The sequence below is a fragment of the Cryptomeria japonica genome, chromosome 6, assembly GCF_030272615.1.
Source record: "Cryptomeria japonica chromosome 6, Sugi_1.0, whole genome shotgun sequence".
Lineage (NCBI taxonomy): Eukaryota > Viridiplantae > Streptophyta > Pinopsida > Cupressales > Cupressaceae > Cryptomeria > Cryptomeria japonica.
In genome coordinates, this window is record NC_081410.1 from 533654727 (window position 1) to 533798905 (window position 144179).

At 37.1% G+C, this 144179-nt stretch overlaps 1 protein-coding gene across 4 annotated transcripts; it reads left to right on the top strand.

Moving 5' to 3' along the window:
- The first annotated feature begins 26815 nt into the window (after positions 1-26815).
- On the top strand, positions 26816-87622 carry LOC131067996 (uncharacterized). Of its 4 annotated transcripts, none has more exons than XM_058003180.2 (11): positions 26817-27057; positions 48053-48156; positions 48429-48539; positions 48714-48824; positions 52833-52940; positions 53121-53309; positions 53430-53582; positions 84758-84855; positions 85095-85305; positions 87108-87307; positions 87400-87622. In XM_058003180.2, the coding sequence occupies exons 2-10, from the start codon at positions 48072-48074 to the stop codon at positions 87191-87193; spliced, it is 1152 nt and encodes a 383-aa protein (XP_057859163.1). In that variant the 5' UTR covers positions 26817-27057; positions 48053-48071; the 3' UTR covers positions 87194-87307; positions 87400-87622. The 4 variants fall into 4 exon arrangements, with proteins under 4 accessions (XP_057859165.1, XP_057859163.1, XP_057859162.1 ...); XM_058003179.2 differs by having other exon boundaries at positions 87108-87297; XM_058003181.2 differs by having other exon boundaries at positions 26818-27057; positions 53121-53231; positions 87108-87297.
- Positions 87623-144179: the final 56557 nt, after the last annotated feature.

Consider the following 144179-nt stretch of genomic DNA (forward strand, 5'->3'; position numbering starts at 1 on the left):
GACTCGATCTCATAGGCAAGATTCACCCTCCTTCTTCCAATGGTCATAAATTCATTATCACTGCCATAGAGTATTTTACAAAATGGATTGAAGTCGTGCCTCTCACACAAGTTACTGGAAAACGGATTGCTACATTCATCCTTAACTATATCATTTGCTGATACGGTATTCTTGTTTCCATTATCACTGATAACGGGCGTCCCTTCAAAAATTAGGATGTTCGTGAACTCTATGACCGCTTCCATATTTCCCATCATTTCTCCACACCATATTACCCCCAAGGTAATGGCCAAGCTGAGGCGTCTAACAAAACAATTCTTAAAATCTTAAAGAAGACAGTCGACGATGCTGGTCGTAATTGGCATATCCAACTCAATCCTGCACTTTGGGCCTACCACACAAGTGTCCGCACACCTACAAGAGCTACACCCTATTCACTTGTCTATGGCACTGAAGCTATCTTGCCTATTGAGGTCGAGCTACCCTCTTTACGGGTTTCTCTGCAAAACATCATTAGTGATGAAGACTATAGGGTCTCTCGCTTGCAAGAACTGGAACTACTGGATGAACGAAGACAAACGGCTTTTAATCATCTCAAGGCTTACCAACAACGAATGAGTCGTAGCTACAATCACAAGGTTAAGCCTCGCACATTTGAGGTAGGTGACTTGGTTCTCAGAGAAAATCCTAAAAATCAACAAGACAGAGAGAAGAAGGGCAAGTTCGAACCAAACTGGCTTGGTCCTTACATTATTACAGCAGCATATGGATCTGGTGCATATCAGCTCTCAACTACAGAAGGTGAACCTTTGGAGGATCCTATCAACAGCATGCACCTTCGCAGGTTCTACACATAGCTCTTCAGAGTATTCTAATTCAAAAAATACAAAAAAAATCAAAAATTTCAAAAATACAAAAAAAATTATAAAACAAAAAAAAAATCGTTACTTGGTGAAAACCTGGCAAACAGGCACCTTGTGACACAAAAAACATTGAAAAATCGAAAAAAGTAAAGAGAAATAATTTCGTCCAATGGTGAAAACCACTTCGGTGGCGCCCTGGGCAAGTACCATGGTAAAAACTGGGTCACCAGCGCCATGCGTAGAGACATTGCTCCTTCCTCCTTCAGGATTCACTTTCATCCTTTCACTTTGCACACACTCACGACCAATTCGTTCATAATAAACTTACCCATTCCCATCATGGCTTGTTATTGATCTCCCTAAGATTGGTTAACCATTCATAATAAACCTCCCTTTTCATCCATTTCCATCCTATCTGTGGCTAAGGCAAAATCCTACGTCTAGTGATGGGTGTGGAACTAAGAACATCACATGTTTCGAGGAGTACAGTTTCTTCCAGCTTCCTTTAGTCTATCTGTGCACAATTCGCAATAAAGCGGCATTTGCATCACAGATCCACAATAAAGTTCTGTCTTCTTCGCAATAAGATATCAATTTCATGGATTCAGTCAGTTTCAGATGGGACACAGCAGCAACAATGGGCTTCAACAAATCAAATCTTTCAACAGACTCAGACAACATTATGGTTCAGTGCTATCTATCCTTTCTGTGAAAGTAAACATTGTGACCACAATCAAATAAGACTTATACAAGTGACAAGAGACACTAAAATTGAGGACTACAATGGATGTTGGTGTCGAGTCTTGGTTTTCTTTTGATTTTATCTTTTGGTGACATGTCTTTTAGCTTTTTCAGGATGTCTCTAGCTAGAGATTCTCTCTCCAGGATGTCTTTGACTAGAAAGGTGAGGATGGGGTATCATCACCTATTTTCTTTTGCTGTATGTGGATTGTCTCTTAGTAATGCTATGACTTGTCCAAGGATATGAGGACACTGTGAGTCTAGTATGAACTGGGGCATTCCTTGTTTGTGACTGTCTTATCTCCATGCAAACAGGTACAATAACTTTCTGGGTCGAACATATGCCTCGATTGTCATAACCTACTTGCCATAATAAAGCTCAATGATGATAACGCACAAGAAGCTCTTTCACTTTCATATCTTCTATCTTCTATCCCCCTTTCTTGATTGACTTACATTCTCCTTCTTGAATCTGTGTAGCCTGCTATCACATGATTGAGTATAATGACACACCAAAAACATTTGCATTTCATGTAGTTGCACCTGCATTACCACATATAAGCATTTCATACATACATATAGATATCACAATTGCATCACATCCTGCACACAACACCTGTTAGCACAATTTACATTTGCATTGTCATATTCATCCACATTTCATACATTCACATTTGCATCATGCATACACATATAAAACATAAAAGAACAAAAAAATATATATTGCATTGCATCATATACATATTTGCATCCATATCATAAGCATCACATAGGAACATCTCATCACATAGATACGGATGCATATAGCTGCTGCAAAGATGAATCATCTCATATATATATATATAAAGTGTCATGATACAATGATGTCAAAATCATATGGCTACAATCACTTGTAGGTATCTACATCATCATGCAAAAGTGGTACAATACTGATACATAGGGAGCCCTCTACGACTATGATGAACTCCCTCCCTCAGAGCCAGCTGGCCTCGACGGAGATTGAGCCCTAGAAGGACCCGCCCCAAGATCATCTCTCCTATCCCCTCTGTCTCCTGAGCCTAGTTGTCTCATCCTCCTCCTCCCCAATCCTGCAGCCAACCCTCGTGTCGCTCTATTCGGACAGAGGAACCCACTGATAACTCTTGCCAACACTGTTGGTAGTGCTAATCCTGTCCATGTCATGGTATCCCATGCCACATGTCCCAACCTAATCTCCAATGTCGGATCCTAGAACACTCGTCTAAGGGCATCCCTGTCTTCGTCTCGATCGTACGGAATCAGCTCCCCATCGATCGGTACCCGCAGAATCCTGTAGACATCCTCCAAGGTGACTGTCATCTCACCCATCGGCAAATGAAACGTGCACGTCTCAGAGTGCCATCTCTCAGCTGGCGCAGTCAGCAAACCCATGTTTGCCCAAAACTCAGGCACATACAGTACATGTCTCAATCCCATCTCCTCGATGGCAGCTCTGTCCTCGAACGACAACTCAGGTCGCAACCTCTGCGTCAACGGGAATCTCTCTCGTGACTCCAGCATAGGCAAATACTCCTGCAGTCAAGCAGATCAATCACGTCAGTCATAGTGGCATTCCCTGTTCATCACAAAATGCTACTTTTTTATCTAAATGCATATGGCTATTTACCCTAGTGACACTCACTGTTCATCACAAAGTGTTGTTATTTATCCTAGTGGTACTCCCTGTTCATCACAAAGTACTACGTGTGTGACACTCACTGTTCATCACAAAGTGTTGCTCACATTGGCACTCCCTGTTCATCACAAAGTGCTACTCATATTTTAGTACTCCCTGTTCATCACAAAGTACTCTGTCTTGGTACTCACTGTTCATCACAAAGTGCCTTGATCTATCCTAGTCTTCCTAGAGGACCTGCTTGAGTGTATCCTCTCAGCAGCTTATCCAATCGACAGCGTATGTTCATCACAGAACTGCCAATTTGACCTAGAAGATGCAAATTCATACTTTTCAAACGCAAACACGCTTACATGACATAAACGCTCTTTTAGACTGCATAAACGTGCCTGGCACCAACGTAGACGCGCCTACACGTTTTTGACATTTTTTGGACCCTATTCTAAGCGCATTTATTAAATTACCTAGCATGCATTAATGACAACAATAAATGCGTCAAAGTACGAGGAGGTTTGGTGGTACTTATCGACTCTCCTGCCTCTGCTGGCCTCTGGAATCGGCAAATGCGGTCGAATCTATGAGTGAAAGCCATCGCTACTGACTGCTCTGCTCTATTCTCGCTCTGCAATATGCTCTTGTGGATGTGTAGATGACAATGAGGATGTATTTTCCCCCGTGGTCTATCTTATAGCCTACCCTACCCTCGCCTTCGTTTCCCGAGTCAGTCTTCTTTATCCTGTGACTCTGTCACTTTATCCGGTCAGTCCATTCTATCCCATCTTTCTTATCGAGAGATTGTTTGTGATCTTTTCAGACATTTTTTTATCTAATCTCTCGAGGGGGCATATCATTCCCATCCTGGGGCAACTCTATATCAGTTCATCTTATCTTCTTTGAAACAACGCGACAAGCTGCATTGTCTCAAAGAGGGGCAAAATGTAGACACCTAAAATTGTCATGTCTAATTAAATAAATATTTTATTTATTTAATTATCTAAGCCTAATTCTTCTATTAATTAAATAAATATTTATTTATTTAATTAATTCATTTATCCTCTTCTAGCCTTATTTCTCATTTAAATAAATACATTTATTTATTTAAATTATCCTTTTCCTAAATTAAATAAATATTCTTATTTATTTAATTATCCCACTTCTTCTATTAATTAAATAAATCTTTATTTATTTAATTAATTCATTAGCCTTTTCTACCCATGACACGTCATTCAACTCTTAATTCCTACACTACCTACCCCTTTCATTATTTTATTATTTCTTTTACCTACCCTCTAATCATAGCCGACCTCCTTTTACACCTCTCAATCTTATCCCTCCATTTCATATAGTGTCTTCTATATAAGGAGATGCTTCCTTCATTATCAAACCCTAATCACTCAAGCTAATCATTCACTGGACTACACTAGGATCCTACTTGCAACCACATTTCGTTCTTTGTTGAGCTCTTGTGCATATAAAATCTGAGAGCAAATATATCAAGCAAGATCAATGGAGATAGGAAGAATGGAAATTCAAACCCTATTGGACATGTGATGGTATAATCTTTGTGATTTCATTTGATTTGCATTGTCTTAGGTAATCTTCATATGTTATGGTAGATCTTTGTTGTTGTTAGGCTAGGGTTTTGTGGTTGAATTCATTTAGCCTTTCAATATTGTTATTATTGTTATCCATTTTCACCATACACAATTAGTAATGTGGGTGTGTAGGTTGTTTTCTCAAGTGATGGATGCAAGATGACAAGAGGTTATATGCTGCTTGCCAAGGGATTTCAAATTGGCACCTTGTATAAGCTATATGCATGCACGGTTCAATGCAATAGTACTTTTGTGAAGTCTAAATAAAAGGGCTTTGCATATTTCATCTCACCATTAGATCGAGAAAAGAAGAAGATTGCAGTTTCTACATTTGATGGTCATGCTTTTTGGGTACCCAAGGGTTCCAATGTTTTGCAAATTAAACTATTTGTAATGTCATGGCACCAATGACTTGGTCATATTGGTGAAAAGGGTCTTAAAGCCCTAAAAAATAAGATCCTTGTTGAAGGCCTCGATGATTGGAATCTCGAGTTTAATTTTTGAACATTATATATTTGTAAAAAACACCATGTTTCTTTTTACTGTAGTTCTCATAAGTCTTCTAGGGTTGTGAACTATATTAATTTGGATGTGTTTGGTCATGTTAATGTTCCTTCATTATCTAGATATGTGTACTTTGTTTCATTCATAGATGACTACAATGGATGGACATTTGTATATTTTATCAGATGTAAATCTATTTTTTTTAGTTGGTTTAAATAATTCAAATCCTTGGTTGAAAACTAGATTGGTAGAAAAATTAAGTGTTCGAGGACAAATAATGGTGGAGATTTTTCTTTGACAAATTTTGATAGGTTTCATGAGGACCATGGGATTGAGAGAAACAAGACAACTCCATACACCCCACAACAAAATTGAGTTGCAGAGAGGATTAAAAAAATGTTGACACAAAAGGCTAGGAGTATGATGAGTGGTACTAGCCTTGAACAAAATTTTTGGGCTGAAGCTTTAGCCACTACATATTATCTACTTAATAAATCTCCTACTCAGGTGCTTGTTAAAAAGGAACCTATGGAAGCATGGTTTACTAATAATCCCTTGTCAAAATATCTCAAAGTCTTTGGTTGCAAGGCATATGCTCGTGTGTCAGGTTAGAAAATATCAAATTGGAAAATGAGGTAGTTAAGTGTATCTTCATCAACTACGGTGTTGGTGTGGAGGGTTACAAAATTTGGGATCCAGATGTAGAGAAGGTGCTCTATAGGTTAAACCTTCCATTATTGATTTGTAGCTAGAGAAGAAGAAAAATAGGAGATAGTTTAGGTCACACTCACTCTAAAGAGAGATGAACTATGTACTCCTATTGGACCTAATGATGAGGAGAGATCTAGTAGCTTTGAATGTTTTGAAGAACAAATCCTCAACTTTAGCCTTTAAGGAGCTGCACGTGTATTAGGTGGCAACTGGAAAGTTTGGTCATTCCTTGTTGGATTCCAGTTGCATATTTGCTTTGATTGCTAACACTGATGAGCCTAGGATTGCTAGAGAGGCTATGGGTATGCATGATGTAGATTCGTGGATGGAAGCCATCAATGAAGATATGACTGCATTCAAGAAGAATGCTATATGGGATTTGGTACCTTTGCATGAAGAATTAAATCTTGTTGGTTATAAATGGGTGTTCAAGAAGAAACTGGATCCAGATGGTAGTGTTGATAAGCATAAGGCACAATTGGTTGTGAAGGGGTATTTCCAGGTGGAGGGGATTGATTATAGGGAGATATTATCTCATGTAGCTAAGATGATATCCATTTGATTCCTATTATCGATTACAATATCTTGTGACTTGGAAGTTGAGCAAATGGATGTGAAGAAAAAATTCCTTTATGGTGATTTGGAGGAGGAAATCTATATGTCATAGCTAGAGAATTTTGTTGAAAAAGGTAAAGAAAATATGGTATGCAAGTTGAAAAAATATTTTTATGGTTTAAAATAATCTCTTAGAATGTGGTACCAAAATTTCAACATGTGTTGTCTTTGGGATTTGTGAGATCCAAATTTTACCATCATGACTATTATAATTTAGATAATGGTCACATTCTCATTAATTATCCTATGTGTGGATGATATGTTATTTTTGGGGAATGGCAAGAGTATGATTTTAGATTTGAAGTCTTAGTTGTCAATGTAGTTTGAGATGAATGATCTAGGTGCGATGAGGTATATTCAAGGGATGGAGATCCAAGGAGATAGAGCTGGTAGAAAGCTTTGGATCAATGAAACAAAGTATGTGAAGCTTGTGTTAGAGAGATTAAACATGACAACTTGTAGATAAATGGTTATTCTAGTGGACACATGGGATGGAAATTCTTGTGGAGGATTGTCCAAAATCTCCTACCTAGATCAAGGACACGACCAATGTTCCCTTATGAGAGTGTTGTATGTAGCTTGATGTATGCTATGGTCTATATGAGGCCAAACATTGTCCAAGTAGTGGGAATCCTTTGTCAATTTATGGCTAATCCTAGATGAATGCATTGGGATGCAATGAAGAGAGAATTCAAGTACAAAAGGGATACTTCTAGGTATTCCCTATATTTTTATGGTTATCATACTAGACCTCAACATTATGTGAGTATCCATGGATATGTGGATTTATATTGGACAAGTGACATTGGCAGTTGAAGATCCATCAATGGATATGTGTTCATGATGTTTGGTGGTGCTATTATTTGGACAAGCAAGTAGAAAATTGTGGTGACTTTGTCCACTGTAGAAGAAGAGTACATGGTGATGAGCTGAAATAATGGCTCTATTTTGATAGATTTTTTTCATAGAATTCTTGCTTACGTCTTGTGTCTGGGTATATTTGGGTCAGAAGACTTTCCTGGTTGATGTCTTTTTAAGTATTTTTGGAACTGGTTTATCATATACCTAAGGATGTTATCTAGTGATTTTTAAATGGTCCATCTATGCAAATTATCCAAATCAATCTTAAAATGTGCTTTAATTTATGTTATATTAACATAAATAGATACACATGTTTTTGTGCACATGAACATCATGATGCAGGGTTAGCCAAGATGAAAGAAAGACTAAGCTGGCAGATAGGAGGAACATAAGCGTGTCGCTAGGATGTAGATCCAGTCAAGATGAAGCAGCATTAAAAGAAGATTATAACCATTTGATTGCTTCTCCAGCAGAGCGGTTTGTGGAACATTCATAATTGATCCGACTGGAGCTTAAATCCAGGAAGGAGGTTGCGCTATATTTTCTCAACTGTAGGACAGTTGTTGTTGTTATGTTTTCCTGCGCTAACTTCTTTAATGTAATAAACCCTGTTTGCCTATTCCTTTGGGACGTGGGTTGATTAGTTAGGAATCTGTTATAAAGTTTCCTTATAAATAAAATGTCTCTATCTCCTCTCAAGGGGGTGGAACGATCATATAATTTGTAGTATCCAACTTTCAGACTTATGTATTTTGCAGTCAATTTGAAATAAAAAAAGACAATGCTATTTTGAGCTTATCAGTCATTATCTAGAGTTCTGGATATACTCACTCAAGGAGGGCCACTTGGTGAGTAGTCCCTTTGTGTTTTTCAATTAATTTCCATCTTGTTATAGTTGTTGTTTTGGTGTTCGACTATTCCTGTAGCCACTGGAAATAGTTCCTATGTCTATTCCTATAGCCATTGCGATCAAAGTAGCTCCTATCCACTGGCCAGAACATTGTCATTCAGTAGTAGTTGCTTAAGTTACCTTCATTTATGAGTTTTGATAAAGTATTAGTTCATCATGTTTTCGCACATTTATTTCAAAGAATTTCCTTTTTTAGCAGCAGGATAGAATGGATGCAATTTGAACTTAGCGCACATACAGTGTTGACCCGTTTCAAGTTTACGTCCTTGGTCGATAAAACAAATGAGCCTTTTCTACAGGAGAGTTAGCTATTCAGTAAGGATATCCAATCTTTGAACTAAGTTTTTATAACCTAGTTGTTATTCCAGTTGTGAGGGCCAACATTTTTGGCGCCCTTGTTGGGGATGGTGCCAAACTAAGAACCTGTTGTAACCATTAGTTTTAAGTTTTTAGTTTGCTTTAAGAATTAGCTCTTAGAATTCCTTCAAAAAAATCTGCATGCATAGAAGAAGAAGAGATTTTTTCCCTCGCATTCCACTCGTGAAATAAGAGCAGATCAAGCCCCAAAAATAAATCCTTTTGCTGAGACTTTTGTGCAAGCTAGAAACCAAGGCGTATTTGATTTATTGGAGGGACACCTCGACTTCTTCAACAAACCCCCTGAGAAAAATATTTTACCTTTAGTTCTTTATCAAGGACCAATGGCAGTAAATCCTCCACCTCCGCCTGTGAACCCAACATTTGAGTTTCCTATTCCTGACTAGCATGATAATGCAAACTTGAAGAATATACCAACCTCCACTCTTCCAAAGTTTTATGGATTTGTTACAGAAGATCCAGATACCTTTCTGTTTGAATTTGAAATCCTTTGTTGAAGTTATAACTATACCACTCATGCCCATAAACTCAAGTTATTTCCTGCTACTCTGAAATAAGCTACTCCTAGGTGGTTCATGAGTTGGGGTAGAGATCTAATCACTACTTGGGATGAAATGAAGGAAAACTTCTTGGAGAAGTATAAAGATTATTGCAGAGGAATGAATAGACATGGTGATGATATCTTCCGGATGACACAAAAAGAAGATGAGAGTTTGGAATATTATATTGAGAGGTTTTTGTTCAGCATTAAGAAATCCAAGCATAACACCTTCACTGAAGAATCTATTGACTCATTGGACCTCATGGGAGGAGGAGACATTACTCAAGTTCAATGGGATGACATCAGGAAGTCAACCATGCAACACACATAAACAATTCAGAATCAACACATTGAAATGGCATGATAGATATATAAAAGACAAAGAATTCAAGCTAGACGATTGGTACCTTCTTTATGATTCCAAGTATAAGGACAATTTGGTAACCGCAGATGCATTGGTTAGGGCCTTATGAGTTGATTGAAACATTTTCCAATGGTGTGGTACACTTGTCCACAATTGATCCTGTAAAATTCAAATTGTTTGTGAATGGTCATTGCCTGTGCCTTTGTCATAAGCCTCTTTCAAAAGAAAAATTCCTAAAACATTTTACTACTCTAGTAAATATTGAGATTCCTACACCAACAAGCTGCGGGCTTTTCGTCTCGCCTTCTTCCTAAATCTTTGTTGCATGCTCATAATAAATACTTCCATATCCCATGAAAGTACTTTTTTTGCAATAAATATTACATTCCCTTCCACTCCCATCACTCGTTTCTCCACCTCACTTGCCGTGCATTATAGATCAGCTTCACACATAATGAATTTCTCCAACTGCACTCATTATGGCATGATATTAGGTACGCTCATGTGTATCTATTTTTGTAACATACATGTAATTAAACCATATTTCATATCATAATGATATTTGCATAGTGCCCTTTTCAGTCATCCTTCGTATGTGTGGACACCTGTTAAACCTTAGGTTGGGGGGGAGTACGATGTGAATTATTCTCACAGATAATTCTTATGTCATCTCAAATTGAGTTTTAATTTTTAAATTATTTTGGTTTGATGTGATATTATGTACTCTGTTCCTTTTGTCTGCCTTGAGTTATTTTGGAATTGTATATGGGTTCTTGGCAAATAGAGCATATTTCTTTTTAAAGTTTGCAGAGTTGGGCATATTTCTGCCATTGGTGAATTGAGAGTTTCAGTGTTATGATGGGTGGTCCACCAGTTCGTCACAAACCTACAGTCCATGATATCCTTCTACAAGACCAGGATTGTGAACCAAAATTCCGCAATAGTGGGTGGTTAGATTATTTTTTGAAGCTGACTGAGTTCAATGAGGAGCTTGCAAGAGAATTCACCCGTACATTTTCTGATGGATAAGCTCAGGTGAAAGGATTGAGAGTTGTAGCGATAGAAGAATAGATTATGGAAGTAACCGGGTTTCCACTAGACAGGGAAAAATACCCCGAATCAAAGGTGAGAGCAGAATTCACACGACAGGAAGACCCACCTTTGGTAATAGATAAGCAAGGGGCCAGATGAGAATCCATTCCACCTGAATGGAGAGTAATAGCATAATATGTCATGAAATATTTAACTTGTCAAGGGAGATTCTCATGTCTACATTCCCATCATTTCAAGCTTCTGAGTCATCTGCGTCATGGGAGAAGAATGAATGTTCAAAATAATTGTATAATCTTATTTCCATTAGTGCAACGCAAACACAAAAAGGTAGGCCTCATTTTGTTACTCACCATTGTTTGATTAAGTTGTTGATTGAAAGGTCTTTAAGAGATGTTTCAAAGATGTCCTGGGATGAATTTGTAAAATTTAGAAGATTTACGGTAGATAATGTGTGTCCAGCAAAACCGACCCCATCTCAAGAGTGGGAAAATTTAGAAACACCTGGTCCTATGATTGAATCCTCATCCCCCGGGATATCACCAGTTCAAAATGTTCCTACAGCAGAGGAACCCTCGCAAGGAGAAGCCCTGTCAGAAGCAACAAAAGCCTCGACAGGGGATCCTTCGCAAATCCTAAATTTGAGAACTAGGGTTGCTTCACAAAGGGAGAAAGGAAAAGAGAAACAATTTGACATGAAAAGGAAAAAAAGAAAAAAGTAAAAAAGTGGGGATTTAGCCTCTCTTGTTGCAAAGAAAAGAAAAGTTGCAAAAGATGTTTCTCCTGCAACCATTGTAGAAGCTGAGGAAGCAACTAAGGAATTACGTACAAAAAGTCATCCTATAGCCGCCAAAGAAATGTCTTGAAGAAGAAGTGACGAACTTCGAAAAAAAGCCTAAAGATCAAAAGTTATCAGAGAAGCCAAATGTCAGCATTCTGGTTGATTCGCCAAAGCACGAACCACACAGTCCTTACCAGGATGATATTCCTCCATCCTCGCCTAAGGAGCTTAGTAAGGAAGAAGATAAGGATGAGGAAGAAGAGCTACAGAACCCTCATAAGCAGCTACAGGAAGGTGTAGGCTTTGATGGGCTTAATAGTTTGGCATCTACCGCATAGAAGATTGTTGAAATAGGAAGCGAGGCTGGAAAGTCAAAGCCTAAAGCACCTATTCATAGACCACCATCTTGTCTTACTAGTCATGTTGTTGCACTTACCTTTTACCGAGAGTGGGAATTAGAAAAAAGCAGAAATGCAGAGGCTCATTGATCAACAAAAGAAGGTTATTAAACCAAAAGATGAGGAGATTGCTCAGCTTAAAATTAAGGTGGAAACGGTATCCACCATGGTACCACAGCTAATGCAATGTAAAGCGCCACCTCGGGTTTATTCCTTGTATTTGAAGGAACAACATATTTGTTTTCAAATTATGAGAAATGTTAGGGATATAAGCCCCTCTTTAAAGACACATGAGGATTTCTATCATGTCTACCAAACATCTCCTACAACCATAAAAAAATTGCTCTGTGAATTCTATTTACATAATTACATTATTCCTGATGACACTGATTGGAATCCTCTGCTTTACATTGGAGATATCCAACTGAGGGATCTCATGTCATGGGTTCAAAATGAAATTATGAGGGGAGAAAAAGTTAAGATACAAAGGAAGGAAGAACTTGATCTCTCCCTTCCATTGAGAGCTGAGTCAAGAAATCCAAGAAGGCTTTATTATGATTGGAAAAAAATTGTGTATCAACCAGATTTTGGGAAAGACATTCTACCCCTTAGAGAAGAGATATACAAAGAGTATGAGCAAATGGCTACAAGAGAGGGACATGTAGCAATTGGACATTTAGTCTGGTGCTAGAATAGTCTATCGAATGAGTTGAAACACTCTGAGCCACACTCCTTATCAAATTACTATGCAGCACTAAGGTGGGCACCCAAATATATACAGTTGGGTAGAACAAAAGGAAGACATTGGTTGCCCCTTAGCTTCCAGCCACCAATTCTCCTATGGCCACTAATGGGATGCATGAATAATGACCTACCCTATGATGAAGCAACATAATGCTCTAGGTGGACATGGTTGGAAAATGTGAAAGGGTTCTATTGGAGTTTGTCTACATGAGGTTTTGGGCAGGTTACCCCCGATAATTTCAGAATCAATGCTAGAATTAGAAACTTTCCTGTTGCTAGAGGATCAACAAGAAGCTAGGTTGGGGAGAAATGATGAGCCAAAGTAATGGCTCTCTTTTGATATATTTTTGTCATAGAATTCTTGCTTAGGTCTTGTGTCTAGGTATATTTGGGTCTGAAGACTTTCCTGATTGATGTCTTATTTATGGAACTAGTTTATCACATACCCAAGGATGTTATCTAATGATTTTTAAATGGTCCACCTATGCAAATTATCTAAATCAATCTTAGAATGTGGTTTAATTTATGTTATATTAACATCAATAGATACACATGCTTTTATGCACATTAACGTCATGATGCAAGGTTAGCCAAGATGAAAGAAGGACTAAGCTAGAGGATAGGAGGAACAACAATGTGTCGCTAGGATGTAGACCTAGTCAAGATGAAGCATAATTAAAAGAAGATTATAACCACTTGATCACTTCTCCAGTATAGTGGTTTGTGGAACATTCATAATTGATCCGAGTGGAGCTTACATCCAAGAAGGAGGTTGCACTATATTTTCTCAACTGCAGGATAATTGTTGTTGTTTTGTTTTCCAGCGCTGATTTCTTCTTTAATGTAATAAACCCTGTTCGCCTATTCCTTTGGGACATGGGTTGATTAGTTAGGAATCTGTTATAAAGTTTCCTTATAAATAAAAGGTCTCTATGTGCTCTCAAGGGGATGGAACGATCATAGAATTTCTAGTATCCAGCTTTCAGACTTGTGTATTTTGCAGTTAATTTGAAATAAAGAAGACAATGTTATTTTGAGCCTATCAGTCATTGTCTAGAGTTCCGGATATACTCATTCAAGCGGCCCTAGTTGGTGAGTAGTCCCTTTGTGTTTTTCAATTAATTTTCATCTTGTTATAATTGTTGTTTTTGTGTTCGACTGTTCCTGTAGCCACTGGAAACAGTTCCTGCAGCCACTGCGGGCAGAGTAGCTCCTATGCGCTAGCCAGAAAATTGTCATTCTAGTGTAGTTGCTTAAGTTACTTTCAGTTGTGAGTTCTGATAAAGTATTAGTTCATCATGTTTTCGCACATTTATTTCAAAGAATTTCCTTTTTCAGTAGTAGGATAGAATGGTTGCAATTTGAACTTAGTGCACATATAGTATTGACCCGTTTCAAGTTTACGTCCTTGGTCGATAAAATAAATGAGCCTTTTCTATAGGAGAGTTAGTTGTTCAGTAAGGATGTCCAATCTCTGAACTTAGTTTTTATAACCTAGTTGCTATTCCAGTTGTGGGGACCAACATTTTTGGTGCCATTGCCGGAGATGGTGCCAAACTAAGACCCTGTTGTAACCATTAGTTTTTAGTTTTTAGTTTGCTTTAAGAATTAGCTCTTAGAATTCCTTCAAAAAAATCTTCATGCATAGAAGAAGAAGAGATTTATTCCCTCGCATTCCACTCGTGAAATAAGAGTAGATCAAGCCCCATAAATAAATCCTTTTGCTGAGACATTTGTGCAAGCTAGAAACCAAGGTGTTTTTGATTTATTGGAGGGAGACCTTGACTTCTTAAACAAACTCCCTGAGAAAAATATTTTACCTTTAGTTCTTTATCAAGGACCAATGGCAGCAAATCCTCCACCTCCGCCTGTGAACCCAACATTTGAGTTTCCTATTCCTGACCAACATGATAATGCAAACTTGAAGAATATGTTGGCATTTTGATGATGTTTTGATTGTCATTGATGGACACACACTTTCTTGATGTATGAGTTATGCTCAACCAGTAATTGTTCCAACTAGTATTGTGTATTATTGAATGTATAGTCTTTACACTATCGGTATTTTGCAGAAGATGGTTTACTGGTCATAGATTGACTGAATATCCCAAGCGGTATGAAGACCCCAAGTGATTCGAGGATCTCAAGCGGTACGAAGGACCCAAGCGATAGTTAACTTTTGATTAGAACACTATGATCTTCTAGTCTTCATTTTTTACAACCGGTAATCGGTATATTGTATTAACCGGTATAAATATGTGATGAGTTACAACTGGTATTACTATAATGTGTGATGAGTTATCATCCACCGACACTTTGGCGGTGTGTTTGTGCCATGTTACCAAATGTGTCTAGATGCATTGTACCTAGGAACTTGTAGTCCAACTCTATTGGACTGACATGAAATTAGATTCCTTTATAAGGACATCATGTCTAGGGTTTGCATGTGTGAGATATATAATAGAAAAGGTTAGGTGCGATCATTGAAGAGAAGATTAGGTTTGTATGAAGAGATAGACTGTGGAGCTAATGAAGACTAAAGTAATGCTGAAATCCATTAACAAGGAGTTGTAAAGGATCTAATTAAGCATAATGTGCTATTATGTAGATCATTCACTTGTTGATTACTAATATCTTCGACAAGTCTGAAACCCTTAACCGGGTAGGCCCAGCAAAGCCTTTGTAAATCCTCTAACAAGGTGGTTCACAACTGTGGATCTGAAATCCTTTAACAAGGTAGTCTTTAACAAGACTTATCTCCTAACATAGATCTAGATTCCTAACAGGATCTGTTCTGGTGAAAAACATTGTATGACCTTAATCGGTCTGGTTACTATTCTGCAGATAGTTACTTGCGAGTTTCTACTCACCATGGTTTTTCCCATTTGGGTTTCCATGTCAAATATCTTGTGTTATGGTGATTGTTCTTTTATGGGTGAATGCTTTATTTGCTATTTGGTTTGCATTTATCCTAACTGGTTTATTAGTGAATCTGCTGCACTGGTTATCTGCTAAACTGTTTAAAAGATTGATCACAGTATGTTTTGGTATACTAATTCAACCCCCCATCTTAGTATTCATCATAATATACCACCCTTCACTCTTCAAAAGTTTTATGGCTTGGTTGCAGAAGATCTAGATACCTTTTTGTTCGAATTTGACATCCTCTATCGAAGTTATGAGTATACCACTCATGCCCATAAACTCAAGTTATTTCCTACTACTCTGAAAGAAGCTGCTCTTAGGTGGTTTATGAGTTTTTGGTCGAGATGTAATCACCACCTGGGATGAAATGAAGGAAAACTTCTTGGAGAAGTATAAATATTATTACAGAGGAATGGATCGACATGGTGATGATATCTTCCAGATGACACAAAAAGACGATGAGAGTCTGGAAGATTATATTGAGAGGTTTTTGTTCAGTGTCAATAAATCCAAGCATAACACCTTGATTGAAGAATCTTTGAAATTGATTTTTCTAAGGGGAATTAATGAGGATTGTACTGACTCATTGGATCTCATGGGAGGAGGAGACATTACTCAAGTGCAATGGGATGACATTAGGAAGTCAGCCCTGCAATACACAAAAATAATTCAGAACCAACCCATGAAATGACATGATAGATATATAAAAGACAAAGCATTCAAGAGAGGCGATTGGGCCCTTCTTTATGATTCCACGTATAAGGACAATTTGGAAAAATTGCAAACGCGCTGGTTAGGGCTTTATGAGGTGATTGAAATGTTTTCCAATGGTGTAGTATGCTTGTCCATAATTGATCTTGTAAAATTCAAGTTGTTGGTGAATGGTCATCACCTGTGCCTCTATCATAAGCCTCTTTCAAAAGAAAAATTGCTACAACAGTTCACTACTCTAGTAAATATCGAGATTCCTCCAGCAATAGGCAATGAGCTTGTTGTCTTGCCTTCTTTCTAAATCTTTGTTGCATGCTCATTATAAATACTTCCATATCCCATGGAAGTAATTTTATTTGCAATAAATATTCCATTTTCGTCTTCACCCATTCCCTTCCACTCCCATCACTCATTTCTCCACCTCTTGTCATGCATTATAGATCAACTTTATTCATAATGAATTTCTCCAATCGCAATCATTATGGCATGATATCAGGTATGCTCATGTGTATTTATTTTTGTTACATACATGTAACTAAAGCATATTTCATATCATAATGATATTTGCATAATGTCCTTTTCAGTCATCCTCTGCATGTGTGGACACCTGTAAAACCTTAGGTTGGGGGGGAGTACGATTTGAATTATTCTCACAGATAATTCTTATGTCATCTCAAACTGAGCTTAAATTTTTAAATTATTTTGGTTTGATGTGATATTATGCAATATGTTCCTTTTGTCTGCCTTGAGTTATTTTGGAATTATATCTGGGTTTGTGGCAAATAGAGCATATTTCTTTTGAAAGTTTGCAGAGTTGGGCATATTTCTGCCATTGGTGAGTTGAGAGTTTCAGTGTTACGATGGGTGGTCCACCAGTTCGTCATGAACCTACAGTCCATGATATCCTTCTACAAGACCAGGATTGTGAACCGAAATTCCGCTATAGTGGGTGGTTAGATTATTTTATGAAGCTAACTGATTTCAATGAGGAGGTTGCAAGAGAATTCACCTGTACATTTTTTGATGGAGGAGATCAAGTGAAAGGATTGAGAGGTGTAGCGACAGAAGAACAAATTGTGGAAGTAATTAGTTTATCAACAAACGGGGAAAAATACCCTGAATTAAAGAATGCACGAAGTGTGAGAGCAAAATTCACACGATAGGAAGACCCACCTTTGGTAATAGATAAGTAGGGGGCCATATGAGAATCCCTTCCGCTTGAATGGAGAGCAGTAGTGTTATATGTCATGAAATATTTAACTTGTTAAGGGAGATTCTCATGTCTACATTCCCATCATTTCAAGCTTCTGAGTCATCTGCGCCATGGGAGATGAATGAATGTTCCGAATATATTGTATAAACTTCTTTCCATTAGCGCAACAGAAACACAAAAAGGTAGGCCTCATTCTATTACTCACAATTGTTTCATTAATTTGTTGATTGAAAGGTCTTTAAGAGATGTTTTCCAGATGTCCTGGGATGAATTTGTAAAATTTAGAAGATTTAGGGTAGATAATGTGGGTCCTACAGAACCAACTCCATCTCAAGAGTGGGAAAATTTAGAAAGACTTGGTCCTATCATTGAACCCTCATCCTCTGAGATATCACCAGTTCAAAATGTTCCTGCAGCAGAGGAACCCTTGCAAGGAGAAGCCCTGTTAGAAGCAGAAGAAGCCTCGACAAGGGATCCTTCACAAATCCTAATGATAACTAGGGCCGCTGTACAGAGGGAAAAAGGAAAAAAGAAACAAATTGACATGAAAAAGAAGAAAGAGAAAGGAAAAAGTGAGGATTTAGCTTCTCCTATTGCAAAGAAAATTTTTTTTGCAAAAGATGTTTCTCCTACAACCACTATAGAAGCCGAGGAAACAACTGAGGAATTAGGTATAGAAAGCCGTCCTGCATCTGCCAATGAAATGTCTCGAAGAAGAAGCGATAGGCTTCGGAAAAAGCCTAAAGATCAAAAGCAATCAGAGAAGCCAAATGTCAACATTCTGGTTGATTCCCCAGAGCACGAACAACACAGTCCTTACCATGATATTCCTCCATCCTCGCCTAAGGAGTTTAGTAAGGAAGAAGATAAGGATGAGGAAGAAGAACTGCAAAACCCTCACGAGAAGCTACAGGAAAGTGTAGGCTTTGATGGGATTAACAGTTGGCATCCAACGCAGAGCAGATTGTTGAAACAGGAAGCAGGGCTGGAAAGTCGAAGCCTAAAGCACCTATTCATAGACCACCATCTTCTCTTACAAGTCATGTTGTTGCACTTACCTTTTAACAAGAGTGAGAATTAGAAAAAAACAGAAATGCAAAGTCGCATTGATCAACAAAAGAAGGTTATTGAACAAAAAGATGAGGAGATTGCTTAGCTTAAAATTAAGGTGGAAACGATAGCCACCATGGTACCACAACTAATGCAATGCAGAGCACCGCCTCGAGTTTACTCCTTGTATTTGAAGGAACAACATATTTGTTTTCAAATGGTGAGAATTGTTAGGGATATAAGCCCCTCTTTAAAGACAGCTGAGGAGTTCTATCATGTCTACCAAACATCTCCTACAACCATAAAAAAATTTCGCTGTGAATTCTATTTACATAATTACACTGTTCCTGATGACGCTGATTGGAATCCTCTGCTTTACATTGGAGATATCTAGCCAAGGACTCTCATGTCATGGGTTCAAAATGAAATTACTAGGGGAGAACAATTTAAGATACAAAGGAAGGAAGAACTTGATCTCTCCCTTCCATTGAGAGCTGAGTCAAGAAATCCAAGATGGCTTTATTATGACTGACATAAAATTGTGTATTAGCCAGATTTTGGGAAAGACATTCTACCCCTGAGAGAAGATATATACAGAGAGTATGAGCAAATGGCTACAAGATAGGGATAGGTAGTAATTGGACATTTAGTCTAGCACTGGAATAGTCTATTGGATGAGTTGAAATAGTCTGAGCCACACTCCTTATCGAATTACCATGCAACACTAAGGCGGGCACCTAAATATATACAGTTGGGTAGAACAAAAGGAAGACATTGGTTGCCCTTTAGCTTCTAGCCACCAATTCTCCTATGGCCACTAATGGGATGTAGGAATAATGACACACCATATGATGAAACAACATAACGCTCCTGGTGGACACGATTGGAAAAGATGAAAGGGTTCTATTGGAGTTTGTCTATAGGAGGTTCTGGGTAGGTTACCCCCGACAATTTCAGAATCATTGCTAGAATTATAAACTTTCATGTTGCTGGAGGATCAACAAGAAGCTAGGTTGGGGGGAAATGATGAGCCAAAATAATGGCTTTGTTTTGATAGATTTTTGTCATATAATTCTTGCTTAGGTCTTGTGTCTAGGTATATTTGGGTCTGAAGACTTTCCTGGTTGATGTCTTTTTAAGTATTTCTGGAACTGGTTTATCATATACCTAAGGATGTTATCTAATGATTTTTAAATGGTCCATCTATGCGAATTATCAAAATCAATCTTAGAATGTGGTTTAATTTATTTTATGTTAACATCAAAAGATACACATGCTTTTGTGCACATTAGCGTCATGATGCAGGGTTAGCCAAGATGAAAGAAAGACTAAGCTGGCAGATAGGAGGAACATCAATGTGTCGCTAGGATGTAGAACCAGTCAAGATGAAGCAACATTAAAAGAAGATTATAACCACTTGATCGCTTCTCCAGTAGGGCGGTTTGTGGAACATTCATAATTGATCTGAGTGGAGCTTAAATCCAGGAAGGAGGTTGTGTTATATTTTCTCAACTATAGGATAATTGTTGTTGTTCTGTTTTCCTGCATTGAGTTCTTCTTTAATGTAATAAACCATGTTCACCTATTGCTTTGGGACATGGGTTGATCAGTTAGGAATCTATTATAAAGTTTCCTTGTAATTAAAAGGTCTCTATCTCCTCTCAAGGGCATGGGACGATCATAGAATTTGTAGTATCCAACTTTTAGAATTATGTATTTTGCAGTGAATTTGAAATAAAGAAGACAATGTTATTTTGAGCTTATCAGTCGTTATCTAGAGTTTTGGAAATACCCACTCAAGGGGGCCCACTTGGTGAGTAGTCCCTTTGTGTTTTTTAGTTAATTTCCATCTTGTTATAGTTGTTGTTTTGGTGTTCGACTGTTTCTGCAGCCACTGGAAACAGTTCCTGTGTCTATTCCTGAAACCACTGCGGGCAGAGTAGCTCCTATCCGCTGGCCAGAACATTATCATTCAATAGTAGTTGCTTAATTTACCTTCAGTTGTGAGTTCTAATAAAGTATTAGTTCAGCATGTTTTCACACATTTATTTCAGAGAATTTCCGTTTTGAGCAGTAGGATAGAATGATTGCAATTTAAACTTAGCGCACATACAGTGTTGGCCCATTTCAGGTTTACATTCTTGATCGATAAAATAAATGAGCCTTTTCTATAGGAGAGTTAGTTGTTCAATAAGGATGTCCAATCTCTGAATCGAGTTTTTATAACCTAGTTGCTATTCCATTTGTGAGGACCAACATATGGCATCTACTCATGCTTGAAAATAAGCCGTTTGGATTAAGAGGTTGTGTTCTGATATTGGTTTTGATGTTGGATATATTACTATATGTTGTGACTACTAGAGTGCTATTTTTTTTTAGCAAAGAATCCTCTTGTCTGTGCCAAAACAAAGCACATTGATGTGTAGTTTCACTTTGTTCATGATATGGTGGAAGATGAAAAGGTGAAGTTGGAAATGGTTGAAACTTTGGTGAATGTTGCAGATGCAATGATGAAACTAGTGAGTATAGATAAGTTCAAATGGTTTGTTGGTTCTATGGGCCTTGGGGCATGACCAGTGATAGTTACTCCTGTAAGGCCTTCAAAAAGTTGGAGAATGTTGGGATTAAGGTGTCTCAACCTTAGAGAGTCCTAATATTATTTAATTAATTTATTAGTCATGTTGTTGCATGCTTTAATAAATTAAATCCCAAGTGATATGTTTCTAATTTTCTACAACACTTTATGGAACCCGATTGCAAGCTAGCTTCCTACATGCGAGGTGAAGAGAATGATAACAAGCCACTTGTCACTGGGGCACTAATTTGGATAGTTGAGTTTGTGAAAACCTTTTAGAGGTGTGTTGTAGTGACATGTGGCATTGCTTTTGGAGTTATCACTTCATGACATTTGGGAATGTTGCTAAATTAGGATTATGACAACCACTCAGAGTGACCAGGAGTCCAAGAAAGTTCAAAATTGGCAATTTGCATTATTTTCTTTAGTGGGATGCCATGCATGCAAAGGTAGCTAATTATTTGCATAAAATACGAAGTTGGACACCTTGAATTTGGTTGCATGACTATTAGGTTGCTTTACGGATTACTTTGGACTCATGCATGTTGTCAGTTTCAGTTTGCATGGATGTAGAGATTGTGAAGATGACACATGACAATCTTGGGTGCCTATCTTAGAGGTTTATAAATACATGATATTGTAGAATTTTTTGTACGAGACTTTTAAAGATGCTGCTATGCTACCAAAATTTCTCCAAAAGTATATTGCACTGTGAAGAGTTTTTGGGTGTGTGTTTTTTTTTTCTTTTCTGAAAGAGTTTTCCCATATAAATCTGTGTTGTGGAGTTCCTTGTTTTATTTGTTTTAAATGATTGTGAATCTAGATTGTAATAGTTTAAGGATTTTTAAGAAATTTTTGCAACCCTCTCCTAATAAGATTACCTAGCTTGCTTACAACTAGTACATCTAAATTGACTATCTCAAATAAACATGGTCCTATTAAGACATTTTGAGTCTCTCTCTCTCTCTCTCTCTCTCTCTCTCTCTCTCTCTCTCTCTCTCTCTCTCTCTCTCTCTCTCTCTCTCTCTCTCTCTCTCTCTCTCTCTCTCTCTCTCTCTCTCTCTCTCTGTGTGTGTGTGTGTGTGTGTGTGTGTATATATATATATATATATATATATATATATTAAAGATAAAATCATTCATCCAATAGGGAAAACCATTTTCATAGCACCTTGGATAAGTATCATGATGAAAATGTAGCAAATAGGTGTCATGCATAAATTGATTGTCCACATACTTTCACTTTGGGGAAAGATGTCTCATCTATCCCATGTTATATTTCTTTTCATCCTCGTCCATCATCTCTATATCTCTTTATTATCATCCCCCATCACCGACCATGTTTAATATTGATCTTAATAAGGATCTGGGTATGGTTTTTCTATATGATTTAATATTGCTTGGCATAGCATACCTTCCACAACAAACCCCCTACCCACATTTTTATCACTTATGTTGTACCTTGTTTCCCTTTAGTCCAAAATCATGGCCAATATTTGCAAAGTAGGGGCATATTTTCCTTTGTGACATAGTCCTTGGAGAACACATCGTTATTTTTCATCCACCATCAACAATACTTTAATCCATCCATCAAATTCATTAAACCACCAATCCTAAATCAACCTATCTCACATCTTTGTTTCTAGATTTGGTGCTCCCTTGTCATTAATTATAATATGGAGAGATTCATCCTATCCAAAAGCAATCCAATCTGACAATATCGTAGAAATCCAATATAATCATCCCAATAAATCCAATGTAATCCTAAAGCAATTAATCCACCATGATAAATCCTTATCGATACATCTTGCCAATAAATATGGGAAATCATCCTAAAAGCATCCAATAGTTTTGTTCCTATCCTTGCCGCAAAATCTTAATCAACCTAATCCAATCAATCATCATCATTAAGACATATCGTTTATAATTCTCGTGTTGTTCTCAAGATATATCATTCCCACATCAACAACGCCATCCTTGCATCATCCTTGGCATATATTGTTTGTAAATGAACAATGCTATCATCACCATCCTTAATCCATCATTGTTTTGTAACTTGACTAGGAAAAACATCATGTTTGTCTTTGTATCTTTTTATGCATGCTTGCTTGGTTTGCTTTGAATTTGCATTGGTCCTTGCAAGTTACCTACCACAACAACATTATGGTATTTCATATCATTGTGTCATCAAATATGCTTGCTTGTGACCATCAGTCCTTTTTGCATTTGACACACCGTCACCTTGGTGTTTGTACCTCAGTGCATAACATCATTTGATATACCAAACATTGGTTACTCATACTATTTTGCATAACAATTTCCATTTCCCTTGTCTTTTTGATAGCCTACTCAGGTCCCTAAGTTAGATCTCATATAGTCTCTCGAGGGGGCATCATCCTATCCTTATTTTCATAAGCCCCATCCTTTTACCATCCATCCCATCCCCACATCTATGCATTCATTCTTCTTTGAAATGACATTGCTTCTTCTAGTCACAAAATCACCTCAAACATGGTAAGGTATAGACACTAAGGCGATTAATTACCATTTCCCCCTAGATTAAACCCCTTACACATATTTTAATTAATTAAATCTTCATCATTAACCACCCAACCCTCTCCCAAAAAATAATTCTTTAAATTAATAAATTTCATTTTTTCCCACTCTCCATTTCCCAACCACCCAACCAATTTGATCTAAGCCATCCATCTACCTTTTGGTCTCCACTGTTAATCTCCATTTTCGTAAACCTTTAAATATTTCAACCCTCGAGCCATTTTCATCATCTAATCTTGAAATCATGTTGTGACACTGTCAGTGCAAATAACCACATTCCAAATTTAATAAACAAATCCACCTTTTTGGTGCATCAGAAACTAAACTTGGTAAAGATGTTTCAATTTTTTTTTTTGTTTGTTTGTTTTTGTTTTTAGTTTATTATCTTGATTGAAGGTTGCATTGAATGTAGATTTGAGGTTTTGAACATTCTTTGAAATCTTTTGTTTTACCTACATTTAAATGTTGACAATAATAATGAATATGTATGATGTTGTGTTGATTATACACACTTTGTTGATGAATGGAAATAGAGGTTTTATAATTAAACCTTAAATAATGAAGGTATCATATTATACATGCTTTATTGATTATATCACCCTAAAAAGGACAATGAGGTAATGAGGATGAGCCCTTAAATGGATTGCACAATGGCGGGAGAAAGATATAATTAGTGGAGCATAATAGATTCACGAGCACCAGTCTCTACGAATTGAAATAAAAAATGATAGTTTAACATTATATTTGAAATAATGGAGAGTATTCATAGTCATATCCCATGATGGAGTCCACAGTTGACCAAGAGCGATGCATGAAGAAAATTGACAAAAACAAATGACTTTGCACTGTAATAGTTGTCCGAGGAACATTGTGGCATAATCAGTTATACTTGTTAGTAGTGGATAAATGTTTAATACTAACATATATGTTTTCGGTTGGTAAACAAAACAACACACACACACACACACATGTGAATATAAATGAGGGTTTTTTAATTTAAATTTCTATATTAAAAGAGAACCTTGAATTTATAACTTTGGTTAAAATTGAGTATATGTATGCATGCATGCATATGTATATGTACATGTACACGTATGTACATACGTAAGTACGCACATATGTATGTATGTATGTATGCATGCATTTGAAAAATAACATACATTGATAAGGCAACAAAATTATGGTTTTCACATTATATTTCTACGATGAATATGGTTTACAAATATCATATTCTAATAAATAGAGATAGTAGTACCAACTTGAAGATGCCTAGATAGTTCAAGAATGTGTAGATGATGCTTTGTGATGCTTTGTATATTGCAAAGGAAAATAGTTCAAAACTTAAATGAAATCGATAGTTTACTACTTTATGAAAATGACATTGCTTATGTTCCCTCTTATGATTCTTTCAAATTTGAAAAATGAATGCATCCATTTTGGTTGTTGAGTTTGAAATTTGAATTAATTTAACTTTTAATACATCCTTTGAAGTTGTAGTTACAATTTGTGTATGAATTCTATGATGACATGAGTGAATTATGAATTACATTTTGTTTGATGTTTGGTAGAAGAGCCTTACAACATTTATTGTTTGTGTATGTACTTATAGTAAATGGAGTTGACCCATGTAGATGTGAGAGGAAGTATGAGAGAATGTGCTTTTGACAACACATCAAAGTGATAGGATCTTGAATTTATGATAAATTAGGAACCAATGATTGTGCATAAAGATGTGTAAATATAAACCATTTCGAGTTTTGCAACCTATACAAATAGATGGTTATTTTAAACATAAAAGATCTAAAAAAATTATAAAAATGAATATTTTTAGAAAAACTTGTCCATCTTAAAAATGCCTTGCATGCATAATTGATCACATTCATTGATCAACTACACATTCCTAAATGAACATTTATTAATACATTTGTTAAAGTTTACTAAACTTATTAGTACTTGCCGTTAGGCAATACTATTGTAATGAAAATTCATTTGTCATGTTTAAATGGTTATTAAATAAAATTATTTAGACCAATGAAAACAAAATATTTTCTTTTCTTTAATTTTTTTAATTTTATATATAATATAGATGCATGTTTTTTAACTTTATAATTTACAAAAATTATTTTACTTGTAAATGATTGACTAATATTCTTTTGGCTCTTATAGCCGGGTTTTTCGGAAGCACACTCCGTGAAAGATATGAGTATTTAATCTCACCTTAAGCTTCTTCGTATTGATTTTTAAAGTAAACATGCACATATTTGTTAACTTTATAATTAAAAAAAATTATTTATCTTCTAGTCCATTGGCTAATACCTTTTTCCTTGTTATACGCAGGTTTCATAATCGTAGTTTTATTTTGCTATTTAAACTGCTTATTGGAATCCTATTTCATTCAAAAAGCTTCATTGACCTGTGCAGATAATACAAAATGTAAGCCTCTTACAGTAGCATTTTCAATTTTTTAAACTTTTACGTAATACTTTCTTCTACTATTTATCTGAACATTGTTTAGGGTTTCTGGAACTTGTTTTAGGTTTATTCTCAGCCATTGTTTTTATTGCACAGTTGTTTAAGGTTTCTCCAAACCAAATGATGCAATGGTTTTTTCAAGGGCCAGTCCTCTACTGCATTAAAAGTCAATTCACAAGAGCTTATAAGAGTATAATAAAAAATCTTAATAATATCCATCATAAAATAAAAAAATCTTAATAATATCCATCATAAAATAAAAAAACTTAATAATATCCATCATTGCTCCAAATCACTATAGTTGTTAATGTGTTATTCACACTATACTACTTTAAACACTATACAATTTTAATGAATTGAAAAATAATAAGTAATTGTACACTATCATACTCCAACACTACATGAATAAAAAAAGATAAATGATATAAAACAAAATAAATTTAACTAAACAATATATTAGTTATAATTAATAAATATTATTGATAACTATAACAAATATTACTATTCCAACTATACAAATTAACACAGCTAGTACTAGCCACTATGTGGCACTTGTTAAAATTTTGTATTTATTACTAAAGGTGAACGATCAATAGAACATGAACGGAGCCTTTCCCTTACTCATGAAAATGGACCAATGAATTTAAATTCCCCCGAGGAAAAAAAAGAAAGAGAAGGTTTAGGGTTTTATAAAACAAAACGCTTCTCGCTGATAAACATTTAAGTGTGAGAAAAACTTCGAATCCAATCGCCTTCAGCTTTCATGTGATGTGAAGAGACAGTGCAGCGCAAAACGTAAAGACAATTACAGAGCTCTGCCTCTATTCCGCACCATAATTTTTCAGGTAAGTTCAATTTTAAAATGGATTAATCGCATGACTGCTCCACGTATTGGTCATATTGGACATCTGTATTGATTTGCAATTCCATCGAAACATCAAACATAATAGTTACAATTTATGTTGAATTTGTTTATTACCCACAAACGAGTTTCATTTTAAAAAGTCTTTCAATACCACTAATTTTGGCTCTGATCATTGTTATATACTCCCCAGTGTCTGTTTCAGCAATAAACCCTAATGTATGTCACATCCATGTTTCAGCGGGCATTGCGAAATTTGCGCTTCATCTTAAATTTTCATTTTCTACACAGAATTGGTTTAACTGGGTTTTTCGTTATTTAAACTTAAAACTGTTGCTGTCAACTTTTGTTCAGACCGCCAAACTCTCTGAGAAAGAAGCGGTAGAGCTCCAGGCTGAAATTCCAGTGAATGTGAAGCACCGGGTTCAGCAAGTGCTTCAAGAATATCTTTACTAGACAAAGGATTTTAACTTTACTAATGCCAGAGATATTAGCCTCAATGCCCCATGTTTTATATACAAGCTGCTGTCCAGTTTACATCAATAGAAGAACTTAACCCGAACCTTTAAGAAACATCTGCTTTATAATACGATTAATGAGTTTTGAACCCTTCTTTGAAAGCATTGGTATAAAGCCTTGTGATATTCATAGTTTGTTGCCTCCACATTAATTGGTTATGAAGGAAAACCGAGCGTGCTTGCAACTGTGTCAACTTTGAGCAACATTGGATTCCAAACGCAGGAGCTTGGGAAACTTTTCAAAGTGCACCCAAATATATTCAGTTCTTCTCCAAAAGAATTGCAATTCTATGAGAATTTTTGAGTCAGTAAGGCTTCTGTTGTGAGAATCATAATCTGTTGTCCGTTAGTTATTAATAAGTCATCTCATACCAAGAGTGACCTCCTTACAATGGTTTAGAAGAATCTCTATACTCTATAATAGAGTTTTCATCAAGTTGAGAAAATCACATAAAATATAGAGAGCAGACTTCAAGCTGCAAACACCAAATTTCACGTGGAAAACCCTTTTGGGTAAAAAATCACGAGACATCAATAGCTTTTAATTACCAAATGAGCACCAACTTCATTCAGCTTTTTACATCAGATGATAGACTAATATCAACAGCAGCATTTGCATTCATTTAACCTCTATAAGTCTCGATCTCAAGGTTATGCTTCAGCAACAAAGTAAATGATAATCAAAGTGAAGCATTTCAAGTATCCACATACCCAAAAATGTAGTTCTGTTTTGTTGACACCAAGTGATCAAAGCAATACCACAAACCTCTGTCTCCTCTAGACAAGTAAAATCGCCCCTAGTGAAGATTATCAATGACTACCAATATTTCTCAAAAGTCTTATAGCCAAAGAAAAAGGCAACGGATAAATAAGCATCTTAAATTACTAATTAGCGAATACCACACATATGCATCCAAAAACGTCTCCCAAGTAAAAAACCGATGAGAAGAACAACACGTCTTCAAACAAAGATGACAGAAAAAGCTCCCACATCTACATCCACGATCTCACGTATTATGTAAAAGAATCTTTATTAGCAGAAAGAAAATTGAGAGCCACAATAGTCCTTCATAACTTGTATAATTTTTCCGCAAGCTGCATACTCTCCAAAAAATCTTATATGTGAAATGTGATGGTCTATTAGCTTGACTTAACAGCGAAAAAGACAACTCAAGGTCATCCACGATGTCTCCAAAAGGAATCTTTGACCAAGTTATAAAAGCAAAAACTGTCACAAGCACCTGGAGTGCCTTCCATAAAAATGGGCTTAAGCTGCCCCACAAACATGCTACAGGAGCTGTCACACAAGGTAAAGATAAAAGAGTTAATGAAATTGCTTAAAATAAAATGGACAAACAGAAAATTTTGACACCGTCCAGATGAAGGCACGCTAAATATAATCGCCATGTTCAAAAGACCATCTGAGCCCATTTATGAGGTAAACGTGCTTCTTTTTATCAGTTGATTTGAAGAGTCATCCATCAAAATTGACGTGGCAAATAAATCTGACTAGGCACAAGGAAGTAGATAGGTAGGCAGGTGAAGTGGATAGGCAACCGACTTAATTAGACACCCAAGAAGCTCAAGCACACAACCAAGTAGCTCAATCAGGTAGCCAAGTAGCTCAAGCACACAACCAAGTAGCTCAATCAAGTAGCCAAGTAGCTCAAGCACACAACCAAGTAGCTTAATCAGGTAGCCAAGTAGCTCAAGCACACAACCAAGTAGCTGATGAAAATCTGATGAATAATCAACAACTTGACTAGTATTTCATTCCAATTCTCTTTTCAACAAACCTTTGATATCAATGGCAAAATAATTAACATAGACTCGGTGAATGATGTGATTTGCAGATGTCACAAAGGGACTTATGCTTTTGATGGAATTAGAATGTCAAACTAACTTGAACTTAAATAAAAGACAAAAAAGGATAAGGTAAAGAAAATCTAATCCAAAATTCTAAGGACATTGATAATAATAGATAATTCCGGTATATATGGATCCCATAAATCAAGCCTTGCTTCACCATGAGGAAACAACTACACAAAATTGATGCATTCTCCAAAGGTAATGTATGGTTTCCATATTGTAAACATTCATCTAAATACCCAATACTAGCGCAATCCAAATGAACATCAACAATCGAACTAGTGCTAAATTAGGTTTAGACTAACCATACACTGCAACTTGCAATCAACAAACTACAAATGGTATGAACCAAGGAATTCATCACATATCTTCACATTTCTCCATCAAAATCATTGAACTTCAACTAAATATTGAGAAGTAGAAACCATGCAAAATGTTGAAACAACACACCAAAATCTACCATATTTTCAATGAAAATTATGTATTTATTCCACCATAGTCTTGGCAACAATCTCTGATCTCCTCTTCCTATTGCTACTTCTACTTGCTAAAGAAATTCTCTATTGCTCTATCAACTATTACAAATGAGAAGAGCAAGCCTAATATAGACTTCCCATTACAAATGAAGGGCCAGATTGATTCTAAATCAATGGCCAAGATAATTAAAGGAAACCCTAAAGTGAGATAGTTACAACTACCACCTTCTTACATTTAATATCCACCAATGAGAAAATTACAGGCTTTGAATACATATCTTTTAGGGAAAGGACCAATGAGAAAACTGAGTTGTAGCCCCAATGGCACAATTAACAAGGAGTAGATGATGACATTGCATTCGATGCTTTTACATGTCCACTTGTCCTCTTCATAGGATGAGTTAGGTTCAATGAATCTAGACCTGTCAACTTGTCATGATTTGATTGGTTGATGATGAATAGGTGCCACCTCAGCTTGCATATGTTGTAAACTTTCATCCCCTTGCTCTTTTGTAGCAATATCTCTTGATACTCAACATCATCAAGCCTTTAACTGATTGTGATGGTTCATATTCCCAAATTGTATCATCTCCTTGAATGCTCTTCTTGATCTTTGTAGTAATCCTTCACGGTCTTGAAAATCCCTGATTTCCTTGGTGTTGTTGTAGAGCAATCATCCATATTGTAATGTTCTTCATGTTGTAATGTCTTGTGCTTGTGCATCTTGATGTCGCTCTGCATTGATCTTTGTTTGAGTCATTCACTTATTCAATGACTTTGATGTGGATCTCCTTGTTGTAGTATATTCCATGTGGTTTTCCTCCTTTGCATTGTTGAGTTCCTTCCTTTGATCATGGATTTCCAAAGGAAATATAAAGTTGTTGTAGAATCTTCCTTGTAGAGTAATATTTTGAAACACCTCCTTGCATGATTTGATCTTCTTGAATGTCTTGATGAAGTGTAAATCTTGATGTTATAAGTTCTTTTTTCCATTGGATTCCACCTTGAAGTGTGAACGTTGTCCTTCCATCCGCTTCCTTTGGACTTGAATACCTTTAGCTAGTCCTCTTCATCTTCTGCATATCCATTATTCGCCATCACTACATCATCACTCATGAAAAAGAAAGAGCACACACCTTGAATCAAACTAGTGAATGAAGACGAAAGTTATTTCCTAAAAATACAATGCAAGAAGATTGAGATATGATAATGAAAGTTTTAACTTAACATTCTTGATTTACATTGAAGAACCCCAAAAGTAAATTCATGATAATCTTTGTTCAGCAATTGTTTCACAAGTTTCACCTCATAAACCCTCCTAAAACCCTTCCATTCACCATTTACCAATAAATTGAACCTTAATACCGTCTAATTTCTCTTCCACTAGTCTGGAAATGGCACTTTTAAGCTTGGATTTGAAGGTTTCGGGTCTGTAAATGCATGACGTCTGATTTTATCTTAATTCCACATTTGATCAATTTCTCCTTTCCGAACCTTCAACACTAGATCTAGAAACCTGATTCTTTTGCACTGAATTCGCCCTTAATCTGCTGGAGTTTGTGCTTGAATCTGATCTGCTCCTGATTTGTCTTTAATTTCACTTCGATTCTACTGTTGTAATTCACTTATCTTCTTGTATAACACCTGATTCTGATTGGAATTCGCACTCTATCTGCTCTCAATTCTGCCTGGAATGCATTTTAAATTGTGGAAATGATATTTTGATGTCTCATATAGAGGTGCCTCTACACTTGGAATGACAATTTCCCACTAAGGGCCAACCTAAACAAGATCTTATTTGTTTCCAATTTGCAATTTTGATTTTCCTCATGCTTTAGGTCGGCCAACTTAATTAAGGATTTTGTTTCTTTTTTTTTAAAGTCAGGTCAGCTAGATTAGGATTTGCACGTAAAGGGGTATAAATAAAGGGTGAACCCTCAGTTTCCTCCAAATTCTGCCTTTAGACCTGCTTTGAATGTGCTGATGGTCTGCCTGAAAATCGCTCCCAATCTGCTTCCAATTTTTTTTTTTGAATGAAGTTATTAGTCCAACATATATAGTGAACCATATAAGGAATTACAACCCCACTAAGGGTAGACCGAAACAAGATCTCATTTTTTTTTTTATTACACACGTTTCACCCTTTGCTAGCTGACCAAGACTTAATCTCCCCTTGAGCAAGATTAAGGTGCATTCAAGGATAACATTGAGCACATTTTGCATGTTTGTAAGGACAAGTTGAGTGCGTTTTGAGTGTTATCCAGGACACTTGAGTGCTAGAGCAAGACAATTTAGAACTACCAGGCACAAAACATGAGTTGTGAAGGATAAGTGGGCACAAATGAAAGGTTGTCAAGGAATTTCCAAGCTTATGCCTTGGTTGTTTGATGAAATCCATACCTCAAACCTGGATTTTGCATTTCATATTAGGAATTCCACGCTTGAACTAGGATTTTAAATAAATTTTGCGAATTTACACACTCAACCATGGAATTTGAACCTCAATCTTGGAATTCCTTACTCAATTAAGGATTTTAACATTTTAAATTTGGAATTCCACACTTGAATCATGGATTCAATCTTTGAACTTTTGGAATTCCTTATTCAACCAAGGATTTTGCATTTATACTTCGAATTTTCACATTTCAACAAGGATTTTTCATTTTAATTTCTGGATTTCAACATCCCAAACTTGAATTCCATGCCCCAAACAAGGATTACACTTGAAAATTGCACTCTTGTCCAAGGATTCTCACAAAATTTCCCCTATTTTCTCATGTCAAGGTCAGAAAATCCAATCTTGATCAAGATATCACATCCTTGGAATTTTCTCTCATTTTTCCATACTTACTTTTGGCACTTTGTGAAATCTCTCACAATTTCACTCCAAATTCCCAAATCTGAAGCTCACCCATGGATTCTGGACTCGAAACTTAAATTCCTGACTTGATCACACCCTTGGTCTTGAATTTGGACAAATTTAATTTTCATTCCTTGGAACAATTACAAATTTCAAATCTCAAGCAAGGAACTTTCCTAGGCTGGATGGTGGATTGCATGTTTAGTCCTTATCCTAGACCTAGAATTCTTGACTTGTTCTACCCATGCAAGGACAAACTTTTGTACTCTAAGGTGATTGACACAACAAGGATTGGTCAATGTTTTCTTCTAGATTGACAAGACATCTTTATCCTCCTAAAGGCTAGAGACGACAAAATTATTGCCAAATTAAAACTAAGCAAACAAAACACTAGGCTAGCAAATGAAAAGTGGGGCTCCCTATTTGCAATGCGGCGTTTGTTTGGGTAAAAACTAAGCAAACAAAACACAACAAGGACGTTCCCTACTGTCCTCTCGTCCCCGGGACATTTCTGTTTCCGGTACGCCTGGTTTTTACCCAAGAAATGCATCCCCAAGTAACACTGGTAAAAAATGTTCTTAAGTTGGAGTTTAGTGTCTCTTCCATCATTAGGCCATCACAAAAAAGCTTTGAGAAAAAATATGTAATGCTTCATCCTAAAAGAAGGAATTATTTCAGGCAATGCATGCTCACATATGAACATGCTTCGTCTCCTCAAGAAAATATTCAGTTTATTTTATTGGATGGAGTAGGTGTACTTGATAAGGCCAGTGTAAAAAATATTCAAAGCTTAATGATGGAAGGAGGAGATTTAGCTAATGAAAAGAAAGGCTTAGTTGTTGACAGCTTTCAACAGAAGCATTCTGCATTTGTTCAAGAATTACAAATTTGTGAAAATTTAGAGAGGCTTATTTCTGTTAATTTTAACAATCAGATGTTAATTTAAGCAATTAGATTATAATCAGACTGTGAATAAACAGTAACAGCAATAAAACACAAGACAAAAGACACCAATACCCTGGGAAAACCTCCCTCTTGGAGGTGAAAAACCCAGCCTTAAATATGATATGTATTATCTCAAATGTAGGCAATTACAATATAGCGAACTTATCTCAGATCTCTGTCCAAACAGCAAGTTGGCAGAGCAATGAAGGATGCAGCTCTAATCAACAGCAGATGACTAAAGGTAGGCTGGAGCAGAATCGCACAAGGAGAGCCTTCAAGTTCGCTTGAAGATCTTGACAATTTCGCCTAACAATAGCTTTAAATAAATTCGCACAAGAGAAGGAGAGTTCGCCAATGTAGGAGAGCAGATTGTATCCATTGTGAATTGATGATCAAATGACTTCATTTTGCTGTTGGTTTTATATTAACCTTTTTGCGCCAAATATCCCCAAGTTGGCTTGCATGTTTATTTAATTATCTTACATTATCATTGTAAATTCCTCACGCTACACATTTGGGTCCAGCCCAATAATTATATTTAATTACCATCCACGTTACATGCTTTTACATTTGGGTCCAGCCCAATAACACATTTACATGAGATAATACATATGAATTTTAATTGTCATTGACAACATTAAAATTCGATAATTAGGTATCTGAACTAGCTAATATTTTCAACAATTTCAATGTGCAAGTTGAACATTTTCTTGAAAGTAGGCTTAGCTAAGAACTTTGAAAAGATGATTTAGTTTTCAAAATGATCGAATGTAAATTTGATAAGCTGTAGGAGTGATTCAATTATTTGCTGGGACTTGGATAGCCCTTTTGTGTTCTTTGCCCTAATATATTCAAAGCTTAATGATGGAAGGAGGAGATTTAGCTAATGAAAAGAAAGACTTAGTTGTTGACAACTTTCAACAGAAGCATTCTGCATTTGTTCAAGAATTACAAATTTGTGAAAATCTAGAGAGGCTTATTTCAATGCGCAAGTTGAACATTTTCTTGAAAGTAGGCTTAGCTAAGAACTTTGAAAAGATGATTAAGGTTTTCAAAATGATTGAATGTAAATTTGATAAGCTGTAGGAGTGATTCAATTATTTGCTGGGACTTGGATTAGGCCTTTTGTGTTCTTTGCCCTAACATATTCAGCCAAAGTTTGCATTCACTTCTAAAGAAAATTGATTTTCTTTGTTTCACTGAAATGACCCAAAAATCATATGTATAATATTTGTATCACTAGATAGTTTATTAGAATATTTAATTATATTTTAGTCAGTTATATTTAGTTCTTTATTAATGGTCATTTAGTTTTTTAGTTTGTTTAGTCTTTTAAGTGCAACTATTGCTTCTTTTATAAGAACACATAGATAGCATTTTAGCTTTATTTAGTGGTTTAAGCTTTTTAGTTTCATGTTGAAGCTTTAATTAAACGGTTCGTTCTTTTTAGAACACCATCTTGTAATTCCTTTATATTACATCCAATTAATTTTCACGGTATCAGAGCATGGATTGAATTGTATTGAAGTTTTTTAAGTGGAATTTTTTCAAAAGTTTTTTTTCTGGGCTAATTATTATTTTTTTCGGCCACTTCGAAGTTCGTGGAATTCTAGGCGGTCTTTTTTGCAGGTCTGGTTTGAAGGTTTTTTCATGTAGAAATTTATAATTTTTTAAATTATTTCTTATTGAAAATTTTTAAAAGTTTTTTCTTTCGTTTGGAAAAACGCGAGCTAGGTTTTTCGTAGGGTTGTGTTGAAAATCGAAGGGTTTTATAAGGTTTTTCGTAGGGTTGTTATGAAAATCGCGAAGTTGAAGTTCGTTTTTTTCATAAGTTTCTTGGCAGTTTTTTTCCTTGTGCTTTTTCACGGATATTCACTCGCGTTTTTTGCCAAAACCCTCAGCTAGTACTCACGATGCGATTTTCAGCTGCAAGATTTTCTGGAGTTTTTTCACTTTTTTTTGGTGTTCACGACCTGCGATGGCGACAATTTCTCCTGCAAATTCTTCTGGGATTTATCTTTGTGCTACGTGCGCGATTTTCGTGGCAGCTATGACTATTTTTTTCTGCGTGGTTTTTGTGGCGGCCGCGACTATTTTTTTCTGCACGATTTTCATGACCTTCATGTTTTTGTTTTTTTGGGTGCGTGATTTTTTCTGGTGAGGGCAACTTCATTAGTTTGGGACATGATTATTTTGTGATTTTTGTAGTCATCGACTAGGTTTTTTTCTGCAGACGAATTTCGGTGGCTAGGGTTTTTACCCTATTTTTTTATTGTTTTTTTCATAACATTTTATTTTTTGCAGATTATTATTTTTCTGATTATTTTCAGAAAAATTACAGGTTTCAAATTTGCAGAAAATTTTAATTTTTGGGTTTTTCACAAACCTCAAAATTTTTGCATTGGGATTCGTGCCTTGAGTTCCACTCTAGGGTTTCAGATTCTTTGTGCAGTTGCTTTGATTTCGATTTTTAATTTGATTCTTTTGTCTTGTTTTTTGTGCCTTCACTAGGTTGACCTCATTCAACCTCGGTTTTCGTGATGACATCTTTGACCAACATTGTGTTGGAACACAGTCAAAAGTTCAACGACCGCAACTACAACACCTGGAAACTACACATGCTTACCATTTTTGAGTATTGATGCCTTGATTAGATTGTTTTGGGCAAGGCTACTCTTCCTACAACATCAGGTGCAAACCAAGATAAATTTGATGAACACACTCGAGAGGCTATCATGCTCATCAAGTTATTTGTCATAGATGATCAACTTCTTTAAGTGCCTTCAGGGAAAACAACTAAAGAGATTTGGGATCTCTTGAAGGATCTTCATGAATCGTCCGAAAAGAGCTGAGTTTTCTTTTTGAAGAATATGTTGTTTTCTATCATGATGGATGGAAAGATATCTATCCAGGCACATCTTACGAAGATCAAGGAGATTTGTGACCAGTTGGATGCTATTGGCCACACCATGGAGGAAGAGGATATGGTAGTGATCATGTTGAAAAGCCTACCCCGATCTTACGAACATTTCATTGACACACTCAATATCTCTTCTACTAGTGTTGTCTGAAGTTTCTTGATCTCTGCAACTAGCTTTTGCAACAAGATAGATGGAAGCAACAGTTTGGTAGTAACAATGTCACTGCGGAACAAGCATTTACTGCCAAGGACAAATTCAAAGGCAAGTCCACTCAACAGAAAGGAAAACGCAACTCTAAGGAGGGCTTCAAGAAGAACTTCACATGTCACTATTGTGGTGGACCTAGGCATATCCAGAAGTTCTACAAAAAGAGGTTGGCTGATTAGAAGTCTAACTAGGGAGGGTCTAGGGAGCAGGAGTAGGCTCATGTTGCAAAGTGTTCTGAAGAGGAGTCAGCCTTGTATGCTTTTTGAGAAGTAGATTTTGTCATCGGATGGGTTTTCTGATTTTTCTCCACAAAAAATCATGGGAGGGTTTTGCTTGATTTTTCTTCAAAAATTAGGGAGTAATGTTTTACCATGTGATGTCTAGTGTTTTGCCGCTTGATGTTTGGTGGTTTACTATGTGATGTTTGGGGTTTTGCCATGTGACGTTTCAGGGTTTTGTTCGATGTTTTCCTCAAAAATCATTTCAAGGTTTTGTTCTTGTTTAGGGTTTTTTACCATTTTTTCTCCACAAAAATCGATGATTTGTAACTTCAGTTTTGGATGGTTTGCCGATTTTTTCTCAATTTTTGTGGTTACAGGTTTCAATTTGATTACCCAACATCAAGTTGGATGGATTTTGGTAATCTTGGTCTTTAACACTTTGCAGATCTTGGGAGGGTCTCCGCTGCATCAGAGTGTTCTTTCTGTTTGTGATCAAAAGACATGCAGTGTCTTCTGTAGGGTAGTTAGTAGATAGAATGACCATTAAGGGAGGGTATTAGAATATTTAATTATATTTTAGTCAGTTATATTTAGTTCTTTATTAATGGTCATTTAACTTTTTAGTTCGTTTAGTCTTTTAAGTGCAACTATTGCTTCTTTTATAAGAACACATATTTAGCTTTTTAGTTTTAGCTTTTTGGCTTTATTTAGCGTTTTAAGCTTTTTAGCTTCATGTTGAAGCTTTAGTTTAACAGTGCATTCTTTTTAGAACACCGTCTTGTAATTCCTTTATATACGTTGTATATTTGTAATTAATACATCCAATTATTTTTTAGTTATAGGCAAATACCACTATCCATGGCATGCACAATAACTATATAGAAATTCCAAGGCCTAACACTACAAAAAGCACCAATTGATATTGGTAAAATAGAAAAACAAGGACTAACATTTACAGCTATATCGAGAGTTAAATCATTAAATGGCCTTTGTGTTCTGCCAACAATTTCTTTTTTTAGCCTACTCTAGAATGCAAAACAATCCATACATAATTATCAGAAAATGGAGGAGACTCAATTACAATCATTCTTACTATGAAAAAATGAGGTATGCAATTATCTATCCAATCTCTTCCACATCAACTTCAAATTTTATTTCAATCTACACACTTTACAATATTGGTCTTCAAAAATTGTCTTTCTCAACTAACTCATTCAAACCTTTTTGGTGTGTAGGCGGATACTTAACAATCACAGCTGTCATGTCCACCCCCTTGTTTGTTATATATAACCTAAATGGAACAATTATTATTCATTAATTAATATAATATTTAACAATGAATGATTATTTGAAATTATTAAATATTTATTTTTAATTAATATCTATTTATCAATAACAATATTCTTGAAATATTTAAATTAATATTATATTACATAAATTATAAACAAATATCAAGCAAGATTGTCATGTCCCCGCAATAATAAGCAAGATCGCAGAATTATTAAATTGTATCACTGCCATAGAACCTTGATAAATTCAGAATATAAAAGAGGCAATTTTCCTAGGGTATCGATGGGGATTTGTTAGGCAGCGTTTCCTTAAGTAAAAAGCTATGTAAGCTGTTACCAAAAGCAGTGAGTTAGTTAAGGGGGTGCGATCATAATAAAGGTTGTGCCTTTTCATCCCACATTGGAGGATATAAAAAGAGATCGATTCATTTGTGAAGGTGGGGCCCAAGAAAGCTATTAAAAATTGAAAGGGATATCAGCACATAAGAGAGGAGAATCGAAACTATTAGGAAGTGATAGGCAGCAAACATCCTTGTTCTCGGTGGTATGCATGAGGATGGCTTAATACGTATGCTTAACGTATGAAGTCTGATAATGTTTTTATGCAGAATTTAATACTAATATTAATATAGACTGCAATACGTATGACAGTCATTCTTAATTTCATATGCAGTGGCAGACCAGATCTGGCGCATGTCAGATCTGTCTGGCCACACCGCCTCAAAATATAACTAATGCTTTTAGGCAATGGGGTATTAATAGTTTATATAATAGCTAATTAGAAAATACATAAATATTTGATAATATAATTTAATTCATCTGTTTATTTATATTCAAATCAGAAAAGGATAATAGAATTATATATGATATTGATATCAGCAAGATTTATATCAGCTTGACATACATATATAAATATATATATATACTTGACATAATATCAATAAGATTATATTCATATATTTATAAAAATATGAATTAGAAATATACATATTATTATGAATATAATGGATGGTTTTAATAATTTATATAATAGAACTGAAAATGATATAAGAAGAGAATTATATGAAGACAGTGAAATAAATCAGAGAATATATATATAAAATCTATACACCAGACCGAAGACTAATCTATAAGAAGATCATATGTAGCGACAATTTAAAACATTGAAGCATATACGTCAAGTATACAAATCAGAGGAAGTTATCAAGATAAGCTCTATCTTCCAAACCAGTCTTGAATCTTAAGTTAAATATTATAATGAATAGTATTCAGTTTTGATAAAATTATATTTAGTAATATGTTGTAACTCTCACCTTAAGTTAGAATTGTTATCTCAAGACTAAATTAGGGCATCCCAAATAGGGGACATTACAACAGCCCAATTATAAAAAGGGCAAAAAAAATTACTTCTGCTAAATAAATTTGTGCAGAATCTTACTCCAATGCATGGCAAAATCGTATGCAAAAAATCAATAACAATTTTGTTTATTATATTATGCATAACAAAAAACATTTGCACTTAACATGTATCAGAATATTTATCAATTACATGAATTCCAAATACACACAAACATATGGATTTAACTTCTTTCTTTACTCTAAGTCTAATATTATTTCTTGTTGTAGAACCAATTCCATACTCAACAAAAATCAATATTGGAAATGTTGATGGGCATGACATCAAATAATTCTACAATGATGTCACTTATCTCAAGACTCAACACCTACTATTGTATCAAGATCTTTAAACTATTAATACCAAAGAAATTGGGGACATGTCCCCGGCCCTTTTTGATGTGTGCCTGTTACTAGGACATCTGAGGGACGGGGGGATGGGTCGGGAACATCCCCTAGCATCCCCAAAATCTGGAAAATAGTAGGAAACGCCCCGGAAATGCGCGGATGGCAGTGATTCTCAGAGGGGACATCTGTGACGTCCCCTAGCTGCCCCCCTTTTCCCAGCACATAAAAAAAAAGACTCGTGCTTTTAAAAAAATATTTTTTTTATTTTTTTTGTGGGCCCCCACACCTCAGCAATAGTGCATGAGTATTTGATAAATTTCATACACATTAAACTACATATGTCAGTTCTAACTACAAGTAGTTTGGAAAACACTGGGATAGGTGCTGCAATGCATCTGGGCAACAAGCACAACTCAATTTCACAAACACCTGGAACTTGGTAATGCGTATGAAAGTGATTATAGGTCTGCAACACTGCATTTTTCACTGATATGAGGGATATACATGTCTGAATCACTGCAAAAAGCACTTAGAAATAATGAACAGCAGCCTGGTAATAAATTTCACAACACTCAGAAGTTGGTAGTGTGTAAAAAAGTGGTTGCAGGTCTGCAACATTGAATTTTTCACAGATATGAAGGGTAGACAGGTCCAAATCATAGCCAAAAGCACTCAGAAATATGAAATAAAGGGGTAAAAACTTTATTGATAATCAGACACAAGAATTACAAAGAGAACCAGGGTCCCAAGGCCCCAGAAATGAACCACAAGCCCAGCCCAAATCAGCCAGTTTCATACCCATCCATGTCCTTAGCAAGAATCTTCTGCAAGTCCTAACAGTAATCCGAGGAAAGATGCTCCCAACCTTCAACTTTCCAATCACTATCGTGTTCCGAGGCCCACTTAGCCAAACAATCTGCTACTCTATTCCACACACGAGGAATGTGGATGAAAGACACCTGCTCCATAGCCGAGCTAATATGAAGAATCTGACGAACAATCTCTACCAACTGCCAATGAACCCCACTCGCCTTTTGCTTTGTCAACAAGTTCACAACAATTTGTGAATCCAATTCACAGATAACCTTCCTTCGACCCAACTTCCAGGCATGCTCCAATGCATAGAGAATTGCAAAACCCTCCATAAAATTATTAGAATGCCGCCCTTTATGAACCAGAAATAAGAAGACCACCAACCCCATACGATTCCTACCAATCTACCAACCCCATACGATTCCTACCAATCCTACCAACCCCAGCAGGGCCTAGGTTACCCCTAGAGGAGCCATCGGTATTAATCTTGATAAACTCAGCTTGAGGAGGCATCCATCTTCCCATCCTTTGAACTTTTTCAAAGTACGTCTACCTCTCCTGACACAAGCTGAGGCAGGAGACAACTCTTGCAACCCCAACCTAGTCACAATATCTACCTCATCTCTATTAAGAGGAAAATGCACCTCACATTTAGCTTCCACCGTCTCCCAGATCGTAACAATGATTCAATTCCACACTTGCTGAACCACCAGTCTGACCTCACGAAATATCCTCCTGTTCCTCTCGAGCCAGATCTGCCACAGTATGAAAATGGGCGCAATGTACCAGATAGTCTGGAGGAAGGAGAAGATAGAAGGTCTGCCCTCCAAAACTCCACCAGGGAATCCGTGTGAACACAAGGATGCTTCCGCACCCCCCACCAATAGTGCCAAATAAGCATAGAGAAGGGGCATCTGAAGAACAGGTGTGAGGAATCTTCCTCCCCATTACTGCACAAGGCACAAATGGAAGCCCCCAAAAATCCCCGCTTGCGAATATTGTCCCAGGTTAGGCATCTGTTCAAAGCCAAAGTCCAAGCGAAGCAGTTACACTTTGGCCAAGAAAGATTATTCCACACTTGTTTCCACCAGGGCATCTCTCTTCCCTCAAGTCTTGGGTTCAACAATTCCCGATATCCACTAGCTACAGTAAAGACGCCCTTAGGATTCGGAAACCAAGCAAGTCCATCCTTACCCTTGAGAGAACTAGAGTGTCAATTCGCAAGAATGCCATGCAACTCTGCACACTCTTCCTCCATCCCACCAACCGGCCACTCATTAGGAGCCTTCCACCGCTCCATCTCCAGCCGCCCACACCTATACACAGCCTTGAAGTTACTCACCCTAGACCACCCTGCCTCCAAAAACCTCTGGCAAAGATTCCCAAGGTTGGGAAACTGGTCAAGGATGGGGGGGTAACCATCCCAAGAGTCGTTCCAAAATAAGACCTCTTCCCCCCTCCTGCAAATCCAAAAGAGACCTTCCTTAATAAGAGAAGCCCCCTTCTTAAGAGTACTCCAAATCGTTGAGCCTTTACCCTCAAGCGGATATCTTGGAATTTCCTCCATCGGGTTCCTATGCACATATTTGTAGGCTAAAATCCTAGCCAAGCCACGATCCTTCTCAGCACACCACCTCCAATACAATTTAGCCACCAGAGCCTCCCCAAATAAAATAGACTGCCTTAAACCAAGCCCCCCTGACTGCTTCGGGCTACACACCAAATCCCAATTGACAAGACCCCATTTGGAGGAGGAGAGGCTACCTGCCCATAAGAATTGCCTAGCTAGAGAGTCCAATCCCTTCAAGAACCACTTAGGAGCCAGTTGAAGCATACATCGATAAATCGGAAGAGCCTGAACCACTGACTGAATCAGCTGAACCCTCCCAGCAAAGGATAACCATCTATTAGTCCAGTGATCAACCTTCGTGCGAAATTTATCCAAGATACCCTGCCAAGATTCCCTAGGAGGGTTACCAGGCGAAATAGGAATACCCAAATAAGTCAAGGGCAAAGAACCAACTTGGAATCTCAAGATAAGAGCAATCCTCCTTTGAATAGAACCAGGAGTGTTGAAAAAGAGGATAGAAGATTTATCCTCATTAATCATCTGGCCCGAAGCTGCAAGATAAACATCCAAAACCTTTCTCAGATTGGTGGCCTCTCTGATCCAAGCAAGTCCCATCAGGGCCACGTCATCAACAAACTGCAAGTGAGACTGCGACTGCAAGTCATTACCCCAACTCCATCCCTGAATAAATCCCCGACCCAGATTATGCTTAATCAACCTCCCCAGACCCTCGGCCAGAAGAATGAATAGGTAAGGGGATAGGGGGTCCCCTTGGCGAAGACCCCTAGAAGCACCAAACAACTTAGTATGATCTCCATTGATTAGCACCGAGAAAGATGTAGACGTAACACAACTCATAACCCATTGGATCCATTTGTCAGTAAAGCCAAACGCTCTGAGAATCTTCTGGAGGAAGGACCAACGAACTCTATCGTAAGCCTTAGCCATATCCAGCTTAATAAACATAGCTTTTTCCTTGGAAATTGCCATAGAGTGAATGGTCTCCGTAGCAATGGCCACCCCGTCCAAGATTTGGCGCCCTTCCACAAACCCACTCTACTCCTCAGAGATAACATCCCCCATACACTTTTTCAACCTATCCACTATCAGCTTAGAGATGATCTTGTAAATCACATTGCAGAGAGAGATAGGTTGGAATTGGCCTAACCGGTCAGCCCCATCACATTTGGGGATGAGTGCAATGAAAGTCGCATTCAAGGCCTGAAGCATCTGCTTATTCCTCTGGGACTCCTGAACTACTTCCCATAAATCTAGTTTGATAATATCCTAGAAATCTTGAAAGAATTCAACCGGAAACTCATCCAGTCCAGGAGCCTTTCCCTTTCTCATGTGAAAAACAATCCTCTCTAGTTCTTCCAGCGAAATGGGACCCATAAGCTGCTCATTCATCTCCCTAGTAACTAGAGAAGGGATGCAATCAAGAACTTTATTCTCCTCCACCGAATCCCCCTGAGAATCCTCCCTGAAGAGGGATTGGAAATAAAGTAAAGACTCCCTAGAAATCTCCTGCAAGGATAAAAGCTGCTCACCTCCAGCTCCGGTATGGCATTTCCATGTCTTCTTGCTTTCACTGAGTTGAAGAAGAAGGCAGTGTTCTTATCCCCCTCTTGAAGCCAATCAATACGAGCTCTCTGTTTCTAGTATATTTCCTCCCTAAGCTCCCATTCCTCTAGAGCCTTAACAGCCCTGTCTTCCTCCCTAAGCAAGGCTTCAGACAAATCATGCTCTCTGATGTCACTGGTGATGCCATTCAACACTATCTGAGCAACTTTCTTAGCATGAAAAATATTCCCGAAACCCTGACCGTTCCACTGTTTAAGCTGAATCTTAACAAATTGCAGCTGCTTGGAAAAAGTGTACATAGTAGTGCCAAAGGCTGGCCTCCCTTTCCTTCACCACTCCGCTACAAGAGTTTGCAAAGCAGGATCCCGAAGCCACATAAGTTGGAATTTGAATGAAGGAGAGCGAGCGACTAGAGCAGAAGAAGAAACCAACTTGATGGGCCAGTGATCAGACCCTCTCCAGTCAAGAATCTCCGAGCTTGTGGACCACTCCCCACCAATCCAGAAACTAGAAACCAGAAAACGATCCAGCCTTTCCGCAATCCAATACTCCCCTACCCTCCTATTGTTCCAGGTGAACAGACCATTACCAGGCTTAATGTCAACAAGATGCAACAAAGCTATATTATCCCAAAAAAGGAAAGACGAAGGTTCTAACTGCATAACACCCCTCGTCTTCTCACTCAACTCAAGGATGGCGTTGAAATCGCTCGCCATAATCCAAGGATGAAGAGAGACCAACCTCCGCATACAAGAGATATGGGACCATAAGTTCTGCTTACCCTGAAGATCAGTGGGGGCATAGATGTTAGTAACCAAGATATATTCCCCAGTCTCAAGATTAGAGACAACCCCGGATAACGAAGATCTGGAGGCCGCCCACCAGACAGGGCGAATCCTTAGAGGGTTTCAAAGATAGGCCACCCCTCCTGAGGAGCCCACAACCCCAATACACTGACACTGGCATCTCCCCCAAAGCTTTGGCACCAGATCCATCATACTTTCCACAGAAAGTTTTGTCTCCTGCAAAAAAAGGATATCGGGAGAATGGCTCCTTATCAACTCCCGAACAACTTTTTGTCTAGGGCCATTGTTCAAGCCCCTCACATTCCATGATAAAACAATCATTTAGGGGGATTGGAAAAATGAGAATCCAGAGTCTTTACTGACCCAGACTCAACCAAATTCTCCCCCATCAATTTGATCTTCTCCAAGTCCTTTTTTCTGCCAACCTTTGAACTCTTCTTCGATGATCCTTTCTTAATGTCCTTCTGGTGGAGACCCAAATGTAAGCCCATCTTGTTACTTTTGGCCCCAATAGATTCCAATTTTTGAGCTGAAGGAGAGACCTCCCCCCCAGCCAACTCCACTACAGCACTAGGAATGGTCCCCAACTGAGCCACAACTGGCTGATCCATCTCCATTTGCTGGCTCCCAGCAATTTGCAAAGCCTGGGTCGAGTCCCAATTCATATTATCATTGACCAACCCTGGTGCACCTGATCCAAAGGAGTCAGCCCAGGGTTCACCTCCTGCTAGGTGAGGTCTTCTAGGGCTTCAAACCTATTAAAGGTATCCTCCTCCTGTCTCTCTTGAAGGGGCCTCTTTTGTCCCCGATTCCTGTGCTTTGACTTAACTGGGACAAAACCATCAGTACCCACAACTTCCCCAATCATGGCGGCTTTTCCTTTATCAGCCCCATCTGTGTTATCGATCGGCTGTTGAGATTGGCGCACCATCGGTTTGTACCTAGGACACTTGCGCTGCAAGTGACCGTACTCATGACATAGACGACACCGAAAAGGTAAAGTCTCATAATCTAGCCGCTGAACCCAGGAATAAGAACCCGCACACATATCTATAGCATCTGGCAGAGGCTTACTAAGATCAATTTCAACACAGATATGAGCGAAGGTCATTACCCTTCTCCCTAGGGTTTGCGATGAGGCTCCAACTGGCCTCCCAAGTATTGAAGCGAGCATTTGTAGCACATGCTCCCGACAGCATTCGACCGGAAGATGCGGTAAACGGACCCACACTGGGACCCTATTCGGGAGTTCTTCGAAGGGTTGAACCGTGCATGCCAAGGTTTGATGAACAACCCCCACTTGGTTGTAAAAATACGGCCTTCCTTCAAAAACCCTACTCCGATCCTCCATGCAATTGAAGGTAACCATGAAGTAGTTGTTTGCCAGTAACATAATCTCCATCTCCCCTTCTGGAGCCCAAGATCTTTGAGCCCAGTTCTCCAAAAACTGTAGAGAAACCCTCATCCCCAAAAACTTGCAGTATAACGAATGTTTAGAAAAGTAATCGACATCTTCCGCTATCATCTCCGGAGGAATATTCAACCTTGGTCTCTCACTGCACTTCTCCAGGCAGCCATTAATCTTCGAGATCTGAGAACCCCCAACACTTCCAGCCCCAAATTCTGAGGCAAAAAGGTTATTATCAAAGGTCTCTAAATCTTGGGGTGGAGATTTCAAACCCACCGCAGCCCGGAAATCCATATCGTGAGGCGCCTTCGAGGCCTCTCCACCAGATCTAGACATCGCACAACTCGGAGAGCCCACCTCCCGAAAGGAACTGGCCAAGGATGCCACACCCCCTTGCAACAACACACCCTCTCCCCATTGTGCAGCACGAACCGCTCACTGCCCTTCCCCACGAACAGGCTGCAGCTCCGCAGGAACCCCGAGCCCCTGCCTCCCGCAGCACCTCCCACCACCCGCAGCCACCGCTCCACCTTCACCCCCGCAGCCCCGAAGCTAACCCCTCCCGCAGCAACACCCCCGTCCGCAAACGCCACCCTTGCGCCGCCGCACCAGCATGCAGGCTCCTCCTACGAGCTACGGCAGCGATGCCCTAGCCCCGCGTTTGGCTCCCTCCACGCACAGCGCCATCTAAGAAATTTTTCAATCCAATCTAAAAATAATTTTCTCCCCATCTCTCCAAGCACTCAGAAATATGAACAACATCTTGGCAATTAATTTCATAAATACCCAGAACCTGGTAGTGCATAAAGTAGTAGTTGTAGGTCATAATAGTAATAGAATACCATCAAAATATTCTCCAATAAGAAAGAAGCAATGAACTACTTGCAAACAAGTGCTGGACTGATCAATGTCAAGTCCAAAAACCACCATACAAAGCTTAAACTTGATTGCAGGTCTGATATTCAACTGTTTGCAGGTCAAAACAGCTACAAAATTTGTCAAACACCTTCCCAAAACATCAAAGAACACCACCCAACATTACCCAGCAGCAACATACACCACCAGCACCACCAAACAGCAACAAAGGGGCCAAGAAATGCAGGGAGTCGTATTCAGCAGATCATGCCAGGTCTGCAAGAGGTATGACCTGTACTGGGCCATACTTTTCAGACTGGAAACCATTCATACTCCTACAAACTCACATGCTTGGGCTGGGAATGAACATTAATGGGAATGGCTAGTGTAGACTAATCAATACCATCAATATTGGTGGTCAAACAAGGACATCAATTGAACACAAATGCTATACATTAAGGCTCTATAATTTATATATACATGCTTTATCCATGTTTTCACATGAATTTAATGTATATATGCATGCTTTATTTATGTTTTCATACGAATATTTAAAACTTCACTATATATTTTAAATTTTCCCTATATTTAATATAGCCGTCCCCTAGGCATCCCAAAAATTGGCCAAAAAAAAACTGTCCTGGAAAATGTGTCCCACCGTCCCCTGCCGTCCCCGTCCTGGAAACTTGGGGTAACTTAGATTACTACTAATTATTACACAATAATAATGTTGTGTCAGTTTTTTCAAATACTGTTTAGAGATTATTAAATTCAAATATAGAACTCCTTTCAAACAATTTTTGTATAAAGTACAATTGGTGTATCCATGGCACCTCTTTACGGTGCAAGTGCTATTGGTAAACTTCTTTTTACACTGGTCTTTCTGTGCGCAGATAAAATATAAGAATAAAAATGGCTGTTTCAGACCAGTTAAAGAAGAATAGGAAGAAAACGAAAACGAAGAGGCAAAAGAGTGACTCCAAAAATGAACCGCAAAGTAAGTCACTTAGCAGCTCTTTCTCCCTGTTTGCGTGTATATTTTTTGTTCACTTTTATTTTTTTGGCGGGGGTTGGAGGGTGTGGTGTTGAAGTTTTTATGTTCCAGGGTTTTAAAAGCTTAGCTGATTATTCTTTATGTTACTGATAATGTGATCATTACCCTGCAAAATAATATTAGGGCAGTTGCACGGATAGAATTGCACAAAACAGTTTATTCAAGCTTGAATTTGATGGGTGAGATGTGATTATTTTATTACTGTTGCCTTTCAGGGGTTGGTAAACCTGAAGAAAAAGAATTGCATGAACAGGCGGTTTATTCAGCATCAAAGAAGAACAAAAGGGTGAAGAAACAGAAGAGTGCAACTGTAGACAATGATGCAGGTGAGGAAAATAATGATCATATGGGTTGTTTTAAAGAGAGTAAAGGCATTAAGTAGGTGTTATCGTATTAAATCACAGTAGTGCAGCAGTCAAAAGGTAATTGCATGAAATGGTTAACTGCACCTTTTATTGCATCAATTAGCTGTGACTATTTAGTGTTTTGTTTTATTTCAGAGACGAGCAAGCTGAATGGAGAAGAATTTCTCGAAGAGGGGGGAGATTTGGTCTTGAGGAAAAATAAGAAATCAAAGAAATGCAAAGTTGCACCATTAGATAATGACATGGGTGAGAGAAATGACAATACCGTGAATGGTTTTTTGACCTTGGGGAAATTGCTCAAATACAACACAGTAAATTGCATTGAGTATTTTTTTTTTATGAGATCATAGTAATGTAGTTGTCCAAAGGCATTTGGACAATAATATTAATTTTAAAAAATTGAATAGTTGTTTTGTTGCCACATTGCTTAGACACAAAAAACACTATTGATTAAATCATTGAAACATAAGTATCATGGTTTATAAATTACTTTTAAAAACTGAGTGCTTATAAAAATTTACAAATCATGTCAATATTAACTTGTTAAAAACAATGCAAGCTTTTAAACAAATCCCTTAACAAGGAGGTATTTTCATAGTGTGTTATATATAATATCTATATTAGAATTCAACTACAGAGTTTTTGAATCAAATTTATTACCTATTTTCGTGAGTAGTGATTCACATGAACCCATCTTTCATGAGAACGAACAGTCTCACTGCTTCTAAATGATATTCATAGGAGTGAAGCATTGTGATTTCTTCGAAGGTCACCCATCCTAAGACATTTGTTAAGTAGGTTTTGATTTCACGGGAAATTCCATGGTTAATTGTGCTTGAGTTGGAGTAATACTAGAATGGGTGACTGTTAGATGTTTTGTCATTGATGTCAAGTGGTTTTTGTCAAGCTTGTGCCATTCAAGCTTGAGGATTACTCAAAGTATTATTGGAATGAGTTTAAAGTGCTTTTCGACCTACTGTTTATTCATTAAATTTCCTCAATTTTGCTTGAGGTGCTTGAGGTGCCTGGTTGGTTGCTTGAGGTGTTTGGTTGTCAGCTTCACCTAGTTGCTTGCTTACTTGAGCTGAATGTATGTGCAGACGTATTTGTTTGACGGCAGAAGTTTCTGGAATTATAAGGGAGGAATCGTATTCTCCTTACTTTTGGAATTACTTTAATTTGTGGCCAGCTTTCAGTTTTGTCTGACGGAAATTACAGAAAGTTTTTATGTTTTGAAAAAGTCTTTATCTACGGTAAGGGAGAAATTAATTCTATGCTATTCTGGGTGCCGTTTTTTTGAAGATATACTTTTTGGGAGCTGCTTAAGACTTTGTGTGCATGCTGATAGACGTGCCTGCAGAAATTATGTCTTTATTATATCCTGCTGACTGGGCTTCCACATCCGAGTTTTGGGGCTGTCTTCATATTGCTTTTTCTTATTTATGGCATATGTGTTTAAAGGAGCATATACGTTTTGTGAAGTGCCCATTTATGATACGTTTTTGGTTCAGCATATGGGTTTGAGTTATATCTGAAATGAATCGAATGTGCAGCTTTGGTGAACGGAATTTGGAGCGTTTTTTTTCAAATATTCTCTTTAGCTCATGGATTCGAAAGGGAGATATACCGGTGCAAGTAATATGTGGCTCTTTTTAAAAAAAATGGAAATATTCTTCCAGACCTGGACTTATGCGTTAATTTTTTTTCTAATTTTAGTGGCTTCCAAAAATTAAAGTAAAGACATATATATATTGGTATCGTAATCTTTGAAAGAGGGGGATGCTGCTGTTTTTCTTGGTGTGGTATTGGGGAGTATTTTTGAAGTGTGATTGGAAGGGAGGAAGGTGTTCATGCGTTGTGTTGAATAGACGATGTCTTTCAAAAGGATACCAAAATACATTTTCTGAGTAAGCCATTTCTATAGGATGTGCGTGTGTCTGTTGTGGAGGAAGTCACTTTCTGTTTCAAAGAAAGAGTAAGAAGAGTTTTTGAATGCATGTTTTTCTTTAAGCATGCAGTGGTGAAATTTCAATGGTGTGAGGCTGCGCTGTGTTTTCATGGACTTGATATTGTGGTATTTTTTTGGGATAGTGGTTTTTTTGATACAAGTTGTGCCCCCATAAAAATGAATGGTAAACTTCATTGCTGAGTGTATTGATATAATTTAGTCTGTTGTTAATTCAAGCTGATGGTCTTTGAATATGCTGTGGTGTTGGGTGTGTTGAAGGTTGAGAAGATTCTAACCAAGAATTATTTTTGTTGTTGGGTGCTGGCTTTTAGTGGAGTGTGATTGAAAAGGCAGGCAGCTCTTATTTATAGCAGAGATGTATCTTCAAAAGGGGTGCTGTTTTGTTAAAAAGTCTGCAGAAGGAAGATATTGGGATTACTTTGTGGAATCTTTAAAAATTAAACTTATGAAGATGCTCTGTGTATTTTGGTTCTGAGGAAGTTTATTTTTATTATACTGGGAGTTTCTGTCATTCTGAGCTGAGCAGTAAAAAGTTGGAGTTGGTGCTTCATCCGAACTGAGAGTTGGAGATTTCTTTGAGGTTGCTGCCTCATCTATTCTGAGTTGGTGCTCATTTGTTGGAGCTGGGTTGGTGCCCACTAAGAGTTGGTGCTTTCCTTTATTTATCATTTTGTAAACTGGGTTGGAGCCCATTTTGAAGCTAATGGATGTCTATTGAAGCCGTGGTTTTTCACCCGAAAGGGTTTTCCACGAGAAAATCTTGTGTTCTGGTTTTTACGTTTGTCTCTATTGCTATGTATCTGTTTTAAGCTTCTTCATGAGTCCTTAAATTTGCAAAAAATTCCATTACTGATTCACCCCTCCCCCCTCTCAGTATTGGCTGTGTGTTTCTCAGTGACCTCCTCAGAAGTTTTAATGCTTCACCCCTGCGAGCATCACTTTGATATAATGAATGTTAAGTGGACTATTCATACTCATATGAGAAGGGTTCATGTGAACCACTACTCACAAAAATGGGTTAATGAATATAATATAATATAATAGAATAACTTTTAACATCCATGATGGCCTATGGGACAGCCAACTACTCCAAGCCTTTCAAGCCTTTTGCCTTTCATCTTTTCTCCTATACAAAGTGATAAATAATTCTCCAACTATCTTAACTGCTCCCTCATTAAATAAACTGAGTAGAGCAACATCAACCAAAATACTAGCATATTTGACCTTGATGTCCTTGTAAGCATCACAATGAAAAATGAAATACCACTACCCTAGAAGAGCAAAAGACACAAACTCTCTCTTCCCAAACTTCTTTTGGCCTTTTCCACCTTTTGGTTTCACATCGAAGCTGATGTGAGTTAGTTCTTAAGTGAGCAATTGGAATCCATGCTCTCCAAGGGATATTTGCCCCAATGTAGGCTTTCTGTTGATGATCACATTCAAGGTTAAATTCCTCAAGATAATAATTTTTCTTTTTCCCTAGAATTCTTTCCCACATAGTTTTGTGAAATTTCTTTATGATAAATGTCTTGATATCTTTCTTATCATCAAGTCAAACATTCAAATAAATATTTCACTTATTTATCCACTTGTTCTATTGCTTCATCCATGCCTTCTTTCTCCCACTTAGAACTTTGTTGAAGACAACTTGAACCTTCTCGCTTCCATCATAGCAATTCTTGACATATCTTAAGAGATGATTTAGTTCTTTAAGAAAAAAAAGAAGATGATTTAGTGTTTTAGAAAACAAATATTTTGTAGGGTTCATTGCATTTGGTTAAGGTGTTGTCAAAATAACTAGTTAGTAGGCCCATTCCCACACTTCTCTCTGAATAAAATTTGGAGCATGAGAATTGGTTTCTGAAAACTTTCTTTTTACACTGGCCATTCTGTGCACAGATAATATATAAGACTGAAAATGGCAGTTTCAGACCATTTAGAGAAGAATAGGAAGAAAATGAAAATGAAGAGGCAAAAGAATGATTCCAACAGTGAACTGCAAAGTCAGTTGCTTAGCAGCTCTTTATCTCCATCTCTCTCTCTATAGTTTTTGTTCTTTTTTATTTTTTTGGTGGGGTTTGGAGGGTGTGGTGTTAAAGTATTTCTGTTCTAGGGTTTTAAATGATTAGCTGTTTGTTTTTTATTTTAGTGATAACGTGATAATTACCCAGCAAAATACTATTAGGGCAGTTGCACAGCTAGAATTGCACCAAACAGTTTATTTCAAACTTGAGTTTGATGGCTGAGATGTGATTACTGATTATTTTATTATTATTTTTGTTCAGGGGTTGATAAACCTAAAGAAAAAGAATTGCATGAACAGGCAGCGTATTTGGCATCAAAGAAGAACAAAAAGGTTAAACAGAAGACTGCAACAGTAGATGATGATGCGGGTGAGGAAAACAATGATCATATGGGTTGTTTTAAAGAGAGTAGAGTTAAAGGCATTAAGTAGGTGTTATTGTATTAAATCACAGTAGTGCAGCAGTCAAAAGTTAATTGCATGAAATAGCTAACTGCACCTTTTATTGCATGAATTAGCTGTGGCTATTTATTGTTTTGTTTTATTTCAGAGACGAGCAAGCTGAATGGAGAAGAATTTCTCGAAGAGGGGGGAGATTTGGTCTCGAGGAAAAAGAAGAAATCAAAGAAACAGAAAGCTGCACCAGTAGATAATGGCATAGGTGAGAGAAATGACAATACCATGAATGGTTTTTTGACCTTGGGGAAATTGCTCAGAGACAACACAGCAAATTCATTAAGTAGGTACTTTTCTTTGAGATCATAGTAATGTAGTTGTCCAAAGTCATCTGGACTAAAAAGTTCAACCCATTGATTTCAATGGATGAACCTTGCTCATGCATTGTTTTAATTTCTTTCAGAGATGGAAAAGTTAGAAGCAGAAAAAATGCATGAAGGGGAGAAGTCTTCGTCATCAAAGAAAAAGATGAAAATAAAGAAAAAGAAAAGTACACCAGTGCATGATGACGCGGGGGAGAAGAACACTAAGGGTGCCCCTTTAAAGGGAATGAAAAGTATGTAAAGGTTGGTTGTTGTTTACTTGCAGTGATTTATTTTTTGCCTTAATTGTAGAGACATAAGTCTCTAATGAATTGGGTAACACAGCAGATAAAAGTCAAAGTAACGAACCAAATTTAGCCTTGAAATTCATATTTAAGATATTAAGAAACTATATTTAACCCATGCTTTGCCTCGTAGACTAAAAGAAAAGTTAAAGCCAACTGAATATTTAAGTCTTTGATGGTTTTTAGTATCCTTATGGTCAACTATTCTTGAACAGTTTTTATGCATCAGAAAACTACCTGATTATAGAACATGTGCCAGCCTTCTACTTTTTCTTCATAGTAGGAAAATTAACCAGCATAACAGCTAACATCCGAAACAATGTCTATTCAGCAGAGCAATTAGGATTACAATAGCAAGAATTTATAACAGACCAAAACAATTATCATGTCTCCTCTTTGAGACTAAATACTTAACCCAACCACCCACGAGACTTGCATATTTTACACAAGGGATATGGATTGCATTTTACAAAAATACACAAATTGCTGGTTTCAGAAAGACTGCTGGCGTTAGAGATTGTTCCCCCAGCATTAGACAATGGTAATCTGACTAAGTTAACAGATAAAAATGTCATTTGAGATAGCATCGTTACCATATAAGTCTATGGAGATGATAATTAAGGAAAAAAAGGCGACTCAAGCTCGATACTAGCAATTGGGAATAAAAAAGCATTAAATTAAAATTAAACTATAAGTTATTAAGGGCAATGGTTTGGATGAGGGGTTGTGACCCTTCCCTCATAAAGATATAAATAAGAGATAAAAGTCATCTGTGGGGAGAGAAGAAGAATATAGGAAATAAAAAAAAGGAATCGGAAGAAATAAATTAAGAAATCAGAAAATAAGGATCTGATACAGTTTAAGACAAATCCTCAGGCGGACTGATTACAGTATTGTGGTATGGATTTTCTGTGCAAAGTATTAAGTGCTGTGACAATGTTATATATATGTTTCTGCATAACTTTTCCTGCATCTTTATGATTAAGTAGACTGTTGATATGATTATTTATACAAGTCATAGTAAATGTGTATCAGACCAGTGTACGCTGCAGTTACTTCATGCAATATATACATTTCCATATATTTCGAGTGTTTCCATGCTATGATAGAAGGGAGAAGGTCTGCAAGAGGGGTACGGTGATGAGGCACTCCTCTATGGTATGCCACCTCTATGAAGGGGCTAGATGGTTCCATGAGGCAAAGGGGGTGCAGAGAGTACTGCCCTTGGGCCTAGAGGAGATGGTTTTCAGGGTACCCTGTTGCAACATCTTTCTCCTATCATAAGTACAAGGAGACCAATCATAGAGAGAAGGAGAAGGTTGGCAAGATGAGGGGATAAAGGAAAGGGGACACCTCACTGGGTAGACCACCTCATATGGATGGCATGGGCCACATGAGGCCAAGAGGGATGGTATATCCACTCTTGGGCCTAGGGTAGAGGGTCTGAGAAACCCCATCGAAGCCACGCTCTCCCATGCTCTCCTATGGTTGAGCACTCCAAGATATTTAGAATGTTTAATGATTGAATCAGTAATTCTGCTACTGAATATTATAATCTAAATTTATTAATAATTCTGCTATGAATTCACTAATCTGATTGCTGGGATTATTGTTATAAGAAGTTTCTAATCTGCTTGCAGGGTTTAAATCAGGCGAAAGGTATTCTCTAAATCCACTTATTCACTTGGAAATTAAGAAACTAGGGCAAACTTAGGGCATATCCAATTAGGGGACATTACAACAATTTGGGACAGAGGAGAGGCTTTCCCCCAAAAAACATTATTAACCATTCAAAAGATAATATACAAGGTCCAAGTGTCTAGAATGATGTGAAAGTACTCACTGATGTAGTCAATATTGACACGGTGCAGCTTTGAAATTTATATCCTTGCAGGAATCGTTAGTATCCTTTTTTGTACAATAATGTAGGTCCTGAACTAAGGATCCCAAGCTTCAACTTCACAGTAAAATGAAGAATTGAATTAGAAAAATTCATTTTCATGATCCAAATGAGAAGTTTATCATTATGTAATGTTGAGGTGTGATAAGTGATAAAAAAAATTTCAATTGCTTGAGTTTAGAATCAGATATCTTGCAATGAGCTTGTTTGAATTCCAGGCTCATCAGCATTCATTATCGCATATCAGAACCACCAAAAATATTCACTTTCAAGTCATGAGAATGTGGCTCTTTGTTTGTTATTTTAGAACATAGAAAGATGGTGAGTACTAGGCAAACCTTGTCATGATGCAAGCTTCAACACGCTTTCAGGGAATTTAAATCATGCTAACAATTCCTAGGGCAAGATCACTTTTCGAACATTTTTGATGAAAAAACTTCAAATAATAGTTAAAACAGAACCCATTTCTGCTTCCTAAACTCAACACTTTAATGATCTTATGCTTTGACATTGAAATTTGATCTTAGATCATCTGATAAACCAAAGGAAAAGTAAGAGCAGCACTAACCTTAACTATCACACATTCAAGTAAAACATGAAACTTAGTTACACTTTTATGAAAATTCAAAACTGTAAAGTGATTTATTCGTCAATACAAGGGTGATGACGGATTGTACATCTATGTTACAATACTTAGATGAAAATCGCTGGAACAAACTTTAAGGGCAGTGACCAAAAAATTTGCATGTCTTTGTTATGGTAGCATTATACTCAAAAAACTCACGATTAATCCCAACAGATTATTATCCCTTTTGGCTTGCTTGGAGATGTTAGGACCATTGGTCAACTTATTTTCAATTTTTTGCACCTTTTCATTATTCTCTCTATTATTTTCATTTCTCATAGAGTTAATAATGTTTTAGGAACTTTTGGATAGTCTTTCCTGTGATGGCCATTTCTTTTACACAAAAAACAATCATTAAGACTTCCCAAAAGCTCAATCTCACATGCAATACAGATATTAGCCAATTGAATTCACATAAATTTAGGCACTTCAATATTAGGAGTCCAGGAAATCAAGACCCTAGCATTCAATTGAGGGAGAGTTACTCTTGTCTACTCCGTATGCAATTCTTGCCCCAAAGGCTTCAAAATTTTCAGAACAAACTTCTACAATTGAGGGGCCAATTTTTATAATTCTAAATCACCTTGAGGTTGAACTTGCCAACTTTTTTTTCATGTTTAAAGAATCCACCAACCAAGGAATAGCTCTAAAAATTGATTGACCATTCCAAAATTCCTTTTTAATAACTCCAACTTACATATTATGGTTTTTGAAGAAAATAACAAACAACCCCTTTTGAATCATTTTGCAAAAATTCACATGAATTTCCCCTTTCCTACTTGTTGTGACCTTTTCACACATCGCCCCATTGCAACTGGGGACCCCCTCTTTCTTGCTTTCATGTTTTGTTAGTTTAGAGTTTTGGCTCAGGTGACAATTTTGAGCTTCAAATGTCTGAGTCTCATCCTTGGATATGGTCATGTTTCCAGGTCTTCATGTTGCAAAATAATGATAAATCTTTAAGTTATGAAGTCAGTAGGATCAAAATGCTGAAAAGGATGTTAAAATTGTTAAAAATGATCCTAAGTATCAAGCTGCCTTATAGTGTTGATTTATCTTGCTGAGCATAAAATTTCAATTTTGCCTCAAAATTTGAGCGAAAAATAATAGAAATGTTGCAAATTGATGTGAATTTTGTGTGAAAATGCTAAAAGTCCCTATAGGAGTCGTTTTTCTACTCCTAGGAGGTTGAATGAACCCAAAATGCACAAAGTCCCGATGGAATTCAATTTTTCACCCTTGAAAACTTGGGAAAATTCATAAAGTCCCGATGGAAATAGAATTTCCATTGCATAAATTGATGAAATTGGGTAAATGTGGACTTAAAAAGCATGAAAATCAGCTAAGTCTTGATGAGGGATGTTTTTCCACTGAGCAATTAAGTTATAACTGGCAAAGTCCCGATGGAAGGCGTTTCTCCACTAAGCAATCAAAGTGATAATCAAGAAAGTCCTGATGAAGGCCGTTTTTGCACACTCCATTTTGAGTATGAAAGTATCAATTTAATCTTAAGGATCAGGAAAGTCATGATGGAGGTCGAATCTCCACTCCTGGACTAAGTTTACAGGCAAATGAAGATATTTTTGTGAAAGTCCCAATGATTGAAGAATTTCCACTCAGGACAAAGTGATGGAAATGGTGAGTCTCGATTGAGGTTGTTTTTCCACTAGGCCTACAAAAGTGAAAATGCATAAGGAAAATGAGTCTTGACGACCCATGATTTTCCACTTGAGGGAAAAATGACCAAAAGAAAGTGAATTAAATGTGTCTTGATGGACATCGATTTTCCACTTGGAGAGAAAATGATCAATGATGCAAAAACAACATGAATTGAGTGTCTTGATGGTGGTCGATTCTCCACTTGAGGCTAAATTGCAACGATTTGAACAAATTTAAGTGATGACCATCGATTTTCCACCAAGGGGCTGGAGATTGAACATAACATGAGATTCTTAAGGACAATCAGTCCCGATGATTAAAGGATTTCCACTTAGGAGGAAATATGCAAGGAAAAGTGAATTTATGGCAAAAAACAAAGTCCCAATGGCTTTCGATTTTCCCCTTTGCAAAGATTGAATGAGTTTTTAAGGTGAAATGAACACGATTTGAAAAGGAAAATTCAGTCCCCATGAAGATCGATTCTCTACCATTCCATTTGGTGGATAAAAACAAAGGGAAATGAAATTAGACTTAAGTGTCCCCACACATATTGATTTTCCTATCTTGTTGGGTTAACATTTTTTTTATCCCACATTCGCTGTGAAAGTGAAAGGTGAAATGCAGAATAAAAACACAGGCCAGCAAGCAATATAATATCATTAAGTTGCTGATTTGACTTCAGGTGAGCTGGAAGAGAAGAGGATTAAGATTGCCTAGGGTGCTAAGGGATTGCGCCACCATTAAAGAGGAGATTGTGCCACCATGAAAACATTTTGCAGCACCATTGAAGGTGACACCATTACTAACTGAAAACGCCATTGCTCGCTGAGAACAACATTACCAGCTATCATCCCAAAGGGGAAAATGCATCATTACCAGCTAGTTTAAATGCAGATTGCATCAACAACATGAATCGTACCATGAAAAGTATAACATTGAGCTGATTTCTGAGATGTTTCCAGACATGTTTTTAGACCTTTATACTTAGAAATCAGACTTGGACAGCGAACTGGGTTGCAGCATCATCCATTTTCTGAGTTTGAAAGGGCATTTTCAGACTTACACATTAAAGTCGGACCTTTCTTAAGTCTGAAAATCAGGTTTTCTTTAAGGCAAATTTCCAGATTTGGATCAAATCATTCACATTTTGCAGAATTATGTTACATAATTTCGAATTTCTGATTTTAGAAAGCTAACAAGTCTGAAAATCAATTGAACTCAGAACTTAAGTCAATTCTGGAAAATTTATTGACTTCTAGCTTCATATAGGTACCATGTCGAAGGCAAGGATAGCTGCAAGGAAGACCCAGTTGAAGAATGTGCTTGAGGGATATCTTCCGAATGGAAGAAGGTTGGAGACACTAACATGGACTACTTGGATAGGAAGAGGATGAAACGAAGGATGTATGGAACAAAGAACCAGCTACCCTCTCCCCTAGCAGTCAACATAATGAAAAGTGGAATCTACCACGCAGCTGGCTTCCCATCATCAATACAATGCAACGAGCTCATGGTTGAGTGTGCCAGGCACTACGACCCATAGTCAAGAACAATCCGAACACCTATGGGGTTGGTGCTTGCATATCTCGTCGAGGACTTAGTAAGAGAGGCATTTGGGATTCCTAGTCACCAAAGCATGCAAGCAAGAACTAAAGAGGACGCTCAAGCTATGTTTGAGAAAGGACCAGATGCATGTATGACGCTCATCAACAATGAGCAGGTCCTGGAAACAAGGCGTCACCACTCCTAGTTACCTAAGAGACTCCTAAGTTCAGATTTTAAAGCGGAGCATAGTGTTATGAACTTCCTACTCAACAGGATCATGGGAGCACCTCAAGGAGCTTTATTTGAGACATGGATGTTCTATTTCATTGAGGACATATTAGCTGGAACAATAATGATAAATTGGGCAAAGATCAGTTGAGGAATTTGGAGAGAACGAAGTCTTTCTACATGACTTCTTACTTAGTCTACATGCTAGCAAGGCACATCATATACAAAGGATTAATTTGTAAGGACAAAGTTGGGAACAAGCCAGGACGATATAAGGTGTATGAATGTTATCCACAACTCAACCTACATGAGAAAGAACTATTTAGAAGGGTGAATGATACATTCACCATGTACCTCACACGATTGCTATAGGGTGGAGTACATAAGAGGTTGTCCAAGGAGGCAATGTTGATGGTAGAAAAATATGGATCATGGTTTATTCAATTCTCTAGCTTCACATACCTAAGGATCGAAGGATTTACTTCCAAACCTTACAAGCTTCCTAGGTATCCGGCCGATGAGATGGTGTTGCTTGAGGTAGTGAGGCAGCTATCAGAATTTGATTGCATTCAGAAAGAGAAGCATAAGCAAGGTATAACTTTTCCTATACACTTGGGAAAATGATGGAGATATGCCCCACTGCAATAGCAACAGATACAATAAATAAAGAATTGGAATTTTTCTATCTTGGAATATACAAGCCCAGGAATTCTTTCGATCCATTCTAGAGGATTTTAACAGCTAAAGGAAAAAAGTGTACACATAAGATTGACATCGAGGACTACTGGGCAAATCTTATAGATGAGTTCGTTAGGAGAAAGATGTGGTCTCAAATGTTAGTGGACTTCATGAGGAGGTGTAACTTCTTCTCAATTCCTGATCAAGTGAAGGATGATGGGAATCATATTCATCCTTAGTATAGTAAGGAGAAAGACAAGCCAATCCCATCACTTGATTGGTCACAACCAGAAGTGGTAGACTTGAACATTTTGAGGAGGGAAGTGAATGATTGCTCCGGGGAATGGGTGGATAAACAAATCAACAAGCTAAGGAGGCAAAATACCACCTTGACCTATGAGAAAATGAAGAGCGAGGAGTCTTCTCTTAATGATGATGAGAGAGCTATAAGTGATACGAGAGCAAACAATGATGAAGAAAGTCAAGCTCCTAAGAGAAGAAAGGTCATAGCTGGAGGAACACAAGCAAAGGGCAAGGGAATTGCCATTCAAGAATCCAAACACAAGAAGCACAAGTCCGACATTCCTCGGTCTACCATGAGTTCCTCATTCATTAAAGAAAATGATATACTAGGAGAAGACAATGAGTCCGAACAAGGTTTCGACATGGAGATCCTACCAGATAATGATCAAGATGAACACGCATCAGCCCAATCAGCACCACATGAAGATAAAGAACAGCAACTGCGATCTCCCAACCATTCAGCTTGAGGTCCATTTAGTAGATGATGTGGTGGATCATAGTAAGATGAGAGTAGTAGATGAGGTAATTTTCGCATTGAGAGGACTTGATGATGATCATCAACTCGAGGATGGGATGGAATTTTCTACAATTCCTAATTGGTTGATGAATAGCATGGAAAAGAAGAAAGTTGGAGAGATGCAACCCATTAAGGATATTGATGACTTCTTAGCCCGGATTGGTAAGGCTAAAGAAAAGGAGGCGAAGAAGTTCTCTAAAATTACTAGAGATGATTCAGGATCCTGTATTTTGCAAGTGGCTGTCCCAGCAGTTGACAAGCCTAGAGATGAGATCACTCCTATGGACTATAGGGTTACAACAATTGATCTTGGACCATCCACAAAGCAACAAGAGTTTCAGGAGCTGAATGATTTTGCCAAGGCTATTGAGGCATGATTAAACAAAGTTGAAGAGAAGAAGGAAATGCTAGAAATGGAGAACAAGAAACTCAAGGAGTACATTGAGGGGTTGTCAAATCCCCTAAGGCATGAGAATCCTACATTTGTTCCACCCATTGCTATTGCTCAAGGGTCACTTAATGATCATGAGGCAATGAGGAGTACATATCAGAAGGTTGGAAAATGGATAGAAGATATTTTGAAGCAAGCAGATGACTTCCTAGTCTAGCTTGTCCAAGCCTATAAGAGAACAATGCTGCTCATAAGCAGGATACAATGCTTGGAGGGAGTATGGTAAGAATTCCAACTAGTCCAAGACAAGACTATTCCTCGCTTCAAAGTGTTTAAACGAATTTCTACATCAACATTGATCCAGGAGGGAGTAATTGAAGAGGGAAGTGTATATGATCTCCATGGATGGTATTGTTCTTTGGCCATGAAGAAATCAGTGTTTGATCATGCGAAGGATGAGTGAATGGAAATGGAAGGGTCAATCTTAGAGATACAATCACAGATCCTCACTTCAATTGAAGAATTATTGGGACAAGATGTTCACACTTCTAGCAGCTTGAATTTGGAGGGATTGAAAGAGAAGATGACGTTTGTTTACTTTCAAGGGCTAGAGTCTATTAGGAAGAATCAGCTAGACTATTTGGTTTCCCTTATGATCTTCATCAACAATTTGCAAAGTTTACACCAGATTGGGAGAACATCTTCGATGCTTGCTTAGATGCCTTGGATGTTATCGAATTGTAGAAGGATGGTTTACCAAGTGTCACAATGGAAGAGCTCAATTTAGTCATGTCTAGATTCGATGAATATGCTGATATACATATAGTACTTGAAAAACTAGTTATTAAAAGATGTATAAGAATTACATTTCAAATGAAACTTTGGCAAATTAGTAAAATAACAAAATTGCAAATACTAAATACTAAATTTTTTTGAATACTAAATAAAATTTGACAAATGAAATTGTCAAATTGGAGATTTCTATTATATCGAAAATATCATAAAGATGATTACAATGAGTATCATGATATCAAATTAAGTAAAAAATGTCAAAATGTAGTGAAAGGAGGCCTCTAATCATCTGCAAACTCCTCACAGTCAAGATCCCCCAAACTAACACCAACCAACCTTGCATGTGAAGTCGTAGCTCTTTTGGCTCTACATTCCATCGTGCTACTAGACTCTCTTTGTACACAAGTGTCTTGCGCTCAATGAGACACAAAGCACTATGTACGACCACAAGCTTCTCTGCTCTTTGTTCCTCTTAAGAGAGTGGATGAAGCTGTACGTAGACCAATTCCTCTCAGCAGTTGAAGATCTAGAAACCTCAGATAGCGAATGAGTTGCTAGTGTGGTAGTCAAATATTTCTAACCATGACAATTCCACCGCGAAAGTGGGTCCTCTTGCGCCATAGTTGCTATATCCATCTTAGTTGCATCTGAATAACCCCTAAGAGGAATATTTGGTCCACTTAGTGCAAATTGTGACGACATTTTTAGCATCATACATCTTATCAATGCACCTAAAGAACCTTACTTTCACCTCATCATCCTGAATGGGTGTAATTGTACCTAGCCTAGCCTTGTACCACTTAGGATTCAATGCATAGGCAGCCATATGCAAGGGAGTGTTGAGCTTGTCCCATCTACATTGAATGATTGGCCAAATGTGCTCATTGTAGAATGCTCAAGTGGGGTCCTTCACTTGCACAACAACCCTTATCTGGTCAAGCATAGAATTGATGCAGTCATACACCTTTCCAAGGGTAGGTGCATCCCCATCTCCATATCTGATGACCTGGAAATTTGGGCAATGATGGCAACCATGTATTTTGCATCACTCCAAAACACGCCACTCTTCACTATCTCCTTCACCCTCCCCTACTTTGTCTTGGCCTCGACCCACCTATTCCACTCTGTTGTCACAACCATGAGTTGCAGTGCCTCTTGCAACTCAATCATTCTCACCAAGATAATGAAATAGGATGCATATCTAGTCTTAATTGGTTTCAAGAACTCCTTCGAGAAGGTCTTGAAGAGTGCATGTGAAGTGTGGTAGTTGCAGATAAACATCTGCACATCTCTCACATTGCTGAGCACTCCTCTAATCCACTCAATCTTCCCCATGTCCTTGAGTGCATTGTTCATGGTATGCACACAACATGGAGTCTGTTGTGACCTTTTTCACACATCGCCCATTGCAAATAAGGACCCCCTTTTTTTTGCTTTTTAGGGTTTTGCCTTGGTGTCGCAACTTCTAAATCACCAGTCTTTTTGCAATGAGGAGTTGGAGTTTTTAGAGTGGTCATCCAAGTCAGATGGAGAAATCATGCTCAGAATAGTGTTTGGATGTCACGGAAGTGCTTAGAAGGCTCGAAGGACGAAAATCGCAATTGCTTAGGGTCAATTCTGACACCTTCCTATTTTTGTGGGATTTTGCTTTTTGGCACTTTGGGACCAATCCGGGAAATATTTTTTTCACTTGTTTTTTTTTGCTTTTTTTCTTTTTCCAGCTTTTTGGAAAGTTGACCTAGGATTGGGTCACTCAGATGATGTAGAGCCCCAAGGAACAAAGGCTTCTCTCACAAACTCACTTTACAAGACCCTCAATTAAGGTCTCAACATTCATAGATTCTTAGACAATCCTGACAACAACATGAAAGGACACCTCTACACTTTCCTTTATTCAATGGGGCCCTATTTAATCCATAAACACTCATGGAGATACAACTTCTCACATCAAGTCTCTCTTTGACACCAACTCTCCTGTGGTCACTTGTGACCAACTTGGGTTATAACACATCCACCATTGCAGAGCAGGTATGGACCCTATAGAACCTCTTGTCCAACTCTAGAGACATTGATTATAACCAAGACCACACCCTTTTGTTTGTACAAGTTCAATGAAGGAGACTTGCCCTCTACAAGATGCCTATTCCTAGTAGCCCTGGTTTTGAGCCTTCAAGGGCAAAACTTTAAAATTCTCTTAATGACACCCCACACTCTTGACACTTTTAGATGCCCCCTTTGGTGACACAAAACACTTCCAAAAATCAGACCCCAACTCTTGCATTGACAGGGTCAAACACTGCTAGCTACAGGAGGCCTAATAGGGCTTTTAGGCCACTTTTACAAAGCAACCACACACCAATGGCTTGATCTAAAGACACCAATGTATGGGAAAGGTCTGCACACATCCCAAAACACCAAATCCATCGTTATATAGGGTCCACCACTCTTGTTTCTGCTACTGCACAATTTTTTAACAGTCAAAATCGGCTAGTCACACGAGGATGCCTAGCCTAGGGCTTGATCGCAATATTCACCAGTTCAACGACCCACTCAGAAACCTTGAAAATCTTAAAGTACATTGTCTCCCCTACCATTCCCCAGATTTAAGCCAATTTGGCCAAAGGAATGAGGGGTTAAGAAAACATTTCCTCGGAAACCCTGGTTTTGGAGGGTTTTCAGACCACCTTTCACAAAAATGCAGATATCTTGCTTGTTTCTCAGTCTTTGCCTGCCAAATCAAAGCCAAATGAACATCAACACAGAGGCCTATTCAAATCAATGATTTAGCCTGCACATGGAGTCCGTACAATGACCGTACAAGGCAATGTTACAGCAAATTTGTGTAAATTTCTAAGTGTTTATTGAATTTGATTGCTTACTTACATCCAAAACTTCATCAATCCTTTCTCCTTGACCTCCAAGGCCTTAAGAAAGGTCTCTCAAACCTCCTCAACCGACTCCAACTGAAATTTGAATTAGGTAGCCGTTGAAGGGAGATTAGTTACAAGTTGATAACAAAAGTTGTCATCCAAACTTGACAACTTTGCACAAAACTTGACAATCTATGACACCTGCCTATGTAACCTATTAGGACACATCATAAACCTTACAAATAGGCCACATAGGAGCCAAAATACAATGCTCGCCTCATTTAGGTATTTTGGATGTCATTTGACCATGGTTGACCAAATAGGTCCTAAGAAGTTCACACTACAAAATGCCTAATCAAAACAAAAATGATTGGTCTTGAAAGACCTTATTACAACTTAAAACATTCAAGGAACCTACAAACACCTCTAAAAGCCTTCATTGCTCCAATGGTCTTCAAAGCCTGCAAGGTGCCCCTGCACCATTAGGCCATGGCAACAGGGTTCTTGTCTTTGAAATCAAAAGTTTGTGTCTCCATACAAACATGAATTGTTGATCAAGAAAATTCCTCATCCGCTCAAGGTGGGAGTTTCCAACATCCAAGCCATCATGAAGTCCGCTCAAGGTAGGAGTTTCCAACGTCCAAGGCATCATGAAGTCCGCTCAAGGTAGGAGTTTCCAACGTCCAAGGCATCATGAAGTCCACTCAAGAGAATGTCCAAGAAAACGTCCAAACAAGGCTCAACTCCACCCAAGGAAAAAATCCAAAAAAATTGGCTAAGTGTTGATACCTTGGGGAGAAAAATTTAGAAAATTGGCTTAGTGTTGATATCTTGGGGAGAAAATTTCAGAAAATTGGCCAAGTGTTGTTACCTTGGAGAATAAAATTTCGAAATTTGGTTAAGTGTCAAGGAGATTCCCTAAACAATGAGAAGCTCCGCCCAGCCTTGGCCTGCTGATCTCAAAGTCCGCCCAAGCAATGGGCAAGCATGGCTTGAAGTTCATAAAGTCCACCTTGGAGGAATGAGAGAAATGTCTTGCTAAACATGAAGTCTGCCCTCCCAAACAAGGATTGTCCAATTCAAATTGAACTCCGCCCTAGCATGAAAGGTGAAATGGCAAAGGTATCTTCAAGTCCACCAAGGAAAAGCAAGGTTGGAGAAGGCAATATCTAAGTTATCCTCAAGCTCGCCATGCATAGTGCCTAAGCAACTAGCAAAGAAGATGGCCAAACACTTGTAAAGTCCGCCTTGGCACAAGACCAACCATACACCAACTCCACCAAGGAAAGAATCAAGGGAAGTGGCATAAGCATGTCAAAGTCCGCTACCTCTAATACACAAAATGGCACATAAAGTACAAACTTCGCTCAAGCATGGCTTAAAGAAGGCAAACTCCACCAAGGAAAGAATAGAGGGGAGATGGCATGCCAAGTGCCAAGTTCGCCCAACACTTGGCTTGCAAATGTTAAAGTCTGCCAAGGAGAGATGAAGAAGAATGTCTTGCCAACCATGAAGTCCACCATGGCAAGATGACAATGTCTTTGACCACTCAAAGTCTGACCTAGACATAAAGGAGAATGGCATGGAAAATATGAAGTCTGCCACGGTTTATGGCCAAACAATGATGAAGTCTGCCATGCCATGGCTTAAGGAAAGTGAAGTCTGCCTTGACATGTCGAAGAAAATGTCCAACCAAGGTTGAAGACCGCCTTGGTCAAAGTGGCATGAATATGATGAACTCTGCCCAAGGAGAAAACAAGGGCAATGTCTAAGACAAGTTGAAATCCGCCACGAGGGAGATGTCCAGCCAAAGATAAACTCTGCCCAGAATAAGGCACAATTTGGCTTGGCATATGATCAAATTTGCTGAGAGGAAACAAAAAATTGCTAAGTGTGGAGTTTTCCACAACAAAAGAGTCAAATTTTGACTAAGTGTTGGAAAGGAAACAGGAAGAATGAAGAAGAATAAAGAGGAAAAGTAAAGAGGAAATGAATGAAATCCTTGTCCAAGGATGGAGTTTGTCCTACTTAACACAAACCAAATTCAGAATTGAAGGCAAATCCACAGGCAAAGTTCGTCCGAGCATAGAGATGGCCAAAATCTTGGCTAAAGTTGAAAGGTTCGCATGAAGGCGTTACAAAATGAAATTGAATAGCCAAAATTTGGCTATACAGATAAAATTCCAATTTCCTCCTGTTGACGTGTATTTTGTACACAATCATACACAGAATAAAATACCGACAGGCATCTTATCCTCTCTTGAGAAAATAGTCTCTAACTGCTGAAGATCTGCAAAAAGGATCAGTTAGATGGACTCCAAGGTTCTTTTAGTGGGGTCTCCACGTGTGGACAAGCTTTTTAGTGGTATGATGTGATTTGCTGTTTCCTCCAAGGCGTCTTACGGATTCCAAAAGTTCGAAGATTTACTAAACTAAAAAGGAACTTCAAAAAAAATGGCAAAAGGACAGGGTTTAAGGAAGTCTAATCTAGCCTAACCCTATGAACGACTTAGCATGAATGAGATTTGGCAAGACTCAACTAACTTCAATTTTGCCATAAGGTAACAACTCAATTGAAATTAGTGCGATCTTCTAAGGTAATAATGGTATTCAATGCATCAAAGACCAAGGACACTACTACGAAGGTACATATCCTAGATGCGAAAATGCTTGAAGATTAAGGACTCAAAATGTTTTCCAGTCGACCACGCAAGGCGTTCCTACAATCAGCAAGAAGCTAGTGGTTTGGATTGCGAATCCTACCAAATATCAAATCTCACACTTAGCCTTTCAAATTAACAAACTACTTTGATTGAGCGTGATTCAAGTACATCCAACAACCATGAAGATAACTTAAGAAATTTGCAACAAAACACCATAACTTCAATATTTTATTGATTTCCAAGTCATCATATACAACAATTGCTTGAATTTCTCTCTTCAAGACTCAATCTTGCTACAAAATAAAAATTGCTTACAACTCTAATCTCTCTATTTCACTCTTATCTGACTATTCGACTATTAACTAACTGCAAATGAAATGAAAAATGGGGGTATAAATAGCATCCCCAGTTACAATGAAAGGTCCAGATTGAAAGTAAATCAATGGATAAGATCATGACACCTAAACCCTAATTAGGGTTTGTTACAAATGACCTCCTTTTTACTGAACAATATTAAATACATAGCCAAATATTAAATTTGGCACAAAAATCTAGGAGGTATCAACCAATGAGAAATAAGATGTCATGTCATCTGTAACAACCTTTCATCTAGAGTCTTATTCCCTTTCCAATTCTCTTTCTTAGCATATGCAATGAATTTTGTCACGATTCCTTCGATTTCTGTGCTTGGAATCTCGGGAAGATTCTTGATACTCTCTTCTAAGTGGATAACCTGATCAAATGCATCTAGAAGAGCTGTGTCCCAAGTAGGTTCAAGTTCCTTTGTTCTATCAATCAGGAGCATGGTGGCATACATCTGATCATACTGCTCATCTGTAACATCTGCGTCCTTGCGAAAAATGATCTTGATTCTATCTTCAAATTCTTGTAAATCCACATCTGTCTCGACCTCGATCCTTCTGCCAAGAATGGTACGAAGTACCTCAAATACTCTGTCCTGGATCGGATTGATCACCTCCTCAACTTGACCACATCTAACACTGATGTCCTCAAAGAGAACACTCTTTATATGGAGTAAGGTTGACCACTGAAACAAACTGTGAGAATCACCTTCTAAGATCCTCTCTTGTGCTAAAATTCTTCTGGATGTGTGTCTTATAACTTTCAAGACAGGGATGACAACGTCCTTGGTATGGGCAAATGCAGCTACTGTTGCCATCAATTTGTGAATAATCTCAAGAACTTGGATAGCCTGATGGGTGATCTTCGACATCCTTGTAACAAACTCAATGGCCACCGTGTGAGATCTATCCATCCAACTACATGTACGCTGGACCATATTCCTGAATCTTTCTGCTTCATTGATTGATTGAAGGGGCAATGCCTGCAATGGTGATCTAACTGGATCCTGACGTCCCAAAGGTTCATTGATGTGACTGAAATATGTCCTCCATGCACCGACCTCTTTCTCAAGCTTTCTATTCTTTTCTACTTCTTCTCTAAACTTGTCCTTCAATGCCTCAAATGTGTCGGTGGCATCATCTAAAGTCTGCTCTGCTGTGGACGGTCCTAACTCAATAGTCTGTATATGATAGTCTTCTGCTAGGATCTCACCCTCATATTTGTCTGCTGCCGGTGTAGCTATCTGCAGTTTTCTAGATCCAGTCTCATCTCGAATCATCTTGGACATCTTTGTAGCCTTCTTCTTCTCTGTTGTCATATGTGAACGTCCAACAAGGCTCTCTAAATCAATTGCACTGTCCTCGTCCTCAATTACGATCACCTTAGTCAATCTTTCCTTCAACCAATCTGGGATATTTGATCTTGTCTCTTGAACTTGAATTTCTTTATGTACTATTTCTTCTTGTCTGGGAGGAGATGTTACTTCATTATCATTATCTAAATCATAGTCTTGGAGAGATCCATCGGATGAAACATGCTGTACCTGTCCTTCTTCCTGTCTGTCATTCTGTACCATCGATTCCATGGACTCTTCCACTCGAATTGTTCTATCCTCTGGTCTGGAAGAAGTACCTGGTGTTTGATCTTTGTTGGCACCTTGCTTTTTCTTGGAAGGCTCTTTCTTTTCTGATCTTTCCTTTCTCTTCGAACCTCTCGAATGGAGATTGCCCTCACTGGCACATCGAAGGTTACCTTCACCTGAATTCCTAGGATTAGGATTGCCTTCACTAACACTGGCTCCACCTTCGGCTGGCTTTTCTTCCAAAGTAAAAGACATGGCTATGCCTTGTTCTCTCAACTTCTGATGCTGAACGTCTACCCATCTGCGAGTACAAGACAAGACTGGTGCCATCAAATCATCTAAATCCACGGCCTCGGGCTCATTCCAATTCAAACTTATTGTTTTGCTTTCTCTATCATATGAAGATTGGATGTGCCTGCCGTTGTCCTGAGCTTGGTCGGCTACTCTGTAAATCTTACATTTCCTGATGAAATCCAAAGGCAATCTAGAATGTATCTTTCGTTTCACTTCGAGATCATCTAGGAGATTCATCATAAAATCTTCAATCTGGTACTCATGTCTAAATCTTCTACCGACCGTCTCCTCTAAATGTCCATGTGGATCAAAACTATTCCTCCAAGCAAAAGATGAAAAAGGATACAATGCTAACTCCTTCTCTGCGTCATCCATGGCTAAGACATTAGGACATACCTCAACTGAATTACCCAAAATAATAGGTACCTGAACTCCATTCTGATGTCTGTGTCTGAATGCCTTCACATATGCTGCCAACTGCCTTGTTACTTCAAGTAACACAATTCTGTCTGTCGGGTGCCTCGGCAACATGTATGGAGGTAAAGGACATCCATACACTCTAATGTAAGTGAACTTGGGAAACTGAATGAACCAAGCACCGTACCTCTTGATGAACTCCTGGGCATCCTGAGATAATCTGTTGTGAATCCCACCTTGCAACGTCCTTGTGATGTTCATCGTGAAAGTATCATTGATTAACTTGTAGTTCTTCCCTGGTGGATGATGCAAGTAGGTATAGGATTCACAAACTCTGACCTCGCCGGGTCCTCTTCCAATCACTCCCCTGTGAGATAGTCCTGCGTACTCAACGCTCCTGATTAAGGCATAGATGACGTATGAACTCATGTGGAAGGACTTAGTAGCCCTGAGTCTTCTCAACTGTACGTCTAAGCAATGGCTAATTATCCTAGCCCAATGTATTGTACCCTTTCCTTGAACAATCACCTGGATGAAGTAAAACATCCATTTCTCAAAATAGAAGGCATGAGGTGCTCCTGTAACTCTGTTGAGCATGGTGATCAAATCTCTGTACTCCTCTTGGAAATCAATCCTGTGTGGTGTGTTCGGTACTTTGCTCAGACGGGGACGACTCTTAAGTAGCCAGTTCTTGTTGATTATGCTTAGGCAAGCATCTGGATCATCATCGTACACTGATCTGGCTCCTTCAATGCTCTGGAAGATGGAAGGCTTCACTTACGGCTTCCTCTGAAAGGTACGCCAAAGTGTTTCCTTCATTGGACACAATTGTCCTGGACTGTGGATTGTAATGACGGGCACACTCGATCATCAACTCGTGGCACTGAATGGCTGGAGGAAAACCGGCCGCCTTAATGATGCCACTCTCTATTATTCTCCGGGCGACAGGTGATGGCTTGCCGATGTAAGGGACCTCTCGGAACTTCTTCGTGCTAAAGTTCCCCAAGTTGGTATCTCCAATGTTGCTCCACTTGGACACGATCTTGGTCTCCACTTCTTCGGTCTTCTGATCTTCTTTCATGAGAGCCGAGCGACTGGTGGATGCTCCCGCCTTTGGGGTCGCCATACCTACACAACATTTCATTATAAGAAATAGATTTTGCAATAATTAACGTAAATAAGAGAGATAAATTTTAGGAAACCTCATGATAAGTCTCTAGAGTTATCATTTCCTAAAATACAACGATTGAGCCAAGAGATTCAAAATTCAAAATTTCAAAATTTGAAATATGACGATGAATGAATAAAACAATAATAATTAAATCGCCATACCTCGATAGAGAGCTAACTCTAGAATGCAAAAACAAAATTTGCCTAGGCAAAATTGAGGTATAAAGTAATCTTCAATATGATCTCCTCAAAATTGTCTTCACCACCTCCGGAGAGAATGTGATCTTCAATTATTGCCTTGGACGTGGTTTCAAATGGATCTTCAAGTTCGCATAAACAAATCTCCAAGTCCTTAGCAAATTCGCCTTAGGCGTGGTCTTCAAATTCGCACCACCTTTGGTCTTCAACGCAATTCGCACTCCACACTTCAAGCACGCTTCGCACTCCACACAAGATGATACTAGCGCCACCTTTGGATGAATGAAACTCGCGCCACCTTGGATAATATTCGCACTATCTTTGAACACACTTAACACTTTCCTTCGTCTTCCTTAATTCGCATGTAGAGAGGTAAAATAATGATGTGAAAATAATAGTTTTCACCCCCCTATATATAGCGCTCTCATCGATTTATCCCTTAGGCCGACTTGATAAAATATAACAATTTCAAACGATTTTTAAATGATTTGCAATGACATAACAAGGCCGACTTCCATATATGAGCGCTCTAATTCGATTTTTTTATTAATTAATTAACTATTAATGCCTTGCGTTTTTTAAATGAGAATTTCGATTTTAAATAAAGGCAAAAAATAATTAATAAATGTTTAACGCCATATTAAATGCCAATTTAAATGGATTTTCAATTTTTAAATCGATTTAGCATTTAAGGAAATTTGAATTGTTTAATTTGGCGCCAAAAATATGAAAATAAAGGGACGTACCTCATCGCTCTGGTCCCTTGGAGAGGGACAGGAGCGATCCATGATCTTGGTCTTGATTCTTGCGTTTTCAACGTTTAACTCCTTCATTTCTACGTCCCAAATCGATCATCTGGTGGTCCTTCGATTTTGAATTTCTTTCTTGTGCGAGCAAGTGCATCTTATGACCATCATCGCCCTGGTCCCTTGGAGAGGGACAGGAGCGATCCTAAGGTTTTTGCTTGAAATTCTCCATTTTGGTACGATCCTTTCCTTGTATCATCTTCCAAATGCTTTTTAAAACCTTGTGCGTCCTTGTCTTAACGTGATTCTCAAAGAATGTCATGTGTTTTGTCTAACATCGCCCTTGTCCCTTGGAGAGGGACAGGAGCGATCTCCATGTCTTTATGTTCATCTTGTATCTTTGACCTTCGAACCTTCATTGTAAGGCGAACAATATCATTGCTTGTGTCCTTTGCGCTTATTCCATTTGCTTTTGCAAGGTACCTTCGATGTTATAAGGATCATCGCCCTTGTCCCTTGGAGAGGGACAGGAGCGATCCATATTTTTCTCCTTGATCTTGGCGACTTTTAAACTTCGATCTCCTTTGCAACGTCTTCCCAACGATGTCCCTTACACTTCCTAACCTTGCTTCGCCTTGATCTTTGAAGGAACGCGAGTGTTTTGATAGTATTGCCTTGGTCCTTGTCCAAAGGACAGGAGCGATCTTGATTTTTTCACGTTCAATATGCATTTTTGACCTTCGATCTTCCATTGTGATGTTTTCCAAACGCCATCCCTTGTCTCGCTTAACCTCGCCTTGTTTCGATTTTGGAGGAATATGAGCGCTTTTGATAGGATCGCCCTGGTCCTTGTCCAAAGGACAGGAGCGATATGAGCTTTTACCTTGATTAGCAAGGTTTGGACGTTTAAAACTCTTGTATGTTATCATCAAATGATGGCTTGAACCTTGTTTATCCTTATGGAGTCTTGACTTAGCACGTACTTGAAGCAAAACGAAGGATCCAAAGCAAATCGCCCTGGTCCCTTGGAGAGGGACAGGAGCGATATGGTCCCTAAGTCAATTTTGGTGATTATTTAACGTTTGAAATCTTCATGCATCACCCTTCTACCTTTCCGTGGACCCTCTAAGACCTTGCGAAATCTTGTCCTTACGTAAATTTTGCTTGAAATGGCTAATACATCTAACATCGCTCTGGTCCCTTCTTGAGGGACAGGAGCGAAGTTCATCATTATGTGCTTGTTCTTGTTTTTATCAACTTGCCATCATCTTCATTACGTGAAATGATGTCCTTTCGACCTTCTTGGCTGCTCGAAACTTGTTTGCCTTTTGAAATTTACGCCATTATGGAAATATCGCTCTGGTCCCTTCCCATGGGACAGGAGCGATCTGGGTCTTGTGGCCTTCATTTCACTTTGTCATCTTCCAAATTTATATTCAACGGACTCGTCCTTCTTCATTCTATTCGCCCATGCCTTGACATTGTTTGTAACTTTGCAAAAAAGGTAATTATATCAAAAATCGCTCTGGTCCCTTCCTGAGGGACAGGAGCGAACTAGGCATTTAACACTGGTATGGACGTCCCAAAAATCTTCAATTTATATTCAATGCGTTCATCTCATATTCTCCTTTGTTTTTGAACGTAAACTTGCCTTGACCCTTGTCTGGATTTTGCAAAATGAAGGAAATCGCTCTGGTCCTTGGGAAAGGGACGAGAGCTACAAGGTACCTCGCCCTGGTCCCTTGGAGAGGGACAGGAGCGATTTGGTCAATATAGGTCATTCTCCTTCGTTTCTGCATCTCAAATTATATTCATTTGGCAAAGCATCTTCCTTTGGACGTCCTCAAATTGTTAAGTTCTCGAAATCTTGCAAGGACAAGACGAAATTTGAATTGTAGCTCCGGTCCTTCACTGAGGGACAGGAGCGATTTTCCTCCTGGAGGCATTTCTGTGCTCATGAAAATCTTCAATTTAGATTCAATGGAAAGATCTCGTCGTTCTCCATCACTTCAAACGTAAAATTTGTCTGGACTCTGCAAGGATGATGAGATATTTGAAATTGAGCTCCCGTCCTTCACTGAGGGACAGGAGCGATTTTGCTCCTACAGGCCAAAATAACAAGATTTTTCACATTTTAACACTTCACGAGGCGAAAACAAATCAATTCCAATGCCCAGGATCAAAATTCAAAAAAGTCAAAATTTGGTCAAAATATTCAATCAGACAAAAATTCATATTGACGGTCAACACTTAGACAAGTTTAAGCTCTGCATGAACATTCCAATTGAAAATTAGACCATTTTGGCGAAATCATTGCATTCAAAATTTGCATTCTAGAAAAAAAAGCTCAAAAGCTCTCAAAAACGACTGGATTTTGGCTTGAAAAGGCAAAATTTAAAACCCTAAGGCTTGGCCCTAAATCCAGACGACCAACCGACTAACAAAACCCTAAAAACGAAAGCGAAAACGAGCGAAAAACAAGCAAAAAGAGGGGGTCCCCATTTGCGATGGGGCGATGTGTGAAATGGTCACAACACCTCCATTGTGGCAAAAGCACAAGGGAGTTCTTCTCCAAATTCAGGGCACTTGAAAGAATTTCAAGGCATCAAGAAAGAAATGTCCTCAGACTAGGTGAAAATATAGAAAAAATTTCAGACTTCTTGAAGGATTTCATCTCCTGAAGAATTAAAGACAAGCTCCCAATCGGAATCAAACAGTGACAAGAAGAGTATTCCAAACAAATTTCCATACTTAGACAATTTCTTGACACAAATTAAAGAATTCAGAGAGGAAATCCAAAGGGATAACATCAATCTAGCAATTAGGAAAGAAAATTTTATTAACTTGAAGTCCAGACATTTGCTCCAAGGGGAGATTTTCGGACCTCAAAGATTCAAATGCAAGTAAGAAGAAAAGATCAAAATTTCAGAAGCTAGGAAGACATCCGACATGTTGAGGCGGCACCTCGTCATCTTCCAACCAATCAAATTGTTCCAAGTCAACATGTCTAGGTTCAGTGAACCTGAATTATCCATGGAGGCTTCTAGAAGGCACACTTCACAATGCAGCAACTTTCTATTTTACTCTTGGTTTATATTTAGCAAGAAGGACAAGTGTCCCCAAATGTAATTTTCTCATTGGCCGAGAGGTAGTTAGTTGTAACAAACCCTAATTAGGGTTTTATTTTGTAATCTTGGTCGTTGATTCGAAATCAATCTTGGCCATTGAATTGTAATTGAAGAGCCTATAAATTGAGCTCGCCCCTCATTTGTAAAACATGGGAGCATGTTCCAAAACATGTTGAGATAAGTAAATTGTTGTTTACGACTGCCAAAGTAATAAGTAATGCATTGTTCAAATTGATGGTGATTACTTCTCTTATTTTGGAGTTTGCATGGTTCTTATCCCTCATAATAGTTTAGATTTTATTTCATGTATGTTAGACGAATGCAAGATCTGATAAGTATTTGATTTATGGTGAATCTTCCGCTCATACTTTTGATGAACATATGATTTTTGTTCATTGTGTGAAGTTAGTCTGAGCTTACTTTGTGGATACCTTACTTCTGTCTGGATGAATATTGTTTGATTTGATGGTAGCTATTCATGATGTGAAAATTATAAGCACACCCCTTGAAGATTGCACCCACTTTGTGTAGTTGTCCTAGCGTGGCGAAGCAAAGCGTGGTTATTAGGTTCACCTAGTCAATACTAAGACCTAAATGAAGTCCACGATCCAAGACCTAAATGATAGAGCTTCAGTGTCTAGACCTTCATTGTGAATTGAACGAGCCAAGCGTAAGACCCCCTTGTATTTCAGCAAACATCACCAAGGAAGCTATCCAACATAAAGTCGCCCGTATGCACATATAAACCTTGGAGTCACTGTGTGGTCTTTCTTTGCAATCTTGGCACACGTAGTGATTTTGTTCAAGAGAGGGTAGAGTGTCCTTGACATTTTATTCTAATGTTCATTGAATGATAAAACGTACACCAACAGAGTGCAAATATGTTTGTAGGCTGCCTCAATAAGTTTCCTTGTAGCTTTGCACACATGTGCTGCATTTGTGTTTACTTGGACCGCATTTTGTAGCCCAACCTCCTCAATAGCCTCCTTGAGGAGCCCAAATTGAAAATCAACATCTTGTGATGCCCTGTACAATCAACTGCCTTGAGAAAGTATGGGTCTTATGCACATGTAACCTGCCAAACCAAGTTACACCACAAAGGTGTAATGTCCCCACTTTGAAATAGAATTTAATAATAAATGATAATAATAAAATTAAAACATTAAAAACTAAATTAAAATATAAAATAATATAATTAAATATGATTAATTAAAAATTAATAAAGTTAATGAGAAGTCAAAAGACATGAAAGAAAAAGTTGCGACTCCCTCAACAATGAGATATAAAAGGGAGAAGAGAACCTCATTTGAGAGGGGGGATAATTTGGAAATGAGAAGTGCAGATCTGATTTAAATAAGTGCACATCTGATTATGGAAGGTTGTGTCCCTTTCAAAGGGTAGAAATAATAAAGAGTTGCACTCCTTCAAAGGGTGCTAATGGTGAAAGGGTGTGTCTCTTGCCAAAGGGCATACATGATGAAGAGGTGTGACCTCTCCCTCAAATTGAGAGATATAAAGGGAAGGAATCAAAAACATCTAGTGACATCACCATTGATCAGATCAGATCAGAATTGTTATCAAGTTACAGGTAGTAACATTTGTGTTATTGATGGTATGCATGGGGATAGTGGTAACAGTGATAGCCACGTTGGAAGCAAAAACTGTGGAAGGAATAGAGCGTGCCCAGCATATCCAGGATACACAACCGGCAAGTGAACGGTAAGTGGTTTGCCCTAAACCGTAGAAAATACTTCGTGAATAATGCCGTGGAATTCGAATCATACCGCAAGATAAATTAAAGTAGAATAGCCGGTAAATAACAGAGATACATTCTAAATTAATATATCAGAGATGCATTTAGAATCAATGTTGCAGAGATACATTCAGAATTAGCATAATAGAGATCACTCAGAATTGTAACGACACTTCTAGAGACAGAGATACACTCAGGATTATAATATAATAGTGATATATTAGTGATGTTAAATAACAATTACCATAAGATTGTAGAGATACACTCAGAATTAAAACAGAGGAAATAGAGATTGCTTCAGAGGCAATTTACAGAGCTAGGGATCATTGAGGCATTTCAGAGCAGAATTATATTTAAGTCCCTGATAATGTCTACGATGATTGCTCCCTTTAAAGGAGCCATAGAGACCAGAGGGCAGAATTGAATGCCAAGATTCCAAGAGGAATCCAGAGAGAGATTCATAGGGAATCTCTTAGAGACAATATATATATATATTGTAGAGGTCAACCATATGCATATGATAGAGATAGAGAAGCTTGAGCAGGGGTGGGATCTCTGCCAAGCTTTGAGAAAATTAATGATTTCACTCATTAATAGAGATCCCAAATAGAGACCTTAGGAGGACGACATCCTGGGTTGCTCCTAACTGAGAAATATTTCTCAATAGAGGGTTGGGTCAATCCAGGTAAGGTCCAACTGAGTATTGTATCCTTTTTTATAGATAACAATAAATTAGCTTAACATTATTTGTTAAATATGTAGAATAACGTATAGCATTCTTTCTTGTATAATTGCCCAAACAAATATATATGTTTAATTATCTTTCATATTGTTTGTATACTAACGTTTGTTTGCAGGACTTGAACGCCAAATAATCCAATCCCCAACTGGGAACATTACAAAGGTTGCATTTCCACTTCCTTGTGCCACCACTTGTCCCAGATGTGCTTGGTACTTTTGATGCAATCTGTTTGAGAGGAGACCTAGGCTCAAAAGATCCTTTAGCATATTGTGCCAGTAATTTGGAAGGGCAATCTGTACTAGCTATTGCACTTGCCATGGAACTAGATTGGGCTCAAAGATCAGCCCCATGGTCAGCCCCCTCAGTCTCAGGTTCATATTCTGAATCATTTTCCCTATGAGTGAATTTCTATCTCATCCTTACTCATTTCATGAGAGCTCATTGTGACACTGCATTTCACAAAATCAAAATGAAAATAACTTCAATGTGCACCTAGTTTCATCCTAGTTTAACAAAATTTAAAATCACAAATTTTAAAATTTGATGTTGAATCTTGAGGACAAAATGATGAATGAATCATTCATCATTTTGCCCTTAAGATTCAACATCAGATCTGATTTTGACAGTTAAAGAAAGAAAAAACGACAAAAAAATTTGAAAATCAGAAAATGAAACAAACAAAAAACAACAAATCACCTACCTTGTACTTGGAAAATTTCTCCAAGTTGCTGTAGAATCCTCTTCCTCTTCTTTCTTGCTTCTTGTTGCTTCTCTTACACTTGCACTCACTCAACCTATTTCTTTTCACTCTTTTATTGAGTTTTCTTTCCTCTTCACCTAGCTGTTAGAAAAAATCAGAAAAACAAATGTGAGAAAAAGAGAGAATTTGAGGGGGTTTTATAAGGCATAAAGGGCATTGATGGGGCCCACATCAAATTAGGGTTCGACCCTAACCCTAAAAATCCAAATTTAAAAAAAAATTTAAAAAAATTGCACTTTTTAAAAATTGGTGACGTGAGATGTCCAAACGTCCTCAAGACTGCTCGAGGGATGCTTGTGCATCCCTGAGACATCTCAGAGACACCTGGCTGTTTCGCTTGTCTCCTAACATACTGGTGGTGGTGGCGGGACAGAAAGGGACGCCCCGTCCCCGTCCTCGCGTCCCAGAGACGTCCTCGTCTTGGAAATGTGGGGCTCAGGTGGGGAATGTATCCCCGTGTTTCACTAGTATCAAGGAACAGTTAAAGCAGCATCTAAGGTAGTATGGCTTCAGAGCATGCTTTTTGACATGAAAATGTCTCAAATAGGGCCTTCACCCTTGTTCTATGACAATCAAGGGGTGCTAAAGTTTGCCAAGAGTCCAATCTTTCATCAGTGAACCAAGCATGTAGAGCTTCATTGTCACTTCATTCGACAGCTTGTTGAAGATGGATTTGTGGTGTTGCATAATGTTCCAACTGAGGATCAGACTACACACATTCTAACCAAGTCTTTGAGCACGGATAAGTTTGTAAAATTCAGGGGGCAACTTGGTGTAGTTAGTAGAATGACCATTAAGGGAGGGTATTAAAGTAATATTGTTATATTGTTATGCTGCTATAATGTTATTTAGTCTTTTAATTAGTTTAGTTAGGTTCTTTTTACTGCTTTAATTCATGATTATTTCTGTTTTAGAAACATCATTTGTAATCTCTATTTAAGGAGTCTTCAGCTCCTTTGTTAATATTGAATAACGAATTATCATCTCAGTTATTGAATCTCCACTTCTTCGAATAGGAATAGCTAATTTATTGGGGACTTTTTTTTTGGTCGGTAATATAGTGATTTTATTAATAATAAAAATTTACAAAGTACATACATGTGTAATAAACCCTATATCCTTCTGGCTCTGCAAGAGCAAAAACTAGAGCCAACCCCTAGCTTCTACCCTATCTACCCAGCGACTTCTGTACATTGCATCTTATGGACAGGAAACAAAAATTTTCCATCTGTACACCAAAGCCGTGCACCATACATTCGTATGCATCCTGGCCTTATACAAAAAACAACTTACCATAGGCGTGGTTCTAGGCTAGACAAAACATATACAAAAAAGCAGAAGATGGAAGACAAAACATCTTTTGTAAACACCGCTTTGCAACCAAAAAACAGAGAGGCTGACCCCAACAGTGAAAGGCATGCAAAAAAGCCACCAAAATTGGCCGCCACCTGAACCATCAGTCATTCACATTCTTCTCGGTCTCCTACCCCGACGCCTCCTTCCTCACCTTCTGCCATTGGTGCCTCTTCCATCATTCACCACCACCAGAGCACCACCACCAACTGCCTCCCTTTGCCGTAGAATTTTTTTAAGGGGATCCTAGGCAATGAGTGCCTCGGCACGACGTTCATCACAATTAAACCCAGTTGGTCACCTCATGAATGGAACCAATTCATGCAGCTCCACCATTACAGGGTCTTCAAAACCATCACTCACATCATAGCCTGCCCCTGGGATCTGCCCATTCAAGCACAAAATTTAGTCCCACCAGCCATTCATCGCCAATAATCAACCTCACTACCCAAAGGACATTATCAGCAGTGTCCCCCAATTCCAAAGCCCACTCAACCACCATGGTCATGACGTCCATGTTGGTTCGATACCGGTGCTTTGCGTCCAGGAAAACCTCCCCCAGCAGCATTTGCATCAAGCAGATGAATTCATCATCCCCAAATTTTTTATTGGGGACTTAGTTTGATACAAGTTCTCTAGTTTGTTTTACAGTGCTATCCTCATAAGACAAATTCAGGAGCGTTGAATCCAAAAGATAAATAGTTTGATCCAAGTTCTCTAGTTTGTCCCACAATTTCTTAGTGGCATCCTCATAAGACAACATTCAGGAGCTTTGAATCCAAAAGACAAATTAATAGTAGATCTAGCCTTTTTATCATGTTTGGCAAAATGATCTGCATTCATTCCCGAAAGAATGAAACTAGTTGTTACTACTCATTGTTCATGGTCTTCAAGCAAGTCATCCATCTAGAGCTTCCAAAGTTCAAAGTTTGTGTTGTTAATGTTCTCTATCTCCATTTTGCCAATGTTGGTTATTTCTATACCTTGAAAGTATGATCACCTATGTAGAGCTCCCACTCACACAAGGGTTAATAACAAGGTTAAATATATTTTTCTCCCACAGTTTTAAACCAGCTATGTTAGCTCTGGTATTGAATGAATGGGACCTGCACTAATACTATGAGAAACAATGCAAATAAGTCTGGATCTAGACAAATTTCAGCAGCATAACATAGACAACACAAGATTTACCTTGAGAAAACCCTCATGGAAAAATCCCTATCACAATGGTACACTCAAATGTATTATTCAAACAAATGATTACAATACAAGAAGAGTCTCAATCCTATCATTGGAAATGCTCAACTTTGTCTTCTGGAGTCGATCCAATAACATAACTCTGCAATAAAATTCCTATCACAACAGCACACTCAAATGCATTAATCAAACAAATGATTACAATACAAGAAGAGTCTGAATTCTATCAGTGGAAATGCTCAACTTTGTCTTCTGGAGTCAATCCAATGACATAAATCTGCAATAAAATTCTCATACAATCTTCTTTCAAGCCTTCTATTTATAGACCAAGGAGATAGAGGAAAATACCAATGGATTTTCAAAATCATGAGCCAAGCCTTGGTCCAACTAGTCCAAGTTGGGTCCATGCACCTCACAATTTTGACTGTTGACTCCTATGATCAAGGGGTCCAATGTAACTCCTAAGTGCTCTATGTAGGAGCACTAATTGCAGTTACAACCCTCTTACACAACTATTTTTTAATTTGGCAAAGATTCTCTTCCTAGTCCACCATTTAATCCTCATTTCAATGCTCTCTTACAACTAGTGGTGTAGTGTGTTATATGAGGAATCTTGAGATTCATTCGAATGGTGGCACCTAATTCCACAAGGGCCCAAAATTACAACAAATTACAATAATTAAATAACTACAGTGTTATGTCTCCTGGGGTTTTCAAACTGATAAATCACTTTCAGAACTAAGATTTCAACTAAAATTTTCATATCAACAGCATTAACATCAGCAAAGCAATGATCCCAAATAACTCAATGCTTCAAAAGAATTCAATTTCGATGCACAGTCAAATATTAAAAATCAGGGGTCAGCGGGAACTGTTCCAGATTCGTTACAAGCTTACAAATGCTGCTGAAAAGTGATTGCAATGTCTGAATGTAGTTGTCCTTAGTTTCCTAAGTATCTAGCTTCCTCAAGTTGATCCAGATCTGATATGAAGGTTATGGTGACCTTGCTTGAGAGTGTGGAGCTCTGAACTTAGTGACTGGGACCTTTCTTCAGTGATCTAAGGCGTGATACGGTGCTCTAATCGCCTTGACCCTGCAGAGTTGGATTTGAAACCCCTTGTGACTTAAGGCTGTAGATGATCTGCGCCTTCCATGGACTAAAATATTGCAGTGGTCCACAACTAGGCTGATGAAGTAAGTGTATTTTGCTGTGTCTGTTGCAGGCACTGGGAATCCACTATTTTTGACACAATACGCCTGTAGAAACTTTCCCAATGCACCTCTTCAAAGCCTAACAGCTGTTGGGTATGTACAGGAAGGTAGAATGGATGGCCTGATGACTACCGTCACCCTGATGTAGACCCTTAGGATAGGCGGTTGCCTGCTGGACAGACCTGTTCTGAGTTAAGCATTGGAAACATGGTCTGAAAATGCAATTTGAAACAAAAAAGTTGACTTAACAGAGTTAGGGTTTGTGTCCTAACCTTTTAGGCAATTTGAGGTTTTCGTCCCAGCTCTCCTATTAGGAATTTCTCCCCAAAATCATAATTAAATTCTCTGTAGCTTGCATCCAGCCAACAAAGCATACTTATACCTTCTTGGAAAATGGTGCTAGGGCCCAAACTAGGTTGACAGCAAAGGAAGTAATTTTGTTTATTTATTAAATTATGCGCAGGTCTTAAATTAGGCGCCCAATTTGAATTTTCAAATATTTTATTTTGTTAATTAATTATATCTATTTAAATATTGCAGGCGGTGTTTAAAAACACACTTAAAAAATTGTTGGAGATTGACCTAATCTAGGGGGGTCATGACAGTCCTCCCTTCCCCAAATTGCTTGTCTTCAAGCAACTTCAGGCTTGGGTGCTAAAAAATTTCCATTCCTTCCCATGTCACATCCTCAAGTGGAAGATTCTTCAATTTCACCAAATAATTTGGAATGACTTTGTTTCTCAGCTTCGTTTCTCTCAGATCAATGATAGCTTCCCGTTCCAAAATCAATGTCTCTTCATCAGCAAGTGATGGCAGCTCAAATGATGATGTAACCTGCTTTCTAAGGGCCTTCTTCAAGCATGATACATGGAAAATATTATGAATTCTGCTGTTTATTGGAAGTTCCAGATCGTATGCAACCTCACTAATTTTTTTATGACCTTATCAGGTCCATAAAATCACAGCTTTAACTTCTTAGATCCATTTCACTTGAGGGAAGATTGTCTATAGGGCTGTAGCCTCAAAAATACCATGTCTCCCACCTCACAACATCTAAGTATTGCTGAAACAAATCTTTAGCACCTGGTAATTCTACCATCCAAAAGAATCAAATCCATGAATGAAACAACATCATAACTGTAAAGTGCCCTGAAAAAAGTCATACCTATAGACATGTGGCGAGTAGAATTATAGCAGCACTCTCCAAAGTGCAGCCATTTGACCCATGCTGTTTGCTGCCCTGTAACATAGTTCTTCAAATAAACTTCTATCCATTTGTTGATAAAAAAGAGGTACGTGAGATCTTACTTTCTCCATTTAATTGAACTCGTAACCTTTTGTTCACACTGACTGCCAACAATCAGTGAAATAATTGGTTACACTTACAGATAACCATATATATTTGTTGTCGACTTAGTCCTGTTATTGACTAATATATTGTAATGTTAGCTTAGGCAGTGTATTTTAGTCATTTATGGTTAGGTTGATGGTTGTGCCTTAATTCTTTACTGATAGCTGTTCTCACACATGTCAAGTGAAATGTCAGATTAGGGGTGTTGATATGGCAGGTCCTCCCTGTACTAAGCTTACCTGAAGATTAAAGCAGCTGTTCTGACTTCTGATATAATATTCTTTTGTGTTATGCTCATCATAAATGAGTATATTTCTGCAAGTAGTGTTTTTTGTTAGTGTAGCAATTTTGTAGTAAATATGCTAGGTTGCCTAAGTTTCCTTCCTTTCAATTCTTCTTTTTAAGGTTGAAACTTATGTTTCCAATTGTGCGTGCTTAGATGCTTTAATCCATTGGGATTTATTCTATACATAGCCATTCAGTGATAATTAGAATCAGTATCCTAATTTTTGTTTATTTGCTGTTCATTTAGTCACATGATGAGTGGACCATGCTTTTGTGTTTCTCAATTTGTTAATGTCTGATCTTGCTTAGAGGTACCCTAGTAAGATTTTTTTCGGGTGCTTCTGTGTGTTGAAATGTTTTGATTTACTTTTAAATAATAACTCTTGGTATCACTGAGACAGAATGGCTTCTTGATTACCATGGGAAGAGACCAGGATTACATGTTTTGATGCGAGAAATTGATGAATTTATCATGGATCATGAAGATAGAGTAGAGAAGGTAACGCCATTGAAAATCTCTGTTTGGGCTTTCTTAGAATGTACAAATTCTTTATCAAGCACTGGAAGTTCAAGTTATTGCAGTCAAGTGTATTTCAAGTGTTCCATACTCCTTGCAAAATAATTTGAACTTATTTTCTCACAACGTTTCCTCAACATTTAATTGTGTCTAGTGTTATATGGTATTATGGCCCATGCTTATGGAGTGTGCTTTTCATTAAACTGCCTTAAACCTTACAGGAAAGGAAAGAGAGAGAAGCAGCAGCTGCTGCAGAAGGATGGACGGTAGTTGTTCATCAAAAGGGAAGGAAGAAAACTGTAGATGCTGAGAGTGGAATAGCAGTAGGTTCTGTTGCAGAAGCAGCTGCAAAGGCAAAAAGTGCCAAAAAGAAGTCGAAGGAAACTGATGTGGCTTTTTATCGATTCCAAATGCGAGAGGCTCGTAGAAATGGTATGTTTCCTGTTCTGTGTGAATGGATGTGATAGAGAGATGACAAGGAAGAGAAGAAAATGCTTTTGTGGTTCTTGCTTATATGTATTTTGTTGAAGGCATTCATTTAGCATGGAATTTTCACTCGTTTGGTATTCTGTTGTTTTACTCCAAAGCAGTGTTTCTCCTAGTTTCTGTGACGGTGGAATGCAGGGACATGATTTCAGGAATGGAAAAAAAATTGCTTAATTTTAGGGACAGCAGAGGGATGGATTATTAAATAACTTAAACAAACTAAAAGCAGCCAAAATTTTAAATAGTTAATGTGATATTCTGAATTTTCAATGACAATCCTTCTTATACCATTTTTAGGGGCTCTTAGCTTTTTTTCTTTCTTGAAAGTTAGTTTATTTTAATTTTTATACACTAAATGGAGCAGGCTGTCCAGCACTGAAAAAGGGGGATGTCCTCTCAAAGTTCCCGAGTCCCTGAAATGTCTGTGATGTCACTTGGATCCCTGGGGACTCATCCCTGTCAAACACTGCTCCAAAGTTCTTCCATGCCAAATTAGAAAGGGTTCTTTTCTACAATCTTTCCACGATATTGTGCCTGAGAAGCAGATTTGCACTTACATGGGCAACTGCAAGAATGACAGAATGAATCAAAACAGTAGGTTTTAGGAAGTTTGCTGTTTGATGTTCTTATTTTGCATTAAATCATGCCTATTGCTTTCCTTTTTTGATACATGTTGCCATTTACTGCGTAGATTATATTCTCAGGAGGCAAGAAAGCACTCACAGGAACTCTTGGGTAGAAATTTTTTTTCCATTGTACCAGTACCTTGTAAAGAATCAGGGACATACGGGGGAATTATCATTTATATTTCAGGACATTGTTAGTAATAGCTTCCAATAAAAGTACCTTGAAGCACTAACCTTCTGGTGTATTTTTTTGCTTCTTGCCTAAACTTGGAGTTTGTGTTGCCTTCCTGGCATTTTTCTTGCATTTTGGGTATCTTTCAGATTTTGGTATTTTTCAAGTAGGTTTCCTGGATATAGATTGGGTCAACATTTGTGATATAAGGCTGGTCAGCTCTCTATCTTTTAACCCTACTTTCTGATAATGGAAGGGAACCGTCAATCATTTACAGGAGTTATCATGAAACTGACAAGTGTTTTAGTCAAGTCCTCAAGAACACTAGTATCTATGTATAAATGATGACTGGCATTATGCATCACTTCCAAAAAGGTAAGTGGAGTGTGATGAAGAAAAAGGTCACAAGGGCAATGCAAAATAAAAATGGTTTTCTTGGCCTTACTTTGTCTGAATTATTGTCAAGTTAATGGCTTTATGCACTATTGACTGAAATAGAGGTTCTTTCCAATATTCTTTTCGTTTCTTCAAATTCAAAACCATTTGGATGGATGGAGTAGGTTCAACTCTAGTGGCTGACCATTTGATTTGTCTATCAAGCTGACAAAAAGAAAATGACCATTTATGGTATTTCAACTCATAAGATAATTTTTAGTTGACAAAAAGAAAATTACCATTTATGGTATTTCAACTCATAAGATAATTTTTAGTTGACAAAAAGAAAATTACCATTTATGGTATTTCAACTCTTAGGATAATTTTTAGCTATGCTATCCTGCATGGGGAAGCATCTTTGCATTTTTGATGTACAGCTGATGTAGGATTTTCTTGCAGCTGTGTTTCAATACATCTTACCCGAAGATCAAACTATATAAGATTATAGGCAGCTGTCCAATGCAAAACTGCTAAGCTTTATAAATGCACATTGAAAAGCACCTGTGTTTTTGCAGAAATTCTGGAGCTGCAAAAGAAATTTGATGAGGATAGGAAGCGAATAGTGCAGATGAGAGCGGCCAGGAAGTTTCGTCCTTACTAATAATGTTTGAAGTTTTTTGCACTGTATTCTATGTGTACTCCAGATGTCATAGTTCAAAACAAAGTTATAAGCTTCCATGGAAAGTACCCAATGAAGTATATGTGGTAAGCAAAAGTAAGAAAAGGTATCCATTTGGGTATGAATTCATAACAAGGTATGCTTAAGCATGGTAATGAGTTCTTCAATTGTCTACTTTGGCTGTGCAGGTAAAGCTGCACCATTCTTTCTTCCTTTTGCAAGGATTGGGAGAGCGAGATGTAGAATTTATGTAATTTGGAAATAATAAAACTGTGAAAATTATGTAATTGTCATCTTTCTCCATGCACTCCCAGTAGGAGATGTCTGTTCATGTGGCATGACTGTTCATGCGATATGATGTAAAACTTGGTATCTTGGTTAATCTATAATAATATATAGTTTCTGACTCTAGTTTACAAGGTTGTAACATGTCTTTTCTTTGGAGCCTAGCGTTGAATCTTACATGTCATTTACATGTGGGCTAACATGCTCTTTGATTTGATATGAATAATTTGTTTTTGCCATTTTGCTTTCAATCATGTAAATATGGTGATAATCTGTGCAAACATTGGATTACAACCTATGAAATAGAGTGGCCATGTAACCTGCAGATTTCATTTGCAAAGTTTACGATTTTGTATCAAATTACCTTATTAAGAAGTTTTAAGGAATCAAAGTTAATGAAGTAACTGTTTTTCAAAATAGTTATAGTCTAACAACCAAATTCCAAAACTTAGGCGTGGACTAGAAAACATCATGAATGTTGAAGAGACTAGAAAACAATGTTTGAGATTGAGATTTAATGAAAAGATTTATTGTTTGGTTTTCAGCTTAGATTTTTAAGCTTTTTAAAGCATTTTCCAGGTTCTTAACCAGTTTATTAGCATGAGCTTGTTAACTTGTTTTTTGGAAAACCAATTAGTAATGAATATATTTTTGAGTATTACTTTGATGGTGACGGTGGTAGTGATTGAAGGAACACAATGGACCACTGAGAGGGGGTGAATCAATGGTAATCAATAAAAACTTTTACCTTCTAAGCATCTAAGCAACAATGACTTTAATTACAAAACCATGAGCAGAGATATTAAATAGATCAACACACACACACAAAAGAGGCATACCCATAACACAAGAATATACGAGAAAAACCCACGGTGGGGAAAAACCTCGAGGAGAAATGCTGCTGGAGTCTACTGCTCCAATCCAGCTTCATAGGTAAATCATTGAATACAATATTTAGCACCTACTCAAAGGAGCACCAACCCCTGGCTTTAGGGCACCAAACCAAGGAGCACCAACTGCTAGCTCTGAGCACCCACTCAGAGATTACAATGAGTATAGATTACAAATACAAGTTAAATACCTTGTTGCAAATGAAGTTTTGCAACACCCTATTGATCTGCTTTCTTTTTGAGCTCTTCTTCTCCGTTCTTTGCTCTCTTCTCTATGTTTATCTCTACTCTATTCTAGTCGCTTGCCTATGCTGCAATCTATTTCACTCACTGGTTTGCACACACCTCTACCCTTTGCTCTTTTCTCTACTTTGTTCTGCTCTCTACATTTTCACTCTCTAAGACCACACTCACAAATGTCTGTTGCTGTTCACTTCTCTTTAGCTTACAATCACACTTAACATGCGCTCCTCTTTCCTGGTCGTAGATCACTATTTTGCTATGCTCTCAATCCCTTAACATCCACACATCTACCTCTTACTACAGGCTCAATTGCATGTTCACATCGTTGTCTCATTGCGAGCCAATTACCCTAGTCGGATCACACTCACTGCCCTGCTCTACTCTTCACCGTTGCATTCATCATCAACACCTGCACAAGGTCAGTCTAATCTTAACTCATCACAAATTAGACAAACATATTTTGCATCATTGTCATGCCACATGATTTGTAAAATTTTCTATGCAGCTCAATGATCGTTCGTGTAGTTGGTTTTGCATTTTTCCAATAACTAACTCAAGTTTCCAGACGCGCCAATTGTAATCCTTTATGATTTTTAATCTGGACCATTGATTTGCTGGATTCAACAAGGAAGCCTTGATCTCGAAGATTAAATCATTCTTTGTCAGCTTTGCAACTTGTCCACACAACCCTGCAAGCTCAGTTGCTTCACTACACCTATCTGATCTCATCGGTTGTCTGTAAGATCTGATTTCCTGCATGTTGATCATCTTGATACGTGCACTTGTTTGCTATTGGATCGCCATTACTGAAATCACCATCCTCTGTCGACCTACCCAGACAAGATCAACAACTACCATATTGAAATCCACCGTCACCGACTTTTGCATATCAGATTCCTTCTCTATTCATCAAGGAGCCACATGTCTTCATATTCTTCGTTCAAGTTGCTCTGTCAATTCTAATCAGTGTCCTTGTGGACCTCCGAGTCTATCGATTTGTAGACATGGCCACAAAGTCTATCACAAACTTCAATTCTGTCGGCAAAAATACCCTTTCATCTTTCCGACAAGTGTCCTCTGATTTGCTTCATACATGCCACATCGTCGGGTCAAACTTGGTCAACGCCCATGTGGACTATTGGACTGCATTGATCAATTGAACTGTATGCTGTGACTAACCTTCGTGTTATATGCTCTGTAAACATGTTGCACGTATCGGGTTGACTCATTTCGATACAATTCCTCAAAGCTCTATCGATATAGCTTTAACTGTTGGGCGGACCTTGAAGTATTATCCCGATATTTATGGGTTTCTCCAATCGTTCACCTCAATTTGCCATTCTCATTGGCGTGACTTACCTCGATGTAACACCTTGTCCTTTCATCGACATAATAATCACCGTTGAGCAGACTTCTAGCACTTACTTCGCCTTCACAACTTATCTCAATGACCTTGTGATGCCTTTGTTCCCTTTTGTCGGCATGAGTTACTCCGATGAAAACCTCACCTTTGATTTCCCTTATTGCCATAAGCTATCCCGAAACACAATGTCCATGTTGACAGACCTTATCGACATACGTTACCCTGAACGCAAATCCATCAAAACAACGAACACTATCGGATCAACTTTTGATTATTATACCGTCTTTACAAATTTCTTTCGATGACCCAACCTGAACATGCATTGGCATAGTTATTTTGAAATTACAACTCCACAGTCCTTCAACATATCGACATATGTTATTCCGATGACCTTACCAAGGGGTCTTCTCTTCATTTCCTCTATTGGAATAGCTTACACTATTGCCATTGTAAGAATTTGTTATTTTGCCTTCAATAGTTATTCCGATAGGTATCCTCGGTTTCCTAGTCACCATAGCTATTCTGATACAATGATATCAGAGTAGTTTACTCTATCGGCATAACACAAACTTGTTACGCCGCCTTTATTAGCTATTCCGATGTGTGGCTTTGTTGTGGGATTCGACATTGTTATCCCGATATGACAAAACACGACATAAACTGCACACGTCTCGACATCGACTTGACTTACACCGATCACACATACTGATGCCTAGCCTCTTCATCGGCCGAGTTATCTCGATACGACTTCAAGCGAAATTGTGAAGAGCAACTTCCAGATCGGCCAGAGTTATACTGATCAAATCACTTGAGCAACTTCAGGACATCAAACAGGAACTTCATAGACACATCATATGGCATTGTGGGAGTCTGCAACAACACTGTCTTCTTCAACAATTTGATCCTTCAACTTGATCACTGTGATTTCTTCTACTACATCTGCAGCCTGCAAGTTGACCTGCCTGGTTGACGTTAATGGCATCAATGTCACTCTTCTGGAACTTCATCAGCCCTGCACACACACGTCAATGACACTCTTCTGCAACTTCACTAGCCTTGCACACACACACACATGTTGACATCAATGACAACTTTAATGCTAACAATCTCCCCCTTTGGCATTGATGTCAACACACCAGTTTTCACTCTCCCCCTTTGACAAGAATGGCAAAGGGGCCTAGTTGCCAGTAAGAATTCATCTGATACCAACTCGACTGCTTTGTATAGCACTTCTCCCCTTTCTTGAGCTCAGACTATCTTTATCAGCAAATTCTCTATAGTCATCCTCTTGATCCTTAAGCAAAATTAGGCACATCGGCTTCTGATACATAGCAATGAATGAAACTTCCAATTTTTGGTCATGACGCATCTACAATATTTGCTACCATTACGCAGACCTCATTCACTTAACTGGAAACACATGTCACTCCCCTTGTGGCAACTACACTAGATCATTTTGCATACCAACTGCACTTTACCTGTGGTCAAAACACGGTGCAAACTTTAGCAACTCCTTAACTTCTTCTCCATAAGGAACTACATCACTTGATATCAATGTATTGATCCCTGTAACTGGATCATCTCCCCTCATCATCTTCCCATCTGCTACACATGCATTCATTCTACTGTCCCCTTGAACAACGATCTCCCCCTGAGATAAATAACTCGTGTGCTCCATCTCCCTTGGAGTACACACATGTTCAAGAATGAACAAGGATGTAATCAATAAGCTCCCCCCCGAGCCAAAGACATCTGCAACCAATGCACCACTACTGCCTGTATACTAGATGAACCATTTTTACAATATAAGAGTAGTGCCAATACTGCTTATAAAAATCACTTGTCTCTCCCCGAGACCTGCAATTGACATGCTGAAACATCCTGCAACATTTCTTAGTGTAGACCATCTGTCGGCTCTTGCAACAGAAATCAATCTCACATATATAGATGTGCAACTACAATTAAATGCCATATCACAGTGAATTATAACTTTATGCCAACAATGTCAAGGCTTGGTATGTAAACAAGGCATAAACTATAAATTTTGCCATCTCATCTTCTTCCTCCATGTCATCTTTTTAAACATCGTCTTCCTTATACTTGCAACATCCTATCCTTGCACTTGTCCTTTTCAAAATTTGGGGGCAAAAGGTATGCTCAATATGTAGCTCCCCCTAAGTTCCTGCATCTCCTTAAGCCTTAGAAGATGTCACCTGTGCATTGAATGCACATTGCCTACCCATGGCCATATTCCCTTGTTTCCTTCTCCATACTTGCTTGATCTCTCTTTATTTCTTATTTGCAACCTTTGGAGCAACATCAATATTCTTGTGATTAATATCCCTTGCTCTGCAATACCTTGCAGTGCGGCCAAAGTTGTTGCAGTTGTAGCACATTGTGTTATCGCCAAATAGAGGAGTAGAGGGATATCTATCAAACTGATTTGTTAGTCTTCTCCAAATCATGTCATTGTGACCAAATTGCAGATGGAACAATAGAACTTCTTGACCTTCTTGGAACAATTCTGATTTTGTTCCATGCAAAACTGTCTTTGATATGTTCTGCCAACTCTTCTATGCTGACCATAATTGTTATGCCTTGCAATTTTGTTGGAAGAGAGAGTGTAGGGGTTGCCATATGACTGAAATTTTTTCTTTCTACATTCATGACTCATATGACCAACTTTATTACAATTGTAACAAGTTACATTCATATATCTCGAAGTAGTAAATGAACTCTTCCTATCATAGATGGGAGTAGGTCTAGACATGTTTCTACAATTTGACATACTATGTCCATATGTGCAACATCTATGACAAACTACATTTCTCTTTCTAGAAAATGCACCTTGATCATTCCTAGGCCCTTTTCTACATTCACTTGCTTATGTCCATATCGTTTGCATGAAAAACAATAACCAAAGAAGGATGACTTATAACTTACAAATTTATTTTTCCATGTGTGTGGACATCTTGCAGACATGTTAGCTCCATTTCTTCTTCTTTTGTTGCTGACCTTGGGCAGTACATTTGCAACAATTTGTTCATTTGATCCTTTCTTTCTCCAAACTTGTCCAGTCTTGTGACCAACAACATTTCTTGGTCTTCTATGCCTCCTTTTTGTGTTCTCATTTCTAATGAGGCCATCTTCACTCAACTTACCTTTTCCTTTTAGATCAACATGATTCATCCTTGTAGCAACAACCTTCATCTTCATGTCTTCAACAATAGTAGTCAAATCTATCTTCTTTCTTGGGGCGTTCCTGATTGTGAAGGTTTGTTTATTACCATTATTACCTGAGGAAACAAAGTGAATTTCTTTGTTGGAGGTATCCTTGCTTGTGGAGCATTGGTCAGCTTCATATCCAACACCATTAGTATCCTTGGAGTGTTTTTGTTTACTCAACATTTTGTCAAAAGCCTCAATGCTGCCTTCATATTTATTTCTTGGCACTTCTCAAGTTTTTTTTCCTGAGATTTGCCATTTCATTTTCTAGCTTTTGACATTCCTTTTGTTTTGTCTCTACTTCTGATTCTAATTCTTCACATCTTCTCTTCTTGGCATCAAAATCTAATTTTATTATTTCATTTATCCTTTTAGCATCATCCACTTGTGCTTTCAAATTGAAAATAATTTGCTCAAACTCCTCAAGGTGTCTTCTCAGTTGATCTTGTTATTTTTGCGCTGACATCTTATAATTTTTGTATTCTTTTCTAACATTCTTCAACTCATCAAGGGCATTTATTAACTCACCTTCAAGATCAATTTTAGCTTCAATTTCTTCTTCCTCTTCATCGCTACCAAAAGGATCTTGTCTGTAGGATTGTGATGCACTATCACAACAAGGTGTTCTTTTCCCATTTTGTGTCTCTTGTTCCATGAGTAAATGAGATTCATTCTCATCTTTATTGCGGCCACTGACATATGTACTTTTATTATATTTACATTCATCTTCTACATAAATCTTCTTGCTTCCACAATTTGATTCAATGGTGCGAGGTTCATCTCCATAGAGTTTCTTCAATTTGTCCTATAAGCTCTTTGTAGACTTGCATCTATCCACCTTTGAAGACGCTATATCAGGTAGCTCACCGAGAATAGCCTTCATGGCTTCAACATTACATTCACATTCTCTTTTTGCATTAGGATTAGTAGGACTAGCAGGAGCATCATATCCATTCTTGACTAAAATCCAGACATCATAACCTAAGGAAGACAAATAGATTTCCATTCTACAAGACCAGATATAATAGTTTGAACTAACAAACATTGGTATAGGGATTGACTCAAATTGAACCATTGCGTTCACACACCAGAATCTATCGAAGCTGGAGAAAGCTTTTCATTTAGGGAACCTAGGGCTCTGATACCAATTGAAGGAACACAATGGACCACTGAGAGGGGGGTGAATCAGTGGTAATCAATAATTTTTTTTACCTTCTAAAGATCTTAGCAACAATGACTTTAATCAAAAAAGCATGAGCAAAGATATTAAACAGATCAACACACACACACACACACACACACACACACACACACACACACACACACACACACACACACACACACAAGAGACATACCCATAACACAAGAATATACGAGGAAAACCCATAGTGGGGAAAAACCTCAGTGATAAATGCTGTTGGAGTCTACTGCTCAAATCTAGCCTCACACGTAAATCACTGAATACAATATTTAGGGCACCAACCCAAGGAACACCAACCCTTGAAGTTTATGGGCACTAACCCAAAGGAGCACCAACCCCTACAATTTATGAGCACCTACTCAAAGGAGCACCAAGCATTGGCTTTAGGGCACCAAACCAAGGAGCACCAACCCTTAGCTCTGAGCACCCACTCAAAGATTACAATGAGTATAGATTACTAATACAAGTTATATACCTTGCTGCAAATGAAATTTTACAACACCTTACTGATCTTCTCTCTTTCTGATCTCTTCTTCTCTATTCTTTGCTCTTTGTCTTCTCTCTCTCTGTTCTTAGATCTATGCTCTCTTCTCTATGTTTATCTTTGCTCTATTATGGTCACTTGCCTCTGGTGCACTCTATCTCTCACTCACTGGTCTGCACACACCTCTGCTCCTTGCTTTTTTCTCTACTTTGTTCTGCTCTCTACATTTTCACTCTCTGCGACCACACTCTCACAAATGTTTGTTGTTGTTCACTTCTCTTTAGCTCACACAGTCACACTTAACATGCACTCCTCTTTCCTGGTCACATAGCACTATTATGCTATGCTCTCAATCCCTCAACATCCACACATCTACCTCTTACTACAGGCTCAACTACATGTTCACATGGTTCTCTCACTGCGAGCCAACTACCCCAGTCAGATCACATTCACTGCCTTGCTCTACTCTTCACTGCTGCATTCATCATCAACACCTGCACAAGGTCGGTCTAATCTTAACTCATCACAGATCAGACAAACATATTTTGTATCGTTGTCAGGCCACATGATCTGTATAATTTTCTATACAACTCATTGATCGTTCGTGTAGTTGTTTTTCCATTTTTCCATTAAGTAACTCAAGTTTCCAGACGCGCCAAGCTGTAATCCTTTATGACTTTTAATGTGGACCGTTGATCTGCTAGATTCAACCAGGAAGCCTTGATCTCAATAGTCATTGTGGTGGTTCCACGCGCCACATCATGATACACCTCAGCCAAAATATTAAATCATTCTCTGTCAGCTCTGCTACCTGTCCACACAACCCTGGATGCTCAACTGCCTCATTACAACTATTTGATCTCATCGCTTGTCCGTAAGATATGATTTCCTACATGTTGATCATCTTGAGCCGCGCACTTGTTTGCTACTAGATCACCATTAATGAAATCACTATCATTTGTCGACCTACCCAAACAAGATCAACGACTACCATACTGAAATCCACCGTCACTGACTTTTGCATATCAGATTCGTTTTTTGTTCATCAAGGAGCCACATGTCTTCATATTCTTCGTTCATGTCGCTATGTCAATCCTAATCAGCATCCTTGTGGACCTTTGAGTCTATCGGCTTATAGACATGGCTGCAAAGTCGATCACAAACTTCAATTCTGTCGGCAAAAATACCCTTTCATGTTTTCGACAAGTGTCCTTTGATTTGCTGCGTACATGCCACATCGTCGGGTCAAACTTGGTCAGCACCCATGTGGACTATCGGGTTGTCCTGATTAGTTGAACTCCATGCTGTGACTAACTTTCGTGTTATACTCTCTACAAACATGTTGCACGTATCAGGTTGACTCATTCCGATACAATTCCTCAAAGCTCTATCGGTATAGCTTTAACTGCCGGGCGGACCTTGGAAGTATTATCTCGATAGTTATCGATTTCTCCGATCGTTCACCTCAACTTGCCTTTCTCATCGACTTGGCTTACCTCGATGTAACACCTTGTCCCTTCACCGACATAACAATCACTGGTGGACAGACTTGTAGCACTTACTGCGCCTTCACAACTTATCCCGATGACCTTGTGATAGCTTTGTTCCCTTTCGTCGGCATGAGTTACTCTGATGAGAACCTTACCTTTGATTTCCTCGATCACCATAAGCTATCCCGAAACACAATCTCCATGTTGACAGACCTTATCGACATACGTTACCTCGAACGCAAACCCATCGGAACAACCAACACTATTAGGTTAACTTCTGGATATTATACCGTCTATACAAACTTGTTTCAATGACCCAACCTAAACATGCATCGACATAGTTATTCCGAAAGCACAACTCCATAGTCCTTCAACATATTGACATATGTTATTCCGATGACCTTGCCAAGGGGTCTTCTCTTCATTTTCCTCTATCGGAATAGCTTACACTATCGCCATTGTAAGAATTTGTCATTCTGCCTTCAATAGTTATTCCGATAGGTACCCTCGGTTTCTTGGTCGCCATAGCTATTCCGATACAATGATATCAGAGTAGTTTACTCTATCGACATAACACAAACTTGTTACACTGCTTTTATCAGCTATTCCGATGTGTGGCTTTGCTGTGGGATTCGACATTGCGATCCCGATCCGATAAAACACGACATAAACTGCAGACGACCCGACATCGGCCTGACTTACGCCGATCACACATACTGATGCCTAGCCTCTTCATCGAGCGAGTTATCTCGATAGAACTTCATGCGAAATTGTGAAGAGCAACTCCCAGATCAGCTAGAGTTATACCGATTAAATCACCCGAGCATCTTCAGGACATCCAACAAGAATTTCATAGACACATCATATGGCATTGTGGGAGTTTGCAACAACATTGTCTTCTTCAACAATCTGATCCATCAACCCAATCACTGTGATTTCCTCTACTACATCTGCAGCCTACAAGTTGACCTGCCTGGTTGACATCAATGACATCAATGTCACTCTTCTGCAACTTCATCAACCCTGCACACACACATGTCAATGGCACTCTTCTATAACTTCATCAGCCCTGCAGATACACATGTTGACATCAATGACAACTTTAATGGCAACATTGATGTTAGGGGGGAGGAAATTGCTTTGCATCATAGTCCCAAAAAAATATTCTTGGGAATAAATTTGTAATCTAAAAGACAAGATTTTTCAAAAAATTGAAAAAAAAGATTTTCCAAAAATGTATATAAACACCAAAAAAGAAGAGAAAAAACTATTGTTTTTTGAATTTAAAGACATATAACTCCATTGAGATAGAGAGAAAATAAAAATGAGTGTATACTATGAATCTTGGATTGTAGGTTTTTCATTTATGTTCATTCCAAAATTCACAAGATATACTCTCATTTTTATTCATGGGATATACTTATTTTTATTTATGGCTCATACCCTTATTTTTATTTATGGAATATGAAGCAGCCTAGGGCTGAGGCATGTATGGGCCTTAAAGACGGTGTAGAGTTGCAATTTCTTTTTATGCAAAAATCAGTTTATTGAAGGATTTGGAAGTAATATCATTCTAGATAATATGATTCATCTCAAAATGCTCTAGGAATGAAGCAAGTAGGCTCACAAAAATAATGAAGAAGGTATTTTGATGCAACCACCCTTAAAAGTTTTGGAAAGGATCCATGTTTAAGGAATATGAAGAATTTGAGTTAGAATTTCCTCTAGGCAAATAGGGTTATGAAAATGTAGAAAAGTTTTCTCTATATCTAGATGGCAGGAATTTTGTCACACAAAAGCTAATTTTCAAAAGAAGTAAGATCTTAATAGTCAAATAAAATGAATTAGTTGTATTGAGCTAATTGTTTAGCTTGTTACTAGATATTGATGATTTTATGGTACAAATTTCTTTGTTATGTATTGAGTTTCACTATATCTTAAAAAACTAAAATTCAGAATACTATTTAACAAATATTAATTAAATTTACTCATATGATAATATATAATATATTATGAACAACCATTTTCCCCTATTTTTCAAAATCATTTTTTAATACTTAAATAATTTGACACTCAACACAATACAAATATATTAAATTAAATGATAGGTTATACATACTATTAACTCACCAACACAATATTTCTAATTATTTGTTCTTTTGTACATAAAAATGGGGCATTTTTTGCATGTAAGACGAGTATGATTTTAGAACAAAACGAAGGATAATTCTATCAAAATTTGTTGATTATTTACTTGTGAATCTAATGTCTTCCAATAATCACTGTGCTAGCTGTTTGTAGTGAAAGCTGACCTAATATAAAATGTTGTTGGCTTTTTAAGCTCTTCCTCTAAACACAGTCCAACGCATAATACAAGAAGAAATATCAATTCATTTGACAGGTCAAAATTTGTTTAGAAAGGACAAATCTATTTGATAACCATGATTTATGGTGGTATTTAATATAAACTTTAGTAAATGTCTCTACATAATCTATCAGACCCTCTTTAGAAGCCAAGTATATTCCATCTACTTGCATTTATTAAAAGAGTTTAGTGGGATAATTGATGAGATGGATGGTGGTTTCCTTTTGGTTGAACTCTACTTCAATAAAGTTTTGAAATGATGTCTATTTAGATTTAAAAAATAAATAAATAACAAAGTATTTTTTTAATTTTTTTTTAGAATTAATGTCTTCCTTAACTTTTAGGTTTAAATCAATAGTAACACATTTGGGTGTCGATAAATAGAATTGAATTAATCAATAGTAACATGTGGATTTATATCTTTATTAGGTGAGTGTAAGAAGTTGGTGGCTAATTCTCGAGATAGACTCAAATATCTGAATTTGAATTTGACTTGAATATAAGATCTAATAAGGATGAATGTTTGTTTGGAATGGATATACATTCATTGCGGGTGAAAAAAAACTCTATTTAATATTTTTAATATTATCTCTTCACATTTCTTAGGAAATAGATATTTATTTATAAATCAATAGCTATTCCCTGTAACATATGAACTTTGCAATTTCATCATCAATCTTTTAGTTCATGATTGTAAATGTACATGATTGTTCATTTTTGCATTATTATTTAATCAAGCTAAACATTTTTCATTTGTTTTAAAAAATAAGGATTTCATTATTCAATATAAAGATTTTTTTTTTCAAATTGCAAGTACAAAAGAATAAAACTCTATCTATGTCCAGGTAATTTATATGTATATGTATTGACATATGTACATGTATAAGACTCTTTTTGTATATTCTTTTTTCCTTCTTTCTCTATTATTCAATATCCATATTTGTTCATAAATGGTATTTTCTTAATTTATTTATTGTAATTTAAGTTCTTTATATAATAACAAATATGTAATGTATACATGTATTTATGTGCATATTTATATGTATGTCTATATGTATGCATTCATATATGCATATGTATGTATATATACGTGTATATGCATGTTTGTGTGTAGGTTGTTTTTAAGTATTTATATTGTTCGATATATGTATATATAATTGTTGTTCATTTTGTTCACGCTTCATTTTTTTGGTTACTCTTGGTTTTGTTTATTGTGTTTATGCTTATATATATGATTCTCTTTGTTTAATCCTTTTTGTCTCTATTGCAATTCTAATCATACACATTTATATACATATATTCTAATTTGTTGTAATTTTATTTTCATTAATTAAATTTTTGTTACTCTTTAATTGTCTTGTTCTCTTTCTTGTTGTATACCCTTAGATTCGTCAAATATTGTGCCCCTTCTCCCCCCTCTTTTTAGTTAGCTTTCTTTTCTAGTTCTCATCTTGATGATGGATCATGGAGCATGATCCAATATATTGATGGAAAAATCAAACAGACAAACCTTATCCATGATACATTTCTTCATTATTTCCCACATCTTTTCTTGGAAACAAATATCCATCTACAAATTAATAACTACCACCTTCAACATTTGAAATCCACAACTTTTTCATCAACCTATTAGCTTTTGATTATAAGTATTTATGGTTTTTCTCTCTCAATATTTTTAAACTAAATTAGTATTTTGTTTTAAAAATCAAGGATTCCATTTCATTATTAAATTTAGAGAAACAATCTACAAGTTGCAAACATGATATCATAGTTCACAACTCCCTTGCAAACCATCTCAAAACCTTTCTACAATTAGGAAGAATGCACCAACTAAAAATACAATTTACTAGTTTTTTGGGTGCTCAATAATGATACTTAGACCACCTTGTGGGAGAGAGTAATACATATCCACACTCTTGGCACACATAGATGGACTTGATCAATGGTGGACTACTAAGAGAGAAAAATATTCCACATCCTCACTATGATCAAGTGAAAGACCTTAAGTTCACCAAAAACTAATTAATTGATTATTTGTTTACCCTCTGATGAGGCATTGAGTTGACCCACATAAGCCTAAACTTTTATTCTCATGTATCCATAATTAATCTCTTTGATAATTGGTGGACGAGTTTTAATAAATGACCCAACAACCACTTTGATGTGTCTATATAGATTTCATGAAAAGTATACTCAAATTTTGTTTTAGTTCACTATGTAAATTACTTTAATGCGAGAGTTCTTAGTAGTTGGTGTATGGATGCCATAGGATAGGCTTGATATCATGTATGTTGTGGAACGTCTTGATGTTCCTTCACCGCATTTCACTTCCCTTCTTCCCATTAAAGAACAAAAATTGCTTCCAAAGCCATAGAGTATTCACTTGTGATTAAAGATCTCACCTAGAGTTTGATCAAACACACTTTGTGAAAGGACAAATCTAATCTTTTTGGCAAGGACACACATAACTTATTTTCTACATTAGGAGTTGGTTTGTCTAACCATATTTGTATATATAAGTGTACAACATGTTAATAGTTATAAAATAGATCCATTCTACCCTAAAGTGAGGCAAGATCCCTAGATGCCAATGAAAATTGTGAATACTAAGAATGTAGAACATAAAATGAGGACACAATAAATTCAAATCCTATTCTACATTTGATTGAAACCTTGCTTGAAAAAAATAATTGCACAAAAATATAAAATAAATAGGAGTTCTCTCATCCATTACTCCTTTTTGCACAAGCATGATGTGTGGTTGTATTCCAATGAGTTTGTGCTTGAGAGATGATGCTATGCGATTGCTCAAATTGATAACATGATTTACAACTTTGAGGGATTATTGATTTAGGGTTGAGATTGATCCAATGGATCAGTGGATCAAGTTTATTGAGAGATTGGAGGAAGGAGAAACCTCTAATTTTTACCTTGCAATTGGTGCATTTGAAGAGGTCTAATATTAAAGGAATCAAGATGACCAATATTGTCTTATGAAAGGATAAATAATGACCTTTTTGAAAATCCAAACATTTCTTTTTTGGATACACGTGAAGGATCAAGATATTCTTGAAGAAGTTGATAGATGAGATTGAATGAAAAAAAATGTGATAAAGTGAGAAGCATGAGCAATGTATATGCATGAAATGCGCAAATTTGACCATGGATTAAGGATGCTTAAGAATGTGCAAGTGGATTTATTAGTTAACATATTTGTTTTGTTCAACTAATGGATTGAGTGGAAAAAATGAATTAAATAAATATAATTTATAAATAATATTTATTTAATTAAGGGTGGACTATAGAGGAAATAAGGATACATAAATAATTAATTGAATGCATAATTTGAATTTATTTAAGTGATACTTAGAAAATGATTATGAAGGCTAATTAAATAATTGGCCTTATTCAATTAATATTAAAGAAAGGATAAAATTGGGCATAATCGAGTTTTGGATAATTTTAGGTGTGTATATTTTGCCTCTCTTCAAGACAACGTTGTGATTGGACAAAGCCATGCCATTTTGAAGAAGAATTAAACATTGGGGCTTTGCAAGAGATGGAATAAGTGGAAGGATGCCATGGTCGTTGTAAAGAAAGACATGACAAAGAGGAAGGAGGTAGGTATACCTCTAGAGAGGATAAGTTGGTTTGAAGAACATGATTGTACTCTTGAAATGAATGAAGGGCTTGGAGGTTAAAAGATGGATATAATAGGATGAGAATATTGATGGAGGGGAGGGAGATAGAGATGGATGGGGAGTAATAGTCAGTGGAGTAAATTTAAAACAACCTTTGTTTATTGTCGAACTCGCTATTATGCATCAAGGTATAAAGACTAGGTGACAATGTGCCAAATGCTCGAGGACTAGGCCAAAGAAAAGGTTGCATGCAAACATATGCCATATGACACCAAGATATGGAAGACCATGATGTAATTGTGGGTATATGCCTCAAGAACAATGACAATGCAAAAAAATAATAGTACAAACGAGAAAAAATGTAAGCATGCACAAATGATACAAAGATAAATAAATATTTTCTCCTAGCTTAGTGAATAATTGGTTGATTGATTGATGATAAAAAAACACAAGGATTTGATATAGCCTAATGACTATAATTTAAGTGTAATGGATAAAGGCTAGATTTCTTGCCAAAATTTACATGGATTAGAATTGCCTACATTTGGATGGATTACTTTAGAAGTGTGAAAGATTTCATGTGAGTACCCATGTCTTTAGAACCAACAATAAGGGATAACTAGGTCTATAGACTAGGATAAAATGGATTGAGGGATTGCATAGATAGGGGAGAGGGATGCAAAGGGCTTTAGTAATTTAGAAGGGAGAGTAAGTATAGGGAGTATCACAAGGAGTACATTTTTGTGACACAAAGAAAGATGAGAGGGATTTGTGGGTTAGGTGGAGGGGTTTTAAGATGCGATTTCCAAGGATTATGTTGTGTAGGAATAACATGCCCCATCTAGATATGTCGCACATGAAGTTTCTTTAATGCGAGGTTTAGATGTTGGAGAGTGTTAGATTTGTTTTTGAAGCCACCTAAAATGTAGACGATTAAAGAAAAGCAAGATTATGAATCTAGAGATAAACTTAATAAATTACTCTGATCAACAAGAATGTAAACACTTTTAGAATGTGTAATTTCAAATGAACTATAGGTGAGAATATATAGGATATACCACACATGAGGATAAAAACACAACCAATGTGGGACAATGTGTATAAAGTATTTAAAGTAAACTTATGCAGTGTGAAAAGGACTAAATTAGATATCGAGCTAGGAAATGAACTAGTTATACAAACACCCCCCTTAAGTGAAATTTCGGGAAAATGCAAAAAGATGCAAAGACGAAAATATGGGTTTTCGCTAGAAGACCATTTTAGGTACCCATCTATAAAATAATTCCTCACAAACAGAGTAAAGTATAAAATCCTATGGGACAACATCCTCCTCAAAAGAGAGAAAAAGAAATGCATTTCCCCACAAAATAAGGAAATTAATGCAAGAAAAAATCCCCTCCATAATAGATAGGAGAAGATAGGCTATGTAGTGCCTCCTCAAGCGGTCACTTATGACAATGGTTGATGCTCAAAATTGGACGTAGATGATGATCCACAATTATCAAACAACATTCCTCCATTTAGGAAGAAACAAAACCAAAGGTGTATGCATGGTGTCTTGTCACTCCTAAAAGGAATATGAAGTAATAAAACTAAAAAATTATGAAATCTTTGAAAATTGCTCATATGTCGACATGTCAATGTGAAAATGTGCCACATCCAAATGAATAGTATCAAGTTCAACTAGTGAAGTTGACAATCTAGAATTGAAAAGAGATGAATATGAACAAGATATAAAGATGAAGATATCTCCTCTAAAAACAAGATATTATCCTCCAAATATTTCTCAAGGATCTTCAATCTACCTCCAAACTATGACAAATATTGAAAAGGTGAAGAAAGAACAAGAGAGTATGAATGCTTCTTCATAACATTTAAAAATAATCAACTCCATCAAAGAGAATATGAATGAAATTAATAGTGTCTCCCAAATTTGAAAATGTGGGACTCTTCAAATAAGGATAATATGTTTGGTAGGAATACATCCCAAGGAATTGGATCAAGAAGACTATTATGAACCTCCTATATAATTGTAATACTGATATCAAGAGGAGAAGAAGGAATACAAGGCTCAAGAATTATATTTGACGTGAGAATACCCAGTTTCAACAAGTCAAAGTTCCCTTTGAAATCAATTGCCACACTAGGAGTGTGATGAATAGATAAAGGATTAGAGCCATCATTAGAGGAAAATCCTAAAAAGGTGTACAACTAAGATACACAATCAACCATCCTAGTAACAATAATCTGTCTATTTTTCAAATCTGTAATGATAACTAAATCAATGGTAAATTCCATAATCTTCTTTGTTCCATTGTGGGTGATCAAATAGATAGAAAGAAGAATGTTTGACAAATGGTGTATGTTGAATGTTCGGTCAACTGAGAGGAGGGTGAATTAGTTGTCAATTAAAATTTTAAATTCTTCCATAGATCCGGAATAACCAAGTTATAAATTATTTAACATGAATAGATGTAAACATGAAAGCACACACATACAAAAAGAAATCATACACAATGAACAACAGATATGACATGGAAAACCCAAGAAGGGAAAAACCACATAGAATGTTAGTTCTCAATATGTAACACCTATTAGGGTGACACCAGCGAAGGTAATTTTTACAAAGGTGGCTCACTGCTAGAATGCTCACTGCAGGAAGGCTCACTACCCAGAAAGGCTCACTGTCAGAAGAGAAAAAAAGAAAAGAAAATCCACCACTGTGACCGAGCTGTCACTAATTGCAATGCCGGAACTGGCTTCGGTGCCTAACAACACTCTACACACCTTCACACAACTTCTCACATCAAACATTAGTCAGATTTAGCTTTTCAATCTTGCATATCTACCATAAATCATTCATTCTAATCATCCTTTACTTATACTATTCTCTTGACTACATAACCTTCCAAGTCGACCAAACATAATTTGAAATAGGTTTTCACTAAACATTCTTGTGTTGGAAAGGAATGAGAAGTGGACCACAACACACTACATCGGCCAGATCAATACATTATACATCCATCACAAATACTATAGCCAAAACAAGATTCACATGCTACACAAATTCCATTACACAATCTCCAATTATGGATCAGACCCAAAATAACACTTCTCAACTTTGCAAAACAAGAATGGAACCAAGATATACATGAATCCAAGCAATCAAAACCATATGCAAAAAACAAAGAAATCCGGATCACAAACAAAACTATCAATTACCAGTTAGCACTGAACATCATCGAGAGCACAATCTTCTAGAGCACCAATCAGTTTGAGAAATGTATTCCGGATCACCAACTGAGAAAACCAATATCAATACAATATGTTGACATCAATGGAAACCATTAATACAAACCATATCAACACTGCCAATATCACATTTGCAACAATGTACATACAAAAAAAACATTGAAAGATTCATACCAAATATTAACAAAATTCCATCCCAATAAAATTCATTAAAGTATTTTCACCCATCGAAATATGTGGCATAACACAAGAATAAAAATAAGAGAACATAGATAGTGAAGAATCTATATGATGAGAAGCTCTAGAATTTAGGATCCATTTCCTTGATCCATGAGGGTAAAAAAGAAAACCCGTGTCACACTTTTTCCCAACTAAATAGTTTCCAGCAAACCTACTTCGATTGAAAAGGTTTTGGGTGAGACGACTTTGCTCGAAACTAAATGGTGTATATGTGGCATTAGAGTTTCAAGCAAAAACCTTTCACTTAAAACCATATAATTAAAATTTTCTTTAGGTAAATTTTGAACATGATCAAATTTACATGTAAGGTTTTGAGCGAAAGGGTTTTAGTCAAAATAGTTTTAGGTGAAACACCTTTTGCTCAAAACTATCTATGTGGTTGCCTTGTTGGCAATCACCTCATCATTTTTCAAAAAATTCTAAAACTTTCCACTTGAAATTAATATTCATTTAGGAAAAATATATTTAAAAAACAAAAAAATGCCCTTTTGTAGGGCTCAGATTCTACACACACACAAGTTTATATGAGGCTGATTAGAAAAAACAAAACAAAAAAAACATTAAAACACATTCATTTTTTTGAAAAATACATTGTTCACTAGAGGGGAAAATCCTCTCAAAAAGGGTATAATTTATTTTAGGAAAATAAAAAAAAATTAGAAAATATTTGACATTAAATGAAGATTATCAAATTATGGTATGTGTGACTTTAAAGTGTTATTACAAGAAAAGTATTCATCAAAAGTTAATTTTTTTTTCCATGCACTAGGTATTTAAGTTATCTATTTGGGAAAAAAAATCAAGAAAAAATAACATTATTTGAGATTTCTTTTGTGAGGTTAATTGGACCTTAGATTTTTTTGAAATTTTTAGTATTTAAAGTTTTTCTCTTAAATTTATGAAAAAAACATCAAACCGTTTTTTTTAAAATTACAAACATAAACTTCATTAAGAGTTCTACATTGCATTAAATTACATCATTTCAAAATTCAAAGCATAAAGACCACTTATATTTAGTCGAAGTTGGTATATTTTTGTTTGTGTTGATTGATTCCTTTAGAAAAGTATGACGTAGGTTTGTACTTTTAACTATTTTCAATTTTTAGAATGAGAAGAAGTTGAATCAAACATTTAGGAAGGATCACTATTTTTTTTCTCAGGAAGATGTTTTAGTTCATTAATATCCTTATAACAATAATTTTCTTCCGTAAGGAAAGCACAACATAGAAACACCTTCCACAGTGTTAAATTCAAAGAGGAGAAAAGTAGGGGTGACTTTTAATTTCAGATTACAGTCATTAAGATGTACATTTCCAAAATAACAGAGTAGAACATAACAAGATTCACAAACGCAAAGTTAACACCAGATTTTCACGTGGGAAAACCCTTACGGGTGAAAAAACCCCACACCAAAGCAATAATCACTTGTATTACAGTAATAAGACAATTACATACAAGTTACAGATTAATCGCTTTGAATTAGTCTCTATTTAGGCAACATACAATACTGCAGATTGAATTTGATTCACACAGATTACAGGCACAACATTCTACAAATAGACATTCAACATGACCACTAATCGATCAACTTCCAATTGACTGACTTCATCAACTGATTGGTCAACCTCCAACCTTCTGCAACTGTTTCTTCTGATGATTTATATCTCTATCAAGAAAAACGGTTTGTTTTAGTTTCCTCATGACTCAACTGTCAAACTTCTTCAGTTGTTGAAAGCACGGTGTGTAATCTACACTGAATTCCAACCACACTCCATAGAATCCAGCTTAGACCAATTATCAACATCCAACCTAGCAGGTCAAACCGAGTCACACGTGGTCCACACTAGGTCTCAAAGGCTATCAACAAATGTTCCAACAATGACCAACCATTGGCTTCCAACTCAGTAGATGAAACCAAGTCAGCTGTGGTCCCCACCAAGACCATCTCAAAGCTTGTCAGGTTATCACTACCTGATGGAAGTGTAACTCATTAGTTCTCATTGTCATAAAGATTTGTTCCGCTCGATCTCCAATCCCTGATAGTGTTGTGTCAATGGGCCCCTCACAACTCTCATATCGACCGATCACACTTTTAAAATGGGTTTTCAAAAAACTCAAGTTCTACCGATAACACGAGTCCGCCGTGGTCCCCCCTCGAAGACTATCGCTTATCGACATAGAATTGGAAATCGACATTAAAAGAACTTTTCTAAAAACTCAAGTTCTACCGATAACACTTTTGCTTGACATTGAACAGTCTTATCACAAAGATCTAATCGGAGAGAAAAATGACTTATAGAACTCTAAGTTTGCTTTTAAAAAACCTTCTACACTCGATATTGCCAAGACTTATTCAAGTCTACTCGAACTCACTGCATCTCCATCTGTGTGTAAACCACAAAAGGTATTTAGCCACCTTTGGAGCTAGTTGACAACACAAAAGTTTTCCACACAGAATTGTTTACTACAAAAACCAAATGCCATCTGATCGATATTTCTACCAGTAAGTTTGAGGCACCCTTCCTCAACATTCTCCCACTTGATGAAGAAATTACTGATATCTCCAAAGAATTCAAGACCGAACATTAGCTAGAACAACAACCAAAATGATAACTCTCATCCAACTAATAAACCCACATGATTGAAAAATAGCACCCACAACAAGTGCTAACCATCCAATCCCACATACCACAGAGGTATCAAACATTAGTAAACTCATGCCACCAACATAACCAACCCATAAATTGCAACCGCAAGCTCCATGTGCAAACTAGTCAACAGAGACCAAACACATCTAGAAATTCCCACTGCATGGATAATGCCGAATCTAAAGAGAATAAAAAACATACAGAGTCTACCAATCACAACACATAAAAAAGTAACAATGTAGCACCAAGGACCATCCACAAAGATAAGCACATCATACAAACAACACTGCTGTAAGAAACACCTCTCTCAACAAGTCTTACATAGCTCTTCTAAGTTCTCCACATCTGATAGAAGAAATAGATACATGAACCTCCATGTCATCACCCAAGTGACAACATATGATGAAAAATTAGTGATCACTTCAGTTCCATACAAAACCTCACATCCAATGCCACATGAATCTGAACATCCAGGAAGGTCACTAAAAAACCAAAGAGAGAAAGCTGCAAACTACAAACATGTAGCACGTCCTTCTACATACACCTCTAAGTGTCAACTGTGACAAGTAACATCTCCTTTACAACCCCAAGAGAAGATCAAACTATTTCATTTCCTATTTTAGGAAATCAACCCACTACCATCCCCTATGTTAAGGAGATAAACATGCTATCCATCTCTCACAATGAATCCTCCATAACTATATAATTTTAGCTCAAGATCCATGAGAAAGAGAGAAAAACATAAAGAAACTGAGAAACAATGAGCAAGACCTCTCAAGTGATAAATTGCCGAGTAGACCAAGAGTGGGGAACGAGAATTCTCCTCCAAGATTTCCAAGTTATCATGATTCATCCAAGAGCAATCTCCTCATTGGTCTCCTTTGAATTCACATCGAACCAAGATGTAGGCTCCCCAAACTTCCAACTGAAAACTCATCAAGAGTGACCATCTCAGCATACATCTCTCATCTCAAGAGAACTATAGCCTCACCTAAGTTTCTATGTATCCATGAGTAGCAACAATTGATCAATCTATGCCAAACTCCAAATGCACTCTACATTCCCATAAAGTTCTCAAGTATATGACCAACACACCCAATACAAAGAGAACTCACTAGACCAATCAGATCTCCAATCTACAGAATCAGAAATCCATCATGACATTGTGATCTTACCAGATCCTCTTAGGAGATCACATGCTCCAAGTGAACATACTGTGGTCTCAAGAGCAATGTATCATGCCAGACTCTAAACTAGTATCGAAAGAGTGTACGCTGACATAAAACAAACATTCTCTAAACTAACATCACCTATCAAGCATAACCAACACCTCAATCAAGGACTTCTTGAGGCCTCAAGATGTCAACATATCATGAAGATCACCATCTCCTACAAGTGTACCTGAAAATATGAAAGACCCTTCCGCAACATCATCTAAGGCGTCTTCCAAACATCTGCACACTAAGAAAATCATCCACCATCCAATGGTGAATACATAGTCATTGATAAAGCTCCCATTAATCTATGGTACCGAGCTCTCCAAGCATCATGACACACCATCTCCCAAATCTAAAAATCTTCCAGGTTCACACACACAAGTGTACTACTAGTCACATCAAGTGAAACCAAGATCTCCAAACCAAGGAAATTCACCATGCTACAAGACCCCATAACTGACTATCTAATTACTCACTTATCATCCATCCTCTTATCTCAAATCAACCGCACCAATGCACAAGTGACGACATACAAGGTGAGCTAACAAGTATGCATAAGCATTGAATCAAACCTCACATGGATATAGATAGTCCACATCTGAGTTATCCCACTGCAATTGAATAGGTGATCAACCCACACAATTGTATAGATTGAAGATTCAATCAGCTACATGCAAACTTACTATCACATTAACTACATGAAAAATGAGATCTCAAAGAGAATATTCATGTAGAAAACATGACTTAAGCACCAGATCAAGCACATATCCGATTTGCTAATCATGTCCACATCGAGCACCATAGTCTAGGAATCCATCAAGCACCACCACAAAAATGTTGAGTGACTAATCACTATGAACAATCCCCATGCAGAGAAAGCATCTCACCTCCTCTCACCATGCACAAAGCATACATGTAGAACTGCAGCTATCTCATCTAGTAGCACCCAAAAAAGGAACAATACCTAGAAAATAACTCCTCAACAGATCCACAAGTTTCTTGGTATTTCAAAGAACCTCCATGATCAATCCATGCTAAGCTCCAAAATGTAGCACTGCAGCATCATGAAGCTCTCCAAGCAAATGAACAAAGTACTCAATACCAAGACTCACCTCTATTGAGATGTCATGTTGCCAAGGCAACACTGCAGGCACTATCATCGCTCTGAGAAGACTCAGTGTCAGAAGCATTATTCTTCTCCTCACAATCCTTTCAGATATGGCTAGTTTGCCCACAATTTCAACATCTCGCCTTGGACTTATTTTCTGGAGACTTTGATCTCCCCTATGACTTGGATTTGGACTTCTTGTACTTCTGCTTGTCTTTTTCCTTTGATCTGCCCCACACAACTATAGCATCCTTGACCATCTTAGAAGACCTCCTCAGTGCTTCCTCTAATAGAAACGAAGAAACCACATTTTCCATTTTGAAAGTGGTTGTTGTACTTCCAATGGCCACCGCTAGATGATCCCATGTGTAAGGCAAGGACCATAACAAAATCATACAAAAATCCTTGTCATTGATTTCTACACCCACATAAGTCAACTGTGCAACAATCATATTGAAATTATTCAGATGGTCTGCTACAGATGTGCCTTTATTCATCTTTAAGGAGTACAATGTTTCTTCAAGAATAACTTATTTACCATATAATTTCCCTGATAAATGTCACCAAGCTTCCTCCACAGAGTAGCTGTCACTAACTCATTTGGGTGCATTTTCCGAGGAACTATGGGATTTCTTTTGTTTTGTCTGAACTTACAAGGCAATGTGTCAATTTTTTTTAAAAAAATCTTGCCCGACGTTTGTTGGGATTCCAACGAAACCAACTATCATCAAAAATACGACGGATGTTCGTCAGAATTCCAACGAAAAACAAAAAAGTGAAAAAGTAAAAAAAAACAAAAACCTTAGGGTTAGTCCTGTAAATAATATTAAAAATCGCGCGGAGAGTGTTTTCCGTACTTGCGACATCGTTTTGCTTGGTTTGTGAAGTTTATAGATCAAATTTTCCATAGCCCGATTTTTTGCCTGTGAAAAAAAATCATGTCAGATAATATCAACGAAGAACAAAATAAGGAGACAATTGCTAGATTGTGGTCTAGCTTGAAAAGAAAAGGTGATGGGAAATGTTATTGTCCCTGCAGAAATTGTAAGGGCTTAAAGACTAGAAGACTTTTAATCACAACAAATGAGAAACATTGTAGGCAACATGGTCACATTGAAGGGGGGCATGATTATCGTCCATTGGTAAGTTGTTCATTATATGTTTTTATATTGATTGCATTTGTAAATATTTATATCGTTTTAACAATTTATATACATACAAAATCACTTCTTAACGAGATCATGATCATGGTTTATTTATGTTGATCATTTTTATATAGGTGGGTCACCCTAGGGCACATGATATGGACTACCACAAATCAAACAATGTGGTTTTCCAAGTGGAGGAACATGGAGGTGTGGACATTGAAACTGAAGATAATCATTCTATGGAAGAAGATGATCATGCGCCATAAAACATAGTTGAAGATGATGGTACAAACACATTCATGTATGGTATTTAGTACTGGCACAACTGATCATGATGATCAAGATGACTTTTATGTTGTTCATGATTAACCTGTACTTGAGAAGACATATGAGCCCCTTTACGAATGCTCCCAAACAACTCTTCTCTTTGTTGTATTGTTGTTGGTGAAATTGAAGGTTATGAATGGTTTATCCAACATAACAATCTCACGTATGTTAAGGTATGTCATATATGTCATCTTTTTTCATCTAATTTTGTTGTTATTTCTTCATTAGTAAATAAAAGGTGAAATATGTACCATTAATATTCTTTATATTAACAAATTATTATTTTTATTCTAGATTGATAGGTGATTTTTTGTTACCACCATCAAATATTCTACCTCGTTCATATCGTGAATTATCTGCCATTATGAAAGATATTGGAATGGAGTATCAAGCAATAGATGCATGTCCCAATGATCATATTATATATCATAAACAACATGAATTTGCAACAAAATGCCCTGAATGTCATATCAGTAGATATCGAATAGATCAACTAAAAAAAAAGGTGCCTCGCAAGGTTCTTCGTTATATTCCCATTATTCCACATTTGCAATGATTATTTAGGTGTGAAAGCTTGGCGCAATTTATGGATTACCATGCATGTAATAGAAGTTGGGATGAAATTCTCTGAATGCCTACAGATGGTTTTGCATTTACAGACATAGAGGAAAAATGACCACACTTTAAAGAAGAACCTCGTAATCTCATGCTTTCATTGGCAGCAGACGATGTCAATCCATTTGGAGAGCTGGGATCTATTTACTCGGTGTGGCCTATTTTTTTTTAATAAAAAATAACATTCCTCCATGGATGTCAATAAAGAGGGAGCACTTAATGTTGGCAATGATTGTTCTAGATATTTTTTTCATTTAATAGTCATGTACATTAAATTATATATATTGCAGTAAAATGGTTATAATAATTATGTAATGTTTTTGTTCATTCAACTAGGTAAGTACCAAGTTAAATATATGAATGTACATATCAAGCCTCTTATCGACGAGTTGTTGGAGTTATGAAATGGTGTCACTATGTATGACGTCTCTAGACCAATAGGATAAATACAATTTCAATTTAATGCAATTCTTGTATGGACAATTCATGATGCCCCAGGGCTAACATATTTTTGTGGTATGTTATAATGTTCAATTTGCGCACTTTAATAATATTTAATTTTTTAAATTATAAATCATGCAATTTTTTAAATAATTCATTCAGTATATATACTTATAAAAAATAACATATTTATTATGGCTTCGGATTTTTATCGACCAAAAAAACAAATTAACATATTTAATCCAATTATACATGATCTTGCAGGTCTTCAAACAAAGGGAAAATTTGCATGTCCATTTTGTGGTCCAAAGATGAAATCTTGTCACTCAATAAGTTTAGGAAAGCAAGTGTTTGATGAGTATAGGCACTTCCTCCACAAAAATCATAAGTATCGAACTACTGAAAACATCTTTTCAATGGGAAAGAAGAGACTACATCTAAACCACGAAGAATGACACCTCACCTATGGAAGTTGGAATATAATAGAATTAATCGTCAAGGAATTGTCATTAAATTTAATTGTTTATCTATCATATATGATATGTTTGGAATCTATATTTTTATATTGTGTTTTGTTTACTCATGCTATAATTGACGATGATTATCATTGTTAACTTTTTAAACTTATATGTTTCATGAAGGTTGTCAAGGCATTAATTACCACCTTCCAAAGGGACTAAAAATTTATCCAAGACAATTTAGTAGGTTGCCCTACTATGAGCAACTACAAATTGTGCATTTGTTTGATACTATGCATATTGGAAAGAATATAATAGAGACATTATGGAAAATATTGGATGGAAGGCGTGACAAAGAAAAAAATGTCAAAATTTGTAGTGACATTCAGATATCCAATCATGCAATGAAAAATGTCATTCAATTAAATAGCGATGGAGACCAAATTAATACAAGTGCCCTTCCTTGGTTATTAACAGAGCAACAAAGTAATGCTATAAAAGAGGTCATACGAAAAATTTGATTTCCCATAGGATTTGCTGCGAACATAAACAATCTCATAACAAAGAAAAGTGAATTTGGGCCAGGGATGAAAACACATGATTGGCATACCTTAATTAAGGTAATTCATGTTCTTGTATATTTTGCATATATTTGTATATTGCAAGTACTTTTGATTGTATTATGTTTAGTACTAGTTTTGGAAAAACAATGAAAAGATCATTTTATAATTGTTGCAGTACATTCTAACTCTATCTCTCCTAGACCACTTCGACAATAATGTCAATCAAGTTATATATGATCTTGGAAAATACATGAGGTAAGTAGTGTTATTTGTTCAATTTGTTGTATAGATATTATATTTTCTATTTGTTTTACTTGTTATATAATATATTGTATATTATTTTGTTAATTCTTGTTAATATATTTGCATCTTGAATCACTTGTAGATGGCTGTCTTCTAAAGAAATCCATAAAGAAGATATTAAATATTGGAAGAAAAAAATTCCTCGTTTAATGTGTGAAATGAAAAAGTGTCTACCTTCGACATTTTCAATGCACAAGAACACTACCACATACACCAAGTTGAGAAGATTGAATTTTGTGGACCTGTACACACAAGGTCAATTTGGATGGTTGAGAGGTACTTGAAATTTTTGAAGGATTTGGTTCGACAAAGAACACATCCTGAGGGTTCTATGGTGAAGGGATACATGGTATACCAGACTATGGTGTACATTACTAAATGTCTTCCTAAGTTTGCGGCAAAGATCCATGTAGATTGCATTTGGGATCCCAACTCCATTAACAAATTCGAAGGGGAGTACCTGACGGGGAAAGGTAGATTGAGGAAAGTGAGAGGTAATTATTGGATGTTCATGGACATTAATCTGAATACATTTTACATTTGGTTTTTATATATATATTATAGTTAATTAATTCTTAATCTTCAATATACATCAGTTGTAAAGTTCTAATTATTTTTTCTATAGTTGCTCAAGAGTGGGATGCACTACATTTGTATGTCGCAAATGATCTTAATTGGATGACGGTATGGATTGAATGATGTCAATATGGTCGCACATTAACATGGGAAGGTGTGGCTTCATTGGTAAAGAAGCTCATTGTAATGGAGATTCCAATGTTACACCAAGGGAAATTGTTTGGCATATGGTTTAAGAGATAAACATGTATGTATAAATATATTAATCATATGTATTATTCTAATTTTTTTTCAATTGTAATGATGTATATATATGTGTTGTTTTGTGCATACATTTGACCAAGAATAAATATGTTTATCAACTGGCGATGCAATAATTTTTACATATTTGACATATTGTAGGTGAAACACCACAAGGCTATGTGGTGCAATGGTCATAAATTTTGCATCACAAAGCTGGATGACATGAAGAAAACTTGTGATTCTGGGATAACTACAGTATTTCAAGTGACTAATATTTCATCTAGAAGCGACATACATCCTCAAGTCTCAGAAAATTGATACTATGATATTTTGGATGATATACTTGAGTGTGACTTTGGGTCCTTAGTTCTTTTCATCGTCCAATGGTATAGGCTACGATTGAATGAAAATGATCCCGACAGAACTGTTATTGAACATGATAATGGATTTACAATGCTTAATACAAGGTCGTTTGAGCGAGTTGGAAATGAGCTCTATGTTTTTCCAAGCCAATGTGAGCAGGTATTTTACTTAGAGGTTCCACATAAACCGGGTTGGTCATTTATTGTTAGACATGATCCTAGAGGAAGGCCGATAAAGTATAATCTCATGGAAGAAGAAGATACCGAAGAACTATAAGATGATGTTCCTGATGAAGATGTCGAAGAAGAGGAACAAGATCACGATGATGTAGGAGTTAATGTTCATGAAGATGATGATGATGATGATGATGATGATCTGACCAATCCTTACAATGTTGATTCTGGATCGGAAGATACAAACAAAGAGTTAGATGAAGAAGAAGATCAATGACATGATTTTAATGTATGAGGTATGCGATTAGTATATTATCTATTTGATATTGATTTCTTGATATTTTTTGGTGAAATCTAAATGTTGTGATTATGTGGGAGGAATTGTTTGTAATTATGTGGGAGGACTTGTACTTTGTGATTATCTTTACATGTCAAGTCATTTATACTTTTACATTACAAATATTTGCATCATGTTGTGTTCCCTATTGAGATATTTATGGAAAATTTAATGGATGAATCCTTTTAATGGTTTGTTATGCAATAACACAATGATTCCTATTATGATGAATGATGCACTTGATACTATTTTGTATCCATGCTCTTAATCTAATTCAAGCAGATGATGTTTTCCAATCTTGATATTTTAACAAGTCTATGATATTTGCTTGAGCTATTGTAGATAATACCTTAGGGAATGTGTGTTGCATTAAAGGACCATTAAGAAGTGTTACAGATAATACCCTTTATTGGATATATTGATGTAATACATATTTATTATTGTTATCAATTCTCTAAGTATGGTGTTTTATTGTCATAAAATGACACTTTCATGTAGGGTTTGACTCTATTATCTTAGATAGACACCATTAAGAGGATAACTTGATAATTTTTACCCCCTTTCTCTTCTTCTCATTTGATTAATTTATTTTTCAACCTTTTCTTCCTTTGAAATCTTATCATTTTCTCTTATATCTTATTTTATCTTCGTTTTTCTTTTCAAAAGACCACTCATGTTATTTTTTTATCGAGTACCCTCTAGAGGGGGAATTATCCTCATTTTTCTATCCTACTAGGACATATCACCACCTTTTTGCATCCCAAAAGTATCTAATTGAATGAATCCTAATTGAAGCAGATCCCTAGGACATTTTTCCATTCTTTTCAAAAGAATTGAATGAATCCTAATTGAAGCAGATCCCTAATGCATATAATTAACTAAATGTATCTAAAATTAACTCATCTAATCTAGAGAGAGAGAGAGGAAAAGAGAGAGGGAGAGAGGGAAGGAGAGAGAGATTTGAGAGAGAAAGAGAGTAATAGGCAAAGAGAGAGAGAGAGATGTGAGAGAGAAAGAGAAAGGGAGGACATGGAGAGAATGGACAAAATGTGATGGAGACATCAGAGAGAGAGAGAGAGAGAGAGAGAGAGAGAGAGAGAGAGAGAGAGAGAGAGAGATAATATTCATACTATCTACAAGTCATCCAAAACTTAGTTTATCAATCACAATGTCTAGTCAACTAGTTCCTAAAATACACACGTTACTCCAAGAGTGGTAACATGAACTACATGTCACCCAACTCACACTATACTTGGTCCAATGAACATCCACACACTTTGTCTAGCTAGTGCATAGCGTAATAACCTAGTGCATTTATTTGGGGACATGAACTATATGTCATAGTGAGCATAATGCCAACCTTAACTTTCCTTCTTGATCACCCCCTATAAAATTTGAATAGATTTATCTTTATGTTTAGCCTTACTTATTTTTCAATCTAAAAGCCTAAAAACAACATAGTGGTAGAACATGGTACAAAATATTGCGTCAATGTACTAATAGGTTGTGATCAATAGACCTTTGAAAAATATCATAAATAATTTTTAATATAGAAATGTTTAATATCCCATAGGTCAATTTTGATTTTTACATATAATTACATATAGAAATGTATAATATCCCTTATAATAACCCATACCTTGGCAATGTTTACTCATAATTTCATATACAAATGTTTAATATCCCATAGGTCAATTTTAATTTTTACATATAATTATAATATCCCATATATCCCATTTAATTATAATTACCCATATAATATCCCATTTAATTATGTAATTGAAATATCATATTTACATATAATTATAATATCCCATAGGTCAATTTCAATTTCAAATTACTCTGCAAAGCAAAAGACTTCGAAAAAATTTCATTCCCGCAAGGCAAAGCAAAAGACTTAAAAAAACTTCATTCCCGCAAGGAAAAGAAGGAGAGGAGATTCACAGACAATGGTGAATGAAGGGTTCATTCGTGCGCATGAGAGGAGATTCACATGAGGAGGAAATTAGTTTACAGGTGAGCAATCACTTAGCTTCATCCTATGTGCATTTCAAACATAATCAAAATTATTTGTTTCCCTTTTCAATGATCTTCTAGGGTTTTTAGGGACTTGTTCTTGGTATTGCAAGGGTTTGTATGCTTTTTATGAAGGATTTGAAGGATTCTCTTTGAATGTTGGGATTGTGCAGAGTACTTCTTTTGTATATGGACATTAAATTGAATGTTAGGGGAAGACATTGTATGTGATGTGTGAGGCGACCAACTTGTCTTGTCACTAGGAACCTTAAGCGTACTATAAGATCATAACTCAGACATGTATTGCAATTACATAATTTCTTTATTTATTATTAAGTACTATCAAAAGGGGATAGCTCCCTTACATCCCATATGTAGGCTACATAGTAGCAGAAACATAAAAAAATCTATTCTAAATAACATAAAATTGTAGCGAGCCTTTCACCAATGTCCACCACATTCAGAGCTGGGGCTGCATTGAGCCAGTTATCATTTGAGTTTGAGAATCTTTTGAAGGGCCCCAAGTCACGGTTTCTGACTGTTGGGATCCAAGAACACTAAGAGGGGGGGGGGTGAATCAGTGTTCTACTGGAATGGAGAAATTTGACCTTATTAATACAACAACTCAGAAACTGATAAACATAAAAGTATATAACAATAAGAAACAATGCAATCACAAAGATGAACACCATAACACCATATATTTATACATGGAAAAATTCAAAGAGGAAAAACAATGGTGGGATTGGAGACCCACAATATCTATCCACTGATCAGATGAATAAATATTACAATAAGGGGACTGCACATGCAAGAAGGCCAATAGCGTAGAGCACACTTATCATCAAAAAAGAGTCTCACTGACTACAAAAAACATCAGACAATAATCCAAAATGAAGATTGAACTGCAAGTATAGCATCTCCCATGCTTGAGTACAGTTCCAGTTAAGCTCAACACCGGAGGTCGAAAACCTCTTCCACAAATCTAATTCGATCACCTATGATCCACCAAATTCTCTGCATGAATGATTGCAACATTGTTCGCATAATCCCATACCATACATGATCTCCTATAATCTATAAAGAGATATTACATCATATATATTCCAACCCGGGACCTAAACAATTAGGTCGGCCACCTAAAAGATAATACAATACATTCATAACTTAAACCCACAATCTAATGATCAACCAAGTCGGCTTAGGCTGAAAAAAATGTAAACCAATCCTTAAATCCCCTTGGTAACACATCAACCCACACAGTACATAAACTGGTCCATAACCTAGATAACATAACCTAGAATAGAATAGGTCCAATGCTATTTGCAACACCACCGATCAACTAGAACACAAACATGATAACCATCGGCATCCTAAATCCTTTCTAGAAGTTGCACCAACACCACTTATCAAATTCATCAAAAGATCTTCAACAAAGCTTTGCTAGTGAAACCCTCACCGATAACCAAAAGGCTTACTAGAACAAGTGATAGCTTCCGGATCATCAAATACCAAACCAACTGAATGTGATACACACTAGGAACACATGAATAACCAATCCAAACCAATTCCATAGACCAAAGCATACAAGAGCATACCAGATCAACATGATCTTACCAACCAGAAACCAATCATCCTACCAGGACCAATCGGATACCAGTAAACAACCAAAGAAGCTCGTGCTAACATCAATGACAAACGTCAATGTAACACATAATCAATTCCTCCAAATTACCAACAATCTCCGCCTTTAGCATTGATGGCAACACTAGATGTGAAAAACATCCAAGTGCCAAGAAATGCCAAGCAAGTCTCCCCCAATGGAGGATAACCGACAATCTCCCCAAGATGATATGACAATGAGGTTCTGAAAGAGATGGCTCTGTTCCAATTAACCATCCATAGACTTGAACCAAACTCCTCCAATGAGATACAACCACCCTGAAATTATGTTCCTCCTCCTTGTGCCAATAATCTTCCACTTTAACTGATATCCCTTTTAAACCATGTTTTACACATTAGTATCTCTCCCCTTAATGTATATAACTCCTTATGTTTGTTTTTCACATGAATATATCTCCCCCTTTGACATCAATGCCATAAATCTGACATAAATATCAAAGCAAAATCATAGACCATCGAATCGCAAGACTAACTACTCCCCCAAAGTAGTAGCATCACCACATTAATCCAGAATGAATGATAGCACTGCTAATGCATACTAGACTCATACCAAATAACATCACTTAGGTCTTTACCAGAGGGGCAGAAAACCTCAACCTATCTCTCAAATGCTCAAATGATTCCACAAACTAATCCGACTTCATTTGCTTCCACCTACTCCTTCAGAAAATTATACTTGATAGAAATACCAGATTCTTTGATATGTCAATAGCTGTAGAGTTATTAGAATGAATAATTACGGGTACATTACAATCCAACTTTATATCCTTCAACATATGCTTCATCCATTGAACTTGTGTATAGTTAATAGCAACAACAACATACTCAACTTCAATAGTAGATAAAGAAGTACATGACTGCTTCTACTAATCGATGAAACAAGTTTCTTTCCAAGAAAGAAAGCTTCATTGGATGAGCCTATCCGGTTACCTATATATCTAGCCTTATCCACATCTGAACATGCTCAAAATGTAAATTCATCATAAAACAAAAACCATACCAAATAATCCTTGAAAATATCTGAAAATCCTAGCTGTCGGAGCAAGGATTCAACATAATCAATTCCTTCCTTCTGAGAAATCCATTGCAAACCAATCAAGCCTAGTTCCAATAACATCCAAGTCCATGTGTTGTCCTTTTCTAACTGACCCAATTCTTCTTCCATAGCCTTCATCCAACATTCATCTTTACATGCTTCAGTTACTTATATTGGTTCAACTTGATAAATTAAACATACCTCATCACCTGCCAATCTTCTTCTTGTCATCACTCCTTTGATCTTATCCCCAATGATATGATCTTCTAAATGATTCAACCTTACATACCTAGGAGTCTTCTGACTCTCTGTTCCTCTTCCTTGATTTTTAGTTACTATTGAATTTTCTGAAACTGCTGGAGAAACCGGTTCAACATTCTATTTTGGTAAAGGTGTTACCGGTTTAGTTAAGTTCATTTCCACTGCTGGTTCTTGCTCATAAATTCCGATTTGACTTCAATTTAGCTCATCCACCTTGACATTATTGCTTACACAATTCTTTGCAATCTCTTTATAACATCTATATGCTTTTGTTTCATTAGACCAAGAAATATTCCTTCATCACATTTAGGATCAAACTTTCCAATGAAATCATCTCTCTTGATATAAAATTTACTACCAAAGATTCTACAGTACTAACTGTAGATGTATGACCAAACCATAACTCATAAAGTAACTTACCGGTAAACCAAACTAGATCCAAGATCCAAGATCCAAGATCCAACAAATCTTTGTCGATTAACCTTCAAACTGAGTTCCAAAGATCTGAAATAGGCTTTCAGACCACTACCAGGGGCAATGCAAGATCTGTCATCAATTTGCCTCCCCCTAAGTGAATGCCTGAGTTTCCTGCTGGTGCAGGAACATTCTTCTCTACCGGTTGAGTAACCAGGGTATATCCTTCAACCAAATGAACATCTGGGGCAATTGATTCTGCCAGTTGAGCCTCAGACTTCATAACCCACTTCTTCTCATGCTCCTTCCGAGTGTCATCAACCTTCTGATTTCCCTTCTCATTAGATTTATCACTTCCTACTAGTGGGTTCTTGCTTCTGCAAAAAATAGCAATATGTCCTACTTCATTGCATTCATAACAAGTGACATTGTTCTTCTGAATTGCCTTACTATAACCTCAACCATTCCTTGACCTGCATTAATTAGTGATATGTCCAAACTTTCCACATGCATGACATTTCACATTCATTCTATAATATTTTGTCCTATGACCATACTTATTGCAATATGAACACTGACTGGGAACTACATTATTATTTTGATTTTCTCTATTTCTACAATGCCTAGCCATATGACCAAATATATTAAAAACAAAGCATCTACCATTAAATTTATATGCATTGGGTTGCCTTATCGATGATCTCTGATTTTGGTTGACCTTCTGTTCTTCATTTGTAGTACTAGAGCTTTCTCCGTGTTCAAATCCAAGACCTCTAGTGTCTCCAGTGTCCCTTTGATCCTTGAATAATTCATCAAGCTTAGTAGAACTAACCTTGAACCTATCCTTGTATTCATTTGCAATAGTCAGATCATCTCTTAGGATTGTCACCATTCTTTCCAATTGTAGCTCATTGTTCTATGATTGCACCAATTTAGTTCTCAACACATCATTCTCATGCACCAACCTAATGCATTCCTCAGATCTGTCTTTTAGAGATATAGAAAGATTTTCTTCTTTCTTCTTCCGGTCTTCAATCTCCTTTGACATCCTCATAGTTAGGGCTTGCATTTCATTCTTCATGATAATATTCTTCTGACTTAGCTTCTAACATTGTTCCTTAAGGGCATCCTTCTCTTCATCATCTTGAGTTTGTAAAAGTTCCTTCCTTTTAGCTTGGGCAGATGAAAACCTCTCCCGCAGAGTAAAAATGAATTCCTTCGTAGATCTCAACTCATCTTGCATCTTCATGTTCCTCAATCTTTCAACATCATAGTCTTCAAGTGCTACTTGAAGTTCCTTCCTTAAACTTATCTCCATATATCCTGGATACAAGATCTTCCTCAAGCTGTTAGACTTACTTTGAGGTACTAGGCTCTAATACCAATTGTTGGGATCCAAGAACACTGAGAGGGGGGGGAGGGGGGTTGAATCGGTGTTTTACCAGAATGGAGAAATTTTTCCTTATTAATACAACAACTCAGAAACCGGTAAACATAAAATCATACAACAATAAGAAACAATGCAATCACAAATATGAACATCATAACACCATAGATTTATACGTGGAAAACCTCAAAGAAGAAAAACCACGATGGGATTGGAGACCCACAATATCTATCCACTGATCAGATGAATAAATATTACAATAAGGGGCCTAAACATGTAGGAAGGCCAACAATTTAGAGCACACTACTCATCACAAAAAGGAGTCTCACTGACTACAGAAAACATCAGACAACAATCCAGAATGAAGATTGAACTGCAAGTATAGCATCTCCCATACCTCAGTACAATTTCGGTTAAGCTCAATACCGGAGGTCTAAAACCTCTTCCACAAATCCAATTCGATCACCTATGATCGACCAAATACTCTACATGAATGATTACATCATTGTTTGCATAATCCAATACCATACATGTTCTCCTATTATCTACAAAGAGATCTTACATCATATATATACCAACCCGGAACCTAAACAATTAGGTCAGCCACCTAAAAGATAATACAATACATTCATAACTTAAAACGACAATCTAATGACCAACCAAGTTGTCTTAGGTCGAAAATAATGTAAACCAATCCTTAAATCCAGCCAGTAATGCATCAACCCACACATTACATAAACCAATCCATAACCTAGAATAGAATAGGTCCAGTACTAACTAAAACACCTCCAATCATATGGAACATGAACGTGATAACCATCAGCATCCCGAATACCTTCTAGAAGCCGCACCAACACCACTTATCAGATACATCAAAAGATCTTCAACAAAGCTCTACTGATGAAACCCTCACCGATAACCAAAAGGCTTACTAGAAAAAGTGATAGCTTCCGGATCATCAAATCCTGAACCAACTGAATGTTATACACATCAAGAACACATGAATAACCAACCCAAACCAATTCCACAAACCAAAGCATACCGGATCAACATGATCTTACCAACCAGAAACCAATCATCGAACCTGGACCAATTGGATACCGGTAGAAAACCAAAGTAGCTAGTGTTGACATCAATGACAAACATCAATGCAACACATAATCAATTCCTCCAAATTGCCAACACTGACACCCACCTAGAACACCTCCCAAGCCTTTGCCATGAAATTCTTCTTCCTTTCTCACACAACCCTGGCCTCCTGAGCATCCTTGTCCTTCGACTTAGACTCTTCCTCTGACTCAAAATTTTCCTTTGGTGGATCCAGTATGTAATGTTCTGGATTGAAGTAAACGTCTAGAACACTAGTCCAACCGCCCAAATCCAATTCTAGAATAGCATTTGCTACCGCCTGCCCATCGACTGATCTTACGAAGCCATCAATCATCTATATGCATGCTTCCTTGGAATCAAGGATGTCAACCATTAGGCACACAATTGCCTCATAGACAAAACCATCACACTAGTTCCTTTCCCCACCCAAAATACCCCTGGCCAGATGCCACAGTGCATCCCAAGTGAGCTCATCTGAGTAAAAAAGTCTCTTGCATTGCTGCTGAAATGTCTCGTCCGCACATAGGCAACTCAACCCAAAGTGATGGACCAATTTCCCTCAGTTCTCCTCCTACATTCATTGCTCGATCTTCTTTCCTATTTAACCTCAACCTTATGATCCCTTGAAATGACAAGCATCTCAAAAAAGACTAATTAGATCCTTCTATTTCTTCATCAATATTTCCTATCCTTATCGAACAACGGGCTCTATCCAAAAGAGAAAGAAATATGATATCCCGTGAAAGCCAAATCCATCTTTGGATTTTAAGTGTCCTAATCTCTTGCCACCTTATCCCAATGTCCCTTTGTTCATGGTAATCAGAGCCTTATTTTCATCTATCATGATCACCTCTGTCAATTCGAATTCAAATTTGTGGTTTGCAATCCAGATCAGTACCCTCCCTTAGTCGTACCTATCCAATGCCTTCTTTTTTATGCCTCCACGAGTCTTCATAGTCGTCCACTAGAATTTGTTCCAAATCCTCACTCGAGATTGCCTCGAAAACCTGCTCATCCTTTGTCCTTAAATTTATTCCCATGTTTGCCATGTAATCTACAGCCATGTTCGTCTCCTTGAAAACATGTCTGACCTCATAGTTGGGAACTTATATGGGATTAAATAAAACTATAATAAAACCTTCTATATCCCGTAAAGGGTTAGATTTGATTACAAAATAAATAATATGTGTCTGAATAATAAACCTTCTACGTCCCTTATCAAAGGGCCAGATTTAACTTATTGGCCAAATCATCTCAAGAATTTGATGAACAACCTCTTAGATCTAGAAGGAGTTGGTAAATGTAAGGCTCTGATACCATGAAAGATTGATCAACTCCATTTCAGGACCTACAAACAACTATACATCTTCACATGAGAGAAGAAATATTTCATTAGATATGATGAATGAATTGAGATATATTGAGATGATAGGTACATACAATAATCTTTGCTTAAATTGGCAAGAGTAAGTAGAAAGAGTGGACAAGGTTGAGAGATGTGTCTCAACCTAGAGGAAGTTGAATTCAAGTGGAACTCAACAATATCCATCTACTTAATTGATTATTTTATATCTAAGTTAAACTTAAAAGAATAGTAAAACACTATCAACTCCAACAAAGGCTCTGCAACAAAACCTAGATAAAATGAGGACTATGGAAAGCATGTTGATCAAAATAGGGAGATTACTGAGAAGAAATTTGCTGCTATAACATATATACATATACACATGCACATATATACATACACACACACAAACACATATGTATACATATATATGTACATACACACACACATATATGTGTGTGTGTGTGTACATATACAAACATAGGAAAGGCTTGAAGCTGCTGGAGTGTTGTGTTGAGCTGCCTCAGGATCAATCACTTATCTAATCAGTTTACAGGTGAGCAATCACTTAGCTTCATCTTATGTGCATTTCAAACATAATCAGATTTATTTGTTTCCCTTTTTCTAAAACATTATTATAGACCTATGTCAAATCCATGGATTGTTCTCATATACCCGAAAATGAACCAAGGATAGAATAGTTGTATAGTTAGATGAATATCAACAATATTTACCATCTTCTTTTATTAATGTTTTCAATCACAATGAAAGTCTTGGATCAGATAGAGATCCAACTATTGTTAGGAATTTACTAAAAGTGGAAGCCATTTTGAAGTGACCCTTGAATTTCATTGTGATTGAGTCAAGGAGTTTAACCCATGAATTGTTGGAAATAGATTTTTGTTGTTTATATTCATTTTGCTGATTACATAGGAAAATATTCATTTAACTCTGAGATCAAAGATTAGATAACATCAAAATTTATCAGAATAAGATCCATTCATTGTTAGGAACACATAGAAATGTATAATATCCCATAGGTCAATTTCAATTTCAGAGTAAAATATTTCAAATTACTATGCAAAGCAAAAGACTTCAAAATTGATGCAGAGAATCCACACACAAACTCAACAATTAGGGAAAACTTATCCCAAGTCACCTATCTAGTAGGTGTGTTCCATCAAATAGGTGCTCTCACTCTCCTGATTCATCAACACCTTACCTTAATAGGATTCACAAACTCACACATCTACAACCACCCCAAGGCTTGATAAACACCATGTACCTCACTTCCATGACTGAACACAAGACCCAATACCTTCACACAACATTCAAGTTCTCACAACACCTGGTTGCCAAACCACATTTCATTGGCTCAACACACATCCACATTTAGGAAAATCATTATGAAACTCAGGACCCCTTCTTGGAAACACATATGAGAATGAAAAGCACAGACTTGATTTAAATGAGAAGTGTAGACCTAATTATGAAAGTTTATGTCCCTAAGTTATGAAGCTAATAATAATTTAGGACTTCAATAAAATGGAGACTATATTCAATCTTTATTGTAGAGTCCAAGTGAAACAATTAGATTGTAAAATTTTGAAGCAGTAACAATTGTAGAATCAGAAGTGTACATTTCATTTAAAGCCACTGCCATGTAGTCATATATTGCTTTTAAACTTGGTACTTGCAGTATAAGCTTATTAACACAATCAAAAGTAGTTGAACCTTCTTCTATATCCAAAACCTTATCAGATACACCAACAAGATCATGAGCCTTGGCAAAGAATAACATTTTCAGTTTCAAATTTTTCTTATGTTCTTGAGTGCATTTGTCTAGTTCCTCGGTGTCGAGTCTTGAATGGAAATGAGAACTGCACATCTGATTTAAATAAGAAGTGCAGACTTGATTATGAAAGTTTATGTCCCTTTCAAATAGCATAAATAATGAAGAGTTATAATCTTTCAAAAGGGTGCTATTTATATTAAGATCTATTATATCTAGGATATTATAACTATGTGTAAAAATTAAAATTAAAATATCCCATTTAATATTATATCTATTAAATTAAAATTAAAATATCCCATTTACATATAATTATAATATCCCTTTTACTTATAATTACTATACAAAGCAAAAGATCTTCTTGTGTTTGAAATATCCCATTTACATAATTATAATATCCCATATAATATCCCATTTACATATGTCTATGAAATTGAAATATCCCATATATATTAGAAAATGCACATAATATGAAGCTAAGTGATTGCTCACCTGTGTATTGATTTCCTCCTCCTGCACGTGTGAATGAAGTCTTCATTCACCATCGTCTCTAACCCTACGAATCTCCTCTCTTGCGCACGCCAATGGTCTTTTGCTTTGCCTTGCGAGAATGAAGTTTTTCGAAGTCTTTTGCTTTGGAGGGTAATTTGAAATTGAAATTGACCTATGGGATATTATAATTATATGTAAATGGGAATTTAAATTACATAATTAAATGGGATAATAAATGGGATATTATATGGGTTATTATAATTAAATGGGATATTATATGGGATATTATAATTATATGTAAAAATTAAAATTGACCTATGGGATATTAAACATTTTTATATGAAATTATAAGTAAACATTGCCAAGGTATGATGTATTATATGGGATATTATACATTTCTATATGTAATTATATGTAAAAATCAAAATTGACCTATAGGTTATTAAACATTTCTATATGTAATTAGAGAATTTGTGATCCAAATGAACATTTCCAAGATATGTTGAATATATGTTTTGCACTATTTGACCAATATAAGAAATGTATGAAAAATGTGGTAACATAGACAAGACAATGAACTGTCAGAAAAAATGCCTTAAAGAAATGCGGTCTCATGGTGATGGAATGCAATGATGGTGATGGAATTCCATGATAGTCAAATTAATATGGATTTGATGAATAATGATGAACAATTAATACCCAACAGGTACTGAGAGAGGGGGGGGGGTGAATCAGTACACACAAAAACTTCCTTAAACAATTTAAACTGCAAAGACTGCACTGACTGACAAACAGTATCACCGATCTAAATCAAGGCACTACCGGTAACACACAGTATGACTGTGAAAGACATCAACCGGTTCATCTAGGTCATCTTCAGACCTAACATCTTATGTCAACTTCACCCATATGCTTAAGCAAGTAAAACATCAGAAATACAATGACCATTGGATCAACATGCTTTACCACTTAACAGAAAGTGCTAAAACATCACATGAAAAATCGTCACACATAACACACTGATTTTTCACGTGGAAACCCAACTCGGAAAAACCATGGTGGGGATGAATACCCACAAGTTTTTCTTGAACTCTTCTGAAGTTCGCTCTGTTAGGAGCCTAGTCTGGTTAAAGACTTTACAACAGGTTCTGCTAGGAACCAATCTTGCTAGGGATCACCCGGTTAAGGGATGGCTAAATACCCAGTTAGAGGTTAAAACCCTGTCAAAGGTTACCTTGTCAAAGGATTTAAAGAACTCAATGATTTTGAGTCACCCTGTTAAAGGATTTACAAAAAGCCTATTAAATCTACCCGGTAAAGGGATTTTCCAATTGCTGAAATGGTTAGAAGTCAACAGGTAATACACTGATATGATAACAACACTCAATGCCAAGATAGATCCACTTTAGTTCCTTTACATCTGCAATCACACTCTGCAGGTAACTACTCAGTTCTCTGGTCTGGCAAGAATCAAGTATTTCTTCACTTGGACACGCACACAACATTTGCCAACCATCTCAAATGAGAATCATCATCGACCTTATAGACAACAATTAGGTCGGTAGCATAAACCCTAAACCCTAATCATCTAGGTTATCAATACAATCGGTCCAATCCTGACCGTTTAATCACATTACATAGGATAAAACAATCTTGAACAAATCTCAAGACGTTTTGCATCGTCTGTTCTTCAGCGCTTTTGGAGGCTGATAACCCATCACACACTCTCCACCGTTTACTGTGATTTTGCACATTCCCGAGGTGGATAGAATAAATCTTCTTCATGCAAGATCCTCAAGGAGATTCTTCACGCACACAAGGCTAACATGGCAACACGATTTGCTCTTCATTTCAAATGCTAACTCATCATAGGATATCGTCGATTGAATCACACAGACTTGAAATGCATCAACCAGAAACCCTAAAGTTGAGACTACCAACCAGTAGTCATATCAAATGAAACTCCAATACAAACTTTGCATATACCGGTTCACATTCCAACATACCGGTTTACCTTTTCGCATATACCAGTTCACTTCATACCATCATACCGGTTCTCTTGCCAGTTTGCTTTCTTCAATATACCAGTTCATACTTCAGCATATTGACATCAATGACAACATACAATATCATCATGTAATCAAGCTCTTCACATATGCCAACATGATTGTCATGGCATTCTATCACCATGAGAACACATTTCTTTGAGACATTTTTTCAAGTAGTTCGCTGCCTTGTCTATGCAAGGTAGTGACCATTTGATAAAATGCTTAAGACAGACATGTAATTAGTTGTATGTACCTGATTCTAATAAGTAAATAAGTTAATTTTACCTACCCCTAATTGTGTATTGCGTAGTGCGATGAAATGATTGATTTTTTATAGTCCTGAAGAATACTCTTTATTATTCATTCCAGTATTTGTATAAACTATGATGACTGCATATTGTAACAAGAAATACATCTATTCATGTTGTCTATCATGTAATTTTTAGCATACGTATCATGTGACATGTAAACATGATTTCGATTGACCTTCATATTGATGAATACTAAGAGGGGGGGTGAATTAGTATACCAAAAAATACTGAACTCAAACACTCAAACAATTTAGCAGTAAACTGGTATAACAATTTTACTAACAAATCGGTTAAGACAAATGAAAACCAAACAACAAATGAGGTATTCACCCACAGGAGCACAATCACCATAAAACAAGAGATTTTGATGTGGAAACCCAAATGGGAAAAACTACGGTGAGATGAAAATCACAAGTAACTATCTGCAAAATAGTAACCAGACCGGTTAAGGTCAAACCGGTTAAGGTCATACAATGTTCTTCACCAGAACAGATCCTGTTAGGAATCTCAATCTTTGTTAGGAGATAAGTCTGATTAAAGACTACCTTGTGAGAGGATTTCAAATCCACAATTGTGAACCACCTTGTTAGAGGATTTACAAAGGCTTTTCTGGGCCTACCCAGTTACGAGTTTCATACTTGTCGAAGATGTGAGTAATCAACAAGTGAGTGATCTAGCAAATAGCATAGTCTGCTTGGTTAGATCCATGATAGCTCATTATTAATGCATTTCAACATTCCTTCAGTCTTCAGTATGTCCACACTCTGTTACTTCACATAGACTTGATCTTCTCTTCTAAAATCGCACATACAAAAACCTCATCAACCACCAAAAACCCTAACCACTGTCTAAAACCCTAGACATGATGTCCTTATAAAGGAATCTGATTTCATGTCGGTCCAATAGGATTACATTGCAAGTTCCTAGGTTCAGTGCATCTGGACACATTTGGTAACACGACACAAAATCATCACCAAAGTGTCGGTGGATGATAACTCATCACAGAGTAATACCGGTTCATATATTTATCGATTACCGGTTCACACATTTTACCAATTATTGGTTTGTCAAAATGAAGACTGGGAAAAATGATAACAACTGCTTTGTTCCTTCGTATCGCTTTGGGATCCTCGAACCACTTGAGGTCTTCATACTGCTTGAGATCGGTAAACAATTTCTACAAAACACCGATAGTCTAACGACTATAATACATAATACCGGTTGGAACAAATACCGGTTGAGCATAACTCATACATACAAAAAGTGATCTTAAAGCAAGTGTGTGTCCATCAATGACAATCACAATATCATCATAAAAAATGCCAACAATCTCCCCCTTTGGCATTGATGGCAACACAGGAAATTTTTTGACATCTAAGTGTTTTACAACAAAAATATGCCATAATCAAAATTACTCCCCCTAAGCATATACATTATCCCTTTTTTAGAAGATACCATGTATACTACTCCCTTACAGAGATAAACATGAAAGTATACATAACATGCATCAAAATTTTAAATACAAAATACTACTCCCCCCTTGCCAACAATGACAAAGTACTGCAGAATAACCCTTGTTTCTCATTATCATTAAAATAATAAGTGTTTATGACAATAATGAGTGAAACTTATCAAAAACCGATTTAAAATCCTACATGAAGGTCTTCATGGATAAGGACCATGATTCAAGTAAGGAGGTAGCCACCTCACTTTTTGTTTGCATCTGGGATACCTATTCTTCCATGGCATCAATGGTGCTCATCTCTTGAGTGACTGTTAAGGCATCCAGATTGAGATAGCATTTCTGAAGTATTTGCAGTCTTGGTAGTAGAACTAGTTGAAGTTCCTGCAAATCTCTAGTCCAGTTGGTGATCTCCAACTCTAGTCTGGCAGTTTGGAGTTGAAACCGGTGAACGATTTGCCCATATGTGGTAAAGGAATCATAGGGCATCTTGAAGGTGCTTATATATGCCTGCAAGTTAGATTGCAACTTTTCCTTCTGTGCAAGCACATCATCACAAAATAGATGGGGTTGTCTTATCTTACCGAGCAGTAGTTTCCCCTCATCCAGAGCATCTCTTATGTCCTTCTACACTTTCTGAAGTTCAGACCGGAGCTCGTTTAATTTCTTCACTAAGGTAGTGTTCAGTGCCTTTTGATTCTTCTTTTGTGCATTGGCTTCAACAACATCTTCCAGGAATTATACCTGGTCCTCTACAACTATGCATAAAAGTTTTAGTTGGGCCAAAGAGGAATCAGTACTAGGGAGGATGGTACCGGGAATCAAACTGGTAAGAGTTTCTACCACAGTTTGAATAACATCTTGCTCCTTTTTCCTCCTTAGTGCTTCCAGTTGCTCTTGGGAAATCTTAATGCTTTGCAACAACTCTGATTCATTTGCAGATTGGAGGTCAATGGGACTGGTGATGTCAACAGGTTTAGCTTGACCACCGATTACCTTTGGGGTCTCCACTTGTGTGCTCTTTGCCACTTCCTCCTTCTCTTTGGCTCTTTGCTTTTCCTCTTCAACCTTCTTTTGCTCCTCTGCTTCTTTCTTTCTCTTTTCTTCTTCCTTCTTTCTATCTTCTTCTTTCTGCTTCTCTTCTTCTCTTCTTCTTCTCCTCTTCCTGTTTCTTCTTTTCCTCTTCCTTTTTCTTCTTCTCCTCTTCTTGTTTCCTTTTCTCTTCTTCTTTTCTCTTCTCCTCCTCCTGTTTCTTCTTCTCCTCTTCTTCTTGTTTCCTCTTCTCTTCTTCTTGATCTTTGTCAGCCTTTTCCTTTGTTGTATCTAGAGTGACATTTTCACCATCCAAAGCATCAACGTCAATAGGGTCCATTTGTTCAGTGACTGGTTCTCCTTCGCTGTCATACACCTCATCCGGTTTTCCAATTTCTGGTTCTTGTTCAGCCTTCTTGTTGTCTTCTGACACTTGGTCTAATTTTAGAGCGGCTTTGGTATGCGAGTGGGTATCTTTTACCACTTCATGGACTTTCCCTTCCAATAACAAAAGTTTTCTTCTTCTCATGAAGAAGAGACCTTTGTAATTTTCCATAACTTCATACAATTTTGAATTTGACACATCAGGAAAATATTGTGCAAAAATTTCTTCTCTTATTTCCTGTTCCTTTTCTATGGCAATGCGCCATTTGTTATCTAAAGAATTGTATAAAGAATCTGGTGTCACAGATCTAATTTCTGATGGCAACCGATCATTAATACATAAATATTGAATAACTTCCTGTTCAAATTCCTCCTTTTCATTGTCATTAAAATCATCAAAATGATCTATTAAATCACTTAGCACTTTTCTCCTAATATTCTTGATAGTTCTTTGACAATGTGTCAAAGGTTTGTAAGAGGAAATGTCTATATTTACCGGTGCTGATGATGCCAGTTCATTGTTGGTTGTCTTTGTCTTCTTCCTTGTTTGCCTAGTCTTCTTAGGTTGTTCTTCAGGTTCTGTGTCCTCAGAGTCTGGTGTGTTGCCTTTGGTCTTTTGCTTCCTCTCAAATACCTTGGCAGGTGCAACTTCCAGTTTCTTCTTTGCCGGTGACCGCTTGGTCACTTTAGGACTTGCTGAAGTAATCAGTGCCGATACAGATGGCACTGCCTTTCCCTTCTTTACTGAAGGTTCTTCAACCGGTGTTACCCTTTCCAGATAGGTGTCGGTTCTCTTCTTCTTAGGATCAAGAGGTGAGGCAAGTAGGGTAGAGGTATACCCATCTAGCATATCATACATTACCTCATATCCCATGGGTTCCATCTTCTCTTTTCTAGGCTCAATCGCCTCCATTATGCACTCATCTACTCTGATGATAAAGAAGATGTCCTCTTCATACTTCTTGACAATATTGCCAGATATTCTCATCCTCTGGCTCATCTTGCGTCTGAATTCATCAAAGTATTTGTTCAAGACTTCAAGATAACTGGTTCCTACCACTTGGAGGATTTCTCTAATTTTCTTGGTAATCGATTGGTCAGTAGACCATTGTATATCACTGACTCCTGGGAAATAGCCTTGAAAGTAGAAAAATAATCCTACCAACAGTTGTCCAAATTTAAATCTTAAGGCATTGTCCTGTTTAATAGACTTCAGGTTCACTAGAAGTTGCCTTTGCATATAGGTACATAGATCAAACAAGGCATCTTCCATGATCATCCTGTAGGCAGCATTTACTGCTGCAGCAAAGATAGAGTTAATTTTGCTAGTATAGAATGTCTGGTATCCTATCACCATAAAAGCATACTTGACCAGACCATCCTTGATGGTATTGACAGTCATTCCCTGTTGGTCACTCACAGAACTGGTGAGCTTGGTCATTTCGGTCTTGATGACTTTCCTTAGGGCTAGCACCTCAATAGTGTTGTAGAAATAGGTGAAGACATGAATAGCTTCAGGCGTTATGTCATGTGTTCTCTCAAGATACATTTTATCGCCATGAACTCTGCTCAGAATGATGCGAATGTGATCTTCTATAAATTCTTCAAGAAAATAGACCGCATTGTGAAGTTTCTTTCTTTCCAGGATGTTGTATTCCGGTTTGATCTTCTTGTCATTCCCGTAGAATAAACTTAACTGAGAATGGATCACAAGAGATCCTAGGTCTTCTATTTTGCAATCAATATAATCTGAAATACCTTCCTCAACTATAACACCAGCGGGTATCTGGGATAGGGCATTGTATTTCATCTTCCTTTGTATTAAATCCGCTGAATCACTAGGTGCACTTGAACTTGAGTGCAATGCAGAAGCCATGATAAATGAATAAATGAGAATTTTGAAAAATACCTTGAGAAATCCACAATTTAGGGTTTGCAACTTCAGCTTTGCCACACACTACTTCGGTTGCTAGATTACAGCTTTGTGTTCTTCACTTGACTAATTGATACTATCTCCGGATTCTTCTTCAAAGTTTTGAAATCTCTTTGAATCGCAAAAAAAATCGCCTTTTGTCGCTCTGCACTTGAAACTTTCTTCGCTCGCAAACTGATAAGTGAAAATGACTTGAAAATCCCATTTAAATGAATTCTTCACCTACCATAATAAATGCTCCACTATTAGGGCGTAAACCCTAATTTGCCTTTTACCATTTCCAGTCTTCTGCCGATTGACAGGTAACACATACCGGTTAAGGTCTTTTACTGGTGTAAACCGGGGGTTCGAAACATTTCACCGATTTGATCCCCCTAAGCTTTTTTGAAGCTTAGTTTGCCGGTTCAGCAACTTCCACACTCGGTGCAAAAATCGGTTCTTCTTGTGACACTTCTTCAGGTTTATTCTTCCATGTTGTCTTCATATATGCTTGAGTAGTTTCAACATCAATCTTTCCTTCCGGAATGACCGGTATATCATCCGATATATTCTTTCTCATCCTGAAGATTCTCGCCGTATGACCCGGTTTGTTGCAATGATAGCAAACCATTCTATGTGCTCTCCATGGTCCATTATTTATGTTTCCATTCTTCCTTCTGCATGTTGTAGCAGTGTGACCATGACCATGATAGATCAAGTAGGTTCCTTTCCAACCGATTGCCACTTGATAGCCACCGCTACCTGAGTGATGATTATAGGTATACAACTGGTTTAGATTCCGGTTCACAGAGGGTTCAGGAAAAACTCCTTGACTCCTTTGAGGATACCTTCCAATTTTGTGCATGATAGACCTGCACTCAAATGCTCTATGCCCAAACTTGTTGCATGCATAATAGTTACCATTGAATCTATTGGATCTAGGCTTATTGTTTAGAAAGTAGGGAAAATTATTGTAGGCTTTACTTCTACATATATTGGTAGTGTGTCCTTCCTTGAGATAATTAAAGCAAATAGGTTTGACCTTTTGCTTACCTTTATCCTTTGGTGTCGGTTGCTTCTTTGATGCTCCATCTTTTGTTCCAGAGGTCTCACCTTCCTCATAACCAGAAAAACCAAGTCGAGTGGTATTCTTTACCGGTTTTGCTAATTCAAGCTTTTGTTCTAGCTTAACAATACTCTTATTGAATTTGGCAAGTATTTCCTTTGACTCAGTGAGTTCTTTGGAAATAGCAGCATTGGATTCCTTCAAGGTTGCATTATCAGAAATAGCCATCTTTAGTTCACCTTGCATTTATTCTTTTTCCACTTTACTCTCTTGGAGATGAGTGGTAAGTGCACTGATTTCTTGCTTAAGCTTGGAGATCTCATGATCTTTGTCTTTTACCAGATCTTCAGCTTTCCTCCGGTTCTCAAACTCTTGACACATTCTGATAGTCAGTCCTTCCAATTCCCTTCTTAGGTTAGCATTAGATTCATTTAGTTTTTCAACTTCTTCAACTAGGGCTTCCATGTTTGCTTCATCAGAAGAACTATTTTCAGTAAGCTCCAGTAGTTTCTCAGCATGCTGTCTTCTCTTTGCTAGAGAGGCTTTATATTTGACTTTGAGTTCATCAAAGGCTCTCTCAATCTAAGTGAGACGATGAGTAAATTCCCTCACAATGTATTCCCCCATATCTCCTTCCAAGGGTTAAAATTATAGAAAGGTTGGCTCTGATACCAATTGATGAATACTAAGAGGGGGGGGGGGTGAATTAGTATACCAAAAAATACTAAAATCAAACACTTAAACAATTTAGCAGTAAAACGGTATAACAATTTTACTAATAAACCGGTTAAGACAAATGCAAACCAAACAACAAATAAGGCATTCACTGATAGGAGAACAATCACCATAACACAAGACATTTTGACGTGGAAACCCAAATGAGAAAAACCACAGTGAGATGAAACTCACAAGTAACTATCTGCAGAATAGTAACTAGACCGGTTAAGGTTAGATCGATTAAGATTAGACCGGTTAAGGTCATACAATGTTCTTCACCAGAGCAAATTCTATTAGGAATCTCAATCTCTGTTAGGAGATAAGTCTGATTAAAGACTACCTTGTGAGAGGATTTTAGATCCACAGTTGTGAACCACCTTGTTAGAGGATTTACAAAGGCTTTTTTGGGCCTACCCGGTTAAGGGTTTCAGACTTGTCAAAGATGTGAGTAATCAACAAGTGAGTGATCTAGCAAATAGCATAGTCTGCTTGGTTCGATCCATGATAGCTCATTGTTAATGCATTTCAACATTCCTTCAACCTTCAATATGTCCACACTCTGTTACTTGACACAGACTTGATCTTCTCTTCTAAGATCGTACATACAAAAACCTCATCAACCACCAAAAACCCTAACCATTGTCTAAAACCCTAGACATGATGTCCTTATCAAGGAATCTAATTTCATGGCGGTCCAATAGGATTACATTGCAATTTCCTAGGTTCAGTGCATCTAGACACATTTGGTAACACGACATAGAATCACCGCCAAAGTGTCAGTGGATGATAACTCATCACAAAAATACCGGTTGGTAACTCATCATAGAGTAATACCGGTTCATATATTTACCGATTACCGGTTCACACATTTTACCAATTACCGGTTTGTCAAAATGAAGACTGGGAAAAATGATAACAACCGCTTTGTTCCTTCGTACCGCTTTGGGATCCTCGAACCGCTTGAGGTCTTCATATCACTTGAGATCGGTAAACACTTTCTACAAAACACTGATAGTCTAACGACTATAATACATAATACCAGTTGAGCATAACTCATACATACAAAAAGTGATCTTAAAGCAAGTGTGTGTCCATCAATGACAATCACAATATCATCATCAAAAATGCCAACACATATAAGATGTAAGCTAACATAAGATAAATGAATTACATATGCAGGAACCTGAACCCCTTTGACGAGGATCTTGCACAGTCTACATAAAGGCAAGGTGACAATTCTTCTCATGGATCGGCAGGTATAAGTCAATACACCATATAGAAACCATTTATTATTTGCTTGCTTTCTCTTTACACCCATCTTGGAGTGGTTTAATAATAAGCCAGGTTTTAGCAACTATATATTGTCAAAAAAATTATTTTTTTTCTCACCTAAACCACCTTGACATCCACATGGTATAGCTCATTCCACTTTCTCAGCTCTCCTATATACTTGCTCAGTTTTTGAAACCTCCACATTAGTAGCAATTGTAATACAATTATCAGCACTTGAGGCCCTAACTGACCTTATTCGAATTTGAATCTCAACATCAACTTTAGGGTCGACTTATTCATCAACATTACCCTCAATGATGAATTTGGGGAAAAAACATGAGCCATTCTTATCAATCCATGCAATGAACCTTTGACAACTCGCCCTCAAATCTATTTGCAGCATTTGCAAAAAATCAACAAGATATGGTGAACTATCTATTACAACTTCTTGTCATCTCTCTCCATGGAATGCTAAAATTTATTTCCTCTCACAATAACAATCGAACCTCTCCCAACTATCTCTCTCATTTGATGGAGTGCAGGTACCACCAAATAGGTATTTTTCAGATGTGTCTTCCTCAAGCATGTAGAGCATGTAGAGTGTGGTGAACAAGGGGAGCATAATCAGGGTAGACAACATCAGGAACGTGATGTGCCCTCATCAGGTAAAGAGGACCACTATTATTCCTTTAAACGAATTTAATTGCAATCGGTGTATTGATTAATGTAACCTTTTGTGTTTCAACTCTAGAGGATTTAAAGGGTATTCAGCATGTTGAGGATGAGGATAGAAAAAATGATTAGGAGGATGATGTGGCCCCATCAGGTAAAGACTAATGTTTTTTTAATTAATGAAATACCTGTAACATTAATTTAACCCATTTCTTTGTTATTGCAGTAGACCCCCCTTTACCTAGGCATCCTTGTCATGAGTACAAAACTAGGCATAAATTAAGATCACGAGCAGAGGGCACAACAACTAAAGAGGGGAAAAATGATGAAGAAAATGATGCTCCAATTTGTCTTTACTTAGCAAAAAAAAATAAAAATGATTGTAATCGTATTATTTGTTAATGAATGAATTTATGTGTTAATGAATGTTGATGAATGTTACATGTTAATGAATGTTATGTGATAATGAATGAATGCTATATTTTATTATTGGATGAAATAATGAATGAATGCTATATGTTAATGGGGAATTTAGAGTGATGTTTGGCGGGGGGGGGAGGGGCCAAACGAGCTTCCACCTTCATGTGGTTTAAGTAGATAATATTAAACTATTAATGAAACAAAGAGAATCTCAATAAGGTAACACACTTTTTCAATATTTCATTATGCTCCATTGTTAATCTTATTGAATAATATGTATTGAATCTTAATTGTAGGCTCCAACAGAGCCAACATGAACAAAATCACAAGAAGTTACTTAGTGGAGACAATCATAGGTAAGGTCCTTGATTAAGATTTTTTTGTTTACATTTATATTACTGATTACAAAAAATAGATTTTATTGTTTATATTCATACTGCTGATTACATAGGCAAATATTCATTTTAATTTTTAAAAGGGCAGTCACCAAATAGTTGTCTAAGTTTGAGATCAAAGATTAGCTAAGTCTCTTAAGTAGCTAAGATCAAGATTTATCAGTCTGAGATCCAACTGTTGTGAGAAAATTAGTAAAAGTGGAAGCCATTTTGAAGTGATCCATGACTTTCATTGTGATTGAGACAAGGAGTTTTGATGCAGAGTCATAGGGAAACTTGTTAGAATACCCAATCCCAACACACATACACACTCTCCAAGGGACTTACTCACTTTACCCTTCTCAAATGACTCAACAAGTCGTTGGTTGACAACACATGCTTTCAGTGTGACCTTCCTTCCTATAGCCCTAATTCCCAATAGGCTATACATACCCTTACAAAGGCAATACACCAACAATATGGTACAGACCCAAACCACCCATACACAATGCCTTCTTACATCCTATGAGACACGATTCAAGCATTGGAAGTGATTCTTAAACTTCCTAATATCATTGTTCTTCACAAACGCTTCACAATCCTACTAGCCCTAGGTTTTCAGTTTTTGAGAAATAACTCACAATTCTCCCAAAAAACCAATCAAACAAATGATACATAGATAGATATTTCTGTGTCTTCAGTGAAGCACACCTAGGGCATACTCATGAAGTGTGGGTTTGCGAGAGTACACCGAGGAGGTTGAATTGATGTGTTAGAGTGGTGAATTTGCAAAAGATGAATCTCCAGGGGCCGGTGAGTCTTTGGGAGTATGTGTGGGGTTAGTGAAGACCCAAGAGAAGTTATTGTGGCCCTTGGATGGCCAAGAAACTCATTATTCTATGACTGTCCTAAAGTGGGGATGTGATTGGCTGAGACAGTTGTTTGACTGGGGTTTTGTGTATGATGTATTGAATGGGTTTTGTGTTTGTTTTATGATTGGGAAAGGTGTGTGGATGTTTTGAGAAGTGTTTGAAGGTGTCTAGAGACCATAGAATGAGGAAATGGCTCAGTTTCTTATGACTATCCTAAATGTGTATGACTTTCATAGAAAGGCAAAATTGCAATAGTAGGTCTTCTTGAGACTTTTGGGTGGAAGTGAGGGTAAATAATGGTGTTTTGTCAATGTGGACGAGTCTCCTTGATGTTTTTATGAAGACCCTTTGGTTTGTGTGTTCCTACTTGACATTTGGAAGTTGTGTCTATAAGCAATTAGGAGTCCTTTAGGAGGTATCCTTGTGTGAGTAGGATTTCGGGGTTTGGTGTGAATTAGGAAGTGGAGAGCCTCAATTTGGCATTGGGAAAGTTGATTAAGGCTAAAGTAACATGTATTAATGGTTGGATGAGGGTTAGGAAGCATGAGTGCAATGTTGGGATGTGTAAACCTTTTGACTACCTAGTGGCCTTGTGAGGGCTCTTGAAGTTTGGGAAGGGTAATCACCTTATTTGAATAGGTGAGTTGAGATAAAGATCTCCCTAATTGGTTGAGTTTTTTTGGGAGAAAGATAAACCACACTCACACATCCTTCCACACATATCTAACCTTCTTGATCCCACAATCTTGTTCCACAACTCACAAACACTCTCAAACTTCACATTGTTACTCAATTAGGACTGCCCCTTAAATAAGACTCCTTCTCTTCATGAAATACCAACTCACAATGCGTAAGACTTCTCTAAAACACATACAAAAACCCCTTTAATTCTCTTCTTTCTTGACAAAACCACCTTTCTACACCCCCCATCCACCCTAAGGGATTCAACAATATTGATTGCAAGTTTACTATCTTTAGGATAGTCATGACAAATGGGGTCCTCACCTCTCACTAGGACTTTCTAGCACCTCCAAGGGTCATTAAATGTATCCAAACACCTTTTACAATTGTTTACCACTCATCAAACCCACTCTTTGCATCTTATTCATAAGATCTTAGTCCACTAATCTTTTAGGATAGTCATAGGCTCAATTTAGGACAGCCATATTAATAATGGTCAATCTGATCCACCAAGGGACACAATGCCTTGGGAAGGGTCTGCACTAACCCCTCACACCCCTTACTACCTTTCTCCAACCTTCAAAGTTCACTTTCACTCTTGTATCCTCCCAAACAACTCCAATCTTGTTGTCTTTAACAGTCCGAGACACAAAATCAGTCACTTTACAATTTGTATTCCTTCATGTTTTCTTGCTTAGATCTCTCCTATACTCTTGAGGTTGCTTCTTGAATCTTTTTTTCATGGATACTTGAACTTTTATGATGAAAAATATAAGAGGAAGAATACATGAGGAGCAAAGGGTCCTTTTAGGTCAACATGGAAGAGACCAAAAAGCATCAACGCTTTGCATAATCACCAAAAGATAATACAAAAGCACATATACAACACAACATGTATACAAAATATAAAAGAATAAAGATACAAATACGATAATGACACAAAATGATTATTCTCTTTGTATTCTTGTGTCAATGGAGCATTAAGGGTCATCAAAAGAGAATCTAAAAAATAAAAGGCACATCAAGAAACACATCACAAGGAATCAAATCATATTCCATATTTGAGAAAGCTTATCAAATCATATTCCATATTTGCAATGCTTTACATTCCCTGATGGCAATTGTTTTTTATTTATTTTTAAATATAGGTTGTTCATCGGAATTCTTATGGACATGCCTAACATAGGCCCCAACAAGAGTGTTGTACCTGTGATGAAATTTTTCATCGCAAGTACAACACTCTCGTCAGAGCTTCCTTGCATTCATCGCCGGAATTTTGACGAAAAAGGGCACTATGCTCCGATGAGAATGTTGTACTTGTGATGGAAAATTTCATTGCAGGTACAACATTCCCATCAGAGTATTGTGCCCTTTTCAGTGGAATTCTGACAAAAACCCCAGTGCATGGTTTGTCGGGATTTGGTGACTTCGTTGAATTTCTGACAAATAAGACCGCCACATTATGTGTCAACTTACGACAAAGAAGGCATCAGAATTTTGATGAAAATTTGTCCATCGAATAACCCGATGAAATTTGAGCGACGATTTTTTTTTTGCCATTTTGTCAAATCTACGACATTAATATGTCAGAATTACGATGATAGTTCATCGGAAAAGGACCCCAAATGTATTAGTGTGTTGTCTTCTCCTCATGAACACTCAAGGGAATAGAATCTACAAGACATAGTCTAATTAGCCCTTTGGCTTTCCTATGTTTGAGATCCCAATCCACTTGTTTCATGCCTAGGTTTAGTTCTAGAAATTGCAACCCAAAGGTCTCTATCCACCAACAGGTCTTCCATCTTGAGTTTCCATAACTCTTTATTGCCACCATCGAATTTCTCAATGTCTAGTCTCCCTGATGTGCTTGCCATCTTCAATCTACAGTCTTGATTACTAGTACTCTGGAAAACTCCCACAATAGAATTAACACAAAAACCGTCCTACCCACAAGGATAACACAATTGACCACACTCTGATATCACTTGTAAGGAAAGCACAACGTAGAAACGCCTTGCACAATGTTAAATTCAAAGAGGATAAAAGTAGTGGTGACTTTTAATTTTAGATTATAGTTATTAAGATGCACATTTCTAGAATAACAGAGCAGAACAGAACAAGTTTCACAAACACAGAGTTAAAACCATATTTTCACGTGGGAAAACCCTTATAGGTGAAAAACCCACACTCCAAAGAAATAATAACTTGCAATACAGTAATAAGACAATTACATACAAGTTACACATTAATTGCTCTGAATCAATCTCTATTTAGGCAACATAAACATTCCAGATTGAATTAGATCCACATAGATTATAGGCACAACATTCTGCAAATCGACATTCAATAGAACTACCAATTGATCAACTTCCAATTGACTGACTTCATCAACCGATTGATCAAACTCCAACCTTCTGCAACTGTTTCTTCAGATGATTTATATTTCTGTCAAGAAAAAAAATTCATTTTAGTTTCCTCATGACTCAACTATCAAACTTCTTCAGTTGTCGAAAACACGGTGTGTAATCTACATTGTTCAACCATGCTCCATAGACTCTAGCTCAGACCAAATATCGGCATCCAACCCAACAGGTCAAACTGAGTCACACATGGTCCCCACTAAGTCTTAAAGGTGATCAACAAATATTCCAAGACCGACCAACCAATGACTTCCAACCCAGTAGATGAAACCATGTCAGTTGTGGTCTTCATCAAGACCATCTCAAAACTTATCAGCTTATTGCTACTTGATGGAAGTGTATCTCATTTATTCTCATTGTCACCAAGATTTGTTCCATCGGATCTCTGATCCCTAATAGTGTTGTGTCAATGGGTCTCTCACAAGTCTCATATCGACCGATCACACTTTTAAAATGAATTCTTTGAAAACTCAAGTTCTACCGATAAAATGAGTTCATCGTGGTCCCCACAAAGACTCGCTTATCGACATAGAATAAAAAAATGGCAGTAAAATAACTTTTTTCAAAAACTCAAGTTCTACCGATAACAC

Bases quoted from the DNA above. Each gene is read 5' to 3' on its own strand.
- LOC131067996 (XM_058003180.2), top strand. From the start codon at position 48,072: ATGGCTGTTTCAGACCAGTTAAAGAAGAATAGGAAGAAAACGAAAACG. The intron at 53,310-53,429 runs GTAGGTACTTTT...AATTTCTTTCAG, and splicing joins CAACACAGCAAATTCATTAA to AGATGGAAAAGTTAGAAGCA. The intron at 84,856-85,094 runs GTAACGCCATTG...TAAACCTTACAG, and splicing joins ATGAAGATAGAGTAGAGAAG to GAAAGGAAAGAGAGAGAAGC.